This window comes from Balaenoptera musculus, chromosome 11, assembly GCF_009873245.2.
Source record: "Balaenoptera musculus isolate JJ_BM4_2016_0621 chromosome 11, mBalMus1.pri.v3, whole genome shotgun sequence".
Taxonomy (NCBI): Eukaryota; Metazoa; Chordata; class Mammalia; order Artiodactyla; family Balaenopteridae; genus Balaenoptera; species Balaenoptera musculus.
Window position 1 is genome coordinate 100976442 of NC_045795.1, and position 143429 is coordinate 101119870.

A 143429-nucleotide genomic window follows, 5' to 3' on the forward strand; every position below is an offset into this window, starting at 1 on the left:
TCTGTTTGGCACATTTACTTAATCTTTAGGATAGAGGTAATGTGGTTTACCAAGTTCTACATGTGAGATAACTAACTGAGGCTCAGATGTGTTAAAGTGGCTGCTCAGAGTCACACTTGTGCTAAATGTCCAATCACACATTTAATTTCAAGCTGCCTGACTTCAGGGACCATACTTCTCAACATTTAGTCTTTGTATATTTGGTCTGACAATAAATAAATTAGAATAAAGATAGAACTGAGATAATATAGCTCTGTGCGTGGCCATCTAGTTGACACCCTTTGTTTAAGAGGATCTGATTTCCACTTTTATGCATTTCTCCTCACTCTAATTCAACAAAAATTACAGAGCTCTTATTATATATCTAGCATTATATCAGGTTTCTGTAGATACAAGGCAAATTGGCTGTATTTACTATAGAGGAAATCTTAGATACTATGCAAGCCTGGCAATGGGATACACAATCCAGTGAAGATTGGTAAGCGGTGAAACTAGGGAAATATTGGGGATGGCATTTGGCAGGGCAGGCGGTGGGTGTAAAGTAGTCTTATGCACTGAAGAGTAGAAGAGAATGCATTGGGATCAACCCACCTATTTAGATGATGGCAATAGTGCTGGTTGAGGTTGTTGACATTGGTCATATTTGTGATAAAGAGTTTTTCTTGAGTTTCTCCTCAGGTATTTACTACATGCTTATTTCCCCCCATAAAGATGAATGAAAGTAACAGACTTTCCAATTTCACTGGCATAAGAAATGCCTTTTTCTCGAAAGTTGGCATTGGGATCTCAGCCAATACCATCCTTCTTCTCTTCCACGTCCACAATTTCCTTCTTGAGCACAGACCCAAGCCCACCGATCTGACCATTGGTCACTTGGCCCTAATCCACATAGTCATGCTACTAACCACTGTGTTTATGGCTACAGACATCTTTGGGTCTCAGAAAACTTGGGATGACATCAAATGTAAATCGGTTCTCTACTTATACAGGTTGACAAGGGGCCTCTCCATTTGTACCACCTGCCTGCTGAGGGTCTTCCAGGCCATCACCCTCAGCCCCAGAAACTCCTGTTTGGCAAAGTTCAAACACAAATCATCACATCACAACCTGTATTGCATTCTCTTCCTGGGGGTCTTTAATATGTCCATTAGTGGTCACTTCTTATTGTCCACTATTGCCACCACCAATGTGACCTCAACCCATCTTCTATTTCTCACTGAATCCTGCTCACTTTGGCCCAAGATTTACTTCCTTAGGTACATATATTTTGTACTGGTGACATTCCAAGATGTCTCCCTGTTGGGGCTCATGGCCCATTCGGATACATGCTGATTCTCTTGTACAGGCATAAGAGGCAGACCCAGCACCTTCACAGCTCCAAGCTTTCTCCAAAAGCATCCCCAGAAAAAGGGCCACCCAGACCATTCGGCTGCTCATGAGTTTCTTTGTGGTCATATACTTTTCAGATATAATTGTCTCTTCGTTCTCAAGAATGTTGTGGAATAATGACCCTGTGCATGTGTGTCCAGATGCTTGTGGGAAATGGCTATGCAAGGATCAGTCCTTTGGTGCTAATCAGTACTGAAAAATGAATAACTGAGGTCTTAAAATACATATGGGTGAAATGACATTAAACGTGTAATTATTCTGCAATGAATGACTCATTTAAAAGATGATTTAAGGCACTGACTTCAAAATGAGTAATCATGGTATACATCCTGTGCTCTCTGGGTTAACTGAAATATGTGGACTTAGGCTTCTTCTGTTAAGCCTCTTTACTTTGATACATGTGGCTCACAAGTACATAGCAGATCATTTAACAACATATCTATTTGAGATAATTCATGGGTCTCATTCAAATCACAATCTTAAGAATTGAACCCCTTACCCAGTAACAAACTGTAAAGAGATGGAAAGGATATCAACGATTATCTGGGAATGCATGAGGGGAAAAAGAAAAGCAGAAAGTAAGATTTATAAATGGCATGAAGAAAATTTGGGGAATGACTGTGGTAATTGTTTCACATGTCTTATAGATGTTGAAAAGAATCCATTGGTATGCTTCAAATATGTACAGTTTACTATATATCAGATAATTCAAATAAGGTGTTAAAAAACAAAGAAGAACAGACAAAGACCAAAGTCAGCAGAAGGAAGGAAGTCATAAAGATCAGAGCAGAAATAGTGACCAAAAAAAAAAAAAAGAGAGAGAGAGAGAAAAGATCAATGAAACCAAAAGCTTTTTTTTGAAAAGATAAATAAAATTGGTAAGTCTTCAGCCACCCTCATTAAGAAAAAAAGAGAGAAGCCAAATAAATGGAATAATAAATGACAAAGAAAAAATTACAACCAATATCAAGGAAACACAAACAAGAATAACAGAATACTATGAATACTCATATGCCAATAAATTGGACAACCAAGAAGGAACAGATAGACTCCTAGAAACATACAATCTCCCAACACTGAATCAGGAAGAAATAGACAATCTGAAAAAACTGATCACTAACAGTGAAATTGAATTAGTAATCAAAAAACTCCCAGCAAACAATGTTCAAGACTGGGCAGCTCCACAGGGAACTTCCATCAAACTTTTAAAGAGGAGCTAATATTGAAGAGTAGGGAACTATTCCAAACTATTCCAAAATATTGAAGAGTAGGGAACACTCCTAAATTCATTCTACAAGGCCACAATTATTACCCTGATACCAAAAGCAGACAAAGGGATTACAAAATAAGAAAATTACAAGCCAATATCTCTGATAAATATAGATGCAAAAATCCTTAACAGAATATTAGCATACCTAATTCAACATTATATAAAAAGGATCATATACCATGATCAACTGGGACTTTTTCCAGGGATGCAAGGATGGTTCAATATCCAGAAGTCAATCAATGTGATACACCACATTAACAAAAGGAAGGAAAAAAATCACACAATCATCTCAATAGATGCAGAGAAAGCATTTGACAAAATCCAACATCCATTCATAATAAAAACTATCATCAAAGTGAGTAGAGAGGGAACACACCTCAACAAAAAAAAAGGCCATTTATGACAAACCCACAGCTAACATCATACTCAGTGGTGAAAAGCTGAAATCTTTTCTCTAAAATCCGGAACAAGGCAAGGATGCCCACACCTGCCACTTCTATTTAACAAAGTACTGGAAGTCCTAGCCACAGCAATCAGACAACAAAAAGAAACAAAAGGCATCCAAATTGGAAGGGAAGAAGTAAAACAGTCACTATTTGCTGATGACATGATACTACTACCTATAGAACACCCTAAAGTTTCCATCAAAAAACTATTAGGGGCTTCCCTGGTGGTGCAGTGGTTAAGAATCCGCCTGCCAACGCAGGGGACATGGGTTCGAGCCCTGGTCTGGGAGGATCCCACATGCCACGGAGCAACTGGGCCCGTGTGCCACAACTACTGAGCCTGCGCCCTAGAGCCCGCGAGCCACAACTACTGAAGCCTGCACGCCTAGAGCCCGTGCTCTGCAACAAGAGAAGCCACCGCAATGAGAAGCCCGTGCACCGCAACAAAGAGTAGCCCCCGCTCGCCACAACTAGAGAAAGCCCGCTCATAGCAACATAGACCCAACGCAGCCAAAAATAAATAAATTTATTTAAAAAACCCAAAACTATTAGAACTAATAAATGAATTTGGTAAAATTGCAGGATACAAGATTAATATATAGAAATCTGTTGCTTTTCTATACACTAATAATGAACTACAGGAAGAGAAAGCAAGAAAACAATTCTGTTTAAAATTGCATCAGAAAGAATAAAATACCTAGGAATAAACTTAACCAAGGAGGTGAAACACCTATACTCTGACAACTATAAAACACTGATGAAGGAAATTGAAGATGATACAAAGAAATAGAAAGATATCCTGTGTTCATGGATTGGAAAAAATAATATTGTTAAAATGTCCATACTACCCAAAAGAATCTACAGATTTAGTGCCATTCTTATCAAAATACCCATGATATTTTTCACAGAATTAGAACAAGCAAACCTTTAGGATTTTAATGTATACAGAACCACAAAAGACCCCAAATAGCCAGAGGAATCTTGATAAAAAAGAAATAAGCTGGAGATATCATGCTCCCTGACTTCAGACTATACTACAAAGCTACAGTAATCAAAACTGCCTAGTACTGGCACAAAAACAGACACAGAGATCAATGCAACAGAATAGAGTGCCCAGAAATAAACCCACACACCTATGGTCAATTAACTTATGACAAAGGAGGCAAGAATACCCAATGGGGAAAAGACAGTCTCTTCAATAAGTGGTGCTGGGAAAACTGGACAGCTACATGTAAAAGAATGAAATTAGAACATTTTCTCACACTATATACAAAAATAAACTCAAAATGGATTAAAGACCTCTATGTAAGACTGGAAACCATAAAACTCCTAGAAGAAAAAAGCGGCAGAACACTCTTTGACATAAATAGTAGCAATATTTTTTGGAACTGTTTCCTAAGGCAAAGGAAACAAGAGCAAAAATAAACAAATGGGACTTAATTAAGCTTAAAAGCTTTTACATAGCAAAGGAAACCATCAACAATTATGAAAAGACAACCTACTGAATGGGAGAAAATATTTGCAAATGATACAGCTGATAATATCCAAAATATATAAACAGCTCATACAATTGAATATCAAAAAAAAAAAACTACAACACTGGTAGAACAATGTTTCTACCAAACATTTAAAGAAGAGTTAACAGCTCTTCTTCTCAAACTATTCCAAAAAACTTCAAAGGAAGTAACACTTTCAAACTTACTTTTTGAGGCCAGCATCACCCTGATACCTAATTCAGACAAAGATACCACCAAAAAAGAAATTACAGGCCAGTATCTCTGATGAATACAGATGCAAAAATCCTCAACAAAATATTGGCAAACTGAATCCAACAATACATTAAAAGGATCATACACCATGATCAACTGGGATTTATTCCAGGAAGCAAGGATGGTTTAACATCCACAAATCAATCTATGTGATACACCACATTAACAAATTGAAGAATAAAAATCATTTGATCATCTCAATAGTGCAGAAAAAGCTTTTGACAAAATTCAACATCCATTTATGGTTAAAAACTCTCAATAAAGTGGGCACTGAGGGAACATACATCAACATAATAAAGGTCATGAATGACAAACCCACAGCCAAGATCATACTCAGCAGTGAAAAGCTGAAAGCTTTTCCTCTAAGATCAGGAACAAGAAAAGGTTGTCCACTCTTGTCACTTTTATTCAACATAGTATTGGAAGTCCTAGCCACAGCAACTAGACAAGAAAAAGAAACAAAGGAATCCAAATTAGAAAGGAAGAAGTTACTGTTTGCACATGGTATGATACTATACATAGAAAATTCTAAAGATGTCACCAAAAAACCCTATTAGAACTAATTAATGAATTGAGTAAAGTTGCAGGATACAAAATTAATATACAGAAATCTGCTGCACTTCTATACACTAACAATGAATAAAAAGATAAATTTAGAAAAAATCCCATTTACAATTGCATCAAAAAGAATAAAATACTAACAAACTAGGAATAAATCTCAGAAATTAAAAGACCTATACTCAGAAAAGTATAAGACTGATGAAAGAAACTGAAGATGACACAAAAAAATGGAAAGATATACTGTGGTCAAGGACTGGAAGAATTAATATTGTTTAAATCACCATATTACACAAGGCAATCTGCAGATTCAATGCAATCCCTATTAAAATACCAGTGGCATTTTCCACAGAACTACAACAAGTAATCCTAAAATTTGTATAGGAACACAAAAGACCTCAAATAGCCTAAACAATCTTGAGAAAGAAGAACAAAGCTAGAGGTGTCAAGGCCCCTGATTTCAAACTATACTACAAAGCTACAATAATCAAAACAGTATGGTACTGGCACAAAAACAGAAACAAAGATCAATAAAGAGCCCAGAAATGAATCCACACTTATACGGTCAATTAATCTACAAGAAAGGAGGCAAGAATATACAATGGGGAGAAGACAGCCTCTTCAATAAGTGGTTTTGGGAAAACCTGGACAGCTACACTCAAAGGAATAGAACTGGACTACTTTCTTACACTATATAGAGAGATAAACTCAAAATGGATTAAAGACTTAAATATAAGACCTGAAACCATAAAACTTCTAGAAGAAAACATAGCAGTATGCTCTTTGATTTTGGTCTTAGCAAAAAAAATTTTTTTGATATGTCTCCTCAGGCAAGGGAAACAAAAGCAAAAATAAACAAATGGGACCAATCAAATTGAAAATCTTCTGCAAAAAAACCCAAAAAGGACACCTACGGAATAGGAGAAGATATTTGCAAATGATATATCAGATAAGAGGTTAATATCCAAAATACACAAAGAACTCATACAACTCAACATCAAAAAATAAACAACCCAATTAAGAAATGGGCAGAGGACGTGAATAGACATTTTTCCAAAGAAAACATACAGATGGCCAATAGGCACATGAAAGGATGCTCAACATCCCTCATCATCAGGCAAATGCAAATCAAAACCATAATGAGATATCACCTCACACCTGGCTATTATCAAAATGACAAAAACAAAACCAAACAAGTGTTGGTGATGATGTGGAGAAAAGGGAACCATCATGCACTGCTGGTGGGAATGTAAATTGCTGCAGCCACTGTGGAAAACAGTATGGAGTTTCCTCAAAAAATTAAAAAGAGAACTGCCATATGACCCAGCAATTCTCTCCTAGATATTTATCCAAAGAAAACACAAACACTAATTAGAAAAGATACATGCAGTCTATGTTCATTGTAGCAATATTTACAATAACCAAGATATGGAAGCAACCTAAGAGTCCACAGATAGACAAACTGATAAAGAAGATGTGGTTTATATACACACAAGAGTATTACTCAGCTGTAAAAAACCTTGCCATTTGCAGTGACATGGTTGTACCTAGAGGGTACTATGCTAAGTGAAATAAGTCAGACAAAGACAAATACTGTATGATTTCACTTATATGTGGAATCTAAAAAACAAAACAGATGAACAAACATAACAAAACAGAGTCATAGCCACAGAGAACAAACAGGTGCTTGCTAGCGGGGAGGGGGTGGGGGGGAAGAGAGAAATAGTTGAGGGAGATAAAGAGGCACAAGCTTTCAGTTACAATATAAATAAGTCACAGGGATGAAATGTACAGTGTAGAGATTATAATCAATAATTATGTAATAGCCTGTTATGGTGACAGATGGTAACTAGACTTATTGTGGTGGTCATTTTGAAACATACAGAAATAGCAAATCACTATGGTGTGCACCTGGAACTAACATAGTGTCATAGGTCAATTGTACTTCAAAAATGGACAGACTCACAGAACAAGAGATGAGATCTGTGGTTACCAGAGGTGGGTGTGGGGAGGGGAAGTGTGAATGGGATGAAAGCAGTTAAAAGGTATAAAACCTCAGTTATAAGTAAGTACTAGGATGTAACGTACAACATGATAAATATGATTAACGCTGCTGTGTGTTATAGATGAAAGCTGTTAAGAGAGTAAAAAAGAAGAGTTCTCGTCACAAGGAAAAACTTTTTTCCATTTCTTTAATTTTGTATCTGTATGAGATGATGGATGTTCACTAAAGTCATTGTGGTCATCATTTCACGATGCATGTTAAGTCCAATCATTATACTGTACACCTGAAACTTATACAGTGTTGTGTGTCAATTATATCTCAATAAAACTGGAAGAAGAAAGATTCTGTAAGACTTCCAAAATGTAAACAGTAAACATAATAAATAGCTTACCCTTATTATAGTTTTAAAAATAAGTAGACAATGGTCATAAAACTACCCAAATGTGATTAAAGATATGTAATTTCAGCAAACTTTAAACAAGAAAAATTCAAAGAAAACCATCCCTAGGCAGATCATAATGAAACTAATGATAAAGATAAAAGATAATGATAAAAGACACATTATATATTGGGAAACAATGATTCGAATGACCATAGATTTCTCATCAGCAATAACAGATATCAAAAGACCATGGAAAATATTTTAAAGAGCTGCAAGGAAAAAATGACAAAAAACCCCTGTTCTATATCCAGAAACAATATCCTTCAGGAATAAAGGTAAAATGAATTAATTCTCAAAGTACAATTGAGAGAATTATTTGCCAGCCAATCTGCTCTGGGAGGAATGCTGAAGTACTTCATGCTGAAAGGAAATGATCCAGAGGGAAACATGGTACCTCAGGAATTAAAGGAGAGCAGAGAAATGGTAAATAGCTGGGTGCCTAGGAAAGATTACCTTTATCTCCTCTTAGATTTTCATTAAAATACACAGACCTGTTTAAAGGAAAATGTGTAACACAGACTAGTGAGAGTTTCACTATGTGTAATACATGTGAGGGCAGTGGTGCTGTAACCAACCCATATGGTGTTGAGGTTTTGAGAATTTACATGAAGTAGGTACTATGCTAATTCTAACATAGATGTTAGATTTGTGATTGTGAAAAATTAAATATGTATATTGTAATCCCCAGGGCTACAACAAATAAAAATGTTCACAGACCTGTGTGCCAAAATGCCACTTGATAATAGAATATTAATATTACTCAAATAATTCAAAAGAAAGCAGGAGGAGGGAAGAAGAATAAAAAACAGAGGAGACAAATAGAAAACACATAAGAAAATGATAGATCTCAATCCAACTGTATCCATAAGTATATAAAATGTTAATAATCTAAAGAATCCAAATGCATGCAAAGATGGAGAATGATTTTTGAAAGTCCATATTATACGTATTCTAAAATAGGAACAGTTTATTTTATTATTTTATTTAAAGATTTTTTTTTGATGTAGACCAATTTTAAAGTCTTTATTGAATTTGTTACAATACTGCTTATGTTTTATGTCTTGGTATTTTTGCCACGAGGCATGTGGGATCTCAGCTCCCCGACCAGAGATCGAACCTGCACCCCCTACACTAGAAGGCGAAGTCCCAACCACTGGACTGCCAGGGAAGTCCCAGAACACTTTACATACAGAGTGAGAGAGATGCCATGTAAAGAATGAGCACAGGGCTTCCCTGGTGGCGCAGTGGTTGAGAATCTGCCTGCCAATGCAGGGGACACGGGTTCCAGCCCTGGTCTGGGAAGATCCCACATGCCGTGGAGCAACTAGGCCCGTGAGCCACAACTACTGAGCCTGTGCGTCTGGAGCCTGTGCTCCGCAACAAGAGAGGCCGCGATAGTGAGAGGCCCGCGCACCGCGATGAAGAGTGGCCCCTGCTTGCCACAACTAGAGAAAGCCCTCGCACAGAAACAAAGACCCAACACAGCCAAAAATAAATAAATTAATAAAAAAGAATGAGCACAAGAAGTCTCTTTTTAATGTCAGGTAATATAGACATAGAGTCAAAGCATTTACTTTTTAAAGATTGGGATACAATACATTAAAAAAATTTTAACATCGTCACCATTTTAAAATGCACAGTATAGAGGCATTAAGTACATTCACACTGTTGTGCAACCATAAGCACCATGCAGCTCCAGAACTCTTTGCACTTTAAATAATTGAAGCTCTGTCCCCATTAAACACAACTCCCCAAACCTCTCCTCCAGCCCCTGGCACCCACCACCTGCTTTCTGTCTCTATGAATCACACTACATTAGGACCTCATATAAGTGGAATCATTCAGTATTTGTCATTTTGTGACTGGCTTATTTCACTGAGCACACTGTCCTCAAGGCTTATCCTCATGAGTCAGAATTCCCTTCTGACTCTCAGAGGCCCCTTCTCTTTTTCCCTCTTTGCCAGAACAACATGGTTTCTGTTATTACCTCACGAGAGAAAAGAAACGGGAAACCCACCCTCATGCAGGATGCATCTCCAATGGGCTCCCTCCATAAGTGGCCTGCTTTTGTTTACTTTTCAGAGCCCTCAGATAGCTGTCTTTTATATTTTGCCCAAAGACTTTATCTGTAATTGGCAAGAGCAATGGGTTTTACCATAGCAGAATTGAAACTTTTCCATTGTATTTTCATTTCAATTTTTTAATTTTTCATTTTACTTCTAGAATTTTCATATGGATCTGATAGTGAGGAAAGTTTTCCTTCTTGTTAGTTTGGACTTCAAATTAACAAATGTGTGTGATAAAGAATATACGTTCTCTAGTTGTTAGTCCTCAAGAGCAAGAAAGAAGAAAATAACAATCCATTCATAAAATATTCTCAAGAGTAAGATCAGCTATATATGAGTGAAAAATCTAAATTTTCAATACATTGAAAAATCAAATTTCCGTTGAAATTAAAGAGGAAACAACTCCAAAAGTCCAGATCCTGTAATTACCACATATGTAAGATAAGCGTGAAAAACATTAAAGAAATAAATATGGGAATTAAAACATGAGCAAAGATCTAAAGACTTTAAAAATAAACCAGATATATATGTATGAGGGCAAGGTTTCCATTTCTTTTCTCTCATGGATTTTTTTCACCCATGAATTGGCCTGGCAGTAATAACAGAAACCATATCCATCTGGCCGGAGGATACAGAAGAGGTGCCTTTGAGGGCCAGAGAGTGTGGGAAGGAATTCCAGAGGGGAAAACCTGCAAAGGGGTCCTAATCCATCTATGTCTCTGCAGGTGTCTCAGCCTAACCTCTGAACACATATGGCTCACACCCGAAGCAACAGAGCTATTTGACCCAACACACAGAAGCTGAACTAGACACACAGGCTGAACCAAACCAGGCTAATTGCCTTCTACAGCAAAACAAAACGTCAAGAGGTAGGGAACAGGACTGAGAACATAACATTCAAAAAGTTTAAATATAATTTAAAATAATTCAATATACAAAGAATCAGGGAAATGTGACCAATTTTAAGGGATAAACATCATCAACAGATGCCAAACCTATACCATACAGATGTTGAAAATATTAGACATTTGTTATCAGGTCAGACTTCAAAAATGAACTTAATGAAAAGCACAAAATCACAGAAAGAAGTCCAATTCACTATTTCAGCACAAGATTTTTGGCAGAGGGAGAAAGACTTCATTTTGTGAATTAGGGCTCAAATCCAATGCTCTTTCTCTCTATACCTAATGAAATATTACTGAATTACCATGTAGGTGGGAGACTCTACAATGCACTTATGACCCACATCTCAACATCTCTGTATCATGATGCATTTTATAATCATTGAAATGACATAGTTTAATAGGGAATTTTTTAAAAAAGTCTTAGTGGTACATAAAATAGTGTTACATTTTATAATTTGTAGCAATTCTGATTTGATAATATGTGGTGCATGACCCTCATAAAAATGTCTTTCTTAATTTGTTGTTTAAAAGAAAAGTAAGATATTAAGAAAATAGTAACTGTTAGTTATATCCTATTATATTGCTATTCCATTCGAATGTATGGAATTTTTACTCTGCTACCTGAATTATTTAATTTAACGTGGAAAAAATTACAAACTTATACTGAAGACGCATGGTCTTATAAGTTTTTATCTTTAGTTTGGTATCAAATAATATCAATTTTGAATATGTTTGTATGAGTTTCACATTTTCCAAATTAATAAAACAATTAGGTTTGCATTCAAGAGAAATTTAGTGATATACAAAGAGGTTTCATTTCCAGATGATTTTCCTAGATTGGTTTCCCACCTACATGTGTCTCACGTATTTTTTATTCACATGTATGAGTTCTTGCATGGTAAGGAACTTAGGAACTTTCACACATTCTGATGAATTTATTACATTAGTAAGAGCAGTGTAAATTGGTGCAGCCACTATGGAAAGCAGTATGGAGGTTCCTCAAAAAATTAAAAATAGAACTACCATATGATCCAGCAATTCCACTTCTGGGTATTCATCCAAAGAAAACAAAAATACTAATTTGAAAAGACATCTGTACCCTTATGTCCACTGCAGCATTATTTACAATAGCCAAGATATGGAAAAAAACCTGTATCCATCGATGGATGAATGGATTTTAAAAATGTGATATATATATATATATATATATATATATATATATATATATATGAAATATATATATAATGAAATATTATCCAGCCATAAAAAGGAATGAAATCTTGTCATTTGTGACATGGATGGACCTTGACAGCATTATGTTAAGTGAAATAAGACAGAGAAGGACTATACAAATACTATATGATCTTGGGCTTCCCTGGTGGCGCAGTGGTTGAGAATCCACCTGCCAATGCAGGAGACGCAGGTTCGAGCCCTGGCCCGGGAAGATCCCACATGTCGCGGAGCAACTAAGCCCGTGCGCCACAACTACTGAGCCTGCGCTCTAGAGCCCGCAAGTCACAACTACTGAGCCTGTGTGCCACAACTACTGAAGCCCGTGCACCTAGAGCCCGTGCTCTGCAACAAGAGAAGCCACCGCAATGAGAAGCCCGAGCACCGCAATGAAGAGTAGCCCCCACTCGCCGCAACTAGAGAAAGCCCGCACGCAGCAACGAAGACCCAACACAGCCAAAAATAAAAACAAATAAATAAATAAATTTTAAAATAAATAAATAGCTCTATTTATACTCCCTTTACTCCACCTGTGGGTATCTTTGAAAATCAAGAGCCAGCAATCAGGGTGAAAATCTACAGTCCACCAGCCACTGAAGGGGAAGGACTGGGCTGGAACACATTCAAAGCCCCATTCCAAGAGAACTGTTATTATTTCACCTGTCTGGAAGTTCCTGAGATAACCCCACTCAAGGGCCTTCTCTTATTTTACCTTACTCAGAATCACCCACTGTGAAAAGCATTTTCTCCAGGTGCATCTGTCAAAAAAATCAGCAGCAATTGAGCTAGCTGAGGTGGTGATAACAGGGTAAAAAACAAGCTAACCAAAAACTTTCAAAAAGTAAAATCTGGAGAATGAGCTGTCCCTAGCTGTCCCTTTGAATTCCCAAGGGATATAAAAGGCCACAAGCACACACACGGTAGTGAGCGTACTCAGGGCTGTAGGTATGCTAGAAAAGACATTTTGCACAAGCAGGAAGCAAAGACTAAGAGTTATAAACTGCCTCACCACGTTGAAGGCATGTCCCAACACACAGAGCGCGTCTAAACTACAAGATTTATTAGCTCTGTGTTTTTAAGCAAATCTCTCTCCAGTTACGAGCTGACCAATATGCTAACACAGCAGAGATTTCAGTGGCCACAAATGAGAAAAAAAATGGAGATTTTACAAAATTACGCGAATCCCACAGCTCCAAGATCAACAATGTTAACACCCTGGGCAGGTGTCCTTTTATCTCATTCTCCTTAATCAGAAAAATATCACGTGTTGCCTTCATGTCCTCCACCCACATTCTCCCATCAACTCACCCAACTGGCTTCTGCTCCCAACACCTGAAGGACACTGGTTCCATTGAGAGCATCTGTAACCTCGTTGGTGCCAAATCTAATGGTCTCCTCTGGATCTCCCTCTGCTCGCTCCCAGTGGTCCTTGGCTTGAGGTGGCCCCATCTGTCTTCCTGAAATCATCTCTTCTCTGAAATCCATGTCATTACGCTCACCTGGTGTGCCATCTACTGACCGAATGTCCGTTCTCTGTCTCTTTCAGAGACTTCTCTGTCTCTAAGTGTCCTGTGCTCCAGGACTCAGGGCGAGGCTCCCCAAGCTTCTCTAATTGGTCACCCTGTCTCATGTATTACAGTTGACCCTTGAACAATGCAGGGGGTTAGGGGTACCGACCATCCACATAGTCGAAAATCCACATGTAATTTAATAGTCGGCCCTCCCTATAAGTGGTTCCTCCCTATTCGACATTCAGCCTCTGGGGATTCAACCAACCAGGGATCATGCAGTACTGCAGAATTTACTATGAAAACAATCCAAGTAGAAGTAGACCCACATGGTTCAAACCTGTGTTGTTCTAGGGTCAACTGTAAATATTATCCAATGCCCGTGACTTCCCGCCGCCCCGCTGACCTGCAGTCCTCGCCACACAGATATCTAATAGTATCTCAAACTTCACAGTGCAAACACAGAACTCTCCAACCCCAGGAAAAACCAATAATATTTTTCCTGCCCCGAGTCTCCTCCCCTCTCTGTCCAGTATCAGGTGGCATGAACCACCTGTGTTGCCCAAACCAAAAACTCAGGAATCAACTTTAGTTCCTCTTATCCCTTATTGGTCACATCCATCTCTCAGCAAACCCTGCCTAATCTAGAGCCAAAATAATCTATATCCCAGATCCAACCACTCTTATTCTGCTCTCAGCTAGTCATGCCGTCACAGAATACAATATATATTCTATTGATACCCAGGACTATTCTGGCGAGATCTGCTGGATGCTCACAAATCCCCCCCACCGCCCAGATTTCATTCCCAGTCTCTCTTGCTATTACTTTAGACCATATGACTGAGTTCAGGCTGCTGGAATCCAGGGAAGGAAGTAACATCAACTGCCTCCAACCTGGCCCCTAAAATGTCCCCCTCAATCTTCCTTCCACAGGACAATTTCTCTTTGGAGAAAAACCACCTAAAAAAGGATGGCATGTTTCCTCATGAGCTGCCAGCAGAGGCTAGGTCAGGACCACTTCTGAATTTCGGATGAAATTCCATTTTGTGGTCCCTCCTAAGATAGGGAGGGGTCTGCATGTTCACACATTTGAAATGAAAGAAATTTTGCTGAGAAAGCAGCGCAAGTAATATCTGATTTTTACCTAATACTAGCGTGGGTGGAAGATAAATGGGGTCGGGGGATGGGGGGGAATCCTTCTGATTGAACTCTGTTCCCTGGCTTATGAAAAACAGAGCCAGACAAAGAGAAGGGAATGTCCCCAACCTTGGCCCAAGTTCCCTAAATCATCCTGGCAATGGAAGTTGCGGGAAGAGGCTGTGAGTTCGGACTTTGGGCCAGGTTCTGAGTACAATTACATGGCCCGCTCTCCGAGGGCTTGATGATGGTACTGAAACAGTGCGGGCAGGTAAGTTGTATAATACTCCCATCTCTGTTTACCTCTGGAAAATTAATTAGATACATAAAATTCATTGACAGCTGTGCTAAAAATATATAAGCTGCTAATAAAACAAGTTTTAAGTGGCTTCCTAAAAGGTCCAACAACCAAGTCAGTTTCCAGGAAGCCCATGCTCAACGGCCACTAGAGAAAGCCTTGAGTACAGTTCTGGCGCCATCTCGTGTCAGTATTGAGCTCAGCACCTCTAAACAAGAAAAAACAAACAAACAACCCAGAGCAAAGGGATGTAGCGAAGCGTTCCTGAAAATTTGGGGAGGGAAAGGAGGTGCCACGGGAGAGGTAGGCTGTGGGAGCCCTGAGGGAGGCCTTTCTCCCATAGCACTGAAGGGCTCTTAGCACCTAAGTGACATGATCAGATGTGTGTTTTAGAACAATTCAGCTGTAGGAATACAGGCTGGGACCGCGAAAAGGGATCAGATGCCTATGGGGACAGCGTATCCAAGACTATGCTTCTGCCTGAATTTGGGGGCCAGACCACAGGAATAGTGGCCTCCTACCAGGATACAAGCAGGGATTACTGACTTGTTTGTTCGCGTCTGTGTCCCCACTGCTTAGAACAGTGCCTGGTACATAAGAGTTTTTATTAAAAACTAAAAGGGGTGGTATTTTACTATATAAAAGAACACAGGATAATACTGTCAAAATCCTGATCCCCTACCCCAACCATCCCCAAAACTCCTTTCTGAAAATTCCGAAGTTAGCTCCGGGCTGCACACCAGCCTGAGAGGCAGGGGTGTCTCCCCACCTTGCAGGCGAAAACTGAGGCTCGGGGCGGTTGCCCACACCTGGGACTCTTTCACCGCCAGACCCCAGGGAGAGCCTCCTACTTCACGTCAAAACGCCGGCCTTTAGGCGCAGCCCAGGCTCAGCTGGTGTCGGCTGTGTCCCACTCCCCGCTCCGGACCGGGGACAGTACCCACCGCACGACGAGGCAAGGACACGCTCTCCGAACAACGTGACGGAGAACTTCAGCCCCAGAGAAGCAGAGTCTTTTAAGCGACATCCCCCAGAACCCTTCCCAGGTTAACTGGACCCGAGGGACCCCACCGAGAGAGGTGACAGCCAGTCCCACCAGAAAATGCGAAAGGTCTACACCATCCCGTGAGTCGGACAGAGGCTGAGCCCTCAGCGGCTTCCGCCCCCCTCCACGGCCTCAGCTGTGCAAACGGGGAAACTGAGGCCCCCACAGGAAAAGACTCCTCTGACGTTACCTCGCGGGCTTGGCGAACGAAGTGCCCTGCTTTCCCTGTTTAGCCTGAAAAGACGGGGTCTAAATGCGAAGGACCACAGGACTTCCAGAGCAGCCTCACCTCTACCAACTCCCGCCGCCTCCGCTAGGCGGGACCCTCTCAGCCTCCTGGCGGTCACCAGCACTGCTCCGCGGGACGAACTCGGCCCCGCTCGGCCCCGCTCGCCTCCGCTCGGCTCCACTCAGCCCCGCTCGGCCCCGCTCGCCTCCGCTCGGCTCCACTCGGCCCCGCTCGGCTCTGCCCGACAGGCTCTGTCCACGGGCTCGGTCCTGCTCGGCCCCGCTCGGCCCCGCTCGGCTCCGCCCGACAGGCTCCGTCCACTTGCTCGGCTCAACTCGGCCCACCTGCTCGGCCCAGCTGCTCTGCTGCTCTCCAACCGTAGAACAAATTGGATTTGCACGCTTGCCGCGCTGGGCTTTACGGTCGTGGCTGGGTCCGGCTCGGCCCTCTTCGGCCCCCCTCGGGTTGTGTCCCGCACAGCCGTCTCCACCCGCAGCCTCGCCCCCTTCTCCAGTCACCTGAGAAGCCCCCCGGCACCTTCCCACCAGTCACCGACCCGGCCGCTCTGGGGAGCCCGTCGCACACGACCCGCAGGGTTCCTCCGGGTTTCCATCGTCGCTGAGGCCGCGCGGGCTGAGGGGCGGCCCTGAGTTCTGGACCATCGCGGACTCGACCCACATCGTAACTGGATGACCCTGGGGCCTCTGAATCTCCGTCTCTTCTTATGCAAATTGAAGCTGCTGATAACCCCGCTCTCCCGGGGCTCGTGGCGGGGCTCGTGGCGGGGCTCGTGGCGGGGCTGGGGAGCAGTGAGTGCGTGTTGCGCGCTGTCGGTGTGCCAGGCCGAGGGTGGACGCAGGGGAGAGCCTGGGACGAGAGCGAGAGGCCTGGCCCTGAATGCGGAGACGCGCACGGAGACCTGGCCCTCTCTGCCTGTCCATAGCTGTGTGGCTTCGAGCACGTTGCTCAGATGCACTGAGCCCAGTTTCCTCTCAGTAAAGGCCTAACTCCTGGGCAAGCAAGAACTATCTGTGCGCGCCCTGCCTCCAGCCCCAGACATGGCAGAATGAGGCTGCACAGGTGTCAATCCCATTCGTCGTCCTTCAGAAGGTTGGGTTGAGGGAAGGATAGCCTCTTACAATGACTTCACTGTGACTGAGGTTCACCCACAAACCTTTAATAGCCTGGAACTCAATGTTGGGGAGACAGGGCAACAGTTGGGTACTTGAATTGCAAGCTGCAGAAACTGAGCTTAGGAATTTAAATGAAAACAATTGTTGAAAGGATAGTGAAGAGATAAGGAATTAAGGGAGGCCTGAAGACAAGCGTGAACAAGGCAGCAGCTGGGCTGCCCCAGGTGGTCTCAGTACCCAAAACCTCTGAACAGTCACCCCTGGACACTGGGCTGCCACTGCTCAGACTATGTGTCCAGAGAGAGGATCTGATTAATGTGGTGTCAGGAAATTCTTCACACTGGAGTAGCTTTTGAAGGATAATAGAAATTTGCCAAAGGGAGAGGGAAGTAGGCCTTCCAGGTAGGAGAAGCAGGTCCAGGGCATGTCCATGAGAGGGCAGGGATCTTGGGGCCATCGCAGAATTCTGCTTGCCACACTATGCCAGATGCTTTCCTGGCCCTCTTGTTCAGTGCTCACAAAACCCTACAAAAATAGGTGCTTTTAATTTGGGGGAAAATGATTTTATTTTCTTTATAAAATTGCTAAATGCTTTCAAGTTTTACAGCAAAATGCTGCAAAAATGGGGGGTGGGGAATCACTGTGAATATTAGTACCCCAAATATCCAGTATTAATATTAGCAACATCATTCCAGATATCTTTCTAGGCACGTATATGAGAGGAGGCAAGGAGGAGAGAAGAAAGGAGGAAGGTTGGGTGGAAGGAAGGGAGGGAGAGTAAAAGGAAGCAAGGAAAAGAAAGAATTCTATAAAGTGGGATCACACTCTATTTGCTAAATTTTAAAATATATGGAGCTTATTTATGCTTGAATTTAACAAAATAAAAAGAATTTAAATGAAATAAAAGAAGTTGCTAATTTTACTTATTGTTTGTTACCATGACATGTTATTTCCTACAAGACTCCCCCAAGATTATGAAGAACATTAAGAGGTTGGGGGTCATTTATTTTCTTAAATTACATGTTTCGCTCTTGGCTCAATTTTTCCCTACTGTGGAGGATGAGAAAAGTAAGTCCCTCACACTCTCTTCCGTGCCCACGCCCAACATTCTGCCGTTGGGCTATTGTTTTCATAATGCCAAGGTCTTCAATATCTACATTTACTCTGCCACCTCCCTTCCCTGGGATGTTTAGTCCTAGTTCTGGGTTTATTTGGAAGCGTTACTCACCTCTAGCCCTGTTACCTTGGCTTTTCCCTCTCTGAGTTCCGTGTTTAGATTTATCTCTTGATGGCCATAGCCTCAGTTGACAAATGTGAGCATCGCGATTTGTTCAAAGACACTTTGCCCCTGGCAGATGAGGGCAGGAGTCAATCCAGTGCAGGATTCAAGAGTCTGAGCTAGATTTTCCTGACTCCAGAGACTGCTCAGGAGATGGGAGCTTTTGGTAAGAAGTTGGCCTCTGGGGAATGAGACAGTCACTCTCTCTTCCTGAACCTTCTGGGAGGCCAGAGGAGTCTGGACAGGACACAGGGCTGACTCTGCCCAAGGGGTCAGATTTGGGGCAGGGCAGGTTTCCTAACCCAGCCCCAGGGGTCTGAGGAGGGAATAAGTGACACCGGCTGCTGATCTTGTCCTACATTTATCTGGAGGCTGAGGACTGTGGACAGATAGTAGGACAATGAGGAAGTTCAAAGCATCTGTTTTCCTTCCACTAGAAACAAAAATTCCCAGCCAGGGGTCTAAACAATGACAAGTTTCTTTCACTTGGGGGGAAAAAAAATAAAGCCCAGAGGTGGGCAGTCTGGGCTGCTGTGGCAGCTCGGCCATGTCCCCAGATCCTTCTTGTTTTCCATTCTGCCCTCCTTCTCAAGATGGCGGCCAGAGGTCAGGGAGGAAGGGGGAACCCCAGGGACTAGGAGCCCAGAGACTTGCACCTGAGTCTCATTGGCCAGAGCAGAGGCCTGCAGAGGATGCTGGGAAATGTAGGTTTTTAGGTCAAAAGACAGAAGCTTCATCTTCATGATAACTGATATTTCATCATCACTTTTTAATATACAGTAACGACAACAGCTGCATTTATTCACTCACAGATGTTTGTTTGAAGTGCCAGCCATGGGTCAGGCACAGAGCCAGCTGTTGGGTGTATAGTGGTGACTAGACAAGGGTCTGTCCTCCCACGGGTCACTTGGGTGCTATGTGCCAAGCACCTGATAGTGATTCCTCCCTTTAATTCTCCTAACAGCACTGGGAAGTAAGCACTATTTTTCCCATCTTATGGACAAGTAAACGGAGTCTCTGAAAGGTTAATGACCTATTCAAGGCTCCGTAATTACATAACAGAGTCAGAATTCAAACCCATGTTGGTTTACTTTAAAACTTCGGCGCTTTACAATTTTTCCATTCCTTGCTATGCCCAGTGCCTGGGACCTGCCCCTCAGAAATGCTGACTTAATTGGTTGGAGGGGTAGAGCCTGGGCATCAGTGTACTTGTATTACCTTATTTAGCCCTCACAGCAACTGGAGATGGTATTTTTCTCTCTGTTTAAAATTGGGGAAACTAAGATCCAGAGAGGTAGACTCACTTGCCCAAAGTCACACAGCAAGTTCACGGTGGAAGTGGGATGTGTATCCACACCTCTTTACCTTCTCCAAAGAGCTGTCCTTGGCTCCAGAAGAAGATCGCTTCCATAAAGTTGGGGGGTACACTGGCCAACCCCTCTGCCCCAGCCAACCCAGAAACCTCCCTGGGAATGTGTGTGCCCGAGGGGCAGGGCACCACGTGGCAGCCGGGTGATAAAGGGCCGGGCCAGGCCAGGATGTGCAGCGGAAGCCCAGCCCGCTGAAGGCAGAGGTGTGGCTGGGCCCAGGTCGGGGCCGGACGTGGGGATGCACTTTTTCCCCAGCACAACAAGCTGTGGGTTTCCTCCTCCCCAGCTGAGCCCTGCCTGATATGTCAGGCCCAGAATGGGTCCCTAAGCGAGGGGCTGGAGGGCTGGCAGGCGGGCAGGGGCCCAGGGCCAGTCCCCGGAGGAAGTCACATGGTGGGGGTCACAGGCCTGACCCAGGAACGGTGGAGGGAGGGAGATATTTCAGGCCTGAGAGGAAGGGCCCAGCCCACGAGATGAATCACCAGGGACAGATTATCCTGAGGAAGACCTTGGGGGTGGAATTGTGATAAGCACCCTCCTCCCAAGGTGACCAGAGCCCACGTCAGCCGCCAGTGATCAGTGAGGCCACTTGTGGCTCGAGCACTCAGCTGTGTCTAAGAATAGTTCCAGGTGCTTTCCAGAAGAGGCTTCTCGGTGACCTTATGCCATGAGGATGAACACCTCCACTTTCGAGATGAGGAAAAAAAAAAAAAAACAGAGACTTGAGGATAAGTCACTCATTCAAGGTCACATGGGCAGAGATGGGATCTGAAGTGGGAGTCTGCCTATCTGTTGCCGCCAGCTCCCCCCAAAGCAGGGAGCTCCTGGCCTCCCGTTCCCGCCGCTCTCGGCCTGGATGTGAAGCCTCACAAATAAAACCACAGGCTCTAGACTCCTCATGGCAAACCAGGCCTCGAGTCTTATGCTTGCTTCTAGAAGAGGCACTAGACTTGTCCAAAGCCCTTGACGTCCAAATGGGAAGGGTGGAGTCCAGAGGGGGCAAAGGGGATTCTGATGCCCCTGAACTCCAAGCTCCTCATTCCCCCACCCACACTATAGGTAGTTAGTGTAAAATGGCCTTGTAATGACTCTAACCCCAAGTTCAGTGGAAAATCCCATGTGATGGCCCACCTACGGGCTCACAAACCATGACGGTCCTTGGAAACCAACAGGGACAGTGTTTCTCGAATTTGCGAAAGCTGTCTGTGTGCTCCTCCCCTGCACCAAATGGTGGTTTGACCAATTTTTATTACAGGCATACCTCGTTTTATTATGCTTCGCAGATATTGTTTTTTTTGTTTTGTTTTTACAAATTGAAGGTCTGTGGCAACCATGCATTGAGCAAATCTGTCAGCGCCAATTTTCCAACAACATTTGCTCACTTTGTGTCTCTGTGCTACATTTTGGTAATTCTCGAAATATTTCAACTTTATTATTATATTTGTTAAGGTAATCTCCAGTGCGTGATCATCAGTGTTATGGTTGCAAAAAGATCATGACTCACTGAAGTCTCGGTTGATGGTTAGCATTTTTCAGCAGTAAAGTATTTTTAAATTAAGGTGTGTACTTTTTTTAGACATAATGCTATTGTACAGTTAACAGACTATAGTATAGTGTAAACGTAGCTTTTATATGCACTGGGAAACCAAAAAATTCTTGTGACTCGCTTTATTGCGATATTTGCGTTACTGTCTGGATTTTCGGTGGTCTGGAACCGAACCCACAATAACTCATAAGTCTGCCTGTATTCCATTGTTTGATATACACTATCATAAAACTAAGTATAGGCTCTTCTAAAATCAGCAAGTTCCAGATTAGATATAGACAACTACAATCAACACAGAGACAAACTCAAGCAGGGAACTCAGCGGAGGGTGGCCTTCAGTCAGAAAGCTGTCATCCCGATAGTCCAAGATACGTGGATGTTAGATTCACATTGAATTGAAACGACAATTTTAAAATTCTCACTCTTGGAGCCTTGAGCCTGTCTCTGGAAAACTAAGGGTCTGCAGAAGTCCCTCTCGGGGAGATGCAGACTTAGGGCAGCCATGCCTGGCCCCATGTGTGAGCTGGAGAAATCAAGGCCCAGAGAAGGTGGGGACCCGCTCTTCCCTTCCCTGATCCCTCTGACCCCCATCAGCTGCTTTCCCGTTGGTTTGACAAAGAACCGTGAACCTGCCACTGCTGTCCTCGAATGCCAGGGGCTCACCTTAAGTGAAGTAAGCTGCGCTCCCTGAGAGGGGTCTGAGCACGGTGGCCACCACTCAGTAGGGATGGCACTGAGGGAGGATGGGCGCTGCGTTAGGCCTGGGCACAGCAGGGTTCCCCAAAGGCCTAGCTCCCCAGACGTGGCTGGCACCTGGGGAGCTGGTTATAAGCAGAGAGGTGACAACCTCTGTCAGGAAGTCCAGGAGGGGGACCTGGGCATCTTTTTTTTTTGTAACCAAGTTATTCTGATGCCACGGAAGTTTGAGAAATACTGACTTAGGTGACCTTTAAGATTCCTGAAGGTCCTTAAGGGCTGGATTCCAATATACATGTTATCACCGAAATCATCATCATCTTCTTCACCTGCATTGTTACCATCATTATCATCGTCAAGTAGCTACCATATGTCGCATGTGTGGTATATAACAGACACTCCGCTAAATGCTTCACCCATGTGACTGCATGTAAATCATGAGGTAGCCTTATTAACATCACCCCAGTTTACGGAGGAGGAAGCTGAGGCTGAGGGAGGTTAATCACTTTCCTAAGGTCACACAGCAAGTGGCTGAGCCAGGACTCAAGGCTGGGCCTGCTGCCCCAACGCCCTCAGCAGCGTTTCACATCTGACCCTGCCTCAAGCTGGCCATGTGTCTTCGGAGCCTCCTGTAGCGGCTTCAGGATTCAGTCTCCTCAAGCATGGAATGGACAGTCTCTGTGCATCCTTTGTGCTCCACGATCTCTGTCCCAAATCTGCAAACAGGCCTTTTGGGTTTTCTGCCTAGGTGGGCAGTCAACAGGACTTTGGCAGCAGGAGTGAGGCGCTGCTTTTCCAGGCCTGATGCCCACGTTCCAACTCCTCCTGGTCAGGATGCTTCTGCCCTACCGTCCTGGCCCCCTGTGTTCAGCACTGACTCACTCACTGGAGAGTGGGAGGGCTGGGATGTGATGAACACAGCGTGGAGGCCCCCATTCCTGGTAGGGGTGGGGAGATGGGGAGGGGGAGACAGAAAGGGAATTGACAGTTAACTATTAAGCACTGACTGTGTGCCGGGCACTCAGCTAGGTGCTGGGCAAGGGAATGAGCCACTCAGCAGCTCAGTTTTCTCTTCTGGAAAATGAGGGTGTTATAAGGAGTAAATGAGATCCTCTCAATTACTGATTTTCCAGTGATCATCCACTGAGGTCTGACCACGTGCCAGCCATCGTTCTAGGAAATGCAGCAGTGAAGTGACAAATGTGCCTACCTCACAGGGCCAGTAGTGCAGGGGAAAACAGACAAAAACAAGTCAACAAATAAACATACCATGTAAAGTTGGGGGTGGTGACAATGAATGCTAGGAAGAGAAATAAAGCCAGGGTAGGAGGTGTCTAGAAAGTGCCGTGAGGGGCAGGATGGATGCTCGGGGACTAGTTGGATGGAGTGACCGCTGATAAAACTACCTGGGAGAAGAGTGTTTCCAGGGGGCAAAGACACAGAAAGGGTCCCCTGGGGGGCCTGGCACATGGCAGGGGCTCGGTAAATGGTGCTGGCCTAGCTCTGAGGGAGGGGCGGCTCCTTATTCTACCAGCTGGCCCATCTCTGTTGCTGCTGCCCCCAGCTGTGGGAGTGTGGCCTGCAGGCCCCCTTCTCGTCCCATGTGCTCACGTCCTGGGAGAGAGGACCTGGGGGGGAATCCACAGCCCTGAGACAGGAGAAGAGGGAGGAAGAGCTTCCATGGGAGGGGCTGCACAACACCCACCGGTCTGACCCACAGCACGGGCTCCCCCAGCGGAGACTGCTGTGTCAGTCCCAAGGGGACCAGGTGCCGGGCAGCCACAAGCTAACGGAGGCTCGCTTGCTCGGAAAACCCACATGGGACTGTCACTGCCCTCCCGGCTCACATACAGGTGACATGGACGAGGAAGAAACAAGGGGCCCAGAAAGGAAGGCAGGGCCCCTGCAGCAGCCAGCGCTGTGAAGGAGCAGGACGGGCAGAGGGATAGAAGGAGGCTGGTGAGGAGGCCACCTGAGGTTGAGTGGCCTGGGCAGGTGGCTCTGAGGAGGTGACATGTAGCGACTCCCTTGAAGCCACGCAGAGTAGTGACAAAGGAGAATGTCACTCCCTTGGCTGCCACACGAGAGCTCTGCCCCACACCCCACGGCCCTGTGTTCCTTCACTCTGGAAAGGCCCGCACTTCCACGACAGGCTGCCCCAGGCAGCAGGTCGCTGGGGGCCTGGCTCTCAGGAATCTCCATGCGCTACCCCCTGCTCCCAGCTTCTCCAAATACTGCAGCGATGCAAGCCTCCCCTCTGATTTGGGTTGCTGACATTTTCCTATAAGCACAAATGAAGGCAGAGACTGTCTTAAACACGATGTCCTTTCCTGATCGGTGGTGTCACCAAGGGGTGGCTGTGGCCTCCCCATTAACTTAATGTCCCAAATGCATCCACGGCCCTCACCGTGCTCCAGGCAGCCTTCTAAGCACTTTACCTTAGCATCTCAAACCTCACAACCACCCTCGGAGGTACAATCTGTTACCACCCCCAGTTTACAGACGAGGCAAGGAGACATGTAAGGAGCTCTCCCAAGATCACAGAGATAACCGTGGACCCAGCTTAGAGCCCACACTTGGAGCAGTGTCTGGCAAGCAGCCGACCCAGTGTGTTAATACCTGCTAACGCCAGCCTTGGGATCCAAGCAGCCGCTCTCTGTGTCCAGCAGGGGGCACCAAAGCCCCCAGCCCCAGCCCTGCCCCAGGCCCGCCAGGTGTGGCTGAAAGGGAAAGCAGCTGAAGAGCGGATCTTTGAACGCCAGGGAGCCGCTTCTCAGACCTGGCCTCCCCTGCAGGGTCTGACCCTGCAAGCTCCCTGCTCCTCCTCTGGTTCTCTCAGCGGCTCCCAACCGGTTCCCGAAGCTCCTGCTCCCAGCTTCCTCTTTACACCAGGCTCAGCCCCTGTGGCTCCTGCACAGCACGCCATCCCCGCCTCGGCTTGACGACTGCCCACTTCTAGCTGCAGAGACCCCGGGCACCCTCCCTCCTGCATGCCCAGCACGCACGTCCACCTGTCCCTTCCATGACCCCCAGACACACCCAACTCGGCACCTCCAAAACCAAGTTCATGGGCCTCAGACCAGCTTCTCCTGGGTTGTCCTCGTCAGCCACACTGTCTCCCAGGACAGGATCCTGTCCTGGGGCTTCCTCATCCTGTCTACCCTGCCTTCAGACCACCTCTGGTCCACCCACTTCTCTCCTTGACTCTTGTCCGGGCTGGGCCTTTTCTCCCTGGATAACTGTTAAGACCTTCTGCCTCACTTCTGCCCCCTTCTACTGGTCCCATAACAGTCGCCATGAGCCTTCTGAAACACAAACCAGATGCTGTCACCCGCCTGCGTCCCTTTCTGAGAAGGCCCAAACTTATGAATACGCTCTGAATGTATCCCCAGACCCTCTCTTGGGCCTCATCTCTGCAACCCTCCCCGACTCTGTTCCTCCACTCTCCAGGCCTGCTTCCCCTGGCTTCAAAAACTCTACCTGGTTCACACCAACACATCTCTTCCGGATCCCAGTATAGGTATACCTCCTCCAGGAAGCCTTCCCTGACCCCCCATGCTGGATTTGGAGCCCCCTTCTCTGTGTTCCCACAGTTCTCTGTTTGTCCCCCATCTTGAGGCCCGACACTGTTTCTATTGCAATGGCCCAAGTCTCTCTTCCCCAGGAGGTGGGTGGCATAATTGAGGGGCTAAGAGCAGATGCCAAAGCTGAAAACTCGCTAGGTTCAAATCCCAGCTGTGCCATGTACTGGCTATGGGAGTTTGGGAGTATATTCAATCCCTCCATGATTCCTTTTTCCCATACTGTAAAATGATGATAATTCTGACAGTCATTGTATTAGCTAGAAGAATAACACCTATCTCATAGTATTGTTAGAGGACTAAATGAGTTAGTACACTGACGCTCTTAATGACAGCACCTGGCACATAGCACGTGCTACCTATGTGACTGATCATTAAATTGGTCCTCAAAGTAGTTGCTTCTGGAGGGTGGACCCTGAATTTATTTGATCCACTGTTATGTCTCCAGCACCTGCCCCAACGTCCTGGTCATGAACATCCCCTAACATTTGTGACATGAGCGCATCTTTGGTGTAAGAATGACAGCGCATGTAGAAAAGAAAGAGCACATGTGAGTGATGTTCTGGAGGCAGACTGCTCAGGGCTGGGAGAAAGACAGGAGGAAGAAGATGGCCAGGACAGACCTGTGACTTTTTCTCCAAATCCTGGGTGGCTCCGTCCCCACCCCAGTCACTCACTGCCGCCTCTCTCCATGCAGGCACCCCAGCCAGCATGGGGGACATTGCTGCTTCCTCGCTTCTCTCTCTCTCCCTCTGCCCCTCCCCACTGACTCCTTCCAAGTCCCATCAGAGCTGCTCATGTGCCAGCCTCCTCCCTCCTGTCTGCACCCCATGTCCACCCTAGTTGTTCCAGTTACAATTGCTATGCAACAAGGGACCGCAAGACACAGCGGCATAAAATAACCATTTCATTATACTCCCAGGTTATGGGGCTCGGAGCTTGGGCAGGGCGCACTGGGATGACCACAGAAGCCACTGTCCACAGTGCCTCGGCCGGGAAGATGGGAAGACACAATGGCTGGCGGCTGGGCTTTTCTAGAGGCTCCTTCACCCACACGTCTGGCGCCTGGGCTGGGGTAATTCCAATGCGAACCTCAATGGGGACGGTGGACTGGAACGCCCCCCAGGGCCTCTGCATGTGCCTGGGCTTCCTCACAACATGGCAGCCTGCAGATTCTTCCCCTGGTGGCTCAGGGCTGCAGAGCAGTGTTCCAGGCAACAAGATGGAAGGGGCGTTGTGGTGTTACTCTGTCACCTTACTGGGCCAAGCCCTCACCGGCCCGCCCAGACTCAAGCAGGGAGACACGGAGGACCCGCCTCTCACTGAGGGGCCACACAAAGTGAAGCCACCCATGTCTGGTACCTGGACCACAGGGTAGCTTCCTCTCTGCTCTGTCCCACTTTGCCCAGCCCTCCCCATGCCCCCCGTGGACTCTCCACAGGGCAGCCTTTGAACACACACGTCACATGAGTCCCCCTTTCTCTGACCCCTCCAACGTCTTCCCGCCAAACTCTGTGCTGAAAGCTGAGCTCCGCACGTGCCCACACAACTCTGTGGGATCCGCACGCCCCCATCTCCTCCCTCGGGCCCGCTGCCCTTCCTTCTCTTTCTGGAGCAGCCCCTGGCCCTCTTGGGGCCCCGCCCACCTCTGAGCCTTTGCACTGCCTCCTCCTTCCTGAGCTGCTGGGCCCTTGGCTCCCGTGTCCTTCAGGCCACCTCCTCACGTCTAAAATCAACCCTCCAGCCCCAGTAGTGCCTCTCCCATCACTCTGCTTTATTGTCTGCACTTGCCCCTGTGATGTCTCAAATGATACATTTGTTTACTTCTGGTCTGCTTCTTCCACCAGCTCCGAGAGCAGGACGTTGTCCTTGTTCCTCATAGTATCCACGGTGCCCACCCTGGTGCCTGGCACAGAGATCTGTGGAATGGGAATGAAGGCAAGAATAGTGGTTTTCAGGGAACGTGTATGATTTTTTTTTTTTTTTTTCCGGCTGTGCCATGCGGTTGTAGGATCTTAGTTCCCCAGACTGCGGGATTTTAGTTCCCCCAACCAGGGATCGAACCCGAGCCCCCAGCAGTGGAAGCGCGGAGTCCTAACCATTGGACCGCCAGGGAAGTCCCCACGTGTGTGTAATTTAGAAAAGCAATTCAGAAGTAATAGCCCTGGGGAGGGGTTTGTTAACTAGAATCAGGCACGCCTTGTTTCCAATCTGGCGCTGCCATTCACCAGCTGGTGACTGTGGGAAAACACCTTTGCGCCCCTGAGCCTCGATTTCTTCAGCTGAAACTTGAGTCCAACCGCCCCCTAGCTCACTGGACTGGGGTGTATATCACAGGAAGGGATCAGGACCTCTGGTCAGCCTGGACACTGTCCCCGGGAGCGAGGCGGAGCTGCACCGCCCGCCGCGCCCGCCAGGTGTCGCCGCGAGAGCGCGCTGAGCAGCCGGCTGCGCCCGGAGCCTCACGGCTGCTCGGGCGCCCCACGTCTGGGTTGCGTGCGGGGCATCCAGGCCTCAGCCCGACTCCGACTTTCCTCTAGGAGCGGGATTCCAGAGGAGGCTGTCTCACCTGGGCACCCACCTGCCTCCCCGCCTCGAATAGACGGGGGCGGGGAGGAATACTCTGAGCCAGTCGTCCCCGCTCCGCCAGTAGCCCTGCGGAAGGGGGCGCCCTCCCCTGAAGCTGGGCTGGAAGCCAAAGGGAGGGAGGAACCTGGGTGCGCCCTAACACCCCCCAGCTCCGAGCGCTCGGCCGGGCCTCGGGGACGGGGAGGCAGGCCAGGGCTAGAGGGTTCTCGGCTGTGCCCCGATTCCCGCCAACCCGAGGGCAGTCCCTGCGCGTCCGCTCGCCCAGCAAATTTACGAGTTAGCGTCGGGTGGGGCCCCTCCGGACTCCCACTGCCCCGGACCCAGCTCGGCGCCCCGGAGCCGGGAGGGGGCGCCGCGGGAGCGCGTGGGGCAAGCGCGAGCGCGCTTGGAGCAGGCGGTCCTGTCCCGCGGGCGCGGGGGCGCGGGGCGGGCGCTCCGGGGAGGCGGGTGGGGGAGGGGCGGGGGAGGGACGGGAGAAAGGAGGGAGGGGCGGGGGCGGGCGGCTGCAGCGCCCCCGCACTCTCCGCGCCTCGCACACTTGCACCGGCCGCTCGCGCGTAGCCCGGCGTCGCCCCGTGCCGCGCTCGCTCCTCCCTCCCTCCTCCCGCTCCGTGGCTCCCGCGCTCCCGGCGAGGCTCAAGCGCCGAGCGCGCGGACGGGCGCACGACAGACGGCCCCGGGAAGCCTCGGCCCGCGCCTCCCGGGCGGGCTATGTTGATTGCCCCGCCAGGGCCGGCCCGCGGGATCAGCACAGCCCGGCCCGCGGCCCCGGCGGCCAGCGGGGACTATGAACCGGAAAGCGCGGCGCTGCCTGGGCCACCTCTTTCTCAGCCTGGGCATGGTCTACCTCCGGATCGGGTAAGGGCCGCTCGCACCTCCTGCACGCGCGTCCCGGCAAAGTTGGCGTGGCTCGGGGAGGGGTTGCGCCGCCCGCGAGCCGCCGCCGGCCGCCAACTTCCTTGGCTCCTCAGAGAGGCCGGGTGGGCGCGGTGCGGGAGCGGTGGGCGCACAAAGACCCCCTCGGGCGGGAGCCCCAGGGGCGCGCACAGCTCCAGAGACACGGGCAAGGGGGACCGGCCGTCCTGAGAACGCCTGAGGCTGGAAGCCCCCCAAACCAAGGACAGCCAGTAGGGACGCTCCAGCTTGGGGGACTCTGAAGAGGGCTAGCCGCTGCAAAGGTCAGCGTCTCCCAGGGTCCCTTCAGACCAGGGATGGGAACAGCAGGTCCAGCGGAAACACCCAACCAGGACCACAGCCGCTCGCAGGGAGCTCAGCCCCCAGAGCCCGAAAGGAACTCTGTACACAGAGGCGCGGGCACAGCCGCTCCTAGTACAGGGCAGTCCCCGGGCGGCAGGCGGGGCCGGTCCGTGAACAGGGAACAGGTACCCGGAGGGAGGGACGTTCGCTGGCAAAAACACAAACCGCTGCTCAGAGCCTTGGCACCACCCGGTTTCCAAGGACCCTCAGACTCCCGGAGCCCCATCCCAGGCGAAGGGGACAGCGCCAACCACCCTAACAGACGCACACAAAGGTAGAACTAGAGATGGCCCGAGACACCCAGGGAGACAAGCTCGCAGAGCCAGCGCCAGAGAGAGGCGGGACACCCCGCCCCCTAAAACTGGGCACCCGAGGCGGCCGGCTCGCCCGCGGAGCAGCCCTCCCAGCCTCACCCCAGCCTTTCTAGGAGGTGGGGCCGGGGCGGCGCGCTGGCTGGAAGGTGGGAGGGGGCGGCTCGGGACGCGTGTTGGAGCTGCATTTGCACGGCTAGTCACCCTTTGTACTTCGGAGATAATGCGCGTGAAGCACAGGAGGTGGGGGCGGGGGCTTTAGGGATGGGTAGAGGTTCTGACGCTCAAGGGCCACCTTGGCAGGTTTCACGCAACCTGCTCCCCCAGCTCCGCTCGGGGAGAGGTCGGACTGCAGGGGCGGCGGCGATGGTGTGTGTGTGGTGGATCCTTTGTGTTTTGTCACTACCACTCCCCCGCTTCCCCACCCCGCGGCTCTGGCGCGGGGATTTCTCAAGTTGACCGGCCGTGGCGGCCAGCAGGTGCGCACAGAGCGGACCAAGCGGCTGCCAGCCCTGACCGCGGGCGGAGAGGCGGCTGCGAGGCTCGCGCGCTGCCTGCCTGCCGGTGTGTTTTAAGTGTTATTGATTCGCCCGCATCTGGGTGGCTTTTCTTTTTTTCCCCTGCTTTAATCTTCATCTTGGCCCGCGCCCCGCCGTCCCGCGCGCATCCAGCATCCAGGAAGCCGGTCGGGCTGATTGGCGCTGGCCGCGTGCAGCTTTATCTCCTTTTTAATTAGAAACGGGGCGGAGGGGCCCGGGAGGGGAGAGAGAAAGGGAAAACAACAGAAAATAACCTCCCCTGGCCGCCCCGCCCGCCCGACCTCCCGCCGGCGGCGCCGAGACCTCATAGTCCCCGCAGGGGCCCAGCTGCCCGGAGGGAGGGCGCCGGCCTTCCGCCCCGCTGCCGCCCTTTGGGGTGGGGAGAGGGCCAGGTCGGGAGGGGTTGCAGGGTGGTTTGGGGCCAGGCCCTGCCGCTGCTCTCTGTACCTCGGGTTATCCATCTGTAAAATGGGCATGGGAGGCCTTTCGGTTCCTCGGATGGATGGCGGGGCACCTGTGGTATTCTTATTTTATTTGGATAGTTCAAGTGACTCAAGCACTAGCCTTTTTGTAACAGTCAGATGCAATAATAATAACTACCACAGCAGCTCATTTATTGAGTACTGACTGTGTGCCTGACACCTTCGGAGCACTTCCCATGTTTTCACACATTTAATTTTTCAGCAGCCCTATGAGGTGAGGTCCAGTTAATATCCTCATTTTAGCGATGGGAAAACTGAAGTACAGAGAGGGGATGTAACTTGCCCAAGGTCACACAGCTACTAGGTGAAGGAAGCTTAGATGGCACCCTAGACCTGAGCTCTTAGCTGCGAGACTATGGTGCCTGTGCATTTTTTACCCCAATATATAGTTTCACTCTCTGCCAGTGTAGGGATTTCCTGGTGGTCAACTACGTGTCGAGAGGTTCCTCCTGACTTGTGGCCAGAACATCTCCACTTGACCTCTTTCTGTGCTGCGTCTTCCTGAAACATTTCAAACATCCTAGCTCCGTGTTAGACTCTCTTTGAGTGGCTGAGACGAATGACCGAGAGCTCTTGCTAGGGTCCTGTTTTAGTTCCAACACCTGCTAGCCTCCAGGCCTCAACCTCGGTGAGCCTCGGTTCTCAGCTACGCAAAGTGGATATGTGAAATGGAGATTGTGATTCCTGCCCAATAGGGCTGTTTAGAGAGGCTGAGTGGTCTAGAGTTAGTGGCAGCACCTGCCATACTGCCTTTGCATATAATAGGGATGCTGCAGAAGTTCCCGGATGCATTCAAGGCATAACTGGGGGCACCTGCTGTGTAATAGGCACTCACCCTGACTGACATTTTTGAAGCTCCACAATCCATTTAGTGAGCCAGCAGACAGCCTCCCTGTCCTCAAGGAGCTGATGGTCTAATGAGGAAGACAGGTGATAAGCACACAGGTTAAAAACAAACACATACATTAAAACATTTCAGAAGACCATGAGTAATCAAGAGTATTAAGTAAACAAAACAGAGATTGTGATGGAAAGTTAGGAAGGATGGGGTGGAGAGGCAGGTTCCCTTAGGTGGGATGGTCAGGGAGGTGACCCTTGAGGTCACTTGGACGATGGCAAGAAGCCAACCGTGTGAAGGTCAGGGGGTGAGAGAGCTTCCAGGGAGAGGGAGCAGCAAGGATCGAGGGCCCGAGGCAGGAAGAGGGCTGGTGTGTGGCAGCAGCGGCAGTTAAGTGCTTCGAGAAGAGTGGGGTCACCTCAGCTCTTGTGGTGTTGGTCAGGGGACCCTCGCCTTGAGAAATCCCAATTCCAGAACAACTTTCCACAGCTGAGCCTGGACTGGAAAGACGAGGCACTTAGCCCAGCGGCTGACCATGGCCCATGTAAAATGGGAGCTCATTATTTTAACCAGAGTGAGGTCTTCTCTTTCAAAGGATGCTTGATGACCTTTAAAGGATTATACAAAAGGAAGCTCCAGACAAGTGGACCATCTTTGTGTAAAGGGAGGGCTAGCTGCATTGTCAGGGCTACCACTGGAGCCTCTTTGGGGTTATCTTGATATTAGGAAATGGGCCCACCCTCAGGCCAGATACCCACGAGTCACACTGACGCCTCTCTTTCCCTTGTACCCTTCCCCAGCCCTCCCATCGGCTCCACCTCATCCATCAGCGAGCTGGGTCACCTCCATCTGCAGCCACCCCCACTACGGCCACCAAGGCCAAGCCACCTCTGGCCTGCCCACTCTCCCTGCTCTTGTTCTGGAGCCCCGCAGTCCTCTCCCCCGTGGGGCTGGAGGGATGGGATCCTGTCAGTAACCTGCTTCCAGCCCTTCAGTGCTTCTTGATGTACCGAGAAAGATCAGCCCTGAGCCGTCTCCTCTCCCCAGAACCCCCCCTCCCACTGAGCCCTGGTTCTGCATTGGGTTCTGTGGGTTCTTTCTGTTCCTTGGCGATCCCAAGCTTGTTCCCTTCCCAGGACTTTGCATCTTCTGTTCCCTCTGCCCAGAATACTCTTCCCCAGACCTTCCCATGGCTGGTTCCTGACCATTCAGGTCTCTGCTGCACTGTTACCTCCTCAGGGAGGCCCTCCTTGACCACTCATGCTAAAGCGGCCCCTCTCCCTTCCCTCCCAGACCCACCACTACTTGTTATCACAGCATCTTCATTTATTTTCTCTGTAGTGCATGTCACTGAATGTTGTGTTCTGTTCATTTGAGACATTTGCATGGTCTCCCTCCATAGTCCCTAGAAGGCAGGGCCTTGCCTGTCTCCCAGCATGGTGCCCGGGAGCCTGGTGCCCTGACAGGTGCCTAGTATGTACCTGTGAATGAGTTGGGAAGACAGGAACCTCGCTGCGATAGTCATAAGCGTCCTCTAGGCCAGTTATGCCTGGAGTGGGATACACATATTCCATTGGCATGCAGGAAGGAAATACTACAACTTTTATTCACAGTTGCTTTTTAAAGATTTTTAAAAAATAAAACATATACATACATACATTATGTTGTACATATATAACATGTCTGAAGAGTTCTTTTTCTTTAATCAACATCTGTGCACCCATCCCCCTTTCAGAGGCAACCGCTACGTGAAACTTGGTGGTTACCTTCGCAGTTTTACCACACAGAGATGACCCCTAAACAGTGCAGTTCCATTTTGCATGATTTTAAACTTCATCTCAATTGAATTCTCCCATAGATGCAAAGGCAACTGGCTTAGTTCATTTGACAGTATGTTTGTGACACGCATCATCTTTCTTTGTGTCTAAAAAAGAAATTAAACCTCACTAATATTGAATATACACATGGTACAAGTACCGATGGGAATTATAAATGAGTGAACGTGGATTGGGGATGCAGTATCAGAAAAGTTGAGAGACCCGTGCTGGGAGCAGTGGCAGGGGGAGGGCAGGGCTGGACACCTAGGGAGGGCCTGAAGGTGTGCCCCCCACCTTGCTGGCCTAACGCTCCGTCTCTCTGTGTCCCCTGCTCCAGTGGCTTCTCCTCGGTGGTAGCTCTGGGCGCGAGCATCATCTGTAACAAGATCCCAGGCCTGGCTCCCAGACAGCGGGCGATCTGCCAGAGCCGGCCCGACGCCATCATCGTCATAGGAGAAGGCTCGCAAATGGGCCTGGACGAGTGTCAGTTTCAGTTCCGCAATGGCCGCTGGAACTGCTCGGCGCTGGGGGAGCGCACCGTCTTCGGAAAGGAGCTCAAAGTGGGTATGTGCTCACCCAGACACCCCAAGCGGGGTCTTATAAACTATGGGGAGACCAAAATGCCACGGGAGTGCTCTGGGACCCCGTTCTCTGCCGCAGGCTGGAACGCCCTAGATATGGGATCCTGCAGGTGCCACAACTTGAATTTAGGTCTGCTGATGAGGGTCAGCTCTCCGACTGGAATCCACCACCAACTGTTTCCAGTGGAGTTGCACACCAGCAGCCAGTGGCCCAAATGCTAACTGGCTGATACAGCACTGATACTGTTTTTTAAATTGAAGCCCAAATTTAAAAACTATCTGTTTCACCTAAAAATATGAACTTCTGGCTTCTTTTGAAAAATTGGCAGATCTACGGATAGCTTACACCTGTGCCCACTTAGTTAATAATGGGCTGCAGCTGAGAACACAGCGCCCTTTAGGTGGAGCCTGGGCAGCCCATTCACTGCCACAGTCCCCACCCTTCTGCGTTGCCACCCAATCCCCTTACATGACTTGCCTGGCCACTGTGGGCATTTGAATTTCCAGCCCCTGTTTTATGGGAATGGTGTGTCGTGCACGTATACACATACAGACACGCACACAGAGTGTTGGGCCACACATTTGGTTTCCAAAGCAATTGTGAGAAAAGCCTGGTGGAAAGGGCACGGGAACAATGTTGGTTGCCAGGAGGCCCCGGTCGATGTGGGGAAGGCCATGTTGTGTGTCTTCTCGCTTGTGTGCGTCTGGACTGGGGGGCCAGGAACCCTGCAGCCTCACTGCTGAACTGAGCAGTGAACTTCCCTGAAAGTCGGGTCAGCCTCAGGTCCCTCGGCTGCAGTGGTTCACCCAGGCTGCTCGACTGCTCACAGGGCACCCCTGGGTTCTCTGTCTCCTTCAGCCCCGACATCAGCAAATCCAGTTCATGTTGAAAAGATCCACCCCAAGTCTGGCCACTGGTCCATGCCCTCACTCCCTCCCCATCGGGTCACACAGGTGGCACCTCCCAGCCTCCATCTGCCCCCGGCCATTCTGCAAACCCTCCTGCGGGCAGGGTTGTCCTTTGTAAATGGAAATCAGATCCTGTCATTTCCCTGTTAACCTCTTTGGGAGGCTCCCCCCTGGCCTCAGAATGAAATCCCAACTGCTCACTGGCCCGCCGCTGCCCTCTGTCCTCATCCGCTCCCATCTTCCTGACCCCCTTGCCCACCCAGCCTCATCCTGTTTCCCAAGCACACGGCACTGGGTCCTGCTTGGGGGCCTCGGCTCCATGCATTCCTTCTGCCTGGTATCATCTCCCACCATCCTGCGCCCCTTCCCTTGTGGTCGCTATGGTTTTCCTGCCTTCTCCTGCTCACACCCATGCCCCCTGTTTCTGGGACCCAGGCCTGGGCTCTGGCATTATTTTGAGCTGTGTCTTTGCTGACATATGAGATGTTACATATGGGGAAACTGAGGCTCAGGGGGACTTGCCCAAGGTCAGCAAAAAGTGAGTGGCAGGGTCTCCTAGGACTGGGCTGATCCCAGTATCACGCGCAGTCTTGGAGTAGCTAGCCCGTTGGTGGCATTGTAATAATGCCTGCCAGGGTGCAACAGGAGGGCTCCAGTGCAGGGAGCCCTGGGATGAAAGAGTCCCTGCTGTCCAGAAGCCCCCAGCTGCCCAGGGTTGTAGGACTGAGGGATCCGTTGCAGGCTGAGGCGGGGGAATACTGCCAGTATGCACCACCAGTTTATTTATTTATTTAAAAAAATTTTGTTTTAAATTTATTTATTTTTGGCTGCGTTGGGTCTTTGTTGCTGCGCGTGGGCTTTCTCTAGTTGCGGCGAGCGGGGGCTACTTGTCGTTTCAGTGCGTGGGCTTCTCAGTGTCGTGGCTTCTCTTGTTGCAGAGCACAGGCTCTAGGCACGTGGACTTCAGTAGTTGTGGCTCGTGGGCTCAGTAGTTGTGGCTCGTGGGCTCAGTAGTTGTGGCTCGTGGGCTCTAGAGGGCAGGCTCAGTAGTTGTGGCGCACGGGCTTAGTTGCTCTGTGGCATGTGGGATCTTCCCAGAGCAGGGCTCGAACCCGTGTCCCCTGCATTGGCAGGTGGATTCTTAACCACTGCGCCACCAGGGAAGCCCCCACCAGTTTATAATACCAGTATACACCGAGTAGGAGCAGAGGCCTGGGGCAAGGAGCATTCTTTAAGAGCAGGACGTGGGTAGGATGGCCTCAGGGGATTTAAGCAAACAGAGGCGCCAAGAAAACCCCTGGGATTGCGATGCTTAGAGCAGCAGGCCTGTGGGACCTGGAAGGGAGTGGGAGCCAGAGCCTGGAGGTGTGTGGGGTCAGGGCTCGCAGTTTCGATTTCTAGGTGGTAGGAGATATCGGGGAACTTTGAGCAGGGGCATGACTGCCAAAGTAAGGCTGCACCATATGAAATTGCCACAAGTCAGTGGTTTTAGGCCCACAGAAATAGCAATATTATATGATTCAATCTAATGGGAATTCTGGAAGAGTCATTAAAGAGTGGGTACAGAATTCATTCATTCACTCACTCATGCGTTCACCAAAAATTTCTTGAGCGCTCTCTGTGGCTGGAGGCTGCCCTTTCAGCCTCTGTGGTCAGGGAAGGCCTCTGGATTTGTGAGGGAGGTATCTGGGGGAAGACAAAAGGGACGGCAGGTGCAAAGGCCCTGAGGCAGGAATGTGCTTGGTGGTTTGACAAACAGCACGGAGGCTGGCGTGGCTGGAGTACAGAGAGGCTCAGAGGTCAGAGAAGGAGCCAGGAGGCAGACAGTGTGGCACCTGTCAGACCAAGTCCGGGGTTTGGATTTTCCTCTGGTGAGTGGAGGGGCAAGTGTGGGATTGTGGAGTCTGGTCCAGTCTTCCAGGCAGGAGGTGGCAAAGTGGTAGCAGTGGAGACCCGCTTTGGCTGTGAGCTGCCAGGATAGAGAGAGACTGACAATCTGGAGGCTGGTTAGGAAGGAGTTACCCTGGTCTGGGCTTCTCAGGTGGTGGCAGTGGGAGCAGAGGAAGGGGAGGTCAAGATGAGACCCCTGCGAGTCTGAGGAGTCACTTCCCCTCTGAGCCTTGGTTTCCTTGTGTGTCAACAGGCATCCTGCTCTAGGACAGCAAGAAGCAAGCCTCAGATTTATGCTTTCCAGGCTCTTCAACACTGCTTTGCCCTCATGGGATTGCCTCTTTCTGGGAATGACCAGCCAACTAGGGCTGCCTTGTAGGGGTGAGGGATCAGGAGTGTAGTCTTTGGGCACTCGGGCCATCAGGTCGACACTCTGGACGCAGGACACATCACCGGCCTTTGCAGAGACTTCCCAGAAGCTCCACCCCACACTTCTGCCTACTTCCCATTGGCCAGGACCTAGTCACATGACACACCTAGCTGCAAGGGAAGCTGGGAAATGTAGTCTTTTTTTAAATTCCAAGCGACTGTGAGATAAGCTAAGGGTCTGTGACGGAGAAGGAAGGAGGAGATTGACACTGGGGGGAGGCAGCAGCCCTTCATGGGTTCTGCATCCCGTGCTGAGACCCAAAGGCTCACCCTTCTCCGCCTCCTCGTGCCCAGTCCGGTCCCTGCTCTGCCTATGTTTCTGTCTCCCCTCCTGAATGTCCTCGATTTTACTGCTTAGATCTGAGGAGAGGGCCCCAGGGCAGGACCAGGCAAGGTCCTAGTGGATGCTGGAAACCGAAACCCAACTCAAGCTGCCTCAGGCGGGAAGGGGAATTGTGCATCCTCAGGAACTGAAGGTCGGGGTGCCGACTTGGGGAGCCCTGGGACGTGAGCTGGCATCAGCTTCCTCTGGGGCAGAAAGGTGTGTGTCGGGGGGGTCAACCTGCCGGCTCAGGTCCTGCAGGAAAGAGCCTGACCTTTCTGTGGAAGCGCCTGCAAGAGCCCTGGAGCTCACTCTGATTGGATCTGGGGCCTGACTTCTGGGCGTGTGTCCATCCCAAACCATCACAGGGACCACTGACAATAGGGCTGTTGTTGTCCAGGCCTGGGAGCCACACCTGCACCATCTCCCAGGGAGGGGGACTATTTGTGGGGCTTTCAGGCAGCTCGGGAGGCCGGAATGAGGACCGACTGCAGGCTGGGCGACTTCCACACACAGTCCTGGGGGCTGAAGTCCAAGATCAAGGTGCTGGCAGGGTTGGCTTCTTCTGAGGCCCCTGTGCTTGGTGTGTAGAGGGTCGCCTTCTTCCTGTGTCTTCATCTGGTCTTTCCTCTGTGCACGTGCCCTGATGTCTCTGTGTGTCCTAATCTCCTCTTCTAAGGACACCAGTCAGGTTGGAAGAGGGCTACCCGAATGGCCTCATTTTAACTTAATCACCTCTTTAAAGGTCATACCTCCAAATACAGACACATTGTGAGGTACTGAGGGTTAGGGCTGGGCATATGAATTCGAGGGGGGGGGGCCCACAATTCAGCCCATAACAAGCAGCCAGAGAGCAGCATGGTCTGCATTTTAGGGAAAAGCATATGGGGTGTGGTGGGTGCTCGGAGGTGAGATTCCCAGGTGGAAAGAGCAGATTGGACCAGTGGAGATGGCCTTGGTCTGGGTCTTGAAGGGTGGGAAGAATTTCATGGGTCAGTGAATGGGATCCCAGGCAGAGGGTACATCAGGGCAAAGACGACGTGTGATTGCTAAGCGGATGGGGAGCGGGGGTCTGCAGCCTCAGGTGAGGTGACAGGCCGGCTCTCGAGGGTCTTAAATGCCAGGGATTATGTGACCCCACGACAAGTTTATCAACTGCTAACCAGGCTCAGGGCGGCCCTCGGGGAATCAAGAAGGCGTTCACCCCACTCCAGGTTTTTCCTTTTCTTAAATAAAACAATGAACTCCCCCTTGAATCCACCACCAGCATGACAATTAGAATAAGGACTGGTAGCTTGCACCCCTTGTGAACATCCCTCAGGCAACTCCTGCTTCCGCCTCCCAAGTCACACTTTCTCTATCCTGAATCTTGATGTCTAATTTATCCTACTGATATATTGCCCAGAAGTACATTATTTAGTTTGAGTTGTGTTTAATTTTACAGGGGAAAGGCATCCCACTATAGGCAGTCTTTTGGAATTTACTTCTTTCCCCACACTATTAACAAAGCTCATCTGTGTTGTTCCTCTTAGCTGTTGTTGATTCATTTCAGCTGTGGTGAATAGACCCCATCTGTGCACCCACGCCTTGGTTGAGGGGCGTCTGGGTTGTCTCTGAGCACCTGCTCTCACAGTGCCACCGCGGGCCTCCCTGTGCGCGTCTCCCGGGGCCCACGTGTGTGCTTCTCTGGGGTATATGCTGAGGAATGGAATTGCTGGTCGCAGGGTATGAGGATGGACCTGATTTCTGCAGTGACCGTGCCACGTGCCACTCCCCCAGCCGGCAGTGTTGACCTACAGCCTCTCTAACCACACGGGACTGCCCAGACATCTTCATTTTTGCCTGGGGGATGGGTGTAAAATGCTTTGTCACTGTCCTCTTGATTTACATTTCCCTGAGAAGTCGAGTGGTTGAAATCCCTTCCTGTGTTTGCTGGCCGTGCAGGTTTACTCTTCTGTGAGTTGCCTATTCGTGCTTGTTGCCCGTTTTTCCATCCGGTTGTGTGTGGTTGTGTCACGGGTAGAAGAGCGAGGGCTGCATCAGGTGGGACCCCAGGGAGAGTGGGTCACGTGGGGCTTCACACCCCTGTCTTTCATCTTTTCGTGGAGGATCGCTGGGTGGGGGCCAGGAGCAGAGGCGGCCCTTCCTCATCCGTCACCTCATGGGTCTTCTCCATCCCCGAAAGGAGGCACGTCCGCCTACAGCTCAGCTCAGCTCAGAGCCAGGTGGAGGCTGACCAAGTCACGTGGGTGTTCTGTGGCAAGACGGAGAAGGCCGGCGAGTTCCCTGCTGCTGGAGGGGTTCTTGTTTGTGTGGTCCTGCCAGACGTGAGGTTCTTGAGGCCGCCGTGTGTTGGACAAGCTCGTTTTGTTGGTGGGCCCTGAGGCAGCCACGCGAGCCCTGGCCTCCGAGTCATGCAGCCCACCTTGTCGGGTGGCAGCAGCATTCACAGGACGTAAGACCCTAGCACCTGGTGGGTTAGGGCCCTAAGAGGATATCCCTTCACCCTTCCAGGAGGCCCATGTGCCTGTCTCCTATGAAGAGGAACTCAGGGAACTGGGGATGCTCCGGATTGTATTCCTGGCGCAGCAGGACAGGAAGATACGGAGTAGCAAGGGGAGAAGCTATTGGTCCCATTTCTCATCTGAGCTCATCATTTTGATTCCACAAAGTGTATCCCCCAGTCTGTCCACTTCTCACCACCTCCCCCATCGCCTCCTGGTTCAAATCTCCATCTTCAGAGAGTTGTCACCCAACTCCATCAGTCCCCCCCCCCACCCCCCAACCACCTGGCACCCAGCAAAGAATCTCCCCACGGTCGCTGTGACCACGGGGTCTCCCTGTGTAAAACCCTTCCTCTTGCTCTGAGAATAAAATGCCAATAGGTCCCCTGGTGCTTTGCTGACCTCCATGACCTGCATCCCGACCCCATCTCCACCCCAGCTCTGCCACCCTCTTCCCACCCTCACACGTGACTAAGTCCTTCCCACCTCAGGGCCTTTGGCCCAGCTGGTCTCTCTGCCTGGATGCTCTCCCGTCCTTCCACCCTCGGCTCACGTGGCAGCCCTTCACCAGGACCGCCTGTGTAGTGTAGACAGTACTGTGTACTGTAGACCTGTGTACTGTAGACCATCCATTCTCCAGCTACCCCTCACCTTCCATGTTTTTCTCCTCATCACTTACTACTCCAGGGCACATTCTCTATTTATTTGCTCATTTGTGCCGCCCAGAATAACAGTTCAGCCCTGCAGTTACCTGCCGGTTCTCTTCCCAGCTTCCCCATTGCCTGGCTGTGGACCAGGACCAAACGGCAATGATAATATACCCATCTTGCAGGTGTGGGCAGCTGAGATTACTTACACCCCACGAGGCACCCAGGACGTGCTTCATAAATCACAGCTATGTTATTCTTGTGTCTCTCCAGCCAGAAGGGCTCAGTAGATGTGGTGCACCCCCGGGTACTGGTGCAGACCCCCGCCCCAGCTCCTTCTGGAGCAGAGGTCAGAGCAGAAGGGCCACAGGGAGAAGCTGCTGAGCGATGGTGGGTAACCTGCACACCCCAGCATTATGCAGGCCTCCACCCAGATGCCACCTTCTCCAGGAGGCCTCCTTTGACCATCTGGCCGAGACAGCCTCCCCCGTAGGTCATGCTGTGCTGTTGTCTTTATAGCACTTACCACTTCCAGAAGTGACTTTGCATACTTTTGCAAGGCTGTGTGTGTCTGCCATCGGTCCCTGGCTGTGGGGAAGTCCGTGGAGCCTGGACCTGTCAGTCGTCTTCTCTCTGTGACCCCCAGCACCTGGCCCATGGCCTGGCACACAGTAGATGCTCAGGAAACACATGGAGAGATGCTCGCCCCCCTGGCAGGCCAGCTCCTCTCTACCTTACACGCCCAGCTGCTCTGAGCCCTCCAGGGTCTTGTTAGTCTTCTTTTTTTTTTTTTTTTTTAAAGAATTATTTATTTATTTATTTATTTATGGCGTGTTGGGTCTTCGTTTCTGTGCGAGGGCTTTCTCTAGTTGTGGCAAGCGGGGGCCACTCTTCATCGCGGTGCGCGGGCCTCTCATTCTCGCGGCCTCTCTTGTTGCGGAGCACAGGCTCCAGACGCGCAGGCTCAGTAGTTGTGGCTCACGGGCCCAGTTGCTCCGCAGCATGTGGGATCTTCCCAGACCAGGGCTCGAACCCGTGTCCCCTGCATTGGCAGGCAGATTCTCAACCACTGCGCCACCAGGAAAGCCCTCTTGTTAGTCTTCTGGTCCCAGGTCTGGGTGCACCGCACACATGGGAAGCGCTCTGTTCTCTTTGTTGAGTGAATGTTTTTCATTTCTGACCCAAAATACAAGACTGATCGTTCATTCCTGCATGTGATCATTTTGATCCCTGTCAGGCCAGCATTCTGTTAGCTCTCCTCCCACATTTGCGTTGGCTTCAAATGGGATCAAATGTTGACTAGGTCAAGGCCTAGGGGAGATCCCCCCTCCATGGCGTGACTCAAGAGGACCTGTTCCCCAGTCTGTTCAGCGGAACACTGGTCTCTACCCCTCTCCAGCCCCACCCGCTGCTCTGGGGTAAAAAGGAGGGCTCCCTGGATGATAAATTTGGGAACTCAGCATGCTATACTCCCTGCTTGAGAGAGAGCCAGTGTATTAAAAGCTCTGAAAAGTCCTGCAGACAAGAGAGCAGCTTGAGGAGGCTTCCCTGGAGGTCCACGCTCCTCTGACCTCAGACTCACTGACCATCTGGTGGAGCTGCTCTTCCAAGGCACCCACACCAGGAAACACTGCTCTGGAGACCCTCACAGATTGGCCATGCTCGTACTGTGGCTTTTGGACTAACCAGGGATCCACCAAAAGTATATTCACCCACCCCCAAGTCTAACATCCTTCCCCAAGGGCACAGCAGAGGCACATTCCAGTATCTGATATGGACGTGGACGATGAGATCTACACGAGTCAGCGTCACTCTGCAAAGTCCCTGAAATCAGCCACAAAATTCAGAATACCTGGTTTTCTATACAAGTACAGGAAAACATTCACATGTGTGTATAACATATATACAGTAATGCACCAAATATATAGAATGAAGATGCACCCTATCCAAAGTATTCATACACTATTTTTTTTAGTTCAATTTTTTTTTTTTTTTAAAGATTCCACATATACATGAGATTATACAGTATTTGTCTTTCTGTGTCTGGCGTATCTCACTTAGCATAATGCCCTCAAGGTCCATCCATGTTGTCACAAATGGCAGGATTTCCTTCTTTTTTATGGGTGAATAATATTCCATTGTACGTATATACATATATATACACATATCCTTGTGTGTGTGTGTGTGTGTGTGTGTGTGTGTATCACATCATCTTTCTCCTCGCATCTGTCAATGGGCTCAGGTTGTTTCCATGTCTTGGCTATTGTGAATAGTGCTGTGGTGAATGTGAGGATGCAAATATATTTTTGAGTTAGCATTTTCATTTTCTTTGGCTAAATACCCAGAAGTAGAATTGCTGTATGCTCGTTCTATTTTTAATTTTTTGAGGACTCTCCATATTCTTTTTCCATAATGGCTGCACCGATTTACATTCCCACACATACAGTATGTTAAATTTACTTTTCCCTGGGTGCATTTGGTTGAATTCATGCAAGTTAAGTGCTCATGGGACACCCCCCCGCCACCCACAGTGTGTCCACCCATTCATTCATTCATTCATTCATTCATTGGTCCCACAGATGTTTACTAGAATCTTCAGTGTGGTAAATGGCTGATGAATCGGCCGCAGGGTCTGCCCTCGGGGCGCTCACCGTCTGTTGGGGACAGACGCAGAGTCAGGGCTGAATGTGCTCTGAGGGGTCTGGTAGAAGAGCGGAGGGCACCGGCCGGGTGGCACTGGACTGGAGCGTGGAAGGCTGCCTGCAGGGTCACCTAAAATGGGCCGCCACAGCCCAGGAGAGGAAGGGTGTGGTGGGGATGGGCAGCCGCAGCAGGCTTGCAGGTGTGACCCAGCCAGAGCCGGGGATCCAGAGTGATCCGGGCACTGGCTCCAGGCAGGGGGGGCAGGGAGGGCAGAAAGAGGCTGGAGAGAGTAGTGGAGGCAAATCCATCCCGCAGGGTTTGCCTGGGAGGGGAGCTGTCTGAAGAGTCTCTCTCCCCTGTCTCTGGGGAGAGACAGGATGTGGGAAAATGATCAAATTCTTAGCACATATAGAAATTTGCTCTGAGTCCAGCATTATTATCAACAAAGAAATGGTGATTTCCTGATGTGCGCTCCTGGGGACGGCTGCATTCTTTTTCAAATACTCACGACCTCCTGTTTGGTACTCCCCTGTGGAATTTTTCCAGGGAAGGGCACAGATGACCTAGGATTCAGGCCCTACGGGCCACCCTCCTCTGTCTACCAGCTGGGGAACTTGGATGCATTTCTGGGCTTCTGCTCCTGTCCCGTTTCACCGCTTCTCCTCCTGAGCGGTCACTTCAGCAGCTCGCCCCTCTCCCTCGGGTGACCGGCTGGGCCCTGGATCCCAGGTCTGAGAATCCGTATGCCTCGCACAGTGGCTCCGTCTTTTCACCCGTCTCGGGCTGGGTGGGTGGATGGAGCACATGTCTGGTGAGCCAATGGCTGCTTGGAGGGATAATTTGAAGACCTTTCCGGTGAGAGACACAGAAGCGAGGGGCAGGCCAGCTCCACTTTCTCTCTGCCATTTCTTAACAATACGCCATCTTGCCGGAGCAAAAGACCTATTCTTTCCCTATTCTTGCTTAGAACGCAGCTAACAAAGGACTTTTTGTCTCGCGTGCATTTTTTTTTTTTTTTTTTGCGAGCCTCAGTTCATCCTGGGTTTTAGCTCTCCTGACACCATTCTTTGAGATGAGTCTTTTGTTAGAATGTTCTCTTGCCAGCTTTCTTATGGTCGACAGACACACACTCACACACTCCCACGCCTTCACATGCACAGTCATTCAGTCATTCAACTGTCGAGGCTTCGCAGATGAATAATCTGGGTCCTCACAACCTTGTGGGGAGAGACTGATCTTTCAATTCAACACAGAGTAAGGATGGCGAAGGTGCTGAGCCAAAAGCCGAGGAGGGGATGTCAGGAAGGCCCTCGGAGAGGGGACCCCGAGCTGTGTCTTGATGGAGACAGTTAACCAATGCCACATCTCGTAAGAGCTGCTGCGTACTGATCCCTTCCAGGTGTGGTCTTGGCTTGGTGGCTGGTGCCTTGGCTTGTTTCATCTTCCTAACGACTTTAGGAGGCAGGTGCTTTATTATTCCCATTTTACAGAGGAGGAAACCGAGGCTTTGAGAGGTCAGTCAATTCACCCCTGGTCCTTCACCCCAAGGAAGTGGAGCCAGGGTGTCAACCCAGCTTGATTGGCCCCCCAGGGCCCTGCTCTGAAACCACTGAGCTACATGGCCTCTCACCAAGCCCGTGGGAGAGGAAGGGCATTTGCCGACTGAGGGAGCAGCGTGTGGAAAGGCTTGGAGGCGGGACGGCTTGGAGGAAGGAAGGAATGCCGTGAGCATTTTTTTTTTGTAAAAGTATTTTGTTTATTAAATCAGAAAAAGAAAGATACAGTTTACATGATATCAGTCAATCATATGGCTACTTTGACTTACATTTTAATACACTCATGGTCCTATTTACTCCTCTGTACAAGTATTAAAAAAAAACTCAGGTATTTGAATAATCTTCTGTAAGTTGGTTGTTGACCCTTGGCGGGTGGCAGCAGTGTGCTCTGGCCTTCCTTGCTGGGAAGATATGCTTGGATAGAACGGAGGAGTGAGAGAAGGGCGGGGGCTGGGAGACCAGAGTCCATCTCTGTGGGCCTGTTACATCAGCCAGGCCCCGCCCAGACACGTGCCCCTTGCAGCCCCCGTTCTTCTGTCTCTTCATCCAGAAGCCCCCTAGCTCCTCTGCTCGAAGACAGCCAGATGTGGTATTCTGAGCCCAGAAGGGCTGTGAGTGTCATGCCATGGGGCTGGCAAAGGCAACCTTTTTCCGTCTGTGTATTTTCCAATTCATCATATATTTCAGCTGGTGTCACTGCAGATTGCTCACCCTCTGACCCATTGGCTTTAAATAGCAAAATAGAAAAAAATACAATGCACTTTGTGGTTTCCAGTAAGATACCGTAAATACACCCAGATAATATTCCGGTGCAAACCATTTGCAGTGGCTGCACAGGGCGGTGGAATGGAATCTTTCAGGCAGGCTTGGACATCAGTTTATTTCCTCTGTACCCGCCGGGGTCGTTATGGAGCTGGAATGCGGGGAGGGCGTCAGCCGGGCTCCCCGGGTTCATCTCGGTGATAACAGCGGTCTTTACTAAGCACCTTCTGGGGAACGGGGCCTCTCTGTACACAGAGGTTTCGTTTCGTCTTCAGGGCAGCTTGGCAGTGTCCTCCTGGTGGATCCCATTTCACAGGTGGGGAAGCTGAGGCCGGGGAGCCAGCGTCCTTGCTCAGGGTCACCCCGCCCTGAGTAAGGAGCAGGGCGGAGGGACTAATAGGCCCCATCTTACCCAAGTTCTGAGCAGAGGCCACCTGAGCTTCTGCGTGGAAGGTTACCTGGAGATGCCGGTGGACTGAGAGTGAAAGAAGCCGTGGTGGAGGTGAGGGCAGGACTCCACGCTGGGAGCCAGGAGACCCTGGTCCTAATCCCCCAGGTCTCGCTGCTGAGTCATTGATGAGCCTGGGCAAGTTTCCCGGCCTCTGTGAACCTCTCGTTCCAGGATGAACCCACGGGCCTTATGTCTGTGGCTCTGGGAGACTTTTCTCTTGTTCCGGGCACAGAGGGCCCTGTGCCAGGGCAGGATGGTAGGGCCGGCAGGACCTGCCTCTGCCCCAACAGCCCCACTTCCTCCCACCCCCGCGGGCTCACCTGCTCCCGCCACTGCCCAGGCCGGGTCAGGGCCACCGCAGGGGCTGCCCGTCAGCCGGGAGCCCCCTCTCTCCTCAGAGAGCCTCATGGCTGGCTCCTCCCGGCTCAAAAGCCCCCACCCCAGGTGGTCCCTGCTCCCGGCACCTCCCTGTCCTGCGTCTGCAGAGTCCTCGGCTGCCGCTGAGTGAGTGATAGGATCTCGCTCTCTGTCCCCTCAGAAGCCAAGGCCATGTCTGAATCCCTCCTCTCAGTTTCCCCAGCCCCCGGCACAGTGCCTGGCACATAGTAGGTGCTCAAGCAATATCTGTTGAGTGAAGGAACAGGGCACGTGGCTCGGTCAGGGGGGCCGAGGGGAGGCAAGGTGTGATGGAGGTTCTTCCTCTGCTCGTGCACGGGAGGGAGAAGTAGGTGGTCAAGGCAGGAGGGGGCTAGGTCTGTTCTTGGAGGGGCAATGGTCAGTGATGGGGCAGTAAGCCAAGCCCAGTGTCCTCTGCTTACTGGCCCCACGTGGAAGAGTCGGGAAAGAGCCTGGGCCAGGAGTCAGTAGGACTGGGGTGGGTGTCGTACCCTTAAGGCAGGAGAGAGGGTCAGACTGGAGCCAGGCTGACCAGGGTTGAGTCCTGGTCAGAGTACACGCCTCTCTGGGCCTCACTTTCCACATCTGTAAAATGGAGATACAAATGCTCCACACCTCACAGTGTTGTTGCCAGAATGAAGCGAATTGATCTGTACTGAGTGCTTAGGAAGGAGACTGGCAAATAGTAAGCATTTTATGACTTTGCTGTTCTTCTTATGAACTGTGTGCCGTTGGGACCATCACCTCATTCTGCTTCTGCAGCAATAAGACTCACCTTAGAGCTGCCCTTGCAGACACCCAGTAATAGACAAATAGACAGCTTCGGGAAATTGCCCAACTGGAGGGGCTTCCCCAGGCTGAGAGTGGGGTTGTCCCGGAGCTCCGAGCGTGGGTCAGGGTTGGGGGTGTCCTCCGCAGTGGTTGGAGGCCTGTGACCCCTAGGTTTGCATCCTGGCTCTGCCCCTGTAAGTCACCTCCTCGAGCCTCAGTTGCCCACAGACACAATAAGGAACTGCTGCTTACCTGGGGTGGGCGAAGGAGGCATGGATGGATGGAGGTTAAGGTGGCCTCTCACACAGGGAATCTGGGATGTTAAGATTCTGGGATCCTCGTCTACCTTCCTTCTGCCATCAAACCCTGTTCTCAGGAGGCCATCCCATTTGAATGGGTCCTATAAATTATTTATTGATGTTTTAACTGGTAACAATTGAATGGCAGAGATAAAGGCATTTTGATCAGGGTTGCTGCCTTAAGGCAAGGGAATCTCTCTCAACCATGGGCTTTGCCACGCAGCGAGGAGCTGGAAGGGTGGTTGGAGCAGGGCCTGAGGGAGGACGCTGCCAGCTTGGGCCTGGAATCCCAGTTCTGGCTGGTTTCTGGGTTGGCGGCCTCAGTGAATCAGTTTACTTCTCAGAGCCCCGGTTTCCTCATCGGTAACATTGTGGAGAGTGATGACCACCGAACGGGGCTGTTGGGAAACACCCGCAAGGGTGGGTCTGGCACATAGCAGGTGCTTAACAAAGGTTACTTTCCTTCTACCCTCTCCCTGCACTGAGAAGCCCCGAAACCCCAGGCCTTGGGCAGACTCTGTCCTGACGCCCTGGGGGAGGTCATGCCGAACGGGTGGAGCCCATCGCTGCTCCGCACCTGCCTGGTCAGAGCCTCTCTGAACCTCAGTCAGCTGGTTTCCCTATAAATAGGTGACCAGAACACTTTCCCAAAGCACCTAGCGCGGAGCCTGGCCAGTAATAAGCACTAAATGAAGCTCACCTGGTTTTTGGCCACTGCTTGGAGCATTCATTCATTCATTCATCCATCCATCCATCCATCCATCCATCCATCCATCCATCCATCCATCCATCCATCTATTCATCTAACAGATACGTACTGAGCACCTCCTACATGTCAGGCCCTGGGGACACGAAGGGCACATGACAGAGCGCTGCCTTCAAGGCCATTATGCCGTAGGGGCAGCAGGAGTGGTGGCTGTGGTGTGAGGAACAGACGACAAACAAATAAGTCTAAAATGGCAGGAGGGCCGTGGAGAAAACTGAAGCGGGGGAGTTTCTCTCTGTACCTCTCAGGGGACTTGTGATTCCATCCATTGTAGTTATTATAATACTCACTACAGTTTATTCATGCACTGGTCCCAGGGCTCAGAGATACCTGGGACCCCCACCCGCTGGGTGCCAGCTGGGTGAGATTCACAGATATGGAAATGGAGGATCAGAGAGGCCCAGTGACTTGCCCAGGGTCACCCAGCTTCTGGCAGGGTGGGGTTGGCAGTGAGGTCTGCTCACTCATTCATCCGTCACACACTATCGTGGGGGCTGTAAACAGCGGGAGACAGACAGACACGGGCCCTGCTCCCTCGGGATCCCCCAAGTCTGTCTGGGCAGCCGGAGGCTGAGTCAGCCCCACACACTGGCCTCTGCGTGAGGCTGTCGTGTCCTTCAGGGCATCATGGAGCTCAACGAGGCAAAATGGACTTGGTGGTAATTGTAATCACAGCAGCAGCGGCTAGTGTTTACGGAACACGTACCCGATGCCGGGCTCTGTGATTCAGTCCACTCACCAGCCCGTGATGCTGTTAAGCCCATTTCATGGAGGAAGCAACAGAGGCTTAGACAGGTTGACAGGCCTGACATTAGTTACACGGCCAGCCCACTGCCCAGGGCAGCTTTCCTGGTGGTCAGTGAGGAGGGGGAAGTATGGGGACTGGGCAGTCCTAGTCTAACACTGGTGGGCAAGGCCCAGGTCAAGGTCAATGGCAGGAGTCAGCAGTGACCCTTTAGCATCTGGAAGCATTGGTCTGCAACAGCCAGTACCTGGGTCCCGGGGAGCTCGGAAGCTAAGAATAACGGTCCCTCTGTTTCTCGGGGGCCGTGGGTGCGGGCCAGCTTGGTGGGGAGGGAAGGCCATGGCCCGTGATGGACTTCACTCTGGTCTAGGAGTGCGCCTTGAACTCAGGGGAGCTGTGTGTGTGCAGGGCGCAGCTGCCCTTCTCCCACCCACCTTGGGATGTGCTGGGGGACCCCGGGTAGGAGCAGAAGCCGTCTGCATTGCACGCGCTGCTCAGAGGGCTCAGAGATACCTGGGGCCTCCACCTGCTGCGTGGTAGAACCCCACACACTTGTCCTCAGCCCCACCCCCAGGGAAGAGCCTGGGGGAAGGGCAAGTCTCAGGTGGCGGGCCAGGTTCCGACCCCTCCTCAATCTGCTGCTCTGTTCTCAGTCTGATAAAGGGGATACAGTTTCCCTTTAGCTGCCAGAGGCTACCAGTGGGGCCGCTGCACTTTGCAGTCATTTGCTCCCCGGGGAAAGTTCTTGGTCTGAACAGGGTGTCCGGAGGCCACGACTGCCGCTCAGCTCTGCTGCCCACCAGTTGGGTGGCCTGGGTGAACCAGACTTTTCTCTTGGCCTCAGTTTCTTCAACAAATGAAAACTCCTACTCCTTACCTCACAGCCTTCTTATAAGGGACTGTTATTACCATCATCAATAGAAATCGTAATAAATCTAATATTTGGGGTCACTGTCTCATGCCAGGCCCTTTGCTAAATGCTTTACCTTTGTTAATTCTTTCTAGTTCTCTCAACCTCCCTAATTAAAGTGAGTGGCTGTCATCCTATTTTGTAGAGGAGGAACTGGAGCACAGAGCAGTTAGGTGACTCACCCAAGGTCACACAGCTGGAAAGTGGTGGAACAGAGATTTCCTCCCCCCGTCTTATTCTCTGTATGCTCTCCATCTGATGATTCTTTCTCTGATGTCTGTGAGGGTCTAATCTCGCTGTCGCCTGGTTCCTCCAGTGTATCCTTTTCTCATGGGTTTGATTCTCAGTAGTGTGAGCTGGTGCCTGGAGACTGAGGCTCAGGCGGAGGAGGAACTGGTCCAAGTCACGGTCAGTCAGTGGCAGAGCTGGGATTGAATCCGGGCGTATGGGCTCCAGCACCCCTGTATTAACAGGGCTGCTGTGGAATGTCAGGGCCAGGCGTCGGCACGCTGAGGACGTCGGTCCAGCAGGTGGACAGGCCTACGTGTCTGCAGGGTGGGGAAGCGGTGGCCGGGGGTCGGCGTGCAGGTTGCTGGCATCCTAGCAGCCTGGGTGAGGGGGCTGCGAAGTGAAGGAGGGGCGGGTGAGAAGGTCCACCTGAGTCGGGGTGACGGCATCCTGAGACACTTCTCCACCTCCGGGGCCTCTTCCTCCGGGGTCCTTCCCTGACCCCCACCCACCCTGGCTCCGAGAGCAAACGCGCTGAGCGCCCACACTAGGCACGGGGTCTGGGTTCATCTCCGTCCCGGCAGGAGGTGCCGTTCTGGGACCCAGGGAGGCCGGGAGGCTGGGTGGCAGGGCGTATCTGCACCAGACCTAAGTGACCGCCCCCCACTCCTGCACCCCAGCTACTCAGGACCCTTGCACCCCACTCAACAGCCCAGCACCGCCCTGCAGGGCCCTTGTAAATTCTTAACGTGTGGCTCCCAGCCCCCCAGCAGGGCCGTCTCCACCTCCACGTAGCTGGGAAGCCCTGCGGGGAAGTGACACCTCAGCAGCTCCCCAGGCCCCCACTGACCCTTTCCATTGCTGTCCTGTCCCTCCCGCCTGCCCGCGAGCCGTCCCTCTCCCCTCCCCCAGCCCTGGTCTCCTGTGTCAGTCAGAATCCCGAGGATGGAGGTCCCAGCCTTCTCTGGAGATGCTCACAGTCGAGTGAGGGGGCCACGGGGGTCCAGACCTCTAAACGGCAGGTGACACAGCGGCGATAGCAAGGCCACGAGCCAGGCAGGGCGCTGAGAGCTTCACACGGACAAACTCTACTCTCTGATCATCCCCGTGAGAAAGGGACTCTTGCTGTGTCCCCACTTTCCAGCGACGAGACTGAGACCCAGGGAGGGGGTGGTGGCGGCTGAAGGTGACAGAGCTACAGACCGATGTTCTGGGGTTTCAGCCTAGGCCTCTGGCTCCAGAGCCTGGGTACACTGTGGTGGTCAGAGTGCCGCTTTACAGTCTGTCCCCAGGTGCCACGAGTGCTGTGCGTGTGTGCAGCGGGCATGGCCACATCAGCCTGGGGGGAGTGGGTGGTCATCCGCAGAGGAGTCCCTCTTCTCGAGGGACTCCAGCCTCTCTCCTCCGCTGCCCCGTCGACTCCCCAAGGGCGTTCAGTGACTGGGGATTGAACGGGGATGGCGTGATGGGGGTGCCTGGGACGGAGCTTTCTCGGAGTGAGGAACGGGCGCTCAGTCAGTCTCTGTGGAGCCCCGACAGTGAGCTCAGCCTCCCTTCCCATCCCAGGACGCCCTGGACCTGAGCCCAGCCTTTCCACTCTTGTCCCCGCAGGGAGCCGGGAGGCCGCCTTCACCTACGCCATCATCGCAGCCGGCGTGGCCCACGCCATCACTGCTGCCTGCACCCAGGGCAACCTGAGCGACTGCGGCTGCGACAAGGAGAAGCAAGGCCAGTACCACCGGGACGAGGGCTGGAAGTGGGGTGGCTGCTCTGCCGACATCCGCTACGGCATCGGCTTCGCCAAGGTCTTTGTGGATGCCCGGGAGATCAAGCAGAATGCCCGGACTCTCATGAACTTACACAATAACGAGGCGGGCCGAAAGGTAGGCAGCTAGGGAGGGGAGCCGGGCGGCTCTTGCAGAGATGCTGCAAAATGGCTTATTCATAACAACTGGTGTTGGGTCTCTGGCGATGGGCCACAGGGCTCTGCCCGTAGCCTCGTTCTGCTTGCATCTGTGGTCGATTTGCTGCTGGTCAGGCTCTCTGTGTGGCATGACGCTTGTCAGTTACCGACAAGGTTGAATAATTGAATCTCTGTTTAAACATTGGATGTAACTCAGCAAGATGGAAAGAGGGACGGATGTGTACTCTCATCCTCGGGCCCACAAAATCAGCTGTACAAAACTCTGATTGTGGGGAGGAGTTGAGGTGACTTCAGTAGGAGTCACTGCTGTGGGGCAGATGCCAGGGTTGGTGGTGTATCCTTGGTCGCCTTAACCAAGATCTGGAGCTCAAAATAATGGAGGTGACCATTCCCTCTTCACCGCCTCCTCAGATCCTCCTAGATTCTGGGCTCAGCTTAGAAGAGAGTCCAGGCTGTCGCAGGATGCTTCTGATGGAGGTGGCTCGCTTACAGAGGGGATGGACACCCCACCCCGTGAGGCAAGGGAGCAGGAGGGTTTGCCGGCAGAGTACAGTGAGGGCCTATGGGGTGGGGCTGTCACAGGAGGGCGGGTCCTGCCTGTGTGAGGACCCGCCGGCCCCGGAGGTACTGGGCAAGGAGGGGCTCTGATGGGCCAGGCCAGACAGGGAGGAAGGGCTCCATGCCGCCGGGGTGGAGGCCGGACCGCTGCAGTGACAGGGTGTGTGTGGGCGCCACTGGGGGGGCCAGGCAGGAGCAGCAGTGACGAGAATGGGGGAAACCGTGCCCAGGGCTGTAGGAACCAAGGAACACAGACCCCGTCCGTGGGGCCCCCGGCTTGGCTCCAGCCCGTGGAGGCTGTGCGGGAAAGCCGGCCCAGGGTGGCCTCATCCTCTGGTTTTAGACGCAGATTTTCATGCACAAGCACTTCATTTTTTTAGGCGTTGGCATTTAAAACTGGTAGTCACCAGTGACTCTTAAAAAAATGTAGAAAAAGGGAAAAAGAAAGACGATTACTATAGGAGCTCAAACACACACATGCTGGCTAAGGGTGGGCCTTGAGCTGCCCATCTGGGTGCCAGCTGACCTGGGTTTGCTAGAACATGTCCGTGGGCCAGCAGTCTTCTCGCTCCGTCCTCACGGCGTCCCTGTGAACGGTAGCATCGTTATCCCATCTTGCAGGTGAAGAGACTGAGGCACAGAGGGATTGTCACGTGCTAATCGGGAGCAAAGCCAGGATGTGAAGCCTGGCGTCTGGTTCTCGGGTTGGTGTCCTTTGCACAGTGCGGGCTGGCGGTGGGCTGCCTGGGTTCAGATCCGAGCTCTGTCGCTCGCTTCTCCCCGGGAAGGAAGCAGAGCTGGCAGGAGTGTCCTCGTGGGGAGAAGGCAGGAGAGCCCTTCCCCAGGGCTGGCACACAGCTGGTCCTCAGCACGGGGTGGGTGTGACCCCAGACCGAGGGAGGGAGCTGTCTGGTAAGCGGTGTTGGGGGGTGGCTTGCCCACCCGTGTACAGACGAATGGGAGGCACCAGCAGCCCTTCCTCCTGCCTTGGGATTCCCTCCCTCCCTCCCTCCCTCCTCTGCAGTCTCCGGCCACATCCGGTGTGTCAGAGCCTCCCAGGCGGCCACGGTGAGTCACGCAGCAGGCTGCTCACCTGGTCTGTCCTAGGATGATGGCCGGGGTAGATTGCCAGGCCCTGCCCTGCGCCGGGAGCTCCTGCTCAGGGCGGCACATTCCTCCAGGGTTCTCAGCTCTTCATTCCTCCCGATTTCTACGGTCAGATCACTTCCTAGGGCTGAGGTCATAGGTCATGGGGTCCCTCCTGGCCTTGAAGCTCCCATCCCTGGGAGTGGACAGGAGAGGGACAGGTGGCTTCCCTCTCCCCCTGTTTCCTCCTGTGTGGCTACCTGGTCCGGCCACAGTGAGAATGAAGGGAGAGAGCGCTTAGCTGGGGGAAGGAAGGTCCCACACACATCAGGCGGGAGAGGGTTTCTTTTTTGGATTTCCTTCCCATTTAGGTCACCTCAGAGCACTGAGTAGAGTTCCCTGTGCTATACAGCAGGTTCTCATTAGTTATCTATTTTATACATAGTAGTGTATATATGTCAATCCCAATCTCCCAGTTCATCCCACCTCCCTTCCCGCCTTGGTCTCCATACATTTGTTCTCTACATCTGTGTGTCTATTTCCGCTTTGCGAATAAGTTCATCTGTACCATTTTTCTAGATTCCACATATAAGCGATATCATACGGTATTTGTTTTTCTCTTTCTGACTTACTTCACTCTGTATGAGGGTCTCTAGGTCCATCCACGTCTCTGCGGATGACCCAATTTCATTCCTTTTTATGGCTGAGTAATATTCCATTGTATATATGTACTGCATCTTCTTTATCCATTCTTCTGTTCATGGACATTTAGGTTGCTTCCATGTCCTGGCTATTGTAAATAGTGCTGCAGTGAACATTGGGGTGCATGTGTCTTTTTGAATTATAGGTTTCTCCGGGTATATGCCCAGGAGTGGCATTGCTGGGTCATATGGTAGTTCTATTTATTTATTTATTTAATTTTATTTTTGGCTGTGTTGGGTCTTCATTGCTGTGCGCAGGCTTCCTGTAGTTGCGGCGAGCGGGGGCTACTCTTCGTTGCGGTGCGCGGGCTTCTCATTGTGGTGGCTTCTCTTGTTGTGGAACATGGCTCTAGGTATGTGGGCTTCAGTAGTTGTGGCCCTCAGGCTCAGTAGTTGTGGCTTGTGGGCTCTAGAGCGCAGGCTCAGTAGTTGTGGCACACGGGCTTCGTTGCTCCGCGGCATGTGGGATCTTCCCGGACCAGGGCTCGAACCTGTGTCCCCTGCATTGGCAGGCGGATCCTCAACAACTGCGCCACCAAGGAAGCCCTGGTAGTTCTTTTTTTTTTAAGGAACCTCCATACTGTTCTCCATAGTGGCTGCACCGATTTACATTCCCACCAACAGTGTAGGAGGGTTCCCTTCTCTCCACATGGGAGAGGGTTTCCTGAGCCACCAGCTCCAGCAGGCATGAGGGCTGTGCTTGCTGTTCAGGGCAGCTCTTGGGTGATGCAGATGATGGGACCGTCATATGTTGTAAGGTCAACCTCAGGGGCCTTCTTGGAGTAGGTGGGCCCCAGAAAATGAGTGAGGTTTGGCTCGGCAGAGAAGAGAGGTGGAGGCAACCCAGGTAGTGGCCAAAGGCCCAGAGGAGGGGCTTGGGGCCAGTTCAGGGGCCCAGACTGGCTGGTCTGTGAGTCCCTGAAGGGGTAGCTGCAGCCAGAGGGCTGCAAGGTCACCTTCCAGGCCAGGGAGTGAGAGCCGTGGGTTCTCCCCTCAGGGCTGCCCTGTCCTTACTGCTTGAGTTCCAGCTCCGATATCCCCTCTTCAGAGAGGCTTCCCTCTCAACCCCTTCCTAGCCTTTCCCCGGGCAGTGCCTTGTTCCGAGGACTTCTCCCCTCCCCAGATCATAAGCTTGATAAGGACAGAGACCTCGTGCATCACATTCACAGCTGCACCCCAGGGCCTGGTGTACAGAGGCGCTCTATGTACGTACAGAGTGAATGGTTGAGTCCCCTGTGGTCACTGGGGAGCCACTGATGGTGCTGGAGCAGGGGGTCAGAAGTCACAGAGACTGACTCCAGGGCAGCAGAGTGAGGCCTTGGACGGGGTCAGGAACGGGGTGTGGGCATCCTTGGTGGGGTGCACGGGTTGGGCCTCACTTGACACTTCTGAGCAGGAATGGTTTTCCCAGCTCAGGGTGCCCCCTGCACTCCCACCGTCCCCTGCTGCCTAGCTCCACTCTGGTTCAGGAGGACGCTTGAGGGTCACCTCCTGGAAGGGCAGTTCGGCCAGGCACTGTATGTTTTCCAGAGCCGAGAGGTAGAATCTGGGACTCCCCAGTGTACACAGGAAAGGCCTGATTAACTACCAGTCGAACCCCTTTGTGGTTTGGGGGAGGCAAACAGAGGCCCAGAAAGGATCCGGACTGGCCCTCAGCTACGCAGGGCAGCGGCCACACCCCTCGGCCAGGGCACAGCAGGAAGGTGGTCTCCCAGCCTAGCCCCTCACTCCCAGCCATGGGGCACCCCAAGGGCCCAGACACAGATCCGAGCGGCCACGAGCAGGGCAGCCGTCTAGCCTGGGGAAGGTAAGGCTCAGTGTGTATCAGCTCTGGGTTCCATCCCTTCTGGGGGCCTCAGTTTCCTCATCTGTCAAATGGCACTATGATCCTCGATTTGTTCTGGATCCCAGGTGCCAGTCAGGGCCAGGCGAGGGCACACACTGGAGACCCCCCAGGATCCTGCAGCCTGCCATTTATTCAAAGGCGCGGGACCCCGTTCCAGAAACTCTGCCACAACAGGCTTCCGTGGGCCCCATGCACAGTGGAGCTGGAACCGGCAGGAGGAGAGGGGCCAGCCTGCAGCCGCTCCTGGCTGAGCGTCTTGGGAAGGATCACAGATGTGTTTATCACGGGCTCCCTCCTCCTGCTGTGAGAAGACAAGACTCAACCTGACCACAGGCTCTGGGGCTTGTTGGCAGCTGGTGCGAGAGAAAAGGGGGAGGGGGGGGGAAGGGGTGTGTGTCCCAGAGCCGAGGTGGTGGCCGGCTGAGTGAGCGGAGACTCAGGGCTTGTCCTCCGGGCGGCCCTTGAGGTGGCAGGGTGCCCCCGACTCAGCTGGCAGATCAAGAGGAATAATGCCGCGGGGGGCACCTGCCCTCACAGGTCTCCGGTTTGGGTCCAGCCCAGGCAGAGCCAGGGTTTCATCTGCAGATGTGGACGCAGGGCTGGGGGTGTCTGTGCCCTGCCTCCCCGCCACTGTCTTGTGCAATTGTGTGGTCTGCAGGGTTGAATCAGAGGGGTCACGGTAGAAGACAGGAATGGGGGAAGCCAACAGGTCCTTTGGGGACGTGATTTTTGAATCAGAGTCTCTCTCTATTGGAATTTTAGGGCCATAGTATTTTGACATTGAAATCACAGACGGTTCAGGTTGGGACTGTACAATGTTAGGTTTACACCCTCACACGGGGGGCTTGGAATCAGGATCTTTGGTTGGAAGGGAGAGAGGCGTCAGAAGCAGTGGGTTGAAATCTTTGGGTTTTTTTAAAGTATAGCTACATTTTAATGAAGTCATTTTTTAAAGATTAACTTGAGTAATTACACCGCAATTTAAAAAGCAAACAAAAAATGATTCACAAGAAATTTGCACTGGACTAACTTTGAATTGTATTTCTTATTAATGGTTGAAGGTATAGCTCATAGTGGGTGGTAGTCCGAAGGAGCCAATAAGAAAACTTTAAATTGCTGTTTGAAATCTTTGGTTTTTTAAAAAATTTTATTTATTTTTGGCTGCGTTGGGTCTTGGTTGCTGCGCGCGGGCTTTCTCTAGTTGCGGCGAGCGGGGGCTACTCTTTGTTGCGGTGCACGGGCTTCTCATTGCGGTGGCTTCTCTTGTTGCGGAGCACGGGCTCTAGGTGCGTGGGATTCAGTAGTTGCAGCACACGGGCTCAGTAGTTGTGGCTCGCAGGCTCTAGAGTGCAGGCTCAGTAGTTGTGGCGCACGGGCTTAGTTGCTCCGTGGCATGTGGGATCTTCCCGGACCAGGGCTCGAACCCGTGTCCCCTGCATTGGCAGGTGGATTCTTAACCACTGCACCACCAGGGAAGCCCCGGGTTGAAATCTTTGGATGGCGGAATCTTAGTGGCCTTTGAATCTTTTCTTTACCACCTTTGGGGCAGTGAAGATATGAACTCACCGCACTTCTTGCCCTCAAGGTGCTCTGTCTGGTGACAGAGGCGGTTAAGAGGAGCAAAAATGATTCAGGGCTAAACACCACAGGAGAAATGCAACACAGAAGGTGCATAAGAGCTCAGAGGGGGGAACAGTTTCTTCTCGGAGGAGTCTGGACACTTTTGGGGCAAGAAGAAGGGACCCTTTAGTAGGGCTTTGAAGGATAAGTAGGAGTCCTCCGGGTGGACAAGGCAGGTGGGAGGGAGGGCAGTTCAGGGAGAAGTGACAGCATCTATAAAAGCATGAAGTCCTGAAAAAGCATGGTCAGGTGGGGGCGGACTGCGTGTATCTGGGGAGAGGGGCTGATGGGTGATGAGACTGCAGAGGCGGCTGGGGTCAAGTGCAGGGCCTTGCCTGCCGGGTCCAGGAGTAGGCTTCCCCCTTAGGCTAGAAGTTCCTGAGGAGACTTTGCAGGAGGAGTGCCGTGTTCAGGTTTCTGGCCCTCTCTGGGACAAAGCGGAGAACAGAGTGAAGGGGGCAGGGTGGCAGCTGGTGCCCCAACACAGCAGGGACCACGGGTAGGCAGGAGGGACAGCTGTTTTGGAGCAGAATAGGCAGGACCCACCTTGAGTTGCACTTGGGGTGGATGGGTGGGCGCTCTTCCTCACTGGGGTCAGGCACTGGGGCGTGCGGAGACTGGACTTGAGGGGAGATGATTATTAGGGTGCTTTTGGGCATGTGAGTGGGAGAGCCTGTGGGCATCAGATGGGGATGCCCAGGGGCCACTGGTGCCTGGAGAGAGGTCTTGGTTGGAGCCACTTCCTGGCAGCCACCAACGCGAGGCAGTTGCTGAAGCCCTGGCATTTGGCAGGATTGGCCAGCAGGAAGATTGTAGTGGGAAAGCCCAGAGCCGGGCACAGCCCTGAGGAAATGGGCACTGGGGCAGGAGGGCTATGGGACACAGAAGAGCAGACAGGGAGGTGGGTCCCTGTGGATGCATCCCCGAGCACTGAGCTCAGAGCCAGCTTCTGCTGCATCCTGGCTCTGGAAGCTGGGCTGCGGGGCCGGGGGGGTCCGGGCTCTCTGCGCCTCGGCGATGGTACTGCACCGGGCCGGGGTGCCATCGAGGCCTTGCCGGCCACTGGGGGCAAAGTGTGCTGGGAGCTCTGGGGGCCTCCACAGCCCCTTCCTGGGAGCGTGGTGACTGAGCCCAAGAGAGGCAGCCCTGGGGATGGGGGCCCAGCTGGGACGGGGCTGGCCCCTGCTGGAATGTGCTCCGAGGGAGGTGAGCTCAGGGGGATGGAATTCCACCCAAACGAGAGTCACCTCCCAGTCCCTGCCCAGCCTCTGCGCGCGGAGGGTGCTGGTCTTGCCCCTTCCTGCCCTGCCCTGTCTGGTCTGGGTGCTCCTGGGAGCTGGATTCCCACCCTGCCCTGGCTGCAGGCAGGCCTGTGAGTCAGGGGACACCAGGGACCTGGCCTCTGGCAGCTGGGGCGGGGCCCCGATAAGGCTTGCTCAGCTATGCTCTCCTCTGCTGTCCCGAGGGCCACTTGCATATTTGACCGGATAGAACGGTCAGTGGTGGCACGTTGAGGGCCCGAGGAGCCAGGCCCTGCCTGGCCTGAAGTCAGCTGACCAGGCCGGGCTGTGAGGAGGCCTCCACAGGCCTCCGTGCCCTCCCTTCCTGCTCCAGATCTGGTGCAGATGTGGGTTCTTCCCTTCCCAGATGCAAAGGCTTCCAGCTGGAACTTGAGGCACTTGGACCAGGGGTGGCCTTGGGCAGATCCCGGCCCTCCAGGGCCTCAGTTTCTGCCATGGTGGGACCTCGTGTCTCAGAAGGGTCTTCTAGTTCTGACATGTGGGGGTGGGGAATACAGGGTTCTTAGGACCACTGGACGCCAACCACGTCTCCAGCCACACGCTCCTGGAGTCCGCCAAGCTTGTTCCTGCCTCAGGGCCTTTGCACATGCTGTTTCCCCTGCCTGGAAGGCCCTTCCCTCAGATGTTTGCATAACTAGTTCCTGCTGTTCCTTCAAGTCTCTGCTCAGATGTCGCCCTCCCGGGGAAGCCCTCTCTGACTTTCTGACCTTCCTCCCCTTTCTCCACCTGGGCTCTGTCTGTACACTGTCTTGCTTTATTTTCTCTGTTACACTTACCACCATATGAAATGATTTTATTTACACAGTTCTTTACGTCTTTATTCCCTCTCTCCTCCCACTACAATGTCAGCACCACGAGGGTAGGGGTGGCCTGAGTTTACAGCTGTATCCCCTGTGCCTAGAACAGTGCCTGGCACATAGTAAGTGTTCAAGAAATATTTGTTGAGTGAATGAATGACATGACAAGTGCCTCCTCTTACCTGGGGGAATTTCCCAGGAGTAGGGTTGCCAGATAAAAAACAGGACTCCCAGTTAAATTTGAGATAACAAATATTTTTTGGTACAAGTATGTCCCAAATATTGTGTGGAACATACTTATAGCAAAACTTTATTATTTATCTCAAATTAAAACTTAAATGGGTTTCTTGCATTTTTAAATTCAAATTTTTATGTTGAGATATTGTCAACTCATGTGCAGTTGCAAGAATTCAGAAAGATCCTATGTGCCCTTTGCCCGGTTTTCCCCGACAGCTCGTAAAATTATATGGTATCCCAACTGGGTATTGATATCAGTATAGTCACGACACAGAACATTCCACCGTGAGGATTCCTGTGCTACCCTTTTGGAGCCAGATCTACTTCCCTCCCTCCTTTATCCCCTCCTAATCCCTGGCAGCCACTAATCTGTTCTCCATTTCTACAGTTTTATCATTTCAAGATTGTTATATAAATGGAATGGTACAGTGTGTAATCTGTTGGGGTTGGCTTTTTTCACTCAGCATAAGCCCCTCAAGATTCATTCAACTTGTTGCATTTATGAGTAGTTTGTTCCTTTTTATTGCCGAGTGGTGTTTCACAGTATGGAACCGTTCATCTGTTAAAGGCCGCCTGGGTTGTTTCCAGTTTGGGGCTATGACAAATAGGCTGCTGTGAACATTTGTGGACAGGTTTTGGTGTGAACGCAGGGTTCCATTTCTCTGGGGTAGATGCCCAAGAGTGTAACTGCTGGCTCGTATGGTAGTTGTATGTTTAGCTTTGTAAGAAAGGGCTAAACTTTTCCAGAGTGGCTGAACCATCTTACATTACCACCAGCAACGTGCAAGGGATCCTGTTTTGCTGCATCCCCTCCAGCGTTGACGGTCGTCACTGTTTCTTGGTTTTGCCGTTCTGAGAGGTGAGTGCAATATCTCACTGTGGTTTTAATGACTGTTTCCCTAACAGCTAGTGATGTGGACCGTCCTTCCACGTGCGTATGTGCCGTCTGTACATCCTCTTCAGTGGAATGTCTGTTTGTGTCTTATGCCCATTTTCTAATTAGATTAGGTTTTTACTGTTGAGTTTTGAGACTTCTTTGTATGTTCTGGATCCTAGTCTTCTGTCAGACACATGGTTTGCAGTTTTTTCCTCCCAATTTATAACTTGTCTTTTCCTCCTCTTCATAGGCTCTTTTGCAGAGCAAAAGTTTTTAACTTTGATAAGGTCCAATTTATCAGTTCTTCCTTTTACGGATAGTGCTTTTGTGCTAAGAACTGTTTGCTGAGCCCTAGGTCCTGAAGATTTTGCCCTGTGTTTTTTTCTAAAAGCTTTGTAGTTTTACATTTTACATTTAAGTCTGTCTTTTGTTTTTTAAAATTAATTAATTTTAAATCAACTAAGGTTTGTTTCTTTTTTAAATTGATTTTTTTAGTTTGCAAATTTGATTTTTTTTTTTCTTTTTTTCTTTGGCCGCACCTCATAGCATGCAGAACTTTCCTGACCAGGGATCGAACCCATGCCCCTTGCAGTGGAAGTGCAGAGTCCTAACCACTGGACCACCAGGGAAGCCCCTGAAAATTGATTTTTTAAATGTATTTATTTTTTATTATAGTAAAATACCCATAACATAAAACTTACCATTCCAACCATTTTTAAGTGTCTGGTTCAGTGGCATTAAGTATATTCACACTGTTGTGCAACCGTCACCACCATCCATCCCCAGAACTTTTCATCTTCCCAAACTGAAACTCTGTCACCATTAACCACTAACTCTCCTCCCCCCTCCCCAGGCCCTGGCACCCACCGTCCACTTTCTGTGTCTATGAATCTGACTGCTCTAGGGGCCTCATATGAGTAGGATCTTACAATGTCTGTCCTTTTGTGGCTGGTTTATTTCACTGAGCATAATGTCTTCAAGGTTCCATGATCCATTTTGAATTAACTTTTATATAAGGTGCATATATTAGGTCAGGGTTATCGTTTTGTCTATGTTCTCAACCTGGCAACCCCGCCCAGCCCCTGCTGCCCCGTGGAGGAGGCTGGTCTCCAGAGAGTACTGAGAAAAATCGTTTCAGAACCAGACTCCCTTCCTTGGGCCCATTTAATAGATGAGAGACTGACACCACCATGGGGGCCCTGCCAAGGCCACACACAGCAAGGGGGGCGGAGCAGGATTCACACCCAGGGCCCGGCTCCCAGCTCCTCCTGCCCCCTCCTCCCCCCATGACTGGCCGGGGCAAGTGGGGCTGGGCAGGGCTGACATGTCCACCGGGGAATGCCCACTGGGATGACCAGGCCGGGATGTGCAGGCCCGGAGGAAAGAGTCAGACAGGTCCGGAGCGGAAGCCACTGAGGAGGGGCTGGAGGGGAACCAACTCGGTCCCGGGTGGAGGACGCCCACGAGGCCTGAGGGTTTTTTTCCAGTTTTCTCCGATGACACAGCGAGGGCAGGGCCCAGCCAGGTCCGGTGGGTGACGCTGCAGTGATAGCAGTGGATGGTGCCGGGGAAGGGAGGGGATGAGATGGGGGGGACGGGGATGGGGAGCAGGGGCGGGGCAGGAGCGGCCCTTCCCACAGAGAAGGGAAATGTCTGTGGGCCCCCAGCTCCGTGAGGCCTGGTCCTCAGCACCCCACTTTGCTCTGGGCTCCTGAGACCCCCTCCCCACCCCAGTCTGGGTGGGCGTGAGCGGCCCCGGGGCAGGCCCAGAGGAGGCGGCTGGACACACCAGCCTGGGAGGGGCTCGGGAGCTCAGCCCGGAGTGGGCCACCTCGGGGGGCTGTCACTGTCCTGCAGTCAGTGAAGGGCTGGGGGCGGGGGCGGTGGGAAGGCGGCAGGCAGGACCAGGACCACGGAGTAGAGGAGTGTGGGAAGATGCAGGTTGCAGCTCTGATGAGAAAATGGGATAGGCCGGAGGGCAGGTGCCTGTTTGCTGGGAGAATGTAGACGATGGGGTACATGCTGACTTCACCTCCACGAGTCCTGTGAGGTTGACGTTCTCCGTTGTTCTCTCCATTTTACAAATGGGAAAATGGAGGCCCAGAGAGCCCAAGGCCACACAGTTGGCAGGTGCTGCCCTAGGGTCTGAATCCAAGTAGTCTGGCTCCAGACCCAGTTCTTAACCTCTGAACTGTTTCACCAGCCCTGGGGCTTCTTGGACTCAGATATGTTTATCCCCAGACCCAGTTCTCACATTCTGCCATTCCAAAATGTTGTCCTAAGATTCTCCAATCCCCTGTTTGGGGCAACTTGGAGACTCTGGGGTCCCCAGCCCCCAAAAGGCCCCAGTGTCTGGTGGTTTGGGGACTTTAGATTATTCTGGCACTGTTTGTGCTCCCCCCTCCTGGTCACTGCGGCCCTGGGACAGTCCTTGGGCCGCTGTCGTCTGGCTGAGAGAGGACTCTTCCAGGCCAGGAGGGAGCTTGGCCACGTGGAGAAGAAGATTCTGCGCGTTGTTCCTCCCCAGCAGGAGAGGGGGCCTGGACCGCCATGGGGGGGTGCCCAGGAGTGCCCACACCTGTGCAGAGACCCGGCACACCTCCTGCTGTTACGGGGTTTCTGGGCTGGCTCAGCCTAGGGAAGGCAGTGGGGGACCCACATCCTGTCCCCCTGCGGGATCCTCTCATCCTTCCGGGCAGGCGTGAGAGACACCTCGCCATCTCCCAGAGCCCAGCCTGGAGCCTGGCACCCAGTGGGTGCTCTCAGCGACGTGGCGTGACGTGAGTGCAAGGCCGGCATCCAGAAGGGGACTTAGAGGATTGGCAGCCCTGGGGGTTGGGAGTGCCTGTCCTCTGCCTTCCTGGGCACGGCTGTGCAGCGGATGGGGATGGACTGAGGATGGCTTGTCCCGGTGTGGGAGGTGACCTCCGGAGACCATTCGCGGCTTCCCTGCTTCTCAGCTATGTGGCCTTGGGCATGTTCACTTGCCTCTCTGTGCCACAGTTTCTCCATCTGTAAAACAGGGACAGTGATGGCTTTGTAGAGTATTGTGAGGGTTAAAAGATTAAATGCATTTAAAGTGCTTGCAGCTCTGCTGTCCTATATGGTGGCCACAGGCCACGTGTGGCTATTTAAATGTAAATTAATCACAAATGAATAAGATTGAGCGTTCAACCCCTCAGTCCACATGTCCGGTGCTAGGTAGCCACGTTGCTCGTGACTTGCTGCAGGAAGGTCCAGTGGACGGGCCGGCTTGGAGCGGCGGGCGCTGGGCTCAGGCTTCGGTGTCACTACTAAGGGGACCCGGAAAGGTCTCAGCAGCGAGGGGAGCAATCCTTTCACCTCCCTGGGCCCCTGCCAGCCCAAGGCGGGGTCTCCAGTAGTGGCCGTGTCACTTCTCTTGGAAGGAATCCCCACCATGGCTGTTGGCCCTTCAGAGGGGGCACATTTGAAACCGGCTGAGATGGGAGGGGGCGGCGTGGCGAGGCCCCGGGAGGCCTCCCAGGTGAGGTGCAGCCGAGGGGGCTCGGTTACACCGCGGTGAGACCAAGTCAAAAGGCGCCCACCGGGGACAATTACCGCCTTTGTCCTCTGCAGGGGGAGTGGGACTCTCGGGTGTTATCAAATCTGCCCAGACAGGGGACGGGGAGCCAAGTGGTGGAGGGTAGGCAGGGGCGGGGTGGGGGGTGCGGAGGAATTGGCACCCAGGCGGCAGCGTCACTTGCCCTAATCTTGCACACTTGTGTGTCCTTTGAGGAGAAATCCAGGTACTATTATGTCCCGAAAAAGGACCCCTTACCTGACACAGGGCCTTCTTCAAGTCTTCACCCTGCAGTGTGCCTTCGAGACACTAATCCCGTGCTCTGTCTACACGAGTGAATCCATTTCACTGGCCCAACCACCTTGGGGGTCCTTGTGAACTCCATTTCACAGATGGGCAGCTGAGGCCCAGGCAGGGACTTGAGCAGCGTCCCAGGGCAGCCCCCGCTGCAGTAGATCAAGGGCTCACCTGATCTCAGGACCTCCCCAGGACGTCGTGTGGAGGGGGCAGGCCCAGGGCTGGCTGGGGGTGGGCAGGGTCAGGCCAGCCCTCAGCTGCTCTGCGCGCCTCTCCCAAGGCCTGATGCACCATGTGCTGCCCCACTCCTAGTGCTCTCCATAAGTGATCCCCCAGGGAAGGTGTGGTTAGTCCCATTTTACAGATGAGGAGAGTGGAAGTAGAGTGGTTTTACTGAGGTGGCCCAGGTAGAAAACATCGAGCCAGGATTCCCTCCCAGCCATCCTGCTTCTGTAGCCCACGCTCTGCCCATCCTCTCTGGGTCTCTTCTTGGCCCTCAATTGTGTGTGTGTGTCTAGTTTAGACCTGGAAGGATTGGTAATATTTTGAAATAATGATTCTAACAACGTTTGTAAAAACACTTTATAATTTGCAAAACCTTTTCTAACACTTTTCTTTGGCCAAGCCTCACAACTTTCCTCCAAGCACGTGGTGTAACTGTGCCCGTTTTTCAGGCGACATACTTGAGGCTCAGGTCGGGCACCGCTCAGCCTGCAGGGTGGGTGGCTCTGCGGGGCATAGAGTCCTGGGTTGGGGGGGAGGCCGGGGGCTCCTAGCAGGAATGACACGGCTGAGAAAAGTGGCCAGAAAAACGCTGACTTTGCAATTTGTTTGCTGCGTGCCCTTGGGTAGTCTCCCGCAGCCTTGGTTCCCTCAGTGGCAGAAAGGCCGTGATAACCTGCACTTCTCAGAGCCATCATGCTGAGTGAATGAGATGATGCCCTGGAAGTACCGAGTCCCACACTCTCGGGTGATGAGTGCTCGGAAGACAGTAGCTGTTGTTATGAATATTGTTATTACTATTATTAGTGGTGGTAGCAGCAGTAGTCATTTTAAAGCCACCGTTAGGTTTTAATTCCTATATTCCATTCCTCAGGATCTTTCTAGCTCTAAAGCTCCATGTTTCCCACGTACCATTTGTGTAGCCTGCTAAGAGGACTTGGGGAGGAGATGTCTGGGAATCCATGGAGATTTGTCACTTCACTGAAAAGAGGGGGTCGCTGGGGACAAAGCTGTTGCAATACCACATTGGCCCTCCTCACTTTGTGACAGGTGAAGTCCATCTGGGTCTCTCGGGGGTATCTGAGCTGCTCCCTGTGGAGAGAGCCCACCCAAGCCCGTGCCACACTCCGGGACCTGCAAAGTTGTCCGTAAAGTCCAGTCTCCAGCCCAGACCTCCTTCCAAACTCGTGCATCCAGCTGCCCCCCGCCCCCCGCTCCTGGATGTCTGCTGGCCCGGAACCCACCTGTTCCAAACCTCGCTGCTCGTCCTTCTCCCACAGCCATGCTCCTGCCTTCCATCCCCTGCCAGCTCAGGAAACAGCAGCCCCGTCCTCCCGGTTGTCTGGGCCCAAAACCTTGGCTTCATCCTGACTCCTTTCACACTCCACATCCAGCATGTTGGCTCTGCCTAAAACATCTGTCCAGGACCTTCCCCATCTCACAGCCCGCACCCCTGCCCCCATCATCTCCCACCTGGAGCAGCACAACAGCCTCCTAACCCGTCTCCCTGCTTCCACCTTGGCCCTGGCAGCCTCTTCAAATGTAAGTTAAATCGTCTCCTCTCCACTCATAACCTCACAGTGGCTCCCAACTCAATCAGAGGAGAAGCTGAAGTCTTCACAAAGGCTGACAAGGCTCTTCATGACCTGGACCCCTGGGACCCTCTGACCTCATCTCCTACTTCCCCTTCACTCACTCTGTTCCACCTACATTGTTCCTTAAACACACCGGGTGTGTCCCTACCTCAGGGCCTTTGCACTTGCTGTTCCCCCTGCCTGGAACGTTTGCCATCCGGACATCCACCCCCCTCCCCTCCTCAAGTCTTTGCTCAAATATCACCTTCTTAAGGAGGCCTTTCCTGACCACCCTATTTGAAATTGCCCCCCATCTGCCTCACCACTTCCTTTCCGCTGTCATGTTTTCTTTTTCTACATGGCACTTATGACCACCTGACATAATATTGGTAAGTCGCCAAATGATCCCAGCGTGGCTGGGGAAAAAGTGCTGTAGGAGGCTTCTGTGGGAACTGTACAGGCTCAGACAGAAGCTTTCCTCTCACCTGTGTCTTCAGTATTTGTTCCAGGGGGCCGGTAGTAAATAGAGATTTTATTTTTAAATTCCTATGTCCCCTTATCTTACTCCAGGCACTATTCTAAGTACTTCATATATATTAACTCATAAAATTCTGATAAGAACCTAGTGAAGTAAGTACTATTTCAAAAAAAATTTTTTTGAAGTATAGTTGATTTACAGTGTTGTGTTAATTTCTGCTGTACAGCAAAGTGACTCAGTTATAAATATATATATATATACCATTTCATGTTCTTTTCCATCATGGTTTATCACAGGACATTGAATATAGTTCCCTGTGCTATACAGTAGGACCTTGTTGTTTATCCATCCTATATATAATAGCTTGCATCTGCTAATCCCAAACTCCCAATCCTTCCCTCCCCCACCCCCCCTTCCCCTTGGCAACCACAAGTCTGTTTTCTATGTTTGTGAGTCTGTTTCTGTTTCGTAGATAGGTTCATTTGTGTTGTATTTTAGATTCCACATATAAGTGATATCATACGGTATTTGTCTTTCTCCTTCTGACTTACGATGTAAGTAGTATTATCTCACTTTTACAAACGAGGACACTGAGGCACAGAGAGGTTCACTAACTCACCCAAGGTCACACAGCTAAAAAAATAGCCAGGATCTGAATCCAGGCAGTCTGGCTCCAGAGTCTCTACTCTGGCTATAGTTCTTCTCTTGTGTACATTCATTCACTCACTCATTCACTAAATATTTATAACATATCTACTTTGTGTCCGGCACAAGATTTTAGAGACCAGCAGATGACTAAAAAATGGTCTCTGCCACCTCACACCAGTTAGAATGGGCATCATCAGAAAATCTACAAACAACAAATGCTGGAGAGGGTGTGGAGAAAAGGGAATCCTCCTACACTGTTGGTGGGAATGTAAATTGATACAGCCACTATGGAGAACAGTATGGAGGTTCCTTAAAAAACTAAAAATAGAATTACCATATGACCCAGCAATCCCACTACTGGGCATATACCCAGAGAAAATCATAAATCAAAAAGACACATGCACCCCAATGTTCATTGCAGCACTATTTACAATAGCCAGGTCATGGAAGCAACCTAAATGCCCATCGACAGACAAATGGATAAAGAAGATGTGGTATAGATATACAATGGAATATTACTCAGCCATAAAAAGGACTGAAATTGGGTCATTTTTAGAGACATGGATGGATCTAGAGACTGTCATACAGAGTGAAGTAAGTCAGAAAGAGAAAAACAAATAGCGTATATTAACGCATATTTGTGGAACCTAGAAAAATGGTACAGATGAACCGGTTTGCAGGGCAGAAATAGAGACACAGATGTAGAGAACAAACGCATGGACACCAAGGGGGGAAAGTGGCGGGAGGTGGTGGTGGGATGAATTGGGAGGTTGGGATTGACATGTATACACTGATATGTATAAAATGGATAACTAGTAAGAACCTGCTGTATAAAAAAAATAAAATAAAATTCAAAAATTCAAAAAAAAAAGGTCTCTGCTATCAGGGAGCTCACAGTCTAGTAGGAAATGCAAAACAAATAAATAAGGGGAATGGAAAAATATATTCATTCAGCAAACATTCACTGACATCTACTAAATGTCAGCCCTCTGTTAGGCACTGGAAATCAGAGATAAGACACAGTTTCTGCTTTCAAGGTGCTTACATTGTAATAACAGAGGGAAAGTGTGAATTACTGCATGTAATCATGACAGCATGAGCTGAATAGGGTAAAGGAGAAGGTAGGGGACTCTGGGACCCCGGGATAGGAGGTCTAACCATCTGGGGGTTGGTTTGGATGGGTGGATGGCTGAGTGGTTGGGCAGATGGATATGTGGATAGTTGGATGGATAAATAGATGATAGACAGTATTTTGAAGGATGGTTAGATGAATGGTTATATGGATGGATGAACAAATTTATGATTAGGTGGGTAGATGTTAGAAAATGGTTGGATGGATGGATATATGGATGGATGGATGGATGGATGGATGGATAGGTATTCGGAAGGGTAGGTAGATAGAAAGAAAGTGTTTGGAAGGATGGTTGGATGAATGGTTATATGGATTGACAGTTGGATGGATGGATAGATAGATGGATGAATGGATAGTTATTTGGAAGCATGCTTGGGTGAATGGATGGGTAAAAAGCTGAGCTCATTGCTGGCAGGTTGGACATTATCCCAATGAGATCACCAGAACTGCTGAAAGAAAGGGATGGAAATCCATGCATTCATTCTTTCAGCAAATGTTTATTAAGCACCTATTTATGTGTCTGGTACCATTTTAGGCTCTGGAATTAGATGGTACTTGCCTTTATGGAGCTGACATTCCAGAGAGAAAGCAGAGGACAAACAAATAATCAAATATATATAGAATCTGCTGTCAGAGAGTAATAAATACTATGATGAAAAAGTAAAGCAGGTCGAGAGGGCAAAGATGATGGAGGGAGCATTTTATATTAAGGAGTCAGGAGAGACCTCTTTGAGAAGGCAAGTTCTGAACAGGAAGTGAGGAAGTGTGCCGTCTGGGGAATAGCATTTGAGACAGAGGGAACAGCAAATGTAAGAGCCGGAGGCAAGGAGGCCATTGTCGCTCACTGAGTGAGGGAGAGAGGATATGAGGTCCCAGATGGTGTGTTTGGCGTCTGGGGTCCGGGTGGGAGATATGGGCAGATTACCTTCTGGGCCCTATAAGGAGTGTGTGGGGGTTTGGTTATGTCTCGGAAAACCAATGGCAGACTTTGAACCTGGGCTGATTTGTGTTTGGAAAGGCACCCCCCCTCCTTCCCTGCTCCCCTCGGTGGGGGTCCCAGCCCTGCTTCCTCCGGGCCTGTTCACAGCTGGGAGGCTGTCAGCATTTTGATTACAGCTCCCAGCTCTCAATGGTTTACAGCTCAACGGTGAAACAGGCCCTGGGCCACGGGTGGCACCTTGGAGTGATTTACTTGCTCACCATTTCTATATTTAGTGCTGTTTAATGCCTCTAGGCCAAGTTTTCAGAAAGAAAAAGGAGGAGGAACTTAGGGGGAGTTGGTTACTTTTTTTTTTTTTTTTAACACGTAGATCCATTTTTCAGTTGTTTTCTGAGATTATTGCCCAGCCTTTAAAAAAGTTGCGGGATGCCAACTAATGGTGTATTCCGGGACATCGTTCGTTTCTAAGAGAGCCTCGTCTCCGCTGAGCTGCCCTTTTCTCCTGAAAGTTTGTGTTTGCTTTCTGGTGAGAGTGAGCTGGACCGAGTGTGTGACTCAGGGGGCGAAGGTATCCATTCCTTAATATTTCACAGAATACGCCTGGACTTCAGGCCATTTGCTCTCACTGACCCCTAAAGCGGGGTCCCTCAGACCCCCAGCCAAGGCATCTGCAGGGCGTCTCAGATTTTAACTTGCACACGAATCACCTGAGGAGTGTGAAAATGCAGCTTCTGATTCTGCAGGTCTGGGATGAGGCCTGAGAGTCTGCATTTCCAACAAGCTCCCGGGTGATGCCCTGGGACCACTCTTGGAGCACACGGATTTTGATCAGCGCTGTCCAATAGAAATTAATACGAGCCACACAGGTAATTTAAATTTTCTAGTAGCCACATAAAAAAGGTAAAAAGGATGACAGTAAACTTAATAATATCTTTTATTCAATCTAATATGTCCAAAATATTGTCATTTCCCTAGGTAATCAATATGAAAATACTGAGATGGTTTATGTTCTTTTCTTTTTTCCATAATAAGTCTTTGAAACCTGGCAATTGCTTTACACTTAGAGCGCATCTCCGTGCAGACTAGCCACAGTTCAGGCGTTTGTGTGGCTGCTGGCTCCCCTCCTGGACGGCACACATCTCAATCTGGCTTGAATGCCTCTGGTGACAGGGAGCTCCCTCCCTCCTGGGACGTTCACTCCACCCCCACAGGCTCTTAGTTGGGATTTGCCCCCAGGCCAACTGGGAAGAGCCAGCTTCACTCCCTGGGTCCCCGAGCTGGTTGGCATCTAGTCCTGCAAAAATGCGGAGGGCGCCTCGAAGCCCTTCCCTCCACCTCCCTCCTGTGAACGGGCGCCTCACACGCTCTGCCTCAGCCATGGTCTCTGTCGTTGTTGTTCTTGGGTCAGGGAGTTTCAGTGCTGTTCCCCCGATCACCCGGCCAGGAGGTGGCAGAGCTAGGGCTCCAAGTAAGGACATTGAGACCTCTCCTCCCTCTGCTGTAAGAGGCTCCAGGTCCTTCATGACAGTTTCAGCGGATCTTCCTGGCCCACTCGAGCTCCTCCAGGCACACGGGCCGGCCCACCTGGCCTGACGGAGCCGCAGAGCTGGCCGGGATGGTGGGCCTCAGAAGCCACATGGCCCCGGGGCTCAGCTCCTGTGTCAGCTCCTTGTTGCCGCAGAGAAGTAAGAAGCCAGCTCGTCCCCCCACCATGCCCACCCCCCGCCCGGGGGAGAGCCCCCGCCATCTCGGCTGGAAACTGCCCTGGGATAGAGATAACCCAGGGTGTTTTTCCCAGTCGCCGGCCTGGAAAAAAACCTGACTCCACTGGGGGCAGGAAAGAGGCTATCTCAGGGGAGGTGGCCCTGTGCCCGTGTCCTCAGGCCTGGCTGCAGGGCAGCATGGAACTGCGGGCCAGGCCAGCCACCCTCCTGGACACCAACACAAAAGGAGCTTCTGCTCTGGCATGGGGGCTTCAAAGAGCTTCAGTGGTACTTGGTCACCCGGCAGGGCCTTGCTGAGGTCAGGGCAATTCATCTGGGGGTGGCCAGGGGCACAGAGGGTGGTCAGCCAGAGGGCAGATGCCTCTGTGCTCTGGGGCATCCGCTCCTATGTCCTCTGTCCCAAAGCCCCTCCCTGGGGACTTCAGCTTGATCTTCTGTGGACTAAGTCAGGGCCTCTTCTACCAGACCCCACCGTGAAGGAAATGGCCATCCAGGCTCCCGAGCCAGGGTGAATTCATTCATTCACTCATTCGTTCATTCGGCAAATGCTTGCTGAACATCTCAGCCTCGTCTTGGTGCCTCCTGAATGAGACAGATGAGGAACCGGAAGAAGGGTGTCACAGGCAGAGGGGACAGCAGGTGCAGAAGCCCTGGGGGCTTGGAGTGGTTCAGAAGGACCTGGCATTAAGTGTGCAGAGAGGGATTCACAGAGCTGCACAGCCATCAACACAAGCAATTCTAGAACTTTCCATCGCCCCAAAAGGAACCCCCGCACCTGTTAGCAGTGACTCCCCATCCCCCTTTCCCCCAGCGCTGGGCAACCAGTAATCTGCTGTGTCTGTGGGTTTACCCATTCTGGACATTGTGTGTAAACGGAATTGTACAATATATGACTTTAGGGGTCTGGCTTCTTTCATTGAGCATCATGTTTTCAAGGTCCATCCATGGTGTAGCAGGTGTTGGCACTTCATTCCTTTTTATGGCTGAATAATACTCCCCTGTATGGATAGACCACATTTTGTTTCTCTGTTCATCCGTTGACGGACATTTGGGTTGTTTCGCCTTTTGGCTGTTTGAATAGTGCTGCTGTGAACACGCATGGACAAGTTTTGTGTGTTTCCGGACGCGTGTTTCTGGTCTGATAGTTGTACTGCGCTGTGGTCAGTACCACACACCCTTGAAGTCCATCCTCTTCAGGGCTGTCCCTGAAAAAGCCCATGTCTCTGGGTCAAGAGAGGAGGAGGGGCTGGACAGACGCAGGCAGGACCTGCGCCCTGGGTACTCTGGCTCTGCATCCCCGTGGGGCTGGCCAGAGCCCCGCAGCCCAGCAGGTGCCGTGGGCACTGGCTCGGTCTCTGTCAGCTGGTTTGCGGGCGCTGCCCCTGGAAAGCGGCGAGCGGGCCTCCGGCTTCTGTGCTTCCTGGCTCCCCATCTGTGGTTCTGCCTGGCTGAGCCACTGTCCTATTTCTTCCCGCACCTGTTCAGGCCTCTGGTCTGTCCCCCACGTGGCTGCCTGAGGGAGCCTCTCCAGTGCCAAGTACCCTGTCCTGTCCGGCGGTGGGTTGGCCCTCCACCCTGACGGCTGGCTTCCTTCCCATTTCTGGGCTCCCCCTGCTCCCTTCCGCTCTGCCCTTCACCCATGCCATTCCCTCTGCCCGGCCTGCCCTTTCCTGCTTTCTGTCCAGCCTGGCCCTCCTCAGGTCTTGTCTCAGCTCAGGGGTTATTTCCTCACCTCCTCATTCCAGTCGGGCCCCTTTGTTCCTGCTCTCAGCCATTCACTCAGCAAGTATTCACTGAGCACTGGCTGTGCTCTGGACACCACTCGGAGTGCTGGGGCCACAGCAGGAGCAGACAAACCGAGTCCCTGCCCTTGGGCAGTTGGCATTCTGGTGGGAGACAAGAGAAACCGAAGGCAGAAATGTGTGCTATGTCAGATACTGATGCCCGTGGGGAGCAAAACGAACCAGGGCGGGGGTCAGGGAGAGTCCCTGCAAAGGTGAGATTTGAGCAAAGGCCCCTGGGAAATGAGGGCGGGAGCCATGGAGAGGGTGGGGAAGAGTGTTCCAGGCAGAGGGAGAGCTGTGCAAAGGCCCTGAGGCAGGAGCATGCCTGGTGTGTTGGAGGAGCAGCAAGGAGCCCATGGCAATTAGGGTGGAGAGAACAAAGGTGTAGGGGATGAGGCCAAAGAGGTAGCAGGGACCACGGGGTGTAGGTGGAGAGAGAACAGTGTGAGGGACCACGGGGTGTAGGTGGAGAGGGAACGGTGTGAGGGACCGCGGGGTGTAGGTGGAGAGAGAACGGTGTGAGGGACCACGGGGTGTAGGTGGAGAGGGAACGGTGTGAGGGACCACGGGGTGTAGGTGGAGAGGGAACGGTGTGAGGGACCGTGGGTGTAGGTGGAGCGGGAACGGTGTGAGGGACCACGGGGTGTAGGTGGAGAGGGAACGGTGTGAGGGACGACGGGGTGTAGGTGGAGAGGGAACGGTGTGAGGGACCGCGGGGTGTAGGTGGAGAGGGAACGGTGTGAGGGACCGCGGGGTGTAGGTGGAGAGGGAACGGTGTGAGGGACCGCGGGGTGTAGGTGGAGCGGGAACGGTGTGAGGGACCGCGGGGTGTAGGTGGAGCGGGAACGCTGTGAGGGACCGTGGGGTGTAGGTGGAGAGGGAACGCTGTGAGGGACCGCGGGGTGTAGGTGGAGAGGGAACGGTGTGAGGGACCGCAGGGTGTAGGTGGAGAGAGAACGGTGTACGGGACCGCGGGGTGTAGGTGGAGAGAGAACGGTGTGAGGGACCAGCGGGGTGTAGGTGGAGAGGGAACGGCTGTGAGGGACCAGCGGGGTGTAGGTGGAGTAGAGAACCGGTGTACGGGACCACGGGGTGTAGGTGGAGAGAGAACGGTGTACGGGACCACGGGGTGTAGGTGGAGAGAGAACAGTGTACGGGACCACGGGGTGTAGGTGGAGAGAGAACGGTGTGAGGGACCACAGGGTGTAGGTGGAGTTAGAACCGTGTACGGGACCACCGGGTGTAGGTGGAGAGGGAACGGTGTGAGGGACCGCGGGGTGTAGGTGGAGAGGGAACGGTGTGAGGGACCGCAGGGTGTAGGTGGAGAGGGAACGGTGTACGGGACCACGGGGTGTAGGTGGAGAGAGAACGGTGTGAGGGACCACAGGGTGTAGGTGGAGAGGGAACGCTGTGAGGGACCACCGGGTGTAGGTGGAGAGGGAACGGTGTACGGGACCCCACGGACCCAGCACAGAACCCCAGCATTGGCCATCAGCCACCAGCATTGTCCTAGTCTCCACCCCCAAGCTCCCACAAACTGGAACGGTATGGGGCGAATCCAACAAGATGTTATTTCACCTACTGTGTATTTCTAATCAATAAGGATTTTAAGAACATAACATTGGCAGCGCTATTACTCGGAGCCACGTGAACAATCCCTCAGTGCTGTGTAACACCCAACCTGACTCAGATTCTTCCGTTGTCTTAGAAACATTTTCCAGCTGGGCTGTGGAGCGGGGGACCGCTGGGGGACTGGGACCACAGGAGGGGCAGGTACGCACTTCCCTTCAGAGCCGCCGGTGGTGGAGGCTGGCATTGGCCTCGTGCCCATGTGACAGTTGGATGCATGGCCGCCTTTCCCCCCAAGAGCGTAAGCTTCCAGAGAGCAGGGGCCTGGCCTCTTTCTGCCACCTGGCCACCAACCTCGGGCCCGCCCAGGGCAGGGATTAAATTAACATGTGGTAGAAAAATGAATTAGTGAGTGAATGAATGAATGAATGCCAAGGCCAATCCACTGATGCGTCAGAGGTGGGGAGGAACGTGTGTTTGTTGGCTCCACCCACTCCCGCTGGCCTCCCTGCCCCTCAGGCGATAGCTGGGGCCCCTGACTGCGTCACTCAGTCCACAGTCCACACTCCAGGGCGGCAGACCCCGTCCGAGGCCACCCCCAGGTGAGAGAACAGCAGCCAGAGCGGTGGCAGGGCTGGGCTGGGGCAGGGTTGCCCGCGGGGCCTGTCTGTTCCCCGTCGACAGTGGGCCGTGCTGGCCCCGGGTACAGGCGAGCGCGGCGGAGGCTGCCCGGGCCCTGGCGGGCAGCGCGGGGACCCCCCTGCTGGCTTCCACCATCCAGGAATCTGTGTGTGAGCTTGTGTGGGGGGTGGTGACTGTGAGAGCCACGTCAAGAAAGACACAAGTCTGGGGGTGAGGGGTGTCGGTCCCCGAGAAACGGTTCCTCCGAGACCCCACAGCTGGCAGAGGCCAGTTCGCGGAGGCCTCGAGAGCCAGGCCACGGACTCCGGGCTTCAACCCCAGGATGCCTGGGAGCCAGAGACAGTGTTTGAGCAGCCGTAATCCGGCGAACACTCCTTACAGGAGGTCCCAATCTAAACCAGGAAGCTTGTCCCTCGGGATGGGGTTGACACCCCTTTTCCTGAGGCCCTGGCCGGAGTCCACGCCTCCCGTGCCGTCGGGCTAACCCAGCTGCATTCCAGCGGCCTTGTTCTGTGGAACGCAGCCTACCCTGCCATCCCCACCCGAGGCAGACAGGAATACTTGCTTGAAGTCGGTGCATCCAATGTGACTCAAAGAATGTGACCAAGAAGAAAATACTCCAAATGTTTACTAAAAAAAAGCTGTCTTTCCCCCTCTTTCATGTGAGTTGCCCAGAGGAATACAGCTGCAGCTGAAAGAAATGAAGCTTTCTGCTCATGATGGATGGACGTGCAGGAGGCGGGGAGGTGGAGGAGGAAGAGGGGCAGGAGGGGGGAGCGGGAGGGGCAGGGGTGGTGGTGTCAGCTCTGGGCCCCCAGCCTGCAGCCCCCCCAGGGCGGCGCTCACGCCTGGGGTCTCCGGTGTATGTTTTGTGAGGGCGGCGCTCACGCCTGGGGTCTCCGGTGTATGTTTTGTGAGGGCGGCACTCACGCCTGGGGTCTCCGGTGTATGTTTTGTGAGGGCGGCGCTCACGCCTGGGGTCTCCGGTGTATGTTTTGTGAGGGCAGTGTCCACGGCTGCCTGCCCACTGGCTTCCACGTTGTCCTAGGTCACCGTCCTTGGAACGGACCCCTGCATGCAGGGCATTTCCCAGGAAGCGGGAGCGAAGCTGGGCTGTGATGCAGCAGCTACAGAGGCTTCAGCTGGTCCCATGAGTGGCTCTGGGCTGCAATGGCCCTTTAGAGTTGTCCCCAGCATCAATCAGTCATCGGCTGGGGCCGCCCTGATGCGGGGCCGTGACCGCGGGTGAGGCGGCTCCCGTGACGGGAGGACAATTCCAGGAGGGATGCGGCTGAGGGTGTCAGCGGCTGACACTCCAGGCAGCCAGGCAGCGAGTGCATGGTCCCAGAGGAGGACCTGGGGGGGCACCATGGCGTCCACTGCACTATCCAGTCCTGTGACCGTGGCCTGGGGGAGTAACACCATCCCGGCACCCCCGCCTTCCTTCTGTTCAGCTGCATCCCGTAGTGCTACAGCCAGACTACCCGGGTTCACATACCAGCCCAGCACTTCCCATCTGTGGCCCCTGGTGCCTCAGCTTCCCCACCTGTAAAATGGGGATGATGAGGATAAATCTGCCTCATAGGGTTACCGTGCGGATTCAGCGAGTTGCTGTCTGTTAAGGGCTTGGAACGCCAGCTGATGCTGTCAGTGGCTTTTATTGGAGTTGGGCACGGTTCCTGCCCTCGTGGGGCTCACAGCCTGGCGGGAGGGATGGGTGTGCAGACAGGAAGTTATGACACAGGGCAGTTTGGCGTGGAGCAAGCATGGGGCTCTGTGTGAGCAGCTGTCCCTACTCTTATCCAGGAGGAACACAGGGAGTTCATGCAGCGCCGTCAGTAATCTAACCACCATAATAACACAGCTGCCCTTCCTGAGGGCTCCTCCGGCCGGGCACCACGCCTCTGGTCACTGGGTCCTGATGCTGCCGCCACTGGATGTGTTCTGTTGAACAAGGAGACACGACCGAGGCCGGTGGAGGGGTGGCGCTCACCCGGTGACCCAGCCGGGGTCTGTTGGGATCACGGAAGGAACTTGAACGAAGGGGTTACTTACAGGGCATACGTAGCATGCAGGCTCTCCTCCGAGGGGTGCTGCAGCACCTGGGGCTGGCAGCCGTGGGGAGCTCGTACTGCCCGGGGCCTGCGGGGCAGAGGGGGGAGCTGTGGACTGGAGGAGAGGGGCCGCTTGGCGGGAGCCGTGGCCCCAGGTAGAGGAACGGGGTGACGGCCACCACGTGGCCCTACAGAGAGGGGATCCGGGGAAGAGATGTCCCTGCCTCTTTCTCCTCCTGCCGTCCAGTCTCTTGGGACTCCCCACTCCCTGCTCCCCACTGCCGGCTGGGCCTGAACAGACGCTGGAGGACAGGGAGCCTGTGGGCGCAGGGTACACAGGTGAGCCTCCAGGGCCGGAGGAGGGGGCGCAGAGGTGCCCAGCACACCCAGGCCCTCAGCCTTGACTCCAGCATGGCCCCCACCTTGTGGGGCTCCTTAGGCAGATGGCATGAGGGGCCCAGCACAGGGCACGGCCGTAGCACGTGCACAGTGAGGGACACCTTCTGTCACACACAGAGGATGAAGGACCGGTGCTGGCCTCTGTTGTTGCAGGTGGTTTGGGTCATGTGCAGCTTGGAGACGAGAAACACGGGCAGCTGGGGCCTGGAGCCCTGGAAGAGGAAACCAGCGGGACTCGGGGACCATCCTCCTGCCCACGTCCCCCGAGTCTAGCCCAGGCAGGGCCTTCTGTGGAAAGCACACAGCCCCGGAGGAGGAGGCCTCGGCGCCCAGCAGATGTGCCCCCTGCTCTCTGTGTTCTCCCCGACGGTGCCGCCTCTCCCAGGTGGCCCGGCTGCCTCCGGTCGGGGTGGGAGCGGGTTTGGAGAAGGTTCGGGAGCCGGGTCTCCTGCTGGGGGAGGGTGGCTGGTAGCTGAGAGCGGGAGAAGGCACAGCGGCAACACGGACGGGAAAGGATGCCGCAGGGAGTGGGGCAGATGGGGTGAGGGAGGAGGTGGTGACCGTGGAGGCTCTCCCGTGCAGGTGGCAGCAGCGCAGACGCGCCGCAGGAGCTGGGGGTGCGGGTTACGACAGGACAGGCGTCTGCATGTGGGAGGAGGCAGGAGGCAGAGCGACAGGCCGAGCTGCCTCAGGGGGCCCACTGGCCACTCACAGTGGCCCCGGGGGGATGGTCACTCCCTCGTGTCTCTGCACTACCGCACTACCCAGAGGTCGACTCCCACCCAGCAACATCTGGGAGAATGTGCCCTCCTTGTCCCTCTGTGTCACTGTCTGCTCTCTTGGAAATCCCCCTCTGGCGCCTTCATTGTACAGGCGGGGAAACTGGGGCCCAGAGAAGAAAAGGGGTTTGCTCGCAGCCACACAGCAATGTGGAGGCAGAAGCAGGACCAGCGCCTGTCAGCTCCTTCCACTCCACAACCCTGCCCCCTGCCCCCTGCCCCTCCAGCACCGCACCAGGCTCACCCCGGCATCCCCAGCATTCGTTGTGCGGAAACGAGGACTCACGGGTTAGGGGCCTGTAGTGTGAGACGCGCCACACCAGGCCCTGAGAGCCCTTCTCTCCTTAATCCCCAGCATTTCCTCTGAGGAAAGAGCTGCTCCTACTTTACAACAAGGAGCAGATCGCTGAAGATGCATGGGTGCCAAGTAACAGAATGCTTAACCAGATGTGGCTTCATTGATTGATAGGAGCTGGCTTTTTCTTGCAAAATGAAAATCTGGATGTAGTTTCTTTCAGACGTTCAACAATCTCTTCGAGGCCCAAGCTGTTTCCATCCTTCCGTCTGCAGATTGTCACCTTGTTGCCCTCTGATTCTCTTGCCTCGGGGTCACAAGATGGCTGCCTAAGCTCCCAGAATCACGCTTTCACACCACAGCATACAAAGACGGAAAACAAGAAGTTGCTCTCTCAGGTCTCTCTTTTTATCAGGTAGTTTCCTGTGTTTTCAGCCTCTGTGGTCAGCAGCAGGCAAGCTGTGGTTAGGCCGTGGAGGGCCAGACAGGGAGTGTGCCCTGTTCCCTCTGGCTATTTCTGCCATCACCAGCATGTGGTGGCCAGAGGTGGGATTCGAAGCAGGTTCTTGGGCTACCTGGCTCTGACACTGGTACCTTCTCCCCTGCTTCAGGCTGCTTTTTGTCACAGTGTGCTGCCATGTTGAGACTGATTCTGACTGCCTGGGTCACTGCTCACCAGCTGGGGTGCACACGGCCCAGAACTGACCTCTCCCTGCAGAAGAGTCCGGCTGGCCAACAGTGGGGGGTCAGACGGACAGAGCAGCAGATGCCCAGCTAACCCGCAGCCTCCACCTTCAGGGCCTGGCCTCCCCAAGGCCCTCAGATCTGCTTCCTGCTGTGACTTCAAACCCATGAACTAAGGACTGTCTATTGGGTCTATGTAAAACATCTTACTGCACAGACGAAAGGACCTCTGGGACAGTTAGGACATTTTAATCCATAAAGGACAGAAACCCAACTCAAGCCAGCTTAAAAACAAAGGAAATTCGTTAGTTCATGGAACCAAATGGTCCTGAGGTAATGGATTCAGGGCCAGCTTGATCCAGGGTACAAATGATACTCCCAGGAACCAAGTCCACACACCCCTCATACTCTATTTCTCAGCTCTGCTTTCTTAGTTAGACCCACATGGTTGCGAGATGCCTGTCCATAGCTGTCCACGGCTCTGCCCTCTGTATCCCATCCTGTTCCTCTGGCACGAAATTACCAATAGTTCTCGTCTTCTCTTCACATCGAATCCCCAGGACTCACTCTGATTGGTCCTGACTTGCCTGAGTCACCAGCCCATACCTAGCAATGACCAGAGGGAACTGAGAGTGATGACCAGAGGGAACTGGGATTGATGCCCAGTGGGATCTGGAAGTGATGACCGGTGGGATCTGGGGGTGATGACCTGTGAGATCTGGGGGTGATGACCCCTGGGATCTGGAAGTGATGACCGGTGGGAACTGGGAGTGATGACCGGTGGGATCTGGGGGTGATGACCCGTGGGCTCTGTGGGTGAGGACCAGTGGGAACTGGTGGTGATAACCAGTGAGATCTGGGAGTGATGATCGGTGGGAACTCGGAGTGCTGACCTGTGGGAACTGGTGGTGATGACCCGTGGGATCTGGGGGTGATGATGGGTGGGAACTGGGAGTGGTGACCCGTGGGATCTGGGGGTGATGATGGGTGGGAACTGGGAGTGGTGACCCGTGGGATCTGGGAGTGGTGACCCATGGGATCTGGGAGTGATGACCCGTGGGCTCTGTGGGTGAGGACCAGTGGGAACTGGTGGTGATGACCAGTGAGATCTGGGAGTGATGATTGGTGGGAACTGGAAGTGATGACCGGTGGGAACTGGTGGTGATGACCAGTGAGGTCTGGGGGTGATGACTGGTGGGAACTGGGAGTGATGACCGGTGGGAACTGGTGGTGATGACCAGTGGGATCTGGGAGTGATGACCCGTGGGACTGCTTTAGCGTCCACGGCTGGGGAAAGGCTCACCGAGGAGTCAGAGTTTGCAGAGCTCGGAGGCCACACTGCGCTCGCTGTAAAACAAGGCACAAAGAGAAGGGTGTCAGGGGTGGGAGAGGTCGGGAGAGGTCCGTGCTGGAGGAGTCCTGCTGGGGCTGGACGGGGCGCGGGCAGGGCACTCTGAGGAAGAGGTGGAAGAGGTGGCATTTGCCGGGGCCCTGGAAAGGCTGGGATGGCCCGGCCCATGCCGGGATGAATGGAGGTGCATTCCTGGAGGAGGGCAGGTAGGAGGACCGGTTGCCCTGAGGTGGGGAAACCCTCCTGGGCTGTGTTTTTCCTGGGGACTGCAGTTTGGTGGGGAGGTGAAGGGGGGCAGTGGAATTCAACACTGGCAAACTGCTTTTGGCATTAATACTCACTCAGATGCCTTTCAGAATGCTGTGGCGGGTGACAGAGGCTCCTGGTCCCAGGAGCGCCATGTGGCAGGGACGTGTGGGAGCCAGAGGTCGCTGTCTGACCTCCCTCCCCTGAGAACCCCTCCTCCTCCAGGAAGTTCACCCCTAGATCATCTGGGCAGCCCCGAGAGTTTGGACAGCCCGGGAGGCCAACCTTGATGGTATCTGTTGGGTGTAATGAATCAGGAATCTTTCTGGAGCCAAGTTTCTCCGGAGGCCTCTCCCAGGCCTGGGAGCCCCGCCCTGGTAATTCTGGGCTCTGGGCAGCACCTGGTACATTGTTGGCACTTCCTGGGGGACCTGTCAGAAGGAGATTGATTTTCTTCCCTCCAGCGGTGCAGAAAATCCTTCCTACTGCTCCAGACAGGTTTGGGGCTGGGCTGGGGGACAGAGAAGCAGGGTGAGAGCAGCCCTGCCCCACCTGGTTCAGGAATCTCCACTGCAGACCCCACACCCTCCCAGGACAGGTGCTCACCCCCCCGCCCCCCGGTGGCCCCTCCAGTGCTGGTCAGCCTAGTGGGGACGGCTGGCATCTCACTGAGCTGGGATCTGTTGCCTATGACTCCCCTCCAGCTGGGGTCCCAGTCCTGCCCTCGGGACAGACACCCAGTCCCTCCCATTCACCCTGCCCCAGGACAGGCCTGCAGAATGTATGGGGCGGTGACCAGGACCCCAGAAACTGCCTTCTCTAGGCGGGGCAGCTCCAGCTCCTTTAGCCTGGGCTCTCCAGCCCCTTCCTCTCCACGTGCGCTCTGGTTCTGTCCATCTGCTGGGGCGTAGCCCAGTTCTGAAAACGATAGAGCAAAACCATCTCCTCTCGAATTGTGAGCGCCAGGCCTCTGTTAATACGGCTTCAGATGGGTGGCTTTTTAGCAGCCTCTTAGTTCATAGTGCTCTGGTGGTCAGCTAAAGCTTTCCATCTTTCTCAGTCTCTCCTATCTTGTGCTTCCGCAATCTTGTTTTTTTTAATACCAAAAATTATAGGTGTTCGTCCTACTTTTGGCTGTTTTCAACCACACGTTTTATTTAGTCTTTGGAAGTGACTGAATCCTGACTGGGATTATCCACTGTGGACACCCAAGCTGGCTGGGGCCAGATTTCAGTGGCACCAGAAGACCCTTCTGCTCCCCGAGAGGCCCCTCTTCCTGGCCACTCACTGTGCCCCAAATTTTCTCATCACACCCTCAACACATGCCCTTCCCCAAGCCTGGCCCCTCCTCCGGTCCCTCGTCTCAGTGCACGGCCTCCGTATCCATCAGAGGCCCATGAGTCACCCCTGGGCCCCGCAAGCCTCCCCTACCGAGTACTGCCTTCTCTTCCCTCCACTGCACCCTCTTCGTCGGAGCTGCCATCATCTCTGGCCTGGGTGATGGGGACATACCCTCTGGATCTCCATCCTGCCACTCTGACCTCGTTTCCACTCTCTTTGGCATGATCTTTCCAAGTGTCAGTCAGACCTCATCACTCCCTGCACGAAAGCCCCTTGGCTCACAGGTACTCCAGGTGCATCCCTGCCCTGAGCGTCCAGCCCCGCCGCCTCCCTGCTCCATCTCTTTTCACACGGCCCCAGCCGTGTCTCCTCCGTTCCTCTCGTGGTTGGGCTGCATCCCTCCCACCTCTGGGCCTTGGCGTGTGCTCTTCCCTGGTTTGAATTGCCGTTGCCCCATCCCAAGTTTGGCTGGTTCTTTCTTTTTTTTTTTAATTTTTATTTTATACTGGAGTATAGTTGATTAATAATGTTGCATTAGTTTCAGCAAAGTGGTTCAGTTATACGTATACATGTACATGTGTCCTTTTTCAAACTCTCTTCCCACTTAGGTTATTACAGAATATTGAGCAGAGTTCCCTGTGCTATACAGTAGGTCCTTGTTGGTTATCTATTTTATTTTTTTAATGTCAGGTATTTATTTAGAAAGATTTTAGTTTCTTTTCCTTTACATTTTTACGTTTATTCACTTTCCTCAGGTTCCATAGAAATTTTTTAAAAAATATTATTCCAAGTTCGAATTTAAAAAAATTTTTTTATTTTATATTGGAGTACAGTTGATTAACAATGTTGTGTTAGTTTCAGGTGTACAGCAAAGTGATTCAGTTATACATATACACGTATCTGTTCTTTTTCAAATTCTTTTCCCATTTACGTTATTACAGAATATTGAGCAGAGTTCCCTGTGCTGTACAGTAGGTCCTTGTTGATTATCTATTTTAAATATAGCAGTGTGTACATGTCAATCCCCAAATCCCAATCTATCCTTCCCCACTGCCTTACCCCCTGGTAACCATAAATTCATTCTCTAATCTGTGAGTCTGTTTCTGTTTTGTAAGTAAGTTCATTTGTATCATTTTAGATTCCAGATATAAGTGATATCATATTTGTCTTTGACTTACTTCACTTAGTATGATAATCTCCAGGTCCATCCATGTTGCTGCAAATGGCATTATTTCTTTCTTTTTTATGGCTAATATTCCATCGTATATACGTACCACATCTTGTTTATCCATTCATCTTTCGATGGGCATTTAGGTTGCTTCCAGGTCTTGGCTATTGTAAATAGTGCTGCTGTGAACTTTGGGGTGCATGTATCCTTTCGAACCATGTTTTTCAACGGATATATGCCCAGGAGCGGAACTGCTGGATCATGTGGTAGGTCTATTTTTAGTTTTTTAAGGAACCTCCATACTGTTCTCCATACCGGCTACACCAGTTTACATTCCCACTAACAGTGTAGGAGGGTTCCCTTTTCTCCACCCCCTCTCCAGCATTTGTTTGTAGACTTTTTAATGATGCCCATTCTGACTGGCGTGAGGTGATAACTCACTGGAGTTTTGATTTGCATTTCTCTAATAATTAGTGATGTTGAGCATCTTTTCATGTGCCTCTTGGCCATCTGTATGTCTTCTTTGGTGAAATGTCTATTTAGGTCTTCTGCCCATTTTTTGATTAGGTTGTTTTTTTGATATTGAGCCGCATAAGCTGTTTGTCAATTTTGGAGATTAATCCATTGTCGGTCGCGTCGTTTGCAAATATTTTCTTCCATTCTGTGGGTTGTCTTTTCGTCTTGTTTATGGTTTCCTTTGCTGTGCAAGAGCTTTTGAGTTTCATTAGGTCCCATTTGTTTATTTGTGTTTTTATTTCCATTTCTCTAGGAGGTGGGTCAAAAAGGATCTTGCTGGGATTTATGTCCTAGAGTGTTCTGCCTATGTTTTCCTCTGAGTTTTATAGTATCCAGTCTTACATTTACATCTTTAATCCACTGTGAGTTTACTTTTGTGCATGGTGTTAAAGAGTGTTCTAATTTCATTCTTTCACATGTAGCTGTCCAGTTTCCCCAGCACCGTTTATTGAAGAGACTGTCTTCTCCATTGTATGGTCTTGAGTTTGGCTGATTCTAACGTGTCCTTCCTGGTATCTGGCCCTTGCTGCAAACGGCGCAGCTCCTCCTGGGTCAAGTTTTCTTCGCTCTGTGTGTCACTCCTTCACAGCACTCACCAACTTGTAATTAGATTTGGGGGGAGCATTAATTCCATGGCTGCTTCTGGTGTGGGTCTGCAGGCTCAGAGAAGGCAGGGGCAGCATCTGCTTGTATCATGGCCCTCCCAGGGCCTCCACAGCAGGAGTGATGCCAGCAGCACACAGTAGGTGCTCAATGCAAAATGAGTGAGCGACTGAATGAATGCACATCAGAGCAGACACACAGTAGGTCCTTCTTTCCCCTCGCAGCTGGCCGGCACCTGTTCCACGCCAGGCTCTGTGCCCGAGGCTAGGAGGTGGAGGGGAATGTCCTGGCCCCAGCCTCCCAGGAGTGTCACAGGTAGGGTTCTCCGGGAGGAGAGGCTGAGATGGAGTTCGGTCTAAGCTGTTTATTAGGGGTCAGTGAAGAGGGCGGGAGGAGCAGGACAGGGCAGAAGTGCAGCTGTGATGCTGGCCTGCAAAGCCGCGGTGGGAGCTCTGGAGCCGCGGTGGGAGTGGCCGGACCTTGGGACCCCCGCCTCTCTCTGTCCCGGGCTGCCGGGAGGGCTGCAGGGATCTGGAGCTGGGACAGACCCTGCAGGATCTGACAGCTGGAGGCTGCCCTGTCCCATGGTGTGCTGGTGCCGGGGCTTATCACTCGCAAGACCCAGTATTAAATATTAGAGATTTGCAAGCTGATTGGGAAACCACCGGTAGCTTAAACTTGGCCATGGTGGGAGCATTTATCCCACAGGAATTGGCAAACACTACAAAACAGGGCTTTTTTTTGAGAGCCTGTCCACCAGCACATTTCTACATGTAACTGTGAAGCAAGACCTCCCTTGAAGGGGGTTTGGGTGGTATATCTCCATGTCCACCACAGAGAGCTGCTGGCCTGATGGGGGAAGCTAACAGGTAGATAGTCATCACAGGGACAAAGTGAAGATTACCCAACAGCCCAGGACAGTTATGGAAACCATGAGGGAGTCAACGACTAACCTGGCAATCAGGGAAGGCTTTGTGGAGGAGGTGACTTTTTTTCTGACAGCGTAGAATATTCAAATGGTACAAAGAACAATCCTATGAAAAGTAAGGCCCCTGATACCTGGCATCCCCCCCGGAGGCAGCTACTCCTACCGGTGTCTCACGTATTCCTCCAGGGATGTTATTCTGTGTTCTTCGGAACACGCACGCACAGGTCTTTTCTGTCTCGTACAAACAGCTCCTGCTCTGCATACTTTCCTGCACCTCTGTTCCCTCCACCGTGTACCTCACTAGAACGTACAGGGCCGCCTCAGTCTCTCTGGCAGCTGCAGGACATTCCAGTTTATCGGTGCACCGTGATTTGTAGAACCAGTCCCCATTGGTGGATCTTTAGATCCTTTCGGCCTTTTGATATTTCAGATAATGCCTCTCTGAGGCTGTCATTTTACACATGCATGAGCCTCCCCGGAGGGTACATATTCTGTGGTGGAATTGTTGGGTTGAGCCTCTCTAATGGCAGTAAAGATTGGCCTTCCAGATAAGGGCCGGCAGGTGCAGAGCCCAGAGGTGGACGAAGGGGAAAGAGGACAGGCTGGGAGTCCCGGGGTGGGCTCGTGCTTGGCTCTGCCACGAGGAATGGTGTGCAGCGCCGGGGTCAGGGCCCACGCAACGGGCACATTCAGACTAGGAAATTCGGGAGAGTTTTAAACAGAGACTGCAGGCCAACAACTGATGAGTGGGTGGATAGAGTGCGGCATACCCCTATAATGGAATATTATTCAGCCATAAAAAGGAATGAAGTGCTGACACCTGCTACACCATGGATGAGCTTTGAAAGCATGATGCTGAGTGAAGGAAACTGGACACACAATAGGCCACATATTGTATGAGTCCATTTATGTGAAACGTCCAGAACAGGCAAATCTATAAAGACAGAAAGTAGGTTAGTGGTTGCCAGGGACTGAGAGGAAGGGAGAAACAGGAGCGACTACTGATGCGCATGGGGTTTCTTTTGGGGTGATGAAAATGTTCTACACTTAGTGGTGATGGTTGCACAGCTCTGCATATACTAAAAACCACTGAATCGTGTACTTTAAGACAGTGAATCGTATGGTATGTGAATTATATTGCAACAAAGCTGTTCTGTAAAGGAGAGGTTGCTAATAAAACAAAGGACAAAGTTAAAGGAACCAAGGGGGACGGTGCAGCACCCTGGGGCTGGCACCAGGGGTCCCGTTACTCCTTAGGGAGGTCGGGCTGCTAGAACCCAGGGGGACTCACAGAGAGCATGTGGGAGCCGTGACCTCTGCTAGAGGAACGCAGCCACCCTGCGGGACAGCAGGGAGGAATACCAACCAGGACTCTGCTCTGCCCTCAGGGCTCCCTCCAGCGCCTTCCACTGGCCAGACCCACCTGGAAGGGGCGCGGCTGCATTCGGCCGGTGTGCCCTGGGCCAGGCCACTCACCGATAACCATCAGGGAGCTAGATCAAGCTCAGGGGTGCCACCCTCTGGTCCAGCCTCCTGGGGAAGGGTGGGGAGTGCTCTGGAGAGACGTATGGAGGAGATCCAGCCTGCTCTGTGGTCTTAAGTAAGTCCCTTCCTTTCTCTGAGACTCAGTTTCCTCACCTGTGAAATGGGATGGATATGCCCATCTCTCAGCAGGTGTCAGACTACCAGATGCCATCAGAGCTCTGAAAACGCTTTGTCTGGGTTAAAAAGCAGTGTGGATACGAGGTCAGGATTCTCGGAGAGAGTCAGAAGCAGCCTCGGAAATCATTTAGTTCAAACCCTTGAGTTGAGTTCAAAATGGGGAAACCCAGGCCCAGCGAGGACATCCAGCCGGGCAGCTGCAGAAACAGCCAAATCTTGACTCCAGAAAAACTCCCTCCTTCTCTCCTAGGATTTTTTTTTTTAAATGACCATTTTTTCAGAAAAGTTTTAGGTTCACAGCAAAATTGAGGAGAAGGTAGAGAGCTTTCCTATATTACCCTACACACACACACACACACACACACACACACACACACACACACACACACACACACACACACACACACACACACACACACACACACACACACACACACACACACACCCTCCCCCCCCCCCCCCCCCCAGCACCAGAGTGAGTGGTGGATTTGTTACAGCCAACGTGAGGTCTTTTTAAAATCGTAAATCCTGCTCCTGGCCACCACTGGCTGCCCTGTCCACACACAATAAAATCCCATCTCCCGGCCCAAGGAGACAGGATGACTAAATGCCATGTGGTGGCCTGGATGGGATCCCGGAACAGAAAGGGGACATAAGGTATCAACCAAGGGAATCTGAATAAAGTATGGACTTCCGTTCATAATAATAAATTAATATTAGCTAGTTAATTAATTTACCACACTAATGTCAGATGTTAGTCATAGGCAAAACCGCATACAGGATGCATGGGAATCCTCTGTACTATTTTCACAATTTTTCCGTAAATGTAAAACTAAAAACAAGTTCGATAAAAAAACACTGAATAATAAAAAAATCGCACCTCCTTAACATGGTTGGTAGAGCCTCTGGGATGGGCCCCCCTACCTGTGCCACCTGGGCACCTGCACTGTAGCCCGGCCACCGCAAGGCCTTGGCCCTACTGTGCAGAAGCCTCGGGCCCTTTGCCCTCAGGCCCTTGGCCCTGCCTCAGTCCGTCTTTCAAGCGGAGAGGAAACGAGGGAACAGGTCTGTGCTGCCCTCCGTTCGGGTGTCCCCCTCCCGTCAGTGTCGCGTAGCCGCCCCTGCCTCCTCCCGCGCTCTCCAGCCCGGATCCTGTCCCACCTTCTCCTTACTCTCACTTACTCTGTTATCTGAAGTGGTTGCCTGCTCCCCTCTCCCCGCAGCGTGTCTTCTTTACACGGGCGGCAGCTTCGTGGCCTTACCTTTACCGAGACCCCAGTCCTTGCACGGTGCCGGCACACAGTAGGTGCTCGGCGTGTCCCTGGCTCCTGTGGAGGCCAGTTCCCTGCCCTGCCGTGACCAACCAGCAGCGACAGATGGAGGCGAGAGGCGGAAGGAGAACTGGGTGTGTACCGAGGCCAGATGCCTCACGATCTGTTTTCTCATTGGCTTTCCTTTTGCACTGAGGCTTCTCTGCATCAAGGATGGTGAAACAGCAGCACCCGAGCAGTCCCAGGTGCCCGGTCTTTAAGCCAGGACCCACCAGTGCAACCACTGACATCGGTCCACACCAGCGGCTCCAAGCCCCCCACTGCCCCTCTCCCCGCGCAGCCCCTCCCCAGGTCCTCCGACTTGCCCTCCATCCGGCAATGCAGGGCCGCTGCTCAGCCAGGCAGGGCCTCCAGGACCCTGGACATTCAGGCTGGATGCTTGGGCTGGAGGTACCAGTTGTGCCAGGGTTTGAAGGCACTCCATTGCTGATTTCTCTCTGGGCATTTCCTGAGAGCACCCGCCATGTGCCAGGCACCTGGGAAGGTGCACGGAGCCGTGTCCTCTCAGAACCTGCAAACCCTCGACCGCCTGACGCAGAATCACAACCCAAGCTCTTCAAGTGTAAGGGGGGTGCCCCGGAAGTCCCCCTGGGCAGCTTGGAAGCTGGGAGCCAGGCTGGCCTCACGGTGGGAGCACAGCGTGGCTCTGTCCCACACATCTCCTCTGCTGTTGTCCCCTGCTTTGGGCAAAGGGCTCGGTGCCCGTCTGGGTGACCAACCCTGGCCAGGGCGGCTGTGATTATGCCCAGCTTAATGCGGACATAATGCGATCACTGAGGCTCTCAAAATGCAGAGTTTGCAGCGTTAAGGGGCTGCGTGTCATCTGATTAGGGGCCCACACAAATGCCACCACGGCCTCAGGTCATGGGTGGCCACAGAGGAAGAGGAAGGCAGCTGCCTGCCCAGCCCAGGCGCCTGGCCCTGGCTCTGGGGCTCGTTGCCCAGGCGCCACCACCGAGGACACATTCAGTGTCACAGACACACAAATACAACCCAATGCTTCTTCACGACATCCTACCAGGGACTTTTTAAAAAAGCAGCGCAGAAGTTGAGACACAGATGTAGAGAACAAACGTATGGACACCAAGGGGGGAAAACCGCGGTGGGGTGGGGATGGTGGTGTGCTGAATTGGGCGATTGGGATTGACATGTATACACGGATGTGTATAAAACTGATGACTGATTAAAAAAATAATAATAAATCAAAAAAAAAATCCTCCCCAATTGGGACACATAGTTTTTGAGGGCAGGAGCCTGCTGTGTCCCCCTTTGCCTGGCAAAGCAATAAAGCTATCCTTTTCTACTTCACCCCCCAAAAAAGCCAACTTAATTAGTCTAATTCATATACTGTACCATGCCCTCACTCAAAGTGTACAGTTCAACACTAATATATTCACAGATATGCGCAACCATCACCACAATCAATTTACCTCGAAAAGAGACCTACACCCTCTTCAGCCGTCTCTCCCCATTTCTCCAACCTCCTCCCAGCCCACTAGTCTACCTTCTGTCTCCACAGATTTGCCTCTTCTGGACATTGCCTATAAATGCAGTTATACAATACGTGGTCTTGTGTGTCTGGCTTCTTTCCCTGAGCAGCATGTTTTCAAGGTCCATCCATGGTGTAGCAGGTGTCAGCACTTCATCCCTTTTTATGGCTGAATAATATTCTGCTGAATGGATGGACTTCATTGATCTGTGCATCAGTGGTCATCTGGGTTGTTTCCACTTTGGGGCTCTTTTAAAGAATGCTGCTATAAACTTTGTTTTATCAGTTTTTTATGTGGATGTGTGTTTTCATTTCCCCTGGGTATATGCCCAGGAGTGGAATTGCTGGGTGTCTTAGTGTGCCCGAGTGGCTACAACAAAATGCCCTAGACTGGGTGGCAGAGAAACAACAGAAATTGATTTCTCCCAGTTCTGGAGGCTGGGAGCCCGAGATGAGCGTTGAGTCCTGATGAGGACCCACTTCCTGGTTCATAACTGGGGTCTTCTCCCTGGGTCCTCACGAGTTGGAAGGGGCTGGGGTCTCTCTAGAGCCTCTTTTATGAGGCACTAATCCCATTCATGAGGGCTTCACCCTAGTGATTTAAGAACCTCCCAAAGGCCCCACCAAATACCATCACTTTGGGGGTTAGGATTTCAATGTATGAGCTGAGGGGTGGGGAGGGGGAGACCCAGACATTGCGACCATAATCCTGGGTCATTTGCTAACTGTAGGTTTAACACTTTGAGGAACTGCCAGGCCACTTCCACAGGGGCTGCACCATTTCACATTCCCACCAGCAGTGTTTGAGGGTTCTTTCCCTTTTCTCCACATCCTCGCTAACAACTGTTCTACCTGTATTTCCTCTTGTAGCCATCCCAATGGGTGTGAACTGGTGTCTCATTGTGGTGCTGATTTGCATTTCCCTGGAGCTAATGATATTGAGCATCTTTTCATGTGCTCATGGGCTACTGTACCCACTGCATTTTTAGAAATTGCAAGTATAGCTTACATGCAAAAAAACACTCAGATCATCCATTTGGATTTTAAAAAATAATTATAAAGCACTCATATCAAGGAACAGAATATTGCCAGGACCCCAGGAGCCCCCTGGGTGATCCTCACCCACCACAGCCCCTCACCTCCTACCCGACGGACAACCACTGCCTTGATATTTATGACCCTCATTTCTTTACTCTCCATTGCACTCACCGCCTCTGTATGTGCCCCTAAACAACAAAGTCCAGTTTTGCCGCCTTTGAACTTGACACACATGAAATCATTCTGTGGAAATCGTCCACGATTGCCTCTTTCCCTCCCCACTGTATTTCTGAGGTTGACCTCTGCTGCCGTGGCCGGTCATGGTCACTGCCCTCGAGCGTCCCGTTGAGCCCACACACCTCGCTTATCCATTTTACCGTGGACGGACATCAGATCATGTCCAGGTTGGAGCCACAATGAACGCTGACGCTCTGAACACCCTTGGACCTGTTTCCTGTGCACACAAGCATATGATTCTCTAGGGCATACATCTCGGAAGGGACACTTCTGAGTCACAGCTCTGTGCATCTCAGCTTTCCAGGTGCTCTGTGGCCTCACCCACACTCAGTGTCAGAATCTGTTCTCAATGCCCCCTGCCCCCAGGCATCCGCGTTGGAGTCTCTGACGTGCTAAGATCTACCAGCCAGGCCGGGAGGCCTCAGAAACGCCTGCCCAACTCTGCCCCCAGCACACACCACACCTCTGCACCTCGCTCTTCCCCACGCTTTCTAGGCCAACACGGAAAGGTGACATGTGGGAACTATCTCCTCACTGATGACCAAAAGGGACATCTGTGTGACTTGGGGGGCTGCTCACCCACCACCAGCTGCACGTGTGCGGAGGTTGCAGGACAGTACGTGCTCTGTCGCTCTAGGTGTCCTGGAACCAGACATTCAGCTGACCAGAATCCACCCCTGTCCCCGAACACTCTGGATGCCCCGGCCTTGCTGGCTTGTTTGAGTGCAGACACTGTGGTCTACCCTTCTGTTGAGTATACTGACCAGCACTGGTCACCTCCTCCTGGAAGCTGAGCATCTAGGGTTGGGAGGACCCTGGACATGGGCCCATCCTTGGAGATGGGAATCTCATCTTGTCACCTCTGTGTCCCCAGCACCAGCATAGGCCCAGACCCAGAGGCAAAACTAATGGCTATTTTTGGGATATCTGATTTTGTTCCAGCCCTCTAACTTTTGTCAGAAAAGATGGAATTGCCTTCACTCCGTGTTCACTGAAGGCAGCTGAGGCCCAGAGAGGGGGGTGTGACAATCTCAAGGTCACACAGCAAGTAAGCAGTCATCAAGCACTTGATTTGCACCCCCTGGCAGTAAGACCCTCGTTCCCGAACACCTCATAGACCAGCTCTAGGAGTTAGCCGAGCCTCGGTTTTTGCCTTGTTAAATGGAGTCACACTAACTCCATGGAGTTAAATAAGACGCCACGTATAAAAGCATGGACCCAGTGTGTGGTGTGCACAGGTGACGAATAGATGTCTAGTCATTTACTCATTCATTCACTTATTCTTTCACTATGTAACAGGCAAAGGCAATTTGGCAGTCTGGATGAAGAACCAGGAAAATGACCCAGAAACCACGTTCACTAATATATCCCCATCCCAGTGCCTGGCACACAACAGCAAGTGTCCATTAGGATGAAATCAGGCTGAAGATGAGGAGGAAGTAGGAGAAGCTTTAGTTCCAAAAATGCCTCCTTACACATTACATATAGTTTTTAAAAAAACAGAAAGAAAGGAGGGAAGAGAAAAATTGGAAAAAAAAAAAAAACAAACCTGAAAGCAATATAAATATCTTGTACTATGGGGGGTTTGGTAAATGGTGTCTTCTTTTATTGCTGGGATATTCCAAAGCAGGGGCCAGCAAAATCCAGCACGTGGACCATCTCTGGCCCACTGCCTATACATGTAAATAAAGATTAAGTGAAAACCAGTCATTAGCTTTGCCTGTCCTTGAACTTCCTATCAGTGGAATCACACAGTATATTCTCTTTTGCCTCCAACTTCTCTCACGCAACATTACATCTTAGAGATCGGAGCTTCTTATGTGTATTAGAAATTCATCCTCATTTCTGTCCAGCATCTCATTATATGATTATAATGAAGTACTATCATCCTCCCCGTCCTGCACGTGGGGAAACTGCAGCTCTGCTGAAGCAAGTTGCCTGAGGGCACACAGCAGGCTCATGTTAGATCTGGGATTTAAACCCAGGGTCCACATCTCTGCTTTTCACTCCCTGTTCAATGCTGGCCCTCATGCTGTGATGATGCCTGAGAGGTGCTGGGAACTCAGAGGAAGGAAAACATCATCCAGGCTGGGAGTCAGGGAAGGTGAAATCAGAGTCAGGGTTCCCAGACTCAGATGTCCATAGGGCCTGACAGCTGCCACAAGTGATCAAAGCAGATGACTTCTGAAAAAGCGTAGCTGGCGGTCAGGGAAGCGATAGGGAGTGGTAAGGACTGTGGCGAGTTGAGGGATGCCGACCCGTGAGGGAGGCAGGTGCTGACAAAACTCCAGGGATCATGCCATTCGATGACGCGGGCTGAGGTGAGCCGGATGCAGCAGGACTGCCGTGTTGGCCTCTGTGGCCAGCAGGTCAGTGCCCAGCTGCACTGGTTATGAAATAATTTGAGTATCACTCCAGAGTGGCCAGATGCCCTTTCTGTTTGCCAACAAACCTGGCAGTCTGTCTTTGAAAGTCTCCTGGTTTTTCAATGTTGGTTCAAAAATGATTTTAAGCCTGTGCAGCCCCGAGAGAACCTATGTGTGGTCTGGACCGGCCTGAACTGATCTACGCGCCGGCATGCGGACCACTCAGGGCGGGCTGGCAGGGAGGGGAGGCGAGTCCTGGGGAAGGCACAGCACACAGGCTGCAGGTGAGAGCGGTTCGAATCCAGGTCTCAGTTTCCTGCACCAGAAAGAAAAACACACGCCAAACCCAGCCAGGCGGGGCAGGGGGTGGGCGGGCCAGGGGCCCCACTCGGCCGGCCACGCAGTGACGCGCTGTGCTCTCCCTGCCACCCCCGCAGATCCTGGAGGAGAACATGAAGCTGGAGTGTAAGTGCCATGGCGTGTCGGGCTCATGCACCACCAAGACCTGCTGGACCACGCTGCCGCAGTTCCGCGAGCTGGGCTACGTGCTCAAGGACAAGTACAACGAGGCTGTTCACGTGGAGCCCGTGCGCGCCAGCCGCAACAAGCGGCCCACCTTCCTGAAGATCAAGAAGCCGCTGTCCTACCGCAAGCCCATGGACACCGACCTGGTGTACATCGAGAAGTCGCCCAACTACTGCGAGGAGGACCCGGTGACGGGCAGCGTGGGCACGCAGGGCCGTGCCTGCAACAAGACGGCCCCCCAGGCCAGCGGCTGCGACCTCATGTGCTGCGGCCGCGGCTACAACACCCACCAGTACGCCCGCGTGTGGCAGTGCAACTGCAAGTTCCACTGGTGCTGCTACGTCAAGTGCAACACGTGCAGCGAGCGCACCGAGGTCTACACGTGCAAGTGAGCGGCGGGGCGGCGGCCCCACGGGCCTCACGCGGGGCGGCGAGGACTGGACGCTCTCCACGCCACGGGCACGGCCCAGACCTCTGCAGCCGCGCTGAGCTTGTCTGCGGTGGGGTCCCCTGCGGGGGACCCCTCCAGGGCCCCGAGTTGTCCACGCCACACCCAGCGCCGCTCCCTCGGCTCCAGACACCGCCTGGGGCCTCCTCGGCCGGAGCAGAGCCTTCGCACCAGGAACTCTGGACTCCGGGGCCTCAAGAGAGCAATATTTAACAATTTATTCTGATAAAAAATAATATTAATTTATTTAATTAAAAAGAACCCTTCCACCTCGTCGGGATCCGTTTCTGCAATCAAAGTGGACCGCTTGCTTTCCTGTGGGATAATTCTGTCGCTAGGACAAGGAGCCGAGTAGAACTGTACATAATGATTCTTTCTGCAGATACTTCTACTAGTTGATTTCGCAAGTACCCCCTTGCCGCACTAGATGTTTCAGTGCAAGGGCAGACATCCTGTATACCTATACACACACACTTATATTTTTTTGCTGTTTGCTGCTAATTCTCCAGAGATTTAAGCTGGTCCAGAAATGGAGACGTTTTCCAGGATACGTTTCCCATCCTGTAGTCCTCCCCAGCTCAAACGTCACCATTAGAAAAGTCCAGTTTGGAATATATAGAGAGAGGAAAGGTAATACTAAAACTTAAAACTCCCAGCAGTTTCCATCTTTTGGAAAGTGAGCCACTGGATAAGAGAGAATATTTTGTAAGAGACTATTTTTATATGAATATTTTATTTATATTGAGTCTGCCTGTACCATTCCACGGCTTGTGCTTCTTCTTAATTCCAGTACTCGCTTTGGGGTGGGGGGGGCGAGGCCTGGGTGTGGGGTCAGCCCCACGGGGACCCTCACATGGCCGGGTTCTCGAGTTCTGTTGGCCACGTGGGCAGAAGCGGCCCCAGATGCCTGGGCTGCAGTGTCATCGGTGTCCCCGGGCAGGAAGCAGGCCCCTGGCCACAGCCTGTTGAGCTCAGGCCTTTCGAGCAGGGTCCCTGAGCGGTGGCCTCGAGTGGAGCCATGCAGCGGCGGGCTCCTGCCCTCGGCATCACGTGACCATCACAGGGACAGGTCATCGTCACTCAGCAGAAGCCAGCTAAGGGAGCCCGCTCCTCACCAGGATGCCCTGCCTTTGCCGTGTATCCTCAGTTATGGGGCAGCAGAGCTGGGGTGAGGGGTCCCTCGAGCAGCAGTGAGTTAGTGGATGGGTGGTTGGTGTCACGGTTCCAGGGCAGAGAGAGGTGTGGATGAGGCCTCTCTACACTGGGTCCAACTACATCCAGTGCCTCTCAATCTGGAAAGCTCTCCTCCAGGAGGGTGTGGTGTCCTAATGTGTGTCCATTTGCATTTCCCTCTGTGTGTGTGTGTGTGTGTGTGTGTGTGTGAGAGAGAGAGAGAGAGAGAGAGAGAGAGAGAGAGCGCCTTTAAGGATCCTCGGGGTTGCCATGTGACGGCACCCTCGAGCACCTCCCGGGTGCGGATGTGTGTACGTCTTGTGTGCTCCTGCATGTACACAGCTATCTGTGTATCTCTCTCCATGTGCCTGGGAGATTGAGGTTGCTGTGTGCCCATGCATCTGCTGGTCCCGGGTTGTCTCTGCTTGCGGTTGAGGGCTTGTGGTATGAAGCAGACAGCGGGGACCTTTGGTGATTGTGTTGAGCCACCAAGAGATGGCACCTCTGAACTACGTGCCCATAGACACTGATGAAACTCAGATACCTCTGAGACCACAGCCCCATGGCCCCACACACTGGGAGCCCCTCAGTGTCTAAGCTGTGTTGGACTCCCCAATGTTAGCACTGGGCCTGGATCACAGCATGGACAAATAAAATGGCTGAACAGTTGGTTGACTACTTCCCTTGGACCATTTTTTTCTTCTTTACATGAGTGTCAGGATGGGTAGGCATGTAAAGGGATGAGTGGATGGATGAATGAGTGAGTGGATGGATGGATGGATAATGATGGGTGGGTCGGTGGGTGGATGGATGGATGGATGGATGGATGAGTGAGTGGATGGATGAGTGGATGGATGAGTGGACGGATAAGTGAGTGGATGGATAATGGATGGGTGGGTAGGTGTGTGGGTCAGTGGATGGATAGATGGATAATGAATGGGTGGGTAAGTGGATGGGTCAGTGGATGGGTAGATGGATGGATGGGTGCGTGGGTAGATGGATGGATGGATGAGTGAGTAGATGGTGGATGGATAAGTGGATGGATAATGGATGGGTAGGTAGGTGTGTGGGTCAGTGGATGGATGGGTGGATGGATGAATGGGTGGGTGGATGGATGGGTGGAAGGATGGATAATGAATGGGTGGGCAAGTGGATAGGTTGATGGATGAATGGATAGGTAGATGGATGGATGAGTTAGTGGATGGGTGGCTGAATAGATGGATGGATAATGCATGAGTGGGTAAGTGCGTGGGTCAGTGGATGGTGGATGGATGGATGGATGGATGGATACATGGATGGGAGTGTGGATGGATAAGTGGATAGATGGTTGGATAATGGATGGATGGGTAAGTGGGTGGGTTGGTAGATGGGTAGATGGATGTGTGGATGGATGAATGGGTAGGTGGGTGGATGGATGGATGAGTTGATGGGTGGATGGACAATTTGATGGATAAAGGATGGGTGGGTAGGTGGGTGGGTCGGTGGTTGGGTAGATGGACGGATGGATGAATGGGTGGGTGAATGGATGGATGGATAATTAATGGGTGGGTAAGTAGATGGGTTGCTGGATGGATGGATGGATGGATGGATGGATGGACGGACGGATGAACGGATGGATGGGTGGGTGGATGGATGGATGGATGAGTGAGTGGATGGGTGGATAGATAAGTGGATGGATAGATGGATGGATAATGGATGAGTGGGTAAGTGGGTGGGTCAGTGGATGGTGGATGGATGGATGGGTGGGTGGGTAGATGGATGGATGAATGGGTGGGTAGATGGATGGATGGATGAATGAGTGGGTAGATGGATGGATAATGGGTGGGTAGATGGATGGATGAATGAGTGGGTAGATGGATGGATAATGGGTGGGTAGGTGGGTGGGTTGGTGGTTGGGTAGATGGATGGATGGATGGATGAATGGGTGGGTGAATGGATGGATGGATAATTAATGGGTGGGTAAGTGGATGGGTTGCTGGATGGGTAGATGGATGGGTGGGTAGGTGGGTGGGTCGGTGGATGGGTAGATGGATGGATGGATGAGTGGATGGATGGATAATGAATGGGTGGGTAAGTGGATGGGTCAGTGGATGGGACAGTGGATGGATGGATAATAGGTGGGTGGGTTGGTGGATGGGTAGATGGATGGATGAATGGGTGGGTAGATGGATGATGGATGAATGAGTGGGTAGATGGATGGATAATGGATGGGTGGGTAGGTGGGTAGGTCGGTGGATGGGTAGATGGATGGATGAATGGGTGGGTAGATGGATGGATGGATGAATGGGTGGGTAGATGGATGGATGGATGGATGGATAATGGATGGGTGGGTAGGTGGGCGGGTTGGTGGATGGGTAGATGGATGGATGAATGGGTGGGTAGATGGATGGATAATGGATGGGTGGGTAAGTGGGTGGGTTGGTGGATGGGTAGATGGATGGATGGATAGATGAATGGGTGGGTGGGTGGGTGGGTGGATGGATGGATGGATGGATGGACGGATGGATGAATGGGTGGGTAGATAGATGGATGGATGGATAATGGATGGGTGGGTAACTGGGTGGGTTGGTGGATGGGTAGATGGATGGATGGATGGATGAATGGGGTGGGTAGATGGATGGACGGATAATGGATGGGTGGGTCGGTGGATGGGTAGATGGATGGATGGATGAATGGGTGGGTGGGTGGATGGATGGATAGATAAGTGGGTGGATGGATGGATAATGGATGGGTGGCTAGGTGTGTGGGTAGGTGGGTGGGTTGGTGGATAAGTGGTTGGATGGGTGGATGGATGAATGGGTAGGTGGATGGATGGATGGGTAGGTGGATGGATGGATGGATGGGTGGGTGGATGGATGGATGGGTGGGTGGATGGATGGATGGGTGGGTGGATGGATGGATAGATGGATGGATGGATGAATGGGCGGGTAGATGGATGGATGGATGGATGGATAATGGATGGGTGGGTAAGTGGGTGGGTTGGTGGATGGGTAGATGGATGGATGGATGAATGGGGTGGGTATATGGATGGATGGATAATGGATGGGTGGGTCAGTGGATGGGTAGATGGATGGATGGATGAATGGGGTGGGTATATGGATGGATGGATAATGGATGGGTGGGTCAGTGGATGGGTAGATGGATGGATGGATGAATGGGGTGGGTATATGGATGGATGGATAATGGATGGGTGGGTCAGTGGATGGGTAGATGGATGGATGGATGGATGAATGGGTGGGTGGATGGATGGATGGATGGGTGGGTGGGTGGGTGGATGGATGGATGGATGGGTGGGTGGATGGATGGATGGACGGGTGGGTGGATGGATGGATGGATAGATAAGTGGATGGATGGATAATAGATGGGTGGGTAGGTGGGTGGGTAGGTGGGTGGGTAGGTGGGTGGGTTGGTGGATAAGTGGATGGATGGGTGGATGGATGAATGGGTAGGTGGATGGATGGATGAGTTGATGGGTGGATGGATAAGTTGATGGACAGATGGATGGATAAAGGATGGGTGGGTGGGTGGGTAGGTGGGTCGGTGGATGGGTAGATGGATGGGTGGATTGATAAGGGAGGAGAAAGCATACAGAAGTTTCTTGAAGCCCCCCACCCATGTCTCAGTTTATCTCTGCCTTGGAAAACCTTCAGCGTCTACCATGAGCAGAGACTTCCCAGTCCTGTGGTCCTTCTGCTCCTGGTCTCATGGCCCCTGAGAATGGGGGAGTTTCTGACCAGATTCCCCAGATGACCATTTAATGCTAATCACATAACATTGTATCAGAAATCACCCCATGATTCCCCTTCAATCCGGGTGAGGAGCGGGCGTGGCATGAGGGCAACCAGGCCTTTGAGAAGAATGACCAGGTCGGCTGCCAGGCTTCCCGTGGCCCCTTAGAATACTGTTCGTTCCCAAGCCTGGGGCCTGCCTTCTCTCTCGAGGTGCCCAGCTCAGCTGTGCTCTGAGACTCAGCTTCTCCATCTGTAAAGGGGGAGAATAATCTCTCCCTCACAGGGCTGTTGTGAGGGTCCTCCCTCCCGGCAATGACTGCATGGCCCTTTGAGTGGCAGAGCAATGAATCAATGCTAAATATTAGTATTATTAATTATCACTACTACTATTACTATATTCTTCCCATAATGATGAGATTCTTCAAACATGGCTTATGGTAATAAATATTTGGCTCTGTGTTGGGCAAAGGTATTTTTCCCCTCTTTGGTTTATTCCTAAAGTGGCTTTTCAAGAAAACTGACTTTAAAAAGGCCAAAATCATAAGAGGCTGAATCAAAAATCAGAAAGCCCCCCAGGACTGTGGTGCTGAACACTCAGATGCCGGGGCCCAGGTGTCACAAAATGGCGGCAAGTGAGCCCGCAGTTGAGTTTTTCAAGAAGGGCTGAACGTTCAGGTTTCTAAAGTAAAATCTACTTTTTTGTATGTTGACACCATGAGGCTGGAGCAAAACATGACTGCAAGCTGAACTTGGCATTTGTGTCGGCGGCATGCAGCCTCGGACTCGGACCAAATCTCTTGTTTTAGAGACAGAGAAACTGAGGCCCAGAGAGAGGCAGGACTCTACCCCAGACCACACAGCAAGCACAGTAGAGGGATGACCGAGGCCAATCTGTTGTTCAGACATACATATGTGAGTACGCGTGCGTGTGCACACTCTCACGTGCCCCCTGGACTAAAGTTTAAAATCAGCTCAAGGCTCCCCAGGGAGGGATCTGAGCCTTCCCACGGCCCCGCAGGGATGGGCTGTGCCCTGCACCACTCTGCAGGGGGTGCCCCGGCAGAAGGCTTGGGACCACCCCCCCAATCTTCCCACGCTCCCTGCCCCATGCCCCTCCACTCAAGGGACTCCCTCAGCAAGACCCGGGTCAGGAGAGTCCTGGGACAAAGTTTTCTCCACCTGAGGTGCAGCCGTCCCCTGCCAGCTTCAGGCAAGTCCGTGACATGTTTCCTGAGCCCCTAGGAGGCTGTTCACTCCCACGTACAGGTGAGAATCTGTATTTCAGACTTGGCGGCTATAGGCTGATCTAGAACAACTTTAGCTAGGATGGCTGGGTCCTCTTCCACATGATCTCATCCTCCAGCAGGCCTCATTCACATCAGAGAAGAAGGATTCCAGAAACAGAACAGAAGTGGCCAGGCTCCTTGAGGCCAGGCCCAGCACTGGCACTACGTTACTTCCGCTACATGCTAAGCGCTAAAGCAAGCCACAGGGCCAGCCCAGGTTCCAGGCATTGGGAAGGAGACTTTGTCTCTTAATGGGAGCAGCTGCCCAGCCACACAACAATGGGTGTGGCACCAGGAGGGGACTTGAGACAGGACCCCTGTGAAGACACTGGCACATGCTGTCCTGAGCAGAAGAGAGTCTTAGCACTGACCATGTGGCAGGGACACAGCCACTCTGTTTGATGGACCCCCACTCCCACCCCAGAGCCTCAGCCACCTCCACCAGCTGCTTGGTCCTAGAGTCAGTCATGGGTTTTGTCTTCCTCTGCTCCCCCAGCCATCAGCAAATCCCACAGGACTACTCTCTGTCTGCAAACCCACCATCCACCGGTGTGGCTGGATCTGGCTGAATTCCCGCCACACAGGTCCTCTTCCTCCAGGTGACACTGCTGGACCACACTTCCCATCTCCCGTGCACTTGGAAGTGGCCACGGGACTAGGTTCAGGACCGTGAAGTAGGGGTGGTGTGCTCCACTCCTGGGCCCATTGGCACCCCACACACTCTTTCCCTTCCACTAGCTTGACACAGGGGGCCATGACGTGTGGGCAGTGGAGCCCAGAAGGAAGAGTCCTGGGTCCCTGAATGGCCACCTGGAGGAGAGCCACCTGCTGATCAGGAACACCCAAGGGCAAGAAATAATGTCTGTTGTGGGGAGCCACTGAGATTTCGGAGTTCATCTGTGACAGCACAGAGACCCTCCCTCACTAGGCTCCAGCCTCAGAGGCCTTCCTTCTGTTCTTCCAACATGCCATGTTCCACCCTGCCTCTGGGCCTTTGCATGTGCTATCCCCTACGACCTCTGCATGGCTGGCTCTTTCTGGTTAATGAGACTCAGCTCAAATGCCAACACTTCAAGTATATACCTCTACCACCCTGGCTTCCAGCACCCCTCATCCACTATTTTTGTCTCTCTGTGGCATTTACCACTATCTGAAATGTTATCTCTCATTTACTAGAGGTTGTGCAGTATAGGTGGTTAAGAGCATGCACTCTGGAGCCAGATACTCTATGTTCAAGTCTGCCTCTGCTATTTATTGCTGTGTGGTTTAGGGCAAGTAACATAACCTCTCTGTGCCGGTATGTCCCTATTTGTAAAATGGGAGCAGTAATAGAATTATCACAGTGATTAAATGAACTAACACATGTAAATTGCAAAACACAGTGCCGAGTACACTATAAGAACTGAGGAAGTGTGAGGTTTAATTAAAATGTTTAAATTTCCTGGGGGCAGGACTTTGTTTCTCTTTGCGGCCACTGGGTCTCCAGTGCCCAGCACACAGCTGGGGGTTAATACTGGTTGACTAAGAATGAATGACAATAAAAGGGACAACCTAGAAGAAATGGATAAATTTCTAGAAATGTACAATCTCCCAAGACTGACCCAGGAAGAAATAGAAAATATGAACAGACAAATTACCAGTAATGAAACTGAATCAGTAATTTTAAAACTCCCAAAAAACAAAAGTACAGGACCAGACAGCTTCAAGGTGAATTCTACCAAACATTTAGAGAAGAGCTAACACCTATCCATCTCAAACTATTCCCAAAAATTGCAGAGGAAGGAACACTTCCAAACTCATTCTAGGAGGCCAGCCATCACCCTGACACCAAAACCAGACAAAGATATTGCAAAAAAGAAAATTACAGGCCAATATCACTGATGAACATAGATGCAAAAATCCTCAACAAAATATTGGCAAACCAAATCCAACAATACATTAAAAGGATCATACACCATTATTAAGTAGGATTTATCCCAGGAATGCAAGGCTTTTTCAATATCTGTAAGTCAATCAATGCGTTCATCACATTAACAAATTGAAGAATAAAAATCATATGATCATCTCAATAGATGTGGAAAAAGCTTTTGACAAGATTCAACATCAATTTATGATAAAAACTCTGCAAAGGGAGCATATCTCAACATAATAAAGGTCATATACGACAAATCCACAGCCAACATCATACTCAATGGTGAAAAGCTGAAAGCATTTCCTCTAAGACCAGGGACAAGACAAGGATGCCCACTCTTGCCACTTTTATTTAACATAGTTTTGGAAGTCCTAGACACAGTAATCAGTGAAGAAAAAAAAATAAAAGGGCTCCATTAAGAAGTAAAGCTGTCACTGTTTGCAGATGACATGATAGTATACACAGAAAATCCTAAAGATGCCACCAGAAAACTATTAGAGCTTATTAATGAATTCAGTAAAGCTGCAGGATACAAAATTAATACCCAAGAATCTGTTGCATTTCTAAACACTACCAACAAACTATCAGAAAAATTTAAGGAAACAATCCCATTTACCATTGCATCAAAAAGAATAAAATACATAGGAATAAATCTACCTAAGGAGGTAAAAGACCTGTACTCAGAAAACTATAACACACTGATGAAAGAAATTGAAGACGACACAACCAGATGGAAAGATATACCATGTTCATGGACTGGAAGAATTAATACTGTTAAAGTGTGATATGATATCACTTGTACGTGGAATCTAACTTAAAAAAAAGATACAAATGAACTTACTTACAAAAGAGAAACAGACTTACAGATATTGAAAACAAACTTATGGTTACCAAAGGGGAAACGCTGGGGGGAGGGATAAATCAGGAGCTTGGTATGAATATACACACACTACTATATATAAGATAGATAACCAACAAGGACCTACTGTATAGCACAGGGAACTCTACTTGATATTCTGTGATAACCTATATGGGAAAAGAATCTAAAAAAAAATGAATGTATATGTGTATAACTGAATCACTTTGCTGTACACATGAAATTAACACATTGTAAATCAACTATACTCCGATAAAATTAAAATATTAAAAAAATATATTGTCAAAGTGACCATACTACTCAAGGCAATCTACAGATTCAGTGCAATCCCTACCAAAATACCAAGGCATTTTTCACAGAACTAGAACAAACAATTTTAAAATTTGTATGGAAACACGAAAGACCACAAATAGCCAAAACAATCTTGAGAAGGAAGAACAGAACTGGAGGAATCATGCTCCTTGACTTCAGACTATACTACAAAGCTACAGTAATCAAAACTGTCTGGTACTGGCACAAAAACAGACACCTAGATCAATGGAACAGAATAGAAAGCCCAGAAATAAACCCACACACTTATAGTCAATTAATCTATGACAAAGGAGGCAAGAATATACAATGCAGAAAAGATGGTCTCTTCAACAAGTGGTACTGGGAAAACTGGACAGCTACATGTAGAAGAATGAAATATACAAAATAAACTCAAAATGGATTAAAAGACTTAAATGTAAGACCAAAACTAAAACACTTAGAAGAAAATATAGGCAGAACACTCTTCGATATAAATGGTAGCAATATTTTTTTTGGATCCATCTCCTAAAACAAAGGAAATAAAAGCAAAAATAAAACAAATAGGACCTAGTTAGACTTAAAAGCTTTTGTACAGCAAAGGAAACAAAGTGAAAAAACAACCTACTGAGTTGGAGAAAACATTTGCAAATGATATGACCGATAAGGGGTTAATATCCAAAATATATAAACAGCTCATACAACTCAACATCAAAAAAACAAACAACCCAATTAAAAAAATAGGCAGAAGACCTGAACAGACATTTTTCCAATGAAGACGTACAGATAGCCAACAGGCACATGAAAAGATGCTCAACATCATTAATCATCAGAGAAATGCAAAAATCACAATGACCTATTACCTCAGAGAAAATGGAACCCTTGTACACTGTTGGTGGGAATGTAAATTTGTGCAGCCACTGTGGAAAATAGTATGGTGGTTTCTCAAAACACTAAAAACAGAACTACCATATGACCTAGCAATTCCACTCCTGGGTATATATCTAAAAAAATGAAAACACTAATGTGAAAAGATACATGCACTCCCATATTCATAGCAGCACTATTTACAATTGCCAAGATATGGAAGCAACCTAAGTGTCCATCAATAGATGAATGGATAAAGAAGGTATGGTGTACACACACACACACACACACACACACACACACAACGGAATACTACTCAGCCATAAAAAGGAATGAAATTTTGCCATTTGCAACAACATGGATGGAATTGGAGGACATTATGCTAAGTGAAGTAAGTCAGAGAAAGACAAATACTGTATGATATCACTTACATGTGGAATCTAAAAAATAAAACAAACTAGTGAATATAACAAAAAGGAAACAGACTCACAGATATAGAGAACAAACGAGTGGTTACTAGTGGGGAGAGGGAAGTGGGGAGGGGCAAGACAGGGGTTGTGGATTAAGAGGTACAGACTATTGTGTATAAAATAAATAAGCTACAAGGCTATACTATAGACACAAGGAATACAGCCCGTATTTTACAATAACTATAAGTGGACCATAACCTTTAAAAATTGTGAATCACCGTGTTGTACATCCATAACTTATATAATTTTGTACATCAGCTTTATCTCAATAAAAAAAAATTTTTTTAATAAAAATAAAAACAGGGAAAAAAAAGAATGAATGAAGACCTGGATCTGTTCCCAGACTTGCCCGGCCCCTGCCCAGATCCAGGCTGGGGGGCAGTGGGCTCGGGCAGGCTTCTGGAGCCCAGGAGCTGGGGGACAAGAGGTGGCCTGTCCTGAGGGTTGCCTGCCTGCTCAGGGAGTGGCTGGGAGTGTAGAGACAGCTCAAGCCCCCTGGACGTGGTCACAGGCACATCTGTTCCATTGACAAGGTGGCCACTGGTTGCCATGACGACGCTCCTGGCCCCAGAAGAATGTGTTGAAGACAACGGGAGAACTCTGCAGCCACCCCCCAGCTTAGCCTCCAAGATGGCAAGCCACCTCTGACCCAGAGTAAGTGTCACACCACATGCTCATGTGCAGGCACACACGGACCCACGGTCACAGGCGGACTGAACAAGACACCCAGAGGGACCTGCACACACCCGGAGGGCCTCACGCCCAGGGAGAGGCCAGACACCCACATGGGAAGGGCAGACACACATCCGCCCTGACCAGAGCCCCAGACAGACCCCCGCAAGAGGCCCTGAGACGCGCACAGGCCTCCCCAAGGGGCACAGGGTCACTCACAAGATGCACGCCCACCCAGAAGCCAGACGCGGACTAAGCAACCTGCATCACCTGGGAGGCCACGGCCTGACCTCGCCCGCCATTCACCTGTGGTGCCTGGGACCTGCTGTGCGGCAGGCCCGCAGCGAGCGTGTGAGCGTATGTGCGTGTGTGTGTGTAAAGAGAGACAAGCCCTGAGGCTGAGCCCTGCCTCCCACAGAGCAGTGTGCCCCCCACAGAGCAGTGTGCCCCCCACCAAGCCCCTGCTCTCAGCCCCAGACGCAGGGTTCCAAGCACAGCTCGCCCCCTCTTACCTGGAGACATGGGGTACACGGATGATGCCAGGCGGGGCTCCCCGTTGCTAGCAGCGCAGTCAGCAGCAGCGCCCGGACCACGACACCGCGAGCCCGGCTCAGCCCCGCTGCCATTGCGGCCGGGTGCGTTCAGGGGCCGTGCGGGCGGGCGGGCGGGCGGGGCGTGGGGGGGGTGGCTTTGCCCCAAACGAGCCTCAGACAGTGATTCTCAAAGCCAGGTCCTGGCGCCTCTCTCAGGGGATCAGCAGATCAAAAGCTCAAACTATTTTCATGGTAATAACTCGGATACTTGCGTTTTTCACACTCACACGCTCACAACTCACAGGCGTACTGTGGAGTCTTCTAGAGGCTACGTGAGGTGTGTGATATCGCGAGAGGTGGAAAGCAGTGGCTGCCGTGAGAATCCAGCTGACTTCTATTAACCACACGTTCAAGGGATTTGCAAAAGTGAAAAACAGTGCCACTCTTTTCGCTAGGTTTTATTGTATTTCATTGGTTTTAAGAGAGCTATTTTTCATTAAAAATGTATTATTTCTGTAAACACAGTGGGTTCATTGTCATTTAAAATGAATGCATAAATATTTATATTTTTTCTCAGCTTTAATTTCTATCACTGTAAATATTGATAGATATACACATACACAACAGCTCTGGGTCTGCAATAATTTTTTTAAAAGCTAAGGGGTCCTGAGACCCCCAGTGTTTGAGACCTGCTGCCTTAGACACAGGGCTAATGATTGATTATAGTTCCTCTGTGCACCCAAATTCAGTGAATAATAGGGAGCATGTACTGAGTCCTTACTGTGGCCAGGCCCCATCTGAGGGCTTTAGAAGGGTCATCTCAGGGAATCCTCACACCAGTCCTATGAGGAAGGTGATCTGAAGACGAGGAGGAAACCCAGGCTGAGCTTCCAGTAACCCGAGGGGACTGACCGTGGGCCCAGTAAGTGGCACAGTCAGGACTGAAACTCAGGCAGTCTGGCTTGAGAGTCTCCCACCCGAAACCCCACCATCTTCTACCCGTCCCTGTGCTTAAGATTCCAAATAAGATACAAGATGCCCAGTTAGGTTTGAATTTCAGATAAGCAAAAAAATTTACTACAAGTATGTACCAAGCATTACATGGGACATACTTATACTAATGCATTGTTTATCTGAAATTCAAATTGAACTGGTGTCCTCTATTTTTATTTGCTAAATCTGGTGACCCCAGCTGTGCCAGGCCTGCTCTGGGTGCTCAGGGCCCCTGCCCTCTGGACATGTGTCCTCAGCAGCATGACCTGACCACTTTCTGGCTGTGCACCCCAGGGGCAGTCCCTCCACCTCTCTGATCTGCATGATAGTCCCTCTCCCCAGAGCAGAGATGAGGGGGTGGCGGGAGCAGAGTTGTGGTGATCGTGGGCACATTTCATTCTAGTAACATTTTCCCTGAAATTCAGTGTCCACAACATCCACTCACCCACCCTACACACCCGCCCCTGTACCCCACACGCTATAGCCAGTCAGGTCTACTTGGAGAGGTTGTCCCACAGCTGCTGCAATCTGCTCTCCCACCCTCTCCCCAGCCCTGAATGACTGGGAAGGACTGTGTCCTCTGCAGCCTTGCTTTGACTCTCTCTGGCCTCCAGCAGGGCACGGCTGGGGAGGTGCCACCCGGCAACAGGCTCTTGAACGTCCACAGGTCCTGGGGCTTCCCCATCACAGTGACACCCATTTTACAGACAAGGAAACTGAGGCTCGGCTCCCAGGGCCTGTGATTTAGCACTTAATTAGGCGCCAGGCCGCTGCATCCTGAAACGCCACGCCCTCCTCTCCACGGGAACTTCTGCCCAGAGCAGCCTCCAGCCCACCTGCCAGCCCCCACAAGCCAGCACACCTGGATGGTGTCAGAGAGGTGACTTACAGCAGACACTCTGACACAGCTCTAGCCCCTGGAAGGCAGCCAGGGCTGCACATCTGACAGGGACATGGCAGTGCTGAATCACTGAACACACTGGTGGACTTTTCCACTTAATATATAATTACTTCCTTGAGTAAGATCCTTCCTCCGCCAGCCTGGCCCCCTTCTCTGCTGTTTCAGTTTTTTCCTTTGACCTCTGAAAGGATGATCGATTGGTGTGGTTAAGCACCAACTACAGGCAAAGAAGGCCCAGGGTGGCAGGAACCCCACAAAGCGTACTTGGAGAGAACTTAGATTGGAGTTCAGTAGGGTGATCAAGAGATCAGGAGCACAGGAGCTGTGTGATCCTGGGCAAATTGCTTAACCTCTCTGGGCCTAAGCTACCTCATCAATTATTGCGTGTTGGTGTGGGCCAGGCCCTTTTCTAAGCACTTTCACACATCTGCTCTCGTGTAATCCTCTCCATGTGAGATAGGTACTGTTATCAGCCTTGACATATGGGTTTACCAAGGCTGCTGTAACACAGTACCACAGACTGGGTGGCTTAAACAACAGAAACTTCTTTCCTCACAGTTCTGGAGGCTGGAAATCCAAAATCAAGGCATCAGAAGGCTGGTTCCTTGTGAGGGCTGTGAGGGAGCATCTGTTCCAGGCCTCTCTCCTTGGCTCATACGTGACACTCTTCAACCCGAGTATCTGCACACTGTCTGCCTTCAATGCATGCCTCTGCGCCCAACTTTCCTCTTTTTATAAGGACTCCAGTCATACTGGATTAGCGCCCACCCTAATGGCTTCATCCCAGTTTAATTACATCTTCATTGATCCTCATTCCAAATAAGGTCACATTCTAAAGTTCTGGGGGCTAGGACTCCAACATATGAATTTGGGGGGGAAATTCAACCTATAACAGTTATAGGCGAGAAAACTGAGGCTGAGTTTAAGTGACTGGTCCAAGATCACACATGCTTTAAAAGCTAGAAGCAGGATTCAAACCCAGATTCCAGACGCCCTCTCTCTCTCGAACCCTCAGCAGCACTGCTGGTTCAATACTGAGCCAACCACTTCTGCCTGACAGGGCTGTGCTGGGGATTAAACATCATGAGCCACAGAAGGCATTTCAAACAGTGCCTGGCACAGAGTAAGTACTGAACAAATGTTAGCTATTAATACTATGGTCTGCCAGGCAGGCCTGGGTTCAGATCCTGCCCTGACTTCTCATGCTGTGTGACCTTGGGGGGCTCCACCTCTCTGGGCCTCAGCTTTCTCACCTGTGAGAGGTGGGGTGGATGACATGTGTTGCCAGGTGCCTGGACCATGCTGACTGTGACCCCTCCTTCTCCCCAGGCGCTGGGACCTCTCCAGGCCCAAGGCTCCCTGGGCCTCCATGTGGCCTCCCTCAGGGGTGGCAGAAGGTCTGACCCAGGGTGCACATCAGCCTTGGCTGGCAGAGGGAGGAGAGAGAAGAAACAAGTTTAATTCAGGTGCAGAGGCCCAGAATCACTGGGGGTTGTCTGCTCTGGCCAAGATGGAGTCACAGGGACCGATTTATCACCTGAAACAAACCAACCAAACAGATAAAATACATGACTCAGCGATTATCAAGACACTGGCTTCAGGCCACAAAGGACCATGATCGCTGCAACACAGGAAATGAACACGGTGAGCTCTCATGATTACCCACCTTGCTGCCTTGAGACCTTCCAGGCTGGGTCATGGGGAAGGGGAGCTCACAGGGCTCAGAGAACTCCTGGGGTACACGGAGACTACAGCAGCCATGGTTCAAGGGCAGAGCACAGGAGGAGAGAGTGCCCAGAGGGAGAACCTGCCGATCCAAGGAGGGGCCCCCTTGAGCACCCGCAGGTAACCTGTGCAGGTGTGTGAGGATGCTATCTGAGGCCGGGGAAGAGCCAGCTGAAAGGATCAGAGAGACGGTGGCCTGGTATCACACAGGACTGGGAATGGTGCCTGTGTCCGCCAGCCAGACCAAAAGTCTCCCATTTCACAAGGCGGTAAGTGGAACACTCAGGAAGGCCTGGCCTCAGGAGCCGGGGATGACTAACCATAGACTGAGCCTTGCTCCAGACCCACCGACCAGGTCATAAAAGCAAGACCTGAAAGAACCAAACCATTTCCAAGTGACTTGACTGCATCTCTGAATAAAGCTCAAGAAGATTCACAGGACACAAACATACCAGCACCTAACCAGGTCAAATTTACAATGTCTGGCATCCAAAGATCACCAGGGGGGCAAAGAAGCAGGAAAACACAACCATGATGAAGAGGAAAAAAATCAACTAATCAAAACCAAACCAGAACTGACATAGACACTAGAATTAGCAGAGAAGGATGTTAAAATAGTTACCGTAACTGGGTGCCACGGGTTCAGGAATTTTAAATGTGGAAGATATTAAAAACACCTTCTCAAGGTAAGAACTATGAGGTCTGAGATGAAGAAATATACTAGACAGGGATAAAGGCAGATTAGACGCTGCAGAAGAAAAGATTAGAAACTTGAAGACACAGCAACAGAAACTATCTGACATGAGAGACACAGAGAAAAAATTTTAAAAAACTGAAAAGTGCACCTGTGAGCTGTGAGACCACTTTCAGCCACCTAACATACAAGTCATTGGAGTCTGGGAAGGAGAAGGCGGGGAGGGAGGCAGAAAAAATACTTGAAGAAGTAATGGTTGGAAACTTTCCAAATGTCATGAAAATTTATAAACCAATAGGTCTAAGAACCCAACCAACCCCAAGCAAAGGAAACACAAAGACAATCACAGTAAGGCACATCATATCAAACTGCTCAAAAGCAGTGATAAAGAGAAAATCTTAAAAGAAGGCAGAGGAAAAAAACATGCTACTTTTTCAGACACACAAAAACTAAACTATTTCATCACCAGCAAACAAAGACTACAAGAAATGCTGAAGAATTAGCATTTAGTCTTTTCGGAGGAAGGAAAATGACACCAGATGGAAACTTGGATTTACACAAAGGAACAGATTGCACTGGAAATGGTGACTCCATGGGGAAATGTAAGAGATGATATTTTGCAGTATTTAAATGTCTTTCAAAATAACTGACTGTTTAAACACAAGCAACGACACATCTATTGCGGGAGTTATCATTTAGACAAGGAGCACGTGGCAGAGAAAGGTTAAGTTACCTGCCTAACAGGTGAAGGCAGGTGTGACTCCAGGTCTGCTTGAAGCTTAAGGGTTTGGTTTTATTTTTGGTGGAAATAAAAGTATTATAGTTATGAATACTTGTATATACATACATATATATGAATCTATACGTGTATAATTAATATATTTACCTGTGATTTGCCTGTAAGGTTATTCACAGTGATTTTCCCCCAGGTGGTGGACTTAGGCATTTTGTGTTCTTTTTCCTTACTTATATTTTGTAATTGTCCTTTATGCCGATTTGGTGTAAAAACTTTCAATTACTTTGAGAGGAATAAAGCTCCCGGTTACACGGGCGTGTGGGAACTGTTTTCACAATCTGCTTCCTTTCTTACCCATTTTTTGAAGTCGATCCCCACAAGGTCCCCTTTTAGGAAGGCCCAAGGCAGCGACTCCCACTGGGAAGTGTTCTGACCCACATGGCCAGAGACCAGGGTCTGCAGCACCAGGTAGGACCTCCCTCCAGAGTTAGCTCTCCAGCTGCCTTCTGGATGTCGCCACCTAAATAGTGGTACAGAAAATAACAGCATCGAACCTGAAAATGAAAAGCTCCCCAGTGTGCCAGGCAGAGCAGGTGGCGCAGTGGTCCCCAACTTTGGCTGCACTTGGCCTCATCCGCCAAGCTCTGGAAGGACAATGCCTCGCCCCCGCCCTGCGATTGAGTGGGCCTGGGGAGCCGCTGGGGCGTGGGGTTTTCTCAGAGCTCCCTGGTATTCTTGTGAGCAGCTGAGGCTGAGGGCCACCAATGCGGCACATAGGTGACATCACTTAACCACGCCCCCCCCGCCCATGCCAGAACTTTGCAAAGTACATAATATTCATTCCCAGGTTACAAGTGACAAAGTAAGGCTCAGAGAAGGACTGGCTTCTGACTTGTCCCAGACCGTGCAGCCAGGCAAGGGCAGACCCAGGTTCGAACCCCGCAGGCCTCTGATGAAGCAGCACAACGTCCCACCAGACACCATGTGGTCAAGTCTATACTGATCATTTTCTGCCAAGATGTTTCTGCATCCCACCTTCTTTTTTTTTTTTTTTTTTCTTTTCCATTGTGGTCTATCACAGGATATTGAACACAGTTCCCTGCGCTGTCCGGTAGGACTGTGTTGTTCATCTTGCATCCCACGTTCTTAATCTTCCCTTCTCAAGCTTCCCAGTTACCCCAGGTGGGACCCCCAAAGTCACCCTGGGTTATCCCTTCTCCCAGCCTCCAAATCCAATCAGTCACCAGGTCCTGCTAATTCCACCTCCTAAATCCCTTCCCTCCAGCCCCACTGTTATAGTCAGCCTTCGTCATCTTTCCCTGGGACTGTGGCCCAGGTCTCAGAGCTCTCCAAGCCCCAGGCCCCTCTCTGGGCAGCTCTGACCTCTGTGCTTCTCTCTCACACTGGATAGCAACTGCCTTCCCTGCCAGGCTGGCACAGACACCTGTGCCAAAGCCCCCGTACCCCACACAGAGCAGGGTACTCTGTGGGCACTAAATAAATGCTTAGTGGATGGATGGATGATTAATTCATTAATGACCAGGCCTTTCCTTTCTTCCCCACTGGGCTCTGAAGTCTTCAGAGTTAGGGATTATTTCATTTGGCTTTGTGTGCCATGCCCAGCCCGAGTAGGGCCTAATAAGTGCTTGTCGACTGAGTGACAGAATGGGCCTTTGCACGTGCTGCTCCCAGCGTCTGGAATGCTCTTCCCAGACATCCCCATGGTTCACCCCACACCTTCTTCAGTCTTTGCTCAAATGTCACCTTCTCAATGAGGCCTGACCACCGTACTTAAAACTGAAGGGCCTCCTTCCGTCCAGGATGCCAACCTCCCCTCCCTGACTCTTGTTTCTACCTTCTCACCGAGGCTATCCCTCACTCACTTATTATGTTGACTGCTTATGTCTCTGTTCCCACGACCACCAGAAAAAAATAAAGTTTGTCTTAAACACAGAGCTTTTTGGCTCCCTGTTCTGTGTGATTTCTCCAATGCCTCAGACAGGGTCTAGCACACAGTAGCTGTTCAATAAACAATCGTCAACCAAGGGAACGGCTCTTGTTCTGCCGGTGACTGCCCTGTGGTCTGGGGCCGGCTCCTGGGTCCCTCTGAGCCCAACGTTTAGAATAATAGTGATGACAGTGATTAAGGAGGTGGGCTGGGCAGGCAGTCACTGGCACTGCTCATACATAAGGCGCCTCTCTATCCTCCAGGTGCATCCAGGGCTGTGCTCCTCCCTGGGGACTGGCCATGTGACCTGCGCTGGTCAGTCTGAAGGAGAAGTGATGTGTCTCACGTCCAGGCAGACACTCTAAGAGCCAGCAGCAGTCACTGCTCCCTTCTCTCTGCCACAGCAATTGGCAGTGTTCCTGACGCCGGCTGCCCCGTCAGCCTGACTCGATGACGGAGCAAAGCCACAGCTGAGCCATTTGGGGCGTGCTGAATGAGTGAAAGATAAACTTTTGTTGTATTAAGCCCCCGGGATTTGGGCTTTTGTTACCACAGCATAACTTAGCCTCTCCTGACTGACAGGCCTGATGAATGGGATGCCGTGGCCCACGTGTTCGCCAGAGGGCTTGGTGGACGTGCAAGAGTCACAATGACAGTGGCTTACCTGTGTCGTGTGCCTAATGCAACAACTGCCCTGCTGCGTGCTCACAGCAACCCAGTGACTAGGCCCCGCTGCTGTCCCTGTGGTGGCACAGGCAGGCGACACACTTGCCCAGGGAGCCGCGGGAGATGGGCGGGCCGCGAACCAGGCCGTCTGGCCCCAGTGCCTGGACTCTTCACCGTGAGCCACCCTCCGCTGCTTCCTGTTTCTTCCCTGACGGTCTGAAGGTTCCAGCCACCCCAGCCCGGTGGCCAGCTTGCCCCCCAAGGAAGGCTGGCAGCTCAGTGCCTGGCCTCTCTGTTCTGTTTGGGCCCAGGCAGAGTGCAGTGGGTGTCAGGTCCAAGGGTCTTTGCTAAGGCAGTTATGCGGGTGAGGCTCTGCTGGTGAGAAAAGGGCTGGGGCCTCTGGCTGCTGTGAACCCCTCAACATGCCCCCACGTCGGTGTGCAGGTTAGTCCACACTCCCTTGGGAGTCTCCCTCTCCCCACCCCGGGCTCTTTCATCAAGAGCACCCAGAGCTCCTGGCCCCCAACAGGAAGCATTGCTTGCGTCAGAGAGTGTCAGCTCCCCTGGACCATCTGGCCTAATACTGGGGGGACGGAGGCCCGAGAGTGAAGGCCTCACAGCTGAGTCAGCCTGGATTCAACTTCTGCAAAACCAGTTTCTATGATTCCCCGGCTGAGAAGCCTTCCTTATTGAAATTTGGGGTGGTGATGGGAGAGTTCCCCCGTGTGCATGGGGAGTTGGGGAGAAGGCGAAGACACATCAGTTGTGTCAGGGACTGGATATAAGAAACCCACTAAGGGGACTTCCCTGGTGGCACAGTGGTTAAGAATCCGTCTGCCAATGCAGGGAACACGGGTTCAACTCCTGGTCCGGGAAGATCCCACATGCGGCGGAGCAACTAAGCCCATGCACCACAACTACTGAGCCTGCGCTCTAGAACCCACAAGCCACAACTACTGAAGTCCGCATGCCTAGAGCCTGTGCTCCACAACAAGAGAAGCCACTGCAGTGAGAAGCCCGCATACTGCAACGAAGAGTAGCCCCTGATCCCCACAACTAGAGAAAACCCGTGCGCAGCAACGAAGACCCAACACAGCCAAACAAAAAAAAACCAAAATAAATAAGTTAAAAAAAAAAAAAAAAAGAAACCCACTAAGGCCTCTGAGGTGGGTCCCCCTGTGCCCACCTCACAGGCGGGAAGCCTGAGGATGCCCAGCAAAGGGGCAACTTGTCTGAAGTTGTGGGGCTGCTGAGTAGCAGGGCCGCGACTCACACCAGGCTCCTGACGATGGCCAGGGCGCAAGACCACCTCCTGCCCGCCTCACAGCCACCGTCGCTGCAGGAGCTGCCCCTGTGGTGGGGAGCAGGTCAGGAGCTGAAGCCACCAGGACAGCTGACTCTGGGTCAGACCTTAGCTCCGGACACGCAGTGCCTTGGGCCAGGGGTCCCACCTGCTGAGCCTCAGTCTCCTCGGCAGTACAACGGGCACAAAAGAGATTCTTTCTGCAGTGGAATCCTGAGGTCAAGTGCACAGCACAGTGCCTGCAAGTCACGAGTGATGGGCACCCAGGTGCCCGCAATGCCCGCTGCCCCAGACAGCACCACAGGGCGCCATAGGGACCTGTGAGGGAGTCTTGGGACAAGTGTCCAGGAGCAGAATTGCTGAGTCCCAGGCCGGGGGCACTTCATTTGCATGAGCCCCAGAGCTGGCTCTCGTGATTGGCTCCAGCAGCTGCTGCTCCCGCGCGGGGCACCAGGGGTCCTCCACGCCCACACCCATGCCCGCACCTGGCAGCACCCAGCCCTGTCCTTCCCAGTCTAGTGGATGAAAGTGAGACTGGTGAGTTTGCCCATCTCTGCACGTGCTTTGGGGCCTTTTCTGTCTCCTCTGCCGTGAATGGCTTTGCTTACACCCTTGGCCTCGTTGCCCACCAGGGCCACTGCCTGAGCAAACATTCCTGAGCTCCCTGCCTGGCCAACCTCCCTGCTCCCCGGCGTCGTCTCCTCATGTCTGGGGGGCTTCTGGACTCGGGTGGTGCCCTGCGCTTGCCCTCTCCCCGCCGGGGACAGACCACGCTGCATTCTCACCCCTGTCTGCTCTTCTGCCTCGTTCATTCATCCACTGGTTTCCCACCACGATTGGAATAAATTCAAACTCCTTACCGTGGCCGAAGGGGCCCCGGGACCTGGCTCCTGCTGCAGCCCACCTCCCCTGAACGGCCTGCTGGCGGCCCAAGCCGGGGCTTCCAGGCTGGGTTTGACCTGCCACGCTCATCCCCACTCTGGGGACTCTGTCCGTCCTCCCCTCCAGGCAGGTTCCTGTTCCCAGAGGCGACCCCCACCCACCCCAACATGTGCCCTCTGCAGACTTAAGAAGAGCAAGGGGCTGGCCTCGACTGCATGAGGCCACCAAGATGCCGAGGTTTCGCTATTAGAGCAGCAGGAATGACCGGCTGGAACAGCGGGACTGGGGCCGTGTCCATCTCAGCAGCTTGAGGCCTGGCCCTAAGTCTGGTGACAGCGCTGACAGATGGGATGAATCGAGCAGCCCTTCCCTCTCCTGTGCTCGCTCCAGGCACAGGAGGGACACCCTCTTTCTTTATATCTTCAGTAACAAAAGTTAACACTTGTTCCCTGGTTTAAAACCCCACAGAAGTGTCTAAAGTGAAAGGTGGAAATATGCATGTCTCCTCCAAAATCCTACCCCCGGGAGGGAAGCCCCAGGACCGCACCGTGTCTCTGTGAACACGGACGTGCACACCCTCATCTCCGCCCCGGGCCCGTTTCCCAGGCTGTTCCGCTAACTGCACCATCCATGTACGTAGACTTACCTCCTTCTTTTTACCAGTCGTAGAGTGTCTCACGGCACGGAGGGACCCAAATGATTTCATCAGCCGCCTGATGATGGACACGGGAAAGGGCTCTGTGCACTTTTCCACCATCACAAACAACACGGTGACAAAGACCCCTGAACGTTTACCTTTCTACGCTGGTGTGAGCCTTGCTGTAAGGTTGCCTCCTAGAAGTGGGGTTTCTGGGTCAAATGGTGGTGGCTTTTACATTTTGATGGACCTCCCAGGAAGGGGGTTGATCATCCCCTAGGATGACCCTGGATCAGCCCTGGAGAGCCCCTGAGGTAGTGAGCTTTCCTTTGCTGGAGGAATTCAAGGGATTTTTAAACCGCCACTCGACAGGGTGCCGCAGCCGGGGGCTCTTCCATCAACGTCTGAGTTGCCCTGCACGACCTTTCATGTGTCCCCACTAGCAGCTTTTATTTTTGTACCAACCTACTGCAGGCTGATCCTGGCTGAGACCTGCATGAGGTTCCTTCACAGCCATGATCTGAAGGGGGGGTGGGGTCTGCTGAGGGAACTAGAGCAGGCTCAGCCTCAGGATGACACTCCCCCCATCCTCCCCGGGGACGGCCCTGTGAAATCCACACAAGAAATGCACAGCCTTGTAGAATCCGTGCCACTGTTTGTCACCAGATGTTCAGAGGCAGGGGTGCTAATTTATGCAGGCAAGTAGGAAGGGGAGATGGGAGGGAGGCTGCTAGGAGGACATGCGGGCTGGGGAGGTGGGAGAGCCTCACAGTGGGGCCGTGCAAGAAAATGCATCCTAGGAGGGACTGAGCAGGAGGGGGACCGCAGGACATTCAGGGGCTCCCGGAAGTGAGATGTAAGGAGCCTGTGAATAAGGATCTCTGATTTTACTACAAGATCTTGTAATACCATTGAGGATTTCCATCATCGGATTCCTGTATCTTACGACTCTGCTTTAAAATGCTCTGATAACGTCATTCTGAGCCTCTGAGTCTATGTGAAAGCTCCAGGGGGGCCACACAGAGCGGGCGGCTTTGGGTCGAGGTTCCTGGAGGTCACATCCAACTCCCAGGAGTGGTGAGAACTTGGGTGCTCTGCCTGGTGGCTCTGTGCCTCGGTTTCCTGGCTTGCCGATGGGGACAGAAGATACCAGCTCAAAGTGTCCCAGGGAGGGTTCAAGGAGCTCACCTACGTGGACCGCTGCAAAGGGGGCCTGGCACACAGTGGGTGCTCGGCAATGCTGGCTTCAGCTGCTTTACAACTCGTCTCAATGGCCAGGAATCCAAGAGCCGAGTCTGGGAGCTGAGACCAGGGGCTGAGCTGTCCTGAGCGGCCTCTGAGGCTCTGGAAGCATCTGGGGCTCCAGGTCCCGGGTCCACTGGGTGGCCAGCCCTCCACAGCAGACAGCTGCTGGGAAGTAAAGCAAACACGCAGAGGGAAGGAAGCTCCCGGGGCTGCAGGAAAGCAAACAAGGGCCACTTCCTCCAGCCGTGCACTGTGGACAGCCAGCCTTTCCCAGGGCTGCTCCTTGGGAGTCCTCCTCGGGCGCCCGGCCCGTGTTTGGACAGCTTGAGGGGCGCGGGGCAGAGCAAGCAGAGATGCAGAGAGCCAGGCCCGGCCAGACCCTCACCCTGCCTGTCCGCCGGGCAGGGCACTGCCCAGCAGCCTTCCTGGCCGCACGCTCAGCTACGCCCACGGGGCCCCCAGGATGGGGTGCTGGGGCTGGGAATACAATAACATCAATAATAATAATTAGCGTTGATTTAATGCTTACCAGGGGCCAGGCACTATTCTTAGTGAGGTATGCAGAGTATTTCATTTAATCTTTTTTTTTTCTTAGTTTATTTACTTTTATTTATTTATTTTTGGCTGCATTGGGTCTTCGTTGTGGTGCACGGGCTTCTCATTGCGGTGGCTTCTCGTTGCAAAGCACGGGCTCTAGGCACACGGGCTTCAGTAGTTGTGGCACGCGGGCTCAGTAGTTGTGGTGCACGGGCTTAGTTGCTCCATGGCATGTGGGATCTTCCCAGACCAGGGATCGGACCCGTGTCCCCCATGTTGGCAGGTGGATTCCTAACCACTGTGCCACCAGGGAAGTCCCTCATTTAATCTTAATAACATCCCATCACCAGTGCAATTTTACAGATAAAGAAATCCTTATGAGTAATTTTACAGCCCAGATGGTCCAGTTCTGGGCACTACATGCTCAAGAAACCACATATTGCCTTTCAAGAGATAATGAGAATGATGCCAACAGGGGGCATTTTCCGAATAGTCTGCTTGCACGATACTCTATTAGGTGGGTATCATTATGAGACCCATTTTCCAGCTATAGTAAACTGAGGAACAGAGAAATGGAGCCACTTGCCCAAGAGTATCCACTTAGTAGCTGGGGGACTTCCCTGGAGGTCCAGCGGTTAAGATTCCATGCTCCCAGTGCAGCGGGCCCAGGTTCGATCCCTGGTCAGGGAACTAGATCCCACGTACTGCAACTAAAGATCTCACGTGCCGCAACGAAGGTCCCGCGTGCCGCAACTAAGACCCAGTGCAGCCAAATAAATAAATAAATATTTTTAAAAAAGAAAAAAAAAAGGTAGTAGCTGTATTCAAACCTATTTCTGTCCAGTGCCAAAACCCATGATACCGAACACTATGCTAGTGTATTAGTTTCCTCTTGCTGCTGTTAACAAATGACCACAAACTTAGCGGTTTAAAACAACACAGACTTACCCCCTTACAGCTCTGGAGGTCAGAAGTCTGGAATCACTTTTACTGGGCTGAAGGCAAGGTGCCAGCTGGGCTGGTTCCTTCTGGAGGTTCTGAGAAGAGAATCCATTCCCTTGCTTTTTCAGCTTCTAGTGGCCGCTTGCATTTCTTGGCTCCTGGCTCCTCCCTCTGTCTTCAGAGCACATCACTCCCTGCCTTCCTCAGAAAGCCATTAAGATAACATCAGGCCCACCTGTGCAGTTGAGGGTCAACCCCCCGCATCTCAAGACCCTTAATCTATTCACATATTCAAAGTCCTTTTGCCATACAAGGTAACATATTCGGGTCCAGGTATTGGGACACAGGAGTTTTTGGGGGGCCGTTATCCTGTCTCCCACAGCTAGGTTGGGCTGTGTCTTGCCAAAGTAAAGGTAGTGATCTCCCCGTCCCCGGAGGTATGGAAGCACATCTTAGGCCCACTCAGAACCCTGGTGGTGGGAGTCATGGGTGCTTAACTCAGACCTGAAACCTTGGAACTCACTCTCAGCCCATCCTGCACATTTCGGGATGGAGAAACTGAAGCATCCCTTTTGCCCCAGTGGGGGTGACTCCTCCCCAGCAGGCCCCCAGCCCTCGGCCGGCACCTCCCTCAGGGATCATCACACCCCAGGGCCATGTTACCCCACATGCATCCGCTGCCTGCTGCGAGCCTGCCCAGGGCCCAGCCGGCATCCCCTCCCTCCGGTGCTAGCACAGTGCGTGCCCCGCACGTGCGCGTGGGAAGAGCAGCCGCGAGGCTGGAGGGCGCCTGTGACCGGCCAGCTCACGGACAGCCTGGCTGGGGCCTGGCACACGGCAGGTGCCCAGCAAGTGTGTGTTGGTTCACTCTCCGCAGGCTCTAAAGCAGCGCCACCCCAGAGACTGTTCTGCAGTGTCCAGGGTGCCAGCGACAACCATGCCTGGCTGCTGAGCTCTTGCAATGCGGCCAGTGCGAGTGAGGAACTAGTTTTTATTTTATCTTTCTTAAATGTGAGTAGCCGCGCGTGACAAGCAGCTCCTGCACTGGATGGCCTGGCTCTCCCAGGACCTGGCTCTCCCACAGACTGAGAGCCTGTTTCGGGGACAGGCCACCGCTTAGGCTGAATTCTCTCAAGAAACCCCAGTCCTGGCCTGAAACTGGGCCTCTTCAGGCCACCCTCCCCACTGCCCTGAAAGGTGCGGCTTTGAAGGTCTCAAGCGCAGTGCTTGGAGCTGAGCTTGGCCTTCTCGCTGCCCCGTGTGAACACCCGCACAGCTGACTGTGCGGCTGCCAGGCCTGTGGCCGCCGCTGCCAGTGTGAGCTGAGGGCCTACTGTGCGCGGGCGTGAACAGGCAGGCCTGCAGCCATGAGGCAGGCAGCCGCCGTCATCACCGACCTGCAGGTGAAGAAGAGAGGGTCCAGCGAGGGCCAGAGGCTTCCCCCGTTCATCCAGGAGAGCTGGGCCCCGCTGGACCGCAAATCCCAGTCTCCCAGGTGCTGCTGCGGAGGAATTCCTCCAGCAAAGGAGCCCAGCATCTTGGGGGCAGGAAAGAGACAAAATCAGGGCCACCTGAGGCGACCGCAGCACCCTGCCTCACCGCCTCCCCCCCCCGACCTGCCTCCTGGGTCTGGGCCTGGTGTCCCACCGAGCCGGTCACAGCCCGAGGGCCGCGGGGGGCAGGAGGCTCCACGGGCAGAGGCAGGATGGGCCCTCGCCGGGCCAGGCCCTGTTTCGTCCAGGGCCGGGAACAAAGGGCTTTCACGGGGTGTAATCCAGGCCGAGGGGAGAAGAATGGTCAGGTGTGTGGAGAGGCAGGTTCACATGGAGGGGAAGAGGCCGCCGTGCGGGCCCGGCTGGCACGGGGGCCCGGGTTCCGGCTGCTCCCCGGGCGCTGGCAGCCGGTGAAGGCCCCGTTTGTGCGCCGTGTCAGCAGGGAGGGCTGGCCTTCTAAGGGGCGAGATCGTGTGGCCCGATAGCTCGCAGGGGCCTCCTCCCTGGGGGGGCCGGGCCCCCCGTGAGGACTGTCAGCCATTGTTAGCTGCCCTCGTGTGAAGGAAAACGGGACACAGGTGGTCAGCTGATACCTGTGCGATCCGGCGCGGGACTGGCTCCCCGGGCTGCGGCTCCGGTTACACGGCCGGGACAGGGGAGGGGGGTGCCCGCCCCAGGAGGGGCCACGGCGCTGCTGGCCCTGCGGGAGGCCCCGCACATCCACGCGAGGGAGGGAAGGGGGAGAGCCTCGAGGCCACAGAGCCCTCACCCAAGACCCCTCACCCAGAGAGGAGAGGACATGAACGCACCCTCCAGGACCGCGTGGCCACATCCACCCGACCATCAGCGTGGAAGAGGAAGTCGAGGAGAATCTGGGGAAATGGAAGACGCCCCATGTGCCGTGTTTGTCAGCTTCTACGGTGTAAATGAAAGCAGGCGTCCACTGCACCCCACAGACCACGGGCACTCAGCCTCTCACCAGCGCACATGGGCATCCATGGCCACTAGGGAATGGCAGTCACAGCCCAGTTGGTAAGCGTGCTTAGTCCTCATGTGATAGGTGTTCTAATAATTACCACCCCCATTTTACAGGTGAGGCGCAGAGAAGCTGAGTCATTTGCCCAAGGTCACACGGCTGTGACATGGCCGAGATGGAATTTGAGTCCAGACCGTCTGGCTCCAGAGTCCATGCTATTGACCACTGCTGTACCCTCCCCACCCCCATAGCCCAGTTAAATAACAGCCATTTACCGTGCACTGGTGATGGGCTGGCCACGCCGCTGGATGAATTCTCTCACTTAACCTGTTCAACCAGGTGTAGCTCCTGTGATCACTCCCATTTTACAGAAACCAAGACTCAGCTATGGGAAGGGGTGTGCCTGGTGCACCAGGCAAGGTCCTGGCAGGAAACAGACAGCACTGTCAAGTGGGTAATTAACACAGGGGACAGTTACAGAGGCGTGGGCAGTGGCTAGAGAAATCAGCAGGGATGGTGAGGCACCTGGGGGCTGGCAGCAGCGGGGAGCTGTTCCCTCGAGGCCTGAGGCGCAGAAAAGCTGCTCCTGGGACCAGAGACAGCAGAGGAGTGGGCTGCCGGGCAGGAGCCACAGGCCTTGGTGGACACAGCCAACTGCCGCCCTGCAGGAGGGCCAGGGAGCCCCACTCACGCTCTGACCGGCAGCTGGGAGGCTGTGGACAGCCCCAGGGCCAGCCCCAGGACGCGAGGGGGTCTGGAGGGGCTGATGGAGAATAGCCAGCCCAGCTGTCTCCACAGAGCTGGCGAAGGCCAGAGCTTGGGCTCCCGCAGGGCGCAAGCACCTGCCCGCACGCACGCTTGCCGTTGGTCCCCAGCTCGCCTCACCAGTGCTCAGCCCTGGCACTGGCCACAGAGATGACGCAAAGTCCCAGGAATATGGTGTCTCCGTTTCTTTCTGTCCAGGGGACTGGAGGCACCGAGCCAGATGCTAGCTGGACACAGAGTGAACCACGTAAGCCGTGGAGGCGGCAGAAAGCGTTCCATCCTCCATCCAAGGATGGAAGCCGGCTCACCCAGGCATCCAACTGGCATCTGCAGGGCACAGTCTGGACACTTACATGGCATTTTTTAATGACTTTTACAAATTTTATACACGTACATACATACATATGTATATACATGTATACACGTATTATGTGAATGTGTACATATGTGTATATGTATATACGTGCACCTATACGCCACATACGTATGTACAGGATTATATGTACATGTGCGTACATATGTGCGCACACACACTGGATATATGTATGTGTATGTGCGTGTGCGTACATGTGTGCATATACACAAGCTTGTCTATACCAAGCTTACTCACGGACGAGGGTATCACACAAGCTGCTACAAAGCTGCACACGTGCGGGGCCAGGACAGAACAGCGGGTGGGACCTGGGTGCTAGATCCAACCGGATGAGGTGATGATGAGGCTGATGAGGCTGAGGAGGGGCTCCAGGCTCGGTGAGGACCCCCTGGGGGCTTACCACGACCTGACATCCTGGACACGGGGGTGGCCACTGGCATTGCTACCAACCTGAACGCCCTGAAGCTGCAACCCAGCTCTGAAGCCTCCACCCAGCTCTGACGGCTCCTGGTCTCTGCCTTAAGCCCCCGCATCTGGGGGCTTTGTTTTCTAGAGCCCCCGCACCGAGACGGGGTCCTAGCACAACCACCCAGCAGGGCGCCTTCAGCAAGCCCCTCCCTCCTCCGAGTCTCCTTCTCCCTGTCAGTCAGACTAACGGTATGGACATCATGTCACGGGGTTTTGTCGGCTGAAATGAGTCCCCATGCTCTGTCCACAGCAGCTGCTACTGTCCTTGCTACTCTGTGGTCACACATGTTAGTTTAATGTCATTTCCAGTAGAAATACAAGGCAAGCCACATAGTTCGCTTAAAATTTTCTAAAAAGTGAAAAGAGGGAGGGGATATGGGGACATATGTGTACGTATAACTGATTCACTTTGTTAAACAACAGAAACTAACACAACATTGTAAAGCAATTATACTCCAATAAAGATGTTAAAAAAGATAAATAAAATAAAAAGTGAAAAGAAACCGATGCAAGTAACTCTAATAATATATGTTATTTAACTCAATATTAGTTCAAAACATGGTACCAGCCACATTTTAAGGACTCAGTAGCCACATGTGGCCTGTGGCTACTGCACTGGACAGTGCAGGCTAATGAATGCCTGCGAACATGAATGAATGAATGAATGAATGGGTGGTTGCTTCAGGCTAGGACACTCAAGAGACTTCCTGTAGGAGGAAGTATTGGCGCTGGATATGCAGGGTGAGCTGATTTGGACATGTGGAGACGGGGAGGGTCGCCCAGGCTCATGCCCTTCCCGTTCTAAAGATGGAGAAACTGAGGCCCAGAGAATCTGAGAGCAAGAAGCCTTGGCATGAATTGCAGAGAGAAGGCACAGTATTTAGAAGGTGAGTAGGGAACAGGTATGATCCCTACTGCCAAGTACAGGGTTGGTGAGAGGGAGGGAGAGAGGGAAAGAGGGAGGGAGGGAGGGAGAGAGGGAAGGAGGGAGGGAGGAAGCTAACAGTGTTAAGGAGACAGGGTGGTACAAGGGGAAGGGGAGGCTGGGAAGTGGAGAAAGGAGGTGTAGAACCCTGAAGAGAAATCATCTACGGCTTTAAAAGATCCCGCTGCTGCTTAAGATGCTCAGCCTGCTGTCGCCCTGGTAACGGGAGAAAAATCACAGAGCAATTTGTAATCAGTGGTGGTTCCTGCTGCTTCCTGGGAACATTGTTCCCCGCTGGCGGCCGCATCTTTGGGCAGGAGGGGCCCTGCGGATCCCGGAGTCCAGCCCCCACCCAATGCTGGAGACCACTTTCATCACCCTCCAGGTGAGGCTCCCTGAACAGGGAACTGACCCCTTACTGGTCAGCCCGCCCCATCCCTGCTGAGTCTGCCTGGGATGATGCTCTCCTTCACACCAAGCTGGAGCCTGACTCTGTGCTCTGGCCGCTGGAGCCCAGCTTGGCCCTCTGGGCCCACGGCCCACCTCCTCCCCCGCCTGGGGCAGCCGGCAGAGACTCCAGACGGAGCTCGGCATCTCCCCAGCCCCACTTATAGAATGGTGTCTGCAGACTCCTCCCAAAGCTGGTTGGTTCCTCTCAACCAGCCCCAGGCACAGGATCCAGGAGGGGTCTGAGCAGCCTAAAGCACAACTACACCTCCCTCATTCTAGGTATAGACCTTGATTAATGGGACCCGAGCTCAAGTTGGCCCGGCTAAGAGACCATCCTCCCTGCTCGCTCCGTGTTTGTTTCCAAGTGATCTCATCCACTGCTGTGAGACACCCACCCCAGTGAGATCAGGCCTCCCACTGCCTGCGTGTCCTGTCCATTTGAAGGTCTCACAGGCAACCTGATGAGGCCAGTGTGGAAATGCTGATTACCCCCCCAGATCTTCCTGCTCAGACCAACTTCAGCATTGTTCCTCACGTCTCCCTCAGCTCCCACGTCTGATCCTTGAGCCTGCCCTTCCCCACTCCTAATAGATCTGGAATCCATCTACTTCTCCCTCCCTGTCCACTGCCATGTGGACACACCACCACCATCTCTCGTCCAGGTTATGGCCCTGCTTAGAACAGCCCAGGGCTCCCCACCCCACTGGGAGCAAAGTGACTCCTCACCGTGGCCTGTCTCTGGCATTGACTCCTGCCCTTCCCCCTCCCCCCTGCTCCCAGCCACACAGGCCCTTTCTGTTCCTGGGCTCTGCTCCCACTCAGGCCCCTGGCACGTGTGGTCCCTCTGCCCAGGATGCCCTTCTCCCAACTCTGCTGTCCAGCCTCAGCTCCAGTCTCCTCTCGGAGGGCGCTCCTTGAGCCCCTGGCTCCCCACCGATGACTTTCTCATTTCCTCCATCACCGGTACAGGTTTTCATTTGTTCCTTTGTCCCTACTCGGTTGATGGGGTCCCCAGTGGGCTGGGAGCTCCTGGGGGCTGGGACTGGTCTACAACACCTGGTGCTCAGTACACAGCAAGTGCTCAATAAATGCTCCAGGAATGAGTGCGTGGCCCCCATGTGCCCACCGTGCGCTGCAGGCAGGTGACGGACCACAAGCTTCAGGACCTAGGGACGCACGCGCGCACGCTCCGCCTGGGCTGCTCAGCCGCCCGGTGACCCTGGGCAGGCTTCCCTGGGACCCCGGATCACTCTGCAACACCCCACCTAGGGGCCTTTCCCCCACACTGTGTCTGGGCATCCTCTCCTCCCTTCAGGCACCAGCAGAGCCCAGGCCGCCTCTGTGGTCAGGAGGCAACTCCAGGGTCTGGGCCCCAGAAGCTCCAGGGGGGCAGGGGGACAGAGGTCCACCCTTCTCGGGGCTATCCCAGGGCTGTCAGGACCCCCGCTTGAATCTGGGCTCCAGGATCCAGCATGCCAAGTGTCAAGGCTCAGGCAAGCGTGCCCCAAAGGGCAGAGGCCCTAATAGGCTTTCTCACATTGTCCCCAACTGCTCTGTGACCAGGTGTAAAAATCATTCTCCATTTTACACATGCGGAAAGACTCACGTGAGAAGTGATTTGGTTAATGTCGCACAGCACGTAAAGGTGAAGCAGTGGGCCCAGCACCCTCCAGCAGGCAGACCCAATCCAAGGCCAGGGACAGAGCAGACTTGGGAGCCTCAAGGCTGGACCCCGCACCACTGGAGCAGGTAGGGGGAGGGCTCACGGCTCAGGCTGCTGGGAGGGTCCCCAGGCACCTCTGCACCAGGACAAAGGACCTCAGACTCTAGAGGTCACTTATTCTGTGACCTTGGACAAGCCCCTCCCCTCTTCCAGGCCTCAGTCTCCAATTCTGGATAACGGAGCCGCCCAGCCCACCTGGGGTGGAGGGGGGAGAGGACGGGAGAGAGGCTCAGAGGAGACTGGGGCGTCGGGGAGGAGCCAGGCAGGGAGGCGGAGGGCGCAGGCATTTCACACCTGAGTGCCCCCAGCCCCCATCACCTCCTCCGAGGTGCCCCCCCACCCATGGCTGCATAACTCACTCTGTGGTCCATTACTGCCTGCCCCACTCCGGCCCTGGAAGTTGTCCAGTCGCAAATGGAAGGGAGCCGAGAGCAGGGGAGCCTGTGGTTCTGAGGACAGGAGCCTCCTGCGATCAATGGGGTCTGGCGAGGGTGGTGGGGGAGGAGAGAGAGGTGCTGTGTCCACACCTGCTCCCTTTGCCCTTCCACCCCTGGCCTGGGAACTGCCCATCACAGCTTGCAAACGTTGTCCCCCCCTGCCCTGGATGCAAAGACCCTGGACTTACCCGTGGGAAACCGGGTGGGGCGGGCAATGACTTACCTACAGTTGTTGATCACACAACAGATCGCAGGCCCCTCCCAGTTGCCCCACCCTGGGTTTTCACCCTGGGCAGTAGTGGCATTTGCATCTGTAAGTGAAGGAGGTTCACCAATCGTTGAAGAAACTGGAGTGGGGACCACTGTCCTAGCTAAACGTCTTGCAAGAGGCAGGTCAAAGAGTGGCTCAGCCACGCCCTCCCCCTGTGTCTCTGTGCGAGTGGGCCTCTGTTTCCACATCTGCAAAATGGGTTCAGTAAGGGGAGGTTTAGCAAAGGGAAACCATCTTGGGACTGCCGCCTGGCTTAGGAGATACCCATCTAGTTCACCCCAACCTGCATTACCCCAGCGCTCCCACCCCAGCCCCCCAGAGGAGTGGGACAGAAGCTGCGTGGGCTCTGCTGGTGCCTGGAGAGGGGAGGGTCTGGGGGGAAGGCCCGTGGTGGGGGGGCGTGGCTGCAGAATGATCAGAGGGCCCAGAGAGGGCCTGGCAGAGGGCCTACGCACGAGGTGCCACGAGCCAGGGCCCCGGGGATCGCCTTGCTCCTCTCTATCACCCGGCTGTGAAGGGAGCTCCAGAGGGGGAACTGATCTCGAGAGAGGCGGAGCGCCCTGCCCGGGGTCACAGAGTAGGTGAGCAGCCCTGGCAGAGTGTGGGCGTGCCCGCTGGTCCCCTTTAGAGCTGAGCCGTCCAGCACGACAGCCAGCAGCCACGTGTGGACCCTGGGCACTTGCAAGGGGACTGAGATGTGCAGTGTGGGTCCAATACCCACCAGATTTCAAAGGCTCGGTATGAAAAAAGTCGTGTGAAATGTCTTGTTAACGGTATTTTCAATATAGATTATGTGCTGAAATGCTATTTTGGGTGGAGTTCCATAAACTATACTATTAAAATTCATCTTGCCTGTTTCTTTTTACTTTTTTTTAACGTGACTACCCGAAAGTCTGAGATGACGTGTGGTCTGGGCCCCTTTTCTGCTGGACAGCACTGCCCCCGCTTTGCACCCCGCAGTCTGGGGGCCCCCCAGCCACGCCTCCCGCGCCCCTCCATGCCACTCAGAAACGCTGGCTGTTGGGTGGTGATCGTTATTGTTGTCGCTGAGGCCCAGAGAGGGGAGCACCTGTCCTGCCGCCGGGCAGCAGGGCAGGGGGAGCCGCAGCCTCCCCGGGGTGGCGGTCTGGGAGCCCCTCCACCGCGTGCACACATCCAGGCCTCGTGGCGGGAGGAGGGAGGGAGGGAGGGGCTAGCTGGGGGACCCTTTGAATTGCTCAGGTCCAAGCTCCTGACACAATGGAAGTACTGACCAGGCCAAGGCCGGGTGGCCCAAGGCGGGCCGGCCCCTGTCTGCTTAGCATACGAGGCGGAGGCCCCCGCCTTTCCCGGAGAGGGTTCCAGGAGCAACTATAATGTCCTGATTGTCGGACAATGCCATGATGGAGGGCCCTGTCACATTTTTGTCCCGGTTACTGGGGTCCCCATTCACGGCCACTGTCACCGAGCTCAGAACAAGCCAGGCCTGGCAGCCTCCTTTGCATTAAAATGGGATGAGAAATAAGCCCTCTCCGCTGTTCAGCTGGGCAGAAAACGGGATTAGGCCGGGGGACAGGGCTGCAGGGCCCCGACGGGGGGCTGCTCCGGCAAAGGGCCCCTAACCCCCCCGCCCCAGGCCTGAGCAGGGCCTCAGCCTCCATGCCCCTCTCCCTGGGCCTCAGTTTCCCTGGGTCTAAAACATGGAGAGAGAAGAGCCTTTGGACATGGTTCCGTAGCTGAGAAACTCCACTTTTATAGTAAAAAAAATCCACATAAAACTGGGCAAAGCAGAGTCGCCCCAGTTGGCTGGTGGTGATACGGGACGGAGATGGCAGAGATGTACCTGTCTGTCCATCTTCTCACCCTCGAGGGTGTTTCCCATCAGAACCTCGGAGCTCCTGAACGGTGGCGGGAATAAGGCTCTTTCTAAAGCAGTGCAGAACGAGCACTAAGCCGCTAAAAGACCCGTGAAACAGCAAAGGACTGAAAGCAACGGCAAGGCCCAGCAGTGGGGGACAGGCCGGGCCAGGCAGGAGACCTCACTGCTGTCCACTGCCTCACCACCAGCAGATCCGCATGCCGAGGGGTGTGTACAGAGAGGCCTGTGCAGCCTGGCTTGGGGGAGCAAAAATCAGAAACAGCCCAATGTCTGCGAACAGGGGGCCAGCTAAATAAATCATGAGGCATCCGTACCTTGGAACTCCACGCACCACTAAAACAAATGGGGGTGGTCTGTGAAATCTGAAATTGAAGGATGGTCAAGAAATATTAGCAAGTGGAAACGGGAGATGCAGACACGTGTGTTTTGAGGGTCCATTTGTAGAGAAATATACACGGCGTGTAGATGTATAGAAAACGTCTGCAGTGAAGTACTAGAAACTATAAACATTGGCCGCCCCTAGAGAATTCAAGAGGTTGAGAAGTTTTACTTTTACCCTATATAATTAGTTACTGTTAATACATACATTTTTCCTTACAAACATGTTTCCTTTAAAAAAAAAAGTTAATTAAAAAGCATCTACTCTGGCACTGAGTCCTCTGAGGGGCCTCCTTCCTTGCTAATTCAATAGGACCAGTTCAACCAACACTTAGCAAGCTCTCCTGGGTGCCGCGCCCAGTGTGGTTATGATGCCAGCCGCCAAAACGCTCCCGAACACTTCCACTCGGAGACAGACACAAGCCAATGGCCCCCTGAACTGGATGCCACCAGAGCAGCCAGCATCCAACAGATATTACCCCAGAGGAGGAGGGGAGCAGCCAAGACTGGACAGACGAGGGAAAAAACAGCTGGGTGTTGAGGGATGAATAAAAGTTCTGCAGGCAGATCAGCCAGGGAAAGTTTTCGAGGAGAGGGAGTGGAGACTCATGCGCCCGTGCAGGAACTTGAGCTATCCTGTCTTCCAGTTTACCCACAGCTCCCCACACACGGTAGGTATTCAAAGCTAACATTTCTTGAGTGCCTACTGTGTGCCAGGCACTATATTAAGCCCTTCCTATTCATGAACTCATTCCATAAACCCTCTGAGCTAGACAGCACTCTTTACAACCATCCCCATTTTACAGATAGAGAAATGAGGGTGTCCAAGGGTATGCAAGTTTGGAAAGCCCACAGGTGCCAGGGCTGGGATGGGAACCCGGGTAGCTGGCACCAGAGCCCACGCTCTTATCCACGACGCTAGACTGCCTCTTGCAGCTGGAGAACGTGCTGGCTGACCCTGAAAGCTGGGCATTTTATACATGTGCATAATCTCTCTCACACACGGAGAGGCTCATAGATCCCTTTCCTTGCCCAAGGCCACTCAGCCGGCAAGGGGCAGAGTGTGGGTTTCAATCGTTGGGTGTCCAGCCCCAAAGCCCATGTTCCTCATACCAGAGTCTCTGCCTCTGGAAGCGTGTGGGTGATTCAGTGCCGCCAGGGCCCGGGCAGTAAAGGTGCAAGCGAGGGTGAAAGACAGTGGGCTGCAGGGTGACCACAGGGGGCAAGATGGGATGCGGTTACAAGAGAGCGGGTGTCCCGTCCAAGGCTCTCAGATCCGCTCCTTCAGAACGCTGCGCAGCCCAAATAAAACACCTCCGTGGCCACTGGTTTCCAACCTCTAACTGGTCCACCCCCTGCGAGTACAAAGAAAGCCAACCCGGCCAAGCCCCTGTCTCCTGGCTCTCACCTGCCCAAACCAACCAGCAGGCCGACCTTCCTCCTCTTCCTCCAAGCCCTTCTGATCAGCCTGGGTTTGACCTAAGTCTCTCTCGCTGCAGTTTAAACTGGGGCCTATGTGCAGGCTACTCTTCATGCACGGGGGAGGGGGGGAATGCACGGCAGCTGGCATTTGCAGCCCAGCACCATGCTAGTCACCTCCTTGGCTGTGACGTTACAAGCCAAATGGAGGACGTCCCTAGCACCCTGCCCTTGTCTGCGCCCCACGTTAGATTAAATGGCATTTACAGCAACTGTAAGCACGTTTGAGTTGATTACCCTATAATCTGTATGCAGTTGCAGGTCATTGCCAAAATGACAATTAAACACCGGCATCCTGTAATTAGATGTTTTCACGAATTAGGTCCTGCGGTATTAATGTTAAATTTCCATGTTCTGCTCCTCCCCCGACTCCCATGTCCTTCCCCTGCCAGCCAGGGGCCCAGCGCCCCCTTCAGCTCTTCTGAGCCCTGGGCTGGCTTCGGCCAGAGGCTCTGCCACCTCCCAGATGGCAGTCACCAGTTCCTGCATCTGTTGTCACCAAAAGAATATTAGCTCCTTGAGGACAGAGACAACTTCCCACATCCCTATTCTAAGCACACAGCATGTGTTCCTTCCGTAAGTCTTTACTGAGAACCTTCTACGTGCAAAGCACTCACCAGCTGCTGAAGTTATGGCAGTGGATGTATTGGATCAAAAACAAACCAAAAAAACCCTGTCCTTGTGGACAAACAGTAACCATGAAGATGAGTAATGTAATTGGGGTGTCTGGTGCGTTAGAGCACAAAAAAAGGCTAAAGAGTGACAACGAACCTGGGAAGGAAGATGCAACATGTCCTGGAAGATGGTGAGAAGTTTCAGACGTGGTGCCCAGAGGAGGTCTTCCTGAGGCCTGGGCTTCAGGCTCCGTGTGTGCGCATCTTGGAGGAGTGTCACCACCGAGATGTCATGCCACACGGGCCTGAAGCTGTCTCCTGGGAACTGGCTTCCCCGCACCCCAAGGCTGCTGAGGGATCCCCCGAGTTGCCACCACCCCGCAAGGTAGTGAAAGGGCGCTTTATGCACCCACCGCGGCCTGCACTGCTCGCGCCCTGGCTCCGCCCGAACCCCTCGGTGCATCCTTCCACATCCCCGAGAGATAGAACATCTCCGGCGGCCCTGCCAGGCTGCCCTCCCCACGCTCCAAGCCCAGAATTGGCCCGGCTTCCTGGGTGGCAGACGGCAGGGCTCAGGGGCAGGGCAAGATAAAAGAGGCCCAAGCGAGTCCCCAGAGGCCCCAGGCCACCTCCTGAAGCGCCTGGAGCAGCTGGGCTCAAACCTGGCACGGGGGTGGGGGGGCAGCTGGGCTGCTGTCCGGCACCCACCAGGACATGCCCCGTCTTCTGCTCCCCACTGGACCCCCCCTTCCTAGTCACGGGGCTCAGCAGGGGGGCAGCCTGGCACTCCTAAAGCGGAGGTTTGCGGGGTGCTGGCAGCAGAGCGACAGGGCAGGCCCCTGGACGCAGGGCCACCTGCAGGTACACCCGTGCCCTGTGGCTAAGAGGAAACTACAGCAGCCCAGCCAGCACAGGCAGGAGCACGAGTGGCACAGCCCCCTCAGGGACACAGCCACGAGGCCAGGAGCCACGCTCAGATGAGAGCCAACGGGACACGGGACGGCGAGGGCAAAAGGAAGCTCCAGACGCGGCTGAGGCCACAAGGCTAATCGCAGAAACGAGGACTAGGATTTATGTGCATTTTTCTTGCTTTCATATGAATATCCTTGTATATATTAACCCATGATTTTTCTCCTCCCCGCCCCCCCAACTCCATCCTGTCGAGATACAAGGCACACGAATCTCAGCATTCAAGTTGCAGTGTCAAAGGGCTCATGGCTTGGCTGGAAGAGACCCAGTGACAGATGCCACGCTTCCTCTTCAGGGGTGGGGGGCACTTTGCCTTCCGCTGGTGGAAGGGTAGGTATAAGCATGGTGCTGTCACATCGCTAAACAGAAAGGAACACGTTACGCACGTCTGGGGAAGCCGACGGGACGAAACATGGCTGTCGCCCAGCCTCAAACCCCACACAGCCTGGGAACAGCGTTTCCCAGGGTCCCTTCCTCATCCCGTTGGAGGAAGAGTTTCCTGGGAGCGGAATTCCCATGAGACGGGGTGGCAGAGTGGACGTGGCTCTGGCGTGGCCTGGGCTCACGTGGCAGCTTCCACAGACATCCACACAAGCTCCCGTGTCGTGCGTGGTTGACTCTGGGAAGCCAGATCTCAGAGCCCCCCAGACTTCTCTGCTTTTCCTGATTGGAGTTTCGATACCAGCCGAGGTGTGATAAACGCCTCTGCAGGGTGCTGAGGGGGCAGTGTGGGAATCTCACCCCCGTGGGTGGGGGCTTGATCAAGTGGCAGAGTCCAGGGCCTCAACTCAAAGCTCCTACACTGGCCAAGGTTTCTCAGGATCAAGAAATGTGCAGTTTGAACAAGCCACGCCCCTCCAGGCAACTGGGAAGCTGAGGAGGCTGGGTGGGAGCAGAGACGGAGGACTCGGGCCTGAACTCCTAAAAGTTCTCAACACACTGAATCTAAGAGGGATCAAGGAGGCAAACAGTTCTGACGGCTATGAGGACTCTTTGAAAACAATAACAAAATAAACCAGAGCAACATTGCGCAGTTCCAAAGATCCTACACAATCTAAAGCAACATTTGTCAAAAGTGGTGCACGTCGCCCTGGAGGGCATCGAGTTGATTTTAGGTGGAACAGGAAAAAAGCTTTTCTATTTCAACAGCTATCGCATATCAAACCCATCATAATTCGGGGGACAGTGTTTCCTATGGTTAGATTAAGTCAGGCAGTGAATTTAAAAAGGGGATCCATTTCGATAAAAATACAAATGACAGCAGAGGCGGAGACCCCTGATAAGATGCTCCAAGAAGCATGTCTGCAGCATCTTTGCCAATAATGCGTCACCTCCTTCTAATCATGAGAAAACACCAGACAGATTCACACTGAAGGTCCGTCAACAAAATAACTGACGGGCATTCTTTCACAACATAAAACAAAATATAAATGACCAAAGACCAAAGAACAATACCAAATTGGTAGAGACAAAGGAGACATTTGAAAAACCCTGCTCTAAGGCATCTGAACACTCTAGGGTTTGAACGGTTCTTTAAAAATCAAGACACTGAGAAGTTGTACAGAGTCTAAGCATTCTCCCCTCCCCCTGAGATCCCCCTAAAACGCCCGAGGAGACGTTTCTCCCAGCCATGGGCCGCCCTGGAGGGAGTGGAGGTGTGCGAGCTGTGGCTGGACGGGCATCTGGGTACCAGAGACGAACTGCGGGCTGGCCGACTTCCCAGCACCCTCTCAGCAGGGATGCCTGGGCCCTTTGGTCGACTCTCAGCAGACCCCGAGCAGCAGCTGCCACGGCGCCCCGGGGCAGGCCGGGGTCCCCTCGAGGGCACCCAGGCCCCTGACAACCCCTCTGGCCGGGCTCCCACCACCACCAGGGGCCACGGCTCCAGCGTCACCACCTCCTTGCCCACCCCACGCCCCTCCATGCCTTTGCTCAGCTGCCCTCAGGCGCCACCCAGTCTTCCCCTCCCAGGGGAAACGTCACTTCCTCTGGGAATCCTCTGCTCAAGCCAGGCAGAGGCCACACTTGCCTCTGGAATCCCGCAGCCCCTCTCTGCAGACCCCCTGCCCTTGCCTCACTTCTTTGGAATTCTCGAGACCCCTGTCAAGGAGGAGGACCAGGCCATGTCCCACTGTGTGTGTCCCCAGGCCCCTCTGTCTGGCCCCTGCCCCCATCGCAGAAGGTGCGGGGACCTCCTGCCCAAATCGCCGGCTCCTCCATTCCCACTGCCCGCCGCGGGGCCACGGTAAAGGTGGCAGTGCCCCAGGGCACGGTTCACTCAACCATGCTGCCCGGTTCAGGTGCAAATCAGCAGAGACGGCAGCTTCCCCAGCCCCTCTGGCCCGCCAGAGCTCACAGCACAACCCCATGGAGCCCATCAGAACCTCTGCGCAGAACGAGGGCCTCAGAGGACAGACAGTAAAATACAGAGGGACAAAGCGAGCCAGAGGCACTGACTGCTTGGACCCCAATCCCCGTCGTGCTCTGTCCCCCCACCCCTGTGGACCCCAGCCCTCCTCCCGTGACTCTCCACCCCTACCCCAAGTTCAGATGCTCAGGAACAAAGCCCAGGGCAACGCCAGACACAGAGCAGGCAACTCGTTCAGCGACAGCTACTGCCCCGTGTGCTGGGCTACAGCCGAGGTAACAGGAGCGGATCTGTCCTCCTCCTGGGAGGCCCAGATCGTAGATAGACAGGCAGGGGCACCTGTAACGGGCAGGCGGGTGAGCGCTGGGAGAAAAGAGGTCAGAGTGAAGGCAGCGCCACGTCATTCTCAATTTTCTCACAGCCACTTGGAAAAAAGTGAAAAGAAAGACAAAATTAATACTAATAATATATTTAATTTAATCCAATAGATCCAAAACAGTATCATGGCAACATGTAATCAATACAAAAAATTATTAGTGATTTGTTTTACATTTTTTTTAAACACCAGGTCTTGGAAATCAGGTGCCTATTTGACACTCATGACACGCCTGGATTCTGAGTCGCACATTTTAAGTAACTGGTGGCTGCTGTCTGAGAGCAGGTCACGTCACGGTGGTCAAGGAAGGCCTCTTGGAGGAGGTGATTTCTGAGCAGGGACTTGGAGGAGAGGGAGTGAGCCAAGCAGGTAACAGGAGAGGAGCATCCCAGGCAGTGGGGCCAGCAAGTGCAAAGGCCCTGAGGCAGCACATGGGCGCCGTGGCCACTGTGAGGGCTTTGGCTTCTCCTCTGAGCAGGTGGGAGCCATGCAGGGAGTTGAGCAGACAGCAGGCCCTGCCTGGCTTGGGTTCCAGCAGAGCACTCTCCATCAATGTGTGAGCTCTGGGTGTGAGTCCTGGCTCTGCCAGGCTCCAGGGGTGTGACCTTTGGGTCTTGTGGCAGCACTTAGTGCCGTAAGGGTCACGACAGTGCCTGGCATGCGGTGGGCACCCCCTAAAAGCCAGCGTCCCCCACTGCTCTGTGAGTCTGAGTCCTCGGGCGAGACTTGCCTTCTCCAGATGCCAAGGGTCTGGGTTCTCTGCTTCTTGGAGAAAGGCGGGGCATCCCCGCTCCCCCAGCCTCCCTCCCTCCTCTGGCTCCGCATTCTTGGAATTGCTGCAGGTGATAAATGGCTCCAAAGCCAGGCTGCCCTCAGGCATTCTGACTTGGTAGCCTCCACTTCCTCTGCGATGATGGCTGGGTGGCTGCCAGGAAGCCCCTCCACTCCACCCTGGCCCCCGACCCTGCAGGGACTGCCCAGCCTCTGATGGCCAAGCCTTAGATGGTGGGCGAGGCCTCCTCCTCCCTGGTCTGGTCCATCTCCCCGCCTCTCCACATGGCACTTCTTGCCTCTTTCATTCCACAAGCAGGAGCGCCTGCCCTGGGAGCCCTGCTGCAGGCCATGGGGATGCGGAGCGGACAGCACAGGCAGAGGCACCTGCCTCCCTGGAGCTGGTCTTCCAGGTTGCCAAGGTTACTTAGTGACCCTCCATCCCTCATTTTATGGGGCTCCTGGAGCCCCTGACCCTCTGACCAGATTCCAGTGAAGACCCTCTTTCTTGCCCACCACTGCAACCCAGGACGGCAGCTTCTCGGGGGTCCACTGCTTTGGAGGGCAGGACCCGTGGTGAACCCCATAAGAGGGATGTAGGTTAGATGCAGGAGGACTTACTCATCCCCTGGGGATAGGCCCTGAAATAAAGGAAAAGGTGGGACTTCGCATTGCCTGCAAAACCACACAGCAGTAGAAAAAAGAGAGGAGGCCTGCTGGCCACACCCCAGGTACAGTAATAGCAGCCATCTCCTGGGGAGGGGTACAGTTTAAGAGCCCTTCTCTGCTTTCTGCTTTTCTATTTTCCTGACTTTCTATGATACTTAACGTGTCTACGGTACCCTCAAGGGTTTAAAAAGAAGAAACAAAAATGTGATAAAACAATCCCAGTATTAAACCTGGCACGTCTGAGAACCTCCTGCAGCGACTGTGTCTTGCTGGCAGGACCAGGAACCCACCAGCCAAGGAGGGATGGGGGGCAACAGCGACCCGGGAGCCGAGGCAGCCGGGGAGCTGGGCCTGTGGAAAGGGAGCGGGGGGCTGGGCAGAGAGCAGTGGCGGTGGAGCAACGGGGTCAGCAAGACCAGCCGGACAAGGAGAGGCCAGCAGGTGACGTGGGCGGTGGAGGGTGAGGAGGACATAGGGCTCAGGGGACCCAGGGCCCTGCACTGGTCCCATAGGCACTGGGGAGCCGCTGATGGTGTGTGAGCAGGAGAAGCTGTAGTTTGGGAAGAACAATGGGCATCTCCTAGATTCCTCTTCCCTCTGCTTTATGACGTTGATCCTATACTTCTTTGCTATATAAAGATCCTGAGCATTTGTTCTCTGGAAGGCAGAGTGATTCCATGGTTAGAAGCAGTGGCTTCACAGCCTGACAGGTTCGGATCCTAGGGCTGCACTCTGCAGCTGCATGTGGCATCCTCAGGCCACGACCCAACCTCCCTGGGCTTCAGTCCCTCACCCCAGGGTTGAGAATGGCCATAAAATACCAGCCTCCTGGGTGGTGTGGTGGAGGCATTAGATGACTCAGAACAGGTGAAGCATTTAAAACAGGGGCTGGCACATCTCGAGCGCTGGAAAAACCTGGTCCCTGCTATCACCCCATCACCCCTGCCTTAATCTCCCACATTGCTTCCAGGCTTCCTCGGGGGCAAAGACGGGCTCAGAGTCTGTCAGCAGGCAGACGCCAACAACAGCCGCCCTGTCGCCTGCCCTCAGGACGTGGCGTCCCCGTGCTCACTCTCTCTCCATCCCCTGTGCCTGCACAAGCTGGGCCAGTGCTGGGGAGCCCCTGATTCAGCTACTTCTCATCTCACTTAATCTTCTCAGTGACGCTGCTGGGGGGCGGGGGGACGTTCGCTCTTACCCCCATTTTACAGAAGAGGACACTGAGGCTCAGCGAGGTGAGGGACCTGATCTAGACCACGCCCGCCAGCAGCGCATCCTCTCCGAGGGCCCCTGGAGCGCCCTGTGCAGGCCTGCACCCATCAGGCACCTGTGATGCCCCTTCCACGGCAGAAGGGGCCCAGCTGGAGAGGCGGGCCCCCGGGGGCACAGAATGAAAGAGAAGCACTTTGGTTTCCCAGAATGCTCTTGGGTCCTGAGCTCCAGGTGGGGAGGGGTGGAGATGGGGGGCACCTCTGGCCTTTCATCCGGAGCCCGAGGCCCCTCCTCCCCAGTCCTCAGTGGGGGGCCCCCCATCGCTCACCTGGAACCATAAATGAGCTGGTTCTGAGGCCCACCTGTTGCCTGACAGGTATGCCAGGACCCAAGAAGGGGAGGGGTCCCCAAGAAGGAAGCGTCACCCACCTTGAGCTGAACCATGCCAAACTTCTGAAGCCCCATAAAAGCTCACAGAGCTTCCTTCTGCCAAACCTCACCTGCCTGCCTGTCGGCCACTCCCTCCCCCAGCCCAGCTGGGGTGTGAAGCCGGGAAGCCCAGCTGGGGATCCAGTCACCAGAGACTGGACCTCTCTGAGCCTCTGCTTCCAATTCAGGAAAGGGCAGAGGGAACATTCCAGGGTATCTCAAGGAGATGACTCCGGTCATCCAGAGTCCACTATGTCGCCTGCCTGTGGCCCGGCGAGACCTTTCCGACTGTGTGGAGGAAGCTGGCATCCCGGCAGCTGGCAGCTGGCTCTGCGGTTCTGAGCTGGAGTCCGCCCTGTAGCGGGCAGGCTGGCTGGGTGGTCTGTGGGGAACCAAGCCCAGACACCAGGCCCAGCCTTTACCTGCGGGCTGCGTGGACTCCGTCTGCCCTGTCCTGACAGGAGAGGCCGGGAGCTCGGTGGACTGAGTACTTGTCATACGCTGGTTCCAAGGGACGCGTCACCACCCTCATTTTGCTGAAATCCGGAGGCTCAAATAGGCGAGGCCCAGCCAGGGTCGCTGGTCTTGGAATCCTAAATCCTATCTGAAGCCCAGCATCCCAGCGGCAACTGGGAATCGGTTTTCAGCAGCTGGGGCCCCACCTAGAGGGAACCCAAATGCGCCTCTCCTTGCTCTGTGCACCAAAGTGCCTGGATTTCAGAAGTTGGATTTTCTAGAAAAACAGGTATGTAGGGGAATGGGGACACAGCCTGCCCTAGCAGAGGGGAGAGGTAAGCCTCCAGGTAATAACTGTCCCGATAAGGGACTACTGCGTGAATTTCCTTTCTTTGTTTCTTTTTTTTTTTTGTCTTCAAAGTGCTTTGCGGAACCCAGGCTAATTAATTTTCCCCAGAGCAGCAAGGACTGACTGTCACCTGTCTCCTCTCCAGTGTCCCACTCCACCCCCCAAGCACACCCGAAGGAAGAGGGGGCTGCTCCCGGAATCCCAGAGATGGCAGAGAGGAGAACTCAGCTGGCAGAGGCCTGGGGAAGAACTAGGATGGAACTGGCCCCTGCGAAGCTGCCCGCCGGAGATGCAGGGAGAGAGTGGAGATTACAGAAAGCAGGAGGGCTGGGAGCAGGCAGGCCTCCACCTGCCCCGCCTTCCTGGGGCATCACCTCCAGATCATCAGAACAACCACGGTGCCAGCACCACCTCTGCACTGTGCTCTGCAGAGGAGAGGCCAACCCAGCCTCTGCCCTCAGTCTGGCAGCTGAGAACATTCATTCACTCGCTCACTCACTCACCAACAAAAACCATTAGCTTCTGGTCTGAGCCCTCTGGTCCTTGAATTAGGAACAGGGACCACAGGTAGAAATGAAACTCAGTCCCTGGAAGGCCCTCAACTGGAGAGACCATCCACCAATGGGAGGGAGTGGCAGGGCAGCACAAAAGAGACACTGGAGCAGAGGTCTGGAGAAGTTTCACACAAGAGGCAACACTGAATCTCAAACTGGGCTTTGAAGGGTGAGTAGGAGTTTGCCAGAAAGAGCTGAGCAAATAGGGAATTCAGGAGGAGAGAACAGCAAGTGCAAAAGCATGGAGCTAGACAGGGCCTGGGGTTGTCTGGGGAAACATGAGTAATTCCAAACAACTGGAGCAGAGGGCGATCACTGAAGATGGGCACGGTTGACAACAGTAGGATGTTGGACTTGCTGGGCCTCCAGCAGGGCTTCCCAACCTTCGCCCCATCCCTCTAGGGTGTGCAGAGGGATGATATTGTGGGTTGGCTACCGGGGGAAATAGAAGGCACTTTTGAGGTCAGAAGCTACCAGCCTGGGACTCCAGCCACTCAGCCTGCTCTACTGCCTGAGGTCTGCGGGAAGCCATAATTCAGCACACCTATAACCAGTAACACCCACTAATAAAAAAGTGTTATCTAAAACATTAGTGTTGACTGAATAAGGGCCTTGCTCTTGTTCAGGGGTTCAGTGATGTCACTGAGGTCACAAGTTTTTCTACTTTGCCACTCTGCCACTCTTTGCATGCCATGCTATCTCTACTCATGGTCACAAGATGGCTGCCACAGTTCCCAGTATCACATCCTCTCATGATAGCAGCTCAAGCAAAAAGTAAGGGAAGCTATGGCCAAAAGGCTTTCTCCATGCATATCTCTTTCTAGTAAAATTGTTCCCAGAAGCCCCTGGCAGTCCTTCCATTAAATACTATTGGCCAAAATGGACCTGTGCCCACCCCTGAACAAATCCCTGGCCAAGGGGAGTGGGACAGCCAAGATCAACCAAGTCCAGTCAGAATTCATCCTCAGAATTAGACACAAAACTTTCACAGGAACAAAATATGGATTTTTTAAAAAACCACGAATGACAAAATGGTATCTGATCAACGCTTAACATTTAAAATATACATATTTAAGAAAACTCCTTCCTTGCTCTCTGTTTCCTGACCCTGCTATATTTTTCTTACGTGCTCTTAACTCCATCATCTTATATTTTTGTTTTCTTTATTGTCTGTTTCCCTACCAAAATGTCAGTCCCATCAGATCAGGAACCTTTGTGTTGGGGTTTTACTAATTGCCTGGCCTCTAGAGCAGGATCTGGCACATAGTAGGTGCTCAGTATGTACTGAATGAAGAAACAAATAAACTAAAGGGTATGAACGAGTATGGAGGTGGATCCAAGTCACCAAGGACCTGAACACCCTGCGGGAGATGGGAGCCATGGAGGGTCTGAGCAGGGCTACACAAGGTTAACAGCAAACTGGGGAAGCTTGCGCTTAGCAGAGGCATCAGAGGAGGATTGGAGGAGCACGCTGGAAGCCAGGAGACCAGGGAGGTGTGGTGCCATGGCACAGGCCAGAGCACAGCAGACCTGAACTCGGCCCCTGACAAACTGAGTGACTTTCTGACCACCTCCCATGGTCTGGCCTCTCAGCCACTGACCCCAACACTTCCTCTACCCACGATGCTCTTGTCCTCAGAGCTCCATGTCCAAACCTTCCCCACCTGCTGGGCCCTGCTCAGGTACCCCCTCCTCCAGGAAGCCCTCTGTGCTGCCTTCGGACAGCACAGGGCTTCGGCCGCGCCTTAAATCTGAGCCCCAGTCTGTGCTCCTTTCATACCCTCCCCGGGCTTTCCCATGCCCACAGCAAGCAGGTGCTCTAGCAACATTTGAGTGAAGGAATCAGAGGGCTATAGAGGTTCAGGCTTCTGGCTGGCAGAGGCTTTAGGAGGACAAGGGATCTCAGATGCAATGCTAGGCCAACCCACAGAAGCTTCTGGAAGCACACAGGGCTAGGTGGGCCTGCAGCCCAGCTTCCCGGAGTGGGAGTAAGAGTGAGGGCTTCGAGGCCTGGCCGAGGACTACAGGGGAGGGAAGAGAGAGCTCCTACCTGCTGAGTACCTGTCACGCGCCAACTCACCATCTTACCTCACATCAAAAAGCCCCATTCGGGCTTCCCTGGTGGCGCAGTGGTTAAGAATCTGCCTGCCAATGCAGGGGACACGGGTTCGAGCCCTGGTCTGGGAAGATCCCACATGCCGCGGAACAACTGGGCCCATGAGCCACAACTACTGAGCCTGCGCGTCTGGAGCCTGTGCTCCGCAACAAGAGAGGCCGCGATAGTGAGAGGCCCGCGCACCGCGATGAGGAGTGGCCCCCGCTTGCCGCAACTAGAGGAAGCCCTCGCACAGAAACGAAGACCCAACATAGACAAAATAAATAAATAAATAAATAAATAATTAAAGGTGTTAATAATTTAAAAAAAAAAAGCCCCATTCAACAGAGGATAAAACCGAGGCTCAGGGAGCCCTTTACCCGAGGCTGTACAGAGTCAACTCTGGCCCCTGCAGCTGCCAGACTTTTTTCTAAACTAGGATTTCTCAAAG

General features: G+C 52.5%; 1 protein-coding gene across 1 annotated transcript; it reads left to right on the forward strand.

The window, feature by feature from the left end:
* The first annotated feature begins 29076 nt into the window (after positions 1-29076).
* Positions 29077-97350, forward strand: WNT7A (Wnt family member 7A). Its single transcript, XM_036867818.1, has 4 exons — positions 29077-29349; positions 34073-34299; positions 52156-52427; positions 94967-97350. The coding sequence occupies exons 1-4, from the start codon at positions 29279-29281 to the stop codon at positions 95444-95446; spliced, it is 1050 nt and encodes a 349-aa protein (XP_036723713.1). The 5' UTR covers positions 29077-29278; the 3' UTR covers positions 95447-97350.
* Positions 97351-143429: the final 46079 nt, after the last annotated feature.

Coding starts and splice junctions, on each gene's coding strand:
- WNT7A (XM_036867818.1), top strand. CDS start 29,279: ATGAACCGGAAAGCGCGGCGCTGCCTGGGCCACCTCTTTCTCAGCCTG. Junction 29,350..34,072: donor ATGGTCTACCTCCGGATCGG/GTAAGGGCCGCT, acceptor CCCCTGCTCCAG/TGGCTTCTCCTCGGTGGTAG. Junction 52,428..94,966: donor ATAACGAGGCGGGCCGAAAG/GTAGGCAGCTAG, acceptor CCACCCCCGCAG/ATCCTGGAGGAGAACATGAA.